The 101,786-nt window shown below is 38.2% G+C and overlaps 1 protein-coding gene across 2 annotated transcripts; it reads left to right on the top strand.

The window, feature by feature from the left end:
- The first annotated feature begins 22,852 nt into the window (after positions 1 to 22,852).
- On the top strand, positions 22,853 to 96,568 carry LOC120532737 (DDRGK domain-containing protein 1). 2 transcript variants are annotated; one of them, XM_039759065.1, is made up of 9 exons: positions 22,853 to 22,975; positions 52,203 to 52,352; positions 61,622 to 61,740; positions 64,982 to 65,083; positions 65,167 to 65,289; positions 65,792 to 65,830; positions 81,381 to 81,437; positions 86,490 to 86,538; positions 95,573 to 96,568. In XM_039759065.1, the coding sequence occupies exons 1-9, from the start codon at positions 22,888 to 22,890 to the stop codon at positions 95,737 to 95,739; spliced, it is 894 nt and encodes a 297-aa protein (XP_039614999.1). In that variant the 5' UTR covers positions 22,853 to 22,887; the 3' UTR covers positions 95,740 to 96,568. The 2 variants fall into 2 exon arrangements, with proteins under 2 accessions (XP_039614999.1, XP_039615000.1); XM_039759066.1 differs by having other exon boundaries at positions 22,856 to 22,975; positions 52,206 to 52,352.
- The last annotated feature ends 5,218 nt before the right edge of the window (positions 96,569 to 101,786 follow it).

Below are 101,786 nucleotides of genomic sequence, written 5' to 3'. Positions count from 1 at the left end.
TTATTACTGAATGAAAATCTTACATTAATAAAAACAAAACATTAAGAAAGTAGATGGAAATTATTTACAAACAAGGATCAATCAAAAAATATATTAAAAAAAATTAATTCAGTTATGAATGTTTATGTGTTTTTGCAAAAAATACTAAATGCACTTTTTGTATTTACAGTATGTACTGTATGTACAATATGTATGTATCTTTTAGTCTTTTTTAAATTCTCAGACTGTATACAGTATTTAAAGTTTAAAACATTTCCACATACAGTACTTCTCCCTATAGAATATACAGCATAGTGGTAAGCATAAAATTACTTGATCATATCAAATCAAATATAATCAAACTTGTACTGATTGGCTTTGCAGGCGGACCAAGCTAGGAAAGATGAGCAGCATGATAGGGTGATAAAGGATAATGATGGAAACATACTCACAAGCAATGAGAGTGTGTTGAGTAGATTAAAAGAGTACTTTGAGAGGTTGATGAATGAAGAAAAATGAGAAAGAGAGAAGGTTGGATGATGTGGGGATAGTGAAACATGAATTGCAACAGATTAGCAAGGAGTAAATAAGGGCAGCTATGAAGAGGACAAAGAATGTGAAGGCTTTTGGTCCAGGTGTCATACCTGTGGAAGCATGGAGATGTTTATGAGAGATGGCAAGTGGAGTTTTTAACTTGGTTGTTTAATGCAATTTTGGAAAATGAAAGGATGCCTGAGGAGTAGAGAAGAAGTGTACTGGTACAGATTTTGAAGAATAATGGTGATGTGCAGAGCTGTAGTAACTACAGAGGGATAAATTTGATGAGCCACAGCATGAAATTATGGAAAAGAGTAATGGAAGCTAGATTAAGAAATGAGGTGATGATTAACAAGCAGCATTACGGTTTCATGCTGGGAAAGAGCACTACAGATGTAATGTTTGCTCTGAGGGTGTTGATGGAGAAGTATAGAGAAGGTCAGAAGGAGCTGCATTGTTTCTTTGCGGACCTGGAGAAAGCATATGACAGAGTGCCTAGAAAGGATTGTGTGGTATTGTATGAGGAAGTCGAGAGTAGCAAAGAAGAATTTAAGAGTGGTACATGATAAGTGTGAAAGTGGTGAGGTTCACAGTAGGAGTGACAGATGTGTTCTTATTTGTAATAGTGCAGGCCAGGTTGACCGACAAGATTAGACAGGATTCCCCATGGCCTCTGATGTTTGCGGATGACATTGCAATCTGTATCGAGAGTAGGGAGCAGATTGAGGAGACCCTGGACAGGTGGAGATATGCCCTAGAGAGGAAGAGATTGAAGGTCAGTAGGACCAAGACAGAATACATGTGTTTGAATGTCAGGGAAATCAGAGAAATGTGAGGATGTAGGAAGTAGAGCTGGTAGAGACTGGTAAAATTACATTGTTGGGATTAACTGTACAGAGTGATGGGGAGTGTGGAAGGGAGGTGAAGAAGACAGTGTAGGCAGGGTGGAATGCAAGGAGAAGGGTGTCAGGAATGATTGTGACAGGCGGGTACAAGCAAGAGTAAAAGGGAAGGTCTACAAGATGGTAGTGAGACCAGCTGTGTTATATTGGCTGAGGTTGGTGGCACTAACGAAAAGACAGGAGACAGAGCTGGAGGTTGCAGAGTTAAAGATGTTAAAATTTGCATTGGGTGTGACAAGGATGGACAGAATTAGAAATGGGTACATTAGAGCAGGGGTCCCCAACCCCTGGTCCGTGGCCGTCTGACAGCCGGGCCGTGAGAGAACTGCCGGCAACAGAGACTCACTCAGTGAAGGGCTACAGCAAAATGGCTGCCTCCTTCACTGAGGACACTTTTCAGAACGTTAGGTAGGCGGGGCTTTCCAGTGACACAGAGAAAGGAGGGAGATAAAGCTGAGAGAGTATTACAACAAAGTATTTTTATGGCCCTGACAGTTTCCCTATATGACACGAATCTATAGAAGTCTTGTTACTATGAAGTACATTCAGCAGATACTTTCATTACAACGAATTGACCTTGAAATGCCTGAATGAATCGTCCACAGAGCAGTTAGTTCTGTGGTCGCAGCTCAGTTGTGCATAACGATACCCATACAGAAACATTATAAAAAAATATTTTGTTGTTCAAACTTTCCTCATACTGTTTTTTTTGCTGTTTCTATTTTCTTTGGTTTTCAGTGATACCTGTTGCTTATTGCTCATCAACATTTGAAAAACATCCATTGGAATTTAACTCATTGTCACCCTCCTATAGAAACAGCAGACAAGAAAAAAACGATAACAGTGTTAATGTTTGTGATGTGCAATCTGTTGGAATATCAAATGCAATGCACTTGGCTTTGTTATATGCAAAAAAAGAAGAAAAATCTTGGGTTGCAAATGTATGCGAACTGCTGCATTTGAAGACGTGGAAAAAGAAGTTTTTATGTGATTCAGTGATGCTCGTTCAAGAAACATTCCTATTAATGTGGCACTCATTCAAGAAAATGTGACGTTTCTAAACTTTCTTGGGACCTCCCCCAACTGGACAACACGCCGAAGAGCGTCCCGAAGTGCGATCACAGCGTCTGTGGAAGACTGTTTATCCATTGCCGGGTCAACAGCAGGCTGACAGCTCTGCTGCGGCTCTTCACCGAAGCAAACAGAAAAGATCTCGATGGGTGATACAAGATACATTGTAAATGCAGGGAACAGGATTACTTGGCCACTAACCTGGTCACAACCCTGTCTGACTGCTGTGTCTGTGTATAGGAGAGTGGCAGATACCGCCTCAATAAATAACTGTGCTGTTCCTGTTTCAAGCTGAATAAAGCTGGTTTTGCTAAAGTACTGAGACTCAGCCTCGTGTTTTGGGGTGTAAGACAGGGACTTATAGCTCAACCACAATCTTTTAGGATTCACTTCTGTGGCGCTTCACTGCAGCGCTGTGAGCCTACTGTTGCCCCGGCAACGGACAAACAATCTTACACAGACGTGGCAATCGCACTTCGGAATGCACTTCAGCATGATGTTCCTGATAGGTTGGGGGGGGCGGTCCCAAAAGAGTTCAGAAACCTCACAATATGAAGAAGAAGAAAAGGATAATTTGGCTTCTGATTGATGTGTCCACATTTGGATAATGTTTGTGTTGAATTCCTCCTACCCAATTGCACAGCAGTGCTTCAGCCATTGGGTTTGGGCATCATCCGCACCCTGAAAGTGTATTATCGCAAGGAAATGCTGAGAAAAATTCTTGTCAGCATAACCTGTAGACAGGAGAAGATTAAAATTAATGCGAAAAATGCTATTGAAATGATTGCAAATGCCTGGAAGCAAGTTAAAGAAAGCACTTTAGCAACAAATACAGAATCTCATTACAACAAAATTTTCATTACAACGAAATATTTTTTAGGTTCCTGGCAGTTCATTGTAATGGAATTTTACCTGTATTTGCACTACAGGCATACAGGCACTATTGGGCACGCCACCTCTCCCCACTCTGCAGACTCAGTATCCAGCCAGGCTGGAGGAGTGCTGGGGCAGCCTGAGGAGGAAAATCTGAGGCAGCAGTGGAGCAGCAGCACGTGGGGCAGAGGAAGATGATACCCGTGGTTCAAGTTGGCAGATAAAGACCCCCGAAATGGGAAGGAATGGATCCATGACACATTTGTGAATCAACTTTGTCTGTGCTTGAAGAGGATCAACTGCCTGAGGTTGTCAATGATAGTGGCCTTAAAAGTATGTTTGAGACAGCTTCAAATCTCCATATGTTTTGGATTAAAGTCATGGCAGAATATCCTGAGGTTGCCACAAAAGCACTGAAAAGTCTGCTTCCATTTCCAACATCCTATCTTTGTGAGGCAGCGTTTTCTGCAGTGACAGCAACCAAAACAAGATTACGGAGTAGACTGAACATAAGCAACACACTTCACGTGTCACTGTCTTTCATCGTCTCCAGATGGGATCATCTGGTTGCAGGAAAACAAGCTCAAGGCTCCCACTGATTCTTTGGTGTCAAAAAGGTTGGGGACCACTGCATTAGAGGATAAAGTATACCTTGATTACCTTTACTTACCTCAGAAGCAACATGCATGTCACTGATGACTCTACCTATGAAGTCAGTAGATGGACTGGGAGAGTATGGAGGGTTGTGAGGTCATTGGAAAGGGCTGTGTGGTGCTCACAATATCGTTGTAAAAGGATGAAGGTCCAAGTCTTTAGAGTCCTGGTGCTTCCTGTTTTGCTATATGATTTTGAGACATGGACGCTATCCAGTGACCTGAGATGAAGACTGGACTCCTTCGGTACTGTGTCTCTTCAGAGAATCCTTGGGTACCGGTAGTTTGACTTTATGTCAATAGAACGGTTGCTCATGGAGTTCTAAATGAGGGAGATTACCTCCATTGAAAGGGAGCGTCAGTTATAGCACTATAGGCCATGTGGCACAATTCCCCGAGGGTGATCCGTCTCGCAGAAGCCTTATTGTTGAGGACCCAAGTGGCTGGACAAAGCCAAGAGGATGCCCATGTAACACCTGGCTGTGACAGATAGATGGTCATTTCCAGTGGGTGGGACTGCACAACATGTCTGCCAGGTTGCCAACCAGGATTCCGAGCTATTTCATCATATGGTGGGTATGGCAATGCACTATACCAGCGCATGCTTCCCAGACTGACCTGACCTGACTTAGAAGATCAACTCATATTGGATGGTTTGGAGACAAAGCCAGAGAGGCAAGATTTTGTTTTTTAGACATGCGCAAAGGAGAGATGCCAGGTAAGTGGAAAAGAGGACGGCCTATGAGGAGGTTTATGGATGTGGTGAGAGACGACATGCACGTGGTGGGTGTAAAAGAGCAAGATACATAGGACAGGAGCAGACGAAAGACAACGAAGAACATATTTTTTCCATCCATTTAAGAATGTAGGGAGAGCCTATCTTCACATTATTAGGCATAAGGAAAGAACCATCTCAGGATAGTCCACCTCAAGGCACACACATACACGCACCTTCAGCCTCTAACACTGAGCCTATGTATATTCAGCAACCAACTATCTTCTGTACATTAGAGACTCCAGAAAAAAGCTCATAAAGACACAGAAGAAAAATGTCAACTTTTGGGACAAACGGTGGAATGGACACACTTCATGTCTGACAGGAAAAAAATAGTATCAATAAATGAGAGTGGGGCACATTGCACAGGCCAACCAGATACACATCAACTTTGGGATAAATAATGCAGGTGCATTATTGGACAGATTATTTTGCAAACTAAAGTTTTTAATGTCTTTGCAGCAGTCTTTACTAATGTCTTTACAGCGTACTGGTCATTTTCTGTGTAACCTAAAGTCATACACTACAGTCTCAGCACAAAGTCATTCATAGTGTTCGGCCATGGAAACCCACAGGATTTGTGACCCCAGCTCAACATCAAGCAAAAAGCAGGATCTGTTTCACTGATGATAAACGAGAAACAATGAGATGGAAGGGCACTGCTGCATATACCAAAGGCGAACACTGTGGCCCATCACCTTTCCAGACAGTCATCATAATATAGAGCGCATGGCATGAATTTAAAGAGCACCTTTCAGACTTTGTTATACAGGGAGATTCCAATGGGCGGGGACCTGAGTTATAATGTGCTACTCACGTAATAATGAAGCGATGTTAACAAAATAAATACAGTGCATACCTTGATAGATGTGTAAACAATCCAATCATATTTGGTGTTGGGAATGGTCAACTTTTTCTTGCAAACACAGATTGATATGACACACCGTATTGGCAAAGGTATCCACAAGAATTGTAGAGGTGATGGCGGCAATTTCCTGTTCCATGTTTCGCTGTAATTGTTCCACTGTATGAGGCTTGTTCTTGTACACTTTTTCTTTCAGTGCTTCCCAAAGGAAGAAATCTGGAGGTGACAGGTCTAAGGAACAAGGTGGCCATAGTCCCTTTGAAATGACCTGATTGCCAAAAAACAATCAAGTTTATGCCATGCTACAAGCTGATGTGTGACTGTTGCCTCATCTTACTGGAAATAACCTTCACTGATCTTACAGTCATCCAGTTTATTCACAAATAAGACAAAAATATCACCATGCCTCACTCGTTTTTACTTTTATCCAGAAATACTGTTATCTTTGTTTTGTTTGGACTGCTTCATTATTAAGACAGTAATTCATCATAACAGTAATGGGCCCCGCCCATTATAACCACCTGGTCATTAGAAGAAAAAAGAAATGTATGAACCACCTTTTTTGAGGACCAGAGGTCTGAGCAGTTCCTAGTAGAATTTAAATGGAGCTATCAAATATACAGTACATTTTTGGAAACAGTAGACAAGCCATTCCTTTGGAGCAGGAACTAAGCTTTAAATTGACTGATGATGAGTCAGTATAAATTATGTACTTCTCGATAATCATGTTACTATTCTTTAGATATTTTTTCTCAGCAAAGCTGACAGATTACTTAATTCATGCCCTTCCCTTCAAACCTTTACATGAAAGAACATAGATCCTCATTATTTCTGTCATATGCTTGGTTTTGATTTTTTTAAAGCTGAACAAAGTTAAAGTTCTATACTGTTAAAATGTTACATAGATTTTTTAAAGGCAAGGACAGTGGATAGTTCATTACTGTTAAATTCAAATTTCATGTACATTTCAGTTAATTATGAAAGCAACTAAAAGTGATTTAGCTTCAATGACTCCATAACAAGAGGTAAAGCACATGTTGGTCACAAGCTAATAAATCAATTACACAGCCCTCTCATTGTGAACACAAAACAGAGAAAAATGTGACATGTGATGAAGCAGCATGTGCAATGCAATAACATTGGCCATTAGATGTTGATATATATTTGCTTATTTAATTAAAATTTTACTAGATTAGGGGGCTCTGCACCCTATTTGTTTTGCTTGCCAACTCCTGGGCTACGCACTAGCTTCTTTATGGATCTGCCACTCGCATATGGAGGTGTGGCTGTACAATTTAAACAGATTGTTATTGTCATGGGAATTGCTACATACGCATAATAAAACTAGCTATTTTACATTACAGCGATTAATTAACCATAGTAAAAAATAGTAAAACTTAATAAATTAAAAGAAATATGTTTCATGTTGCGTTTATACATTTTCATTTTGTTTGGCTTTGAAATTAACACGCAAATACTTCTTAAACTTACACTTTTACTGTAAAACTTCAGTAAAAGCAATTTTTTGAGTTAACTTTTCATCAATATCACATTGAATTTTGATTCCATGTTTGGACTTACATCGTGACAACACAACATATAACTAACTGCCCGTGAGTGAATATCGTTTCTTTCTCTCTAATAAATAAACCGACTTTTTCGAATTTTTGTCCCTGTGATTTGTTAATTGTCATAGCAAAAGGTATTCTAATGGGAAACTGCATTGTTTTAATACGAATGTCATATCAATATATCCTTTGGTGTCTAATGTTATCCACCGAAGTTGTACTACATTACATTTCTTGTCACCTGTTAAAAATTTTTACATGTCAGAATTGCAATTTTGAATACAACTAACCTTGTCCTATTGCATACACTGTAAAAAATGTCAGTAAATTTAACGGTACAAATACTGTAAATGGTGAAGGTAAAAGACCTTTTCTGAAAAAAGGAAAGTTACCTTATGTACTGAAAATTACCTGTATATCTTAAACAATACATTTCATTATTTTTTACAGCCAAGCTCTGTAAAATCAATATTTTTCGACCTTCAAAATATGCTAAATACCGTTTATTGATGCATTACAGTTATACTGAAAAAAATCTGTTAATTTTACAGTGTAAAACTGTTAAATAACGAAGGTAAACAACCGTAAAATGTAAAACGGTAAATCACTGTTTCAGTAAAACCGGCTACGATATTTGCATAAGGATACGCCCCCTTTTACAATATTGTTCCTGGTGAACCGCATACCTTTGAATAGTAGGGAAAAAAACTTAACCTAAGTTTGTAGACTTATTTTTCCCCACGTGCTGAAGGATTTTTGAGGTTATGGAAGCTGATTTATGGTGGGTTGTATTCGATAAGTAGGACACCATACACCATAAAAGAGAAAACTTTACTTCCCTACCCCGCAAGCGCTGTAACTTCCTTGAACATTGAATTGTTTTCGATGTGTCTAATTAAATGGCATATGTTTGCAATTGGTTGTTGTTAACTAACTGATGCAAGCTATGTACTGTATTGAGATTTGACCCTGGCAGTTCATATTGTTTATTGATTGTCATATTTATTATACATCATGAATTTCTGGTTATGGTTAAACATTCCCTTCTGTTGGACCTTGTTGTAAAGACCAAATAGTTTTTACTACAAAGTTATACTGTAGACCTAAAAATATTGTCACCTTATTTATTACTGTAAAATTTTGGCAACCCAGCTACCAGTATTTTACCGTAAATTTAACATTATTTTTTAAAGTGTACTGTAGACCAAAAAATATTTTTACCTTCTTTTTTACGGTAAAATCCTGGCGACCCCAGCGACCCAGTGTAGCCCATCACGCAGACATAAATTACGCAATAACATTATTATACATCCTTCTTTCAACGGTAATTTTGCCGTGTGAAGACTGGACGGTATTAACGGTTGTAGATATTCTACGGGATGATGTTAAGTTGATGTTTTCATCTTCCGCAACATCACCACCAACTGTTTGAGCATAGTCAATTGATACACATTTAAGCAATTTGCCGTGTAACCGATCGAAAATTTTCGAGGTAAATCGTTTGACTTCATGGTTTATTTGTGCTAGTATTGCCCGTGTAATCATCTCTTCTGTTGGTAACCCTTCGGGATGAAATTCTTCTATAAGATTTGGACATAATAAATTTTCTTTTATTGGAAACTTAAAGTGAGGAATTCTTAAAAATTTATAAGAGCTGGGAGCGCAAGAACTGTGTTTGGCAAAAGTATTCACACGAATAAGAGGTGAGAGGACCGTGGTTGAAAATGGTTGAGAGGCGGACAGGACTTGGAAAATATCTCTTGGCAAAAATCTCATCTCCTGGGACATAAAAAAACCTCTTGGCAAAAGTCTTGCCTCAAGATTTTCTTTTATAACAGAGAAACAATAAATTATTAACATATAGGTTTTTTGCATACATTTTTCATTTTTATTAGAATTATATTGTGCAGACCTGATTTTAGGGAAAATTCGAGTGACACTTTGGTTAAATATGAAATCCACATGTAAGAAATATACATTTTGCCCAGTGGTGCCCAACCGGTAGATCGCAAAGGTAGTGCAGTTAGATCGCGTTGCATTCAAAACGTTAGTCTATCATATATCCTCCCTATGGCAGTTGCCACTTGATTGACATACAGGGCAGCCAGTCTGAGATCTCTTTTCTTCCAACACACTGGTCATCCCGCACCCACGATCAAATTCGCGTGCTACTGCAAAACTCCAGCTGTGATCTAGTTAGTCTTCCAATTTATATCGACTAAAGAAGGGATTTAAATAAATTGTTTAGGGAGGGTATTGGCTGGATGTGTAATTGGAAGATGATTTTTTTTCTCACAATGTTACAGTCGAAGTGCGTTTGACTGATCTGTCAATCTATCATTGCTATTCCAATGAAGGAAAATATGGAAAAGCACTTTCGAACTGTTCATAAAAACTACGAAACTGACTTCCTTACGAAAAGCGATCTGAGAAAGAGAAAGGAGAGGGAACTAAAATCGCAGTTAATCGGACAGCCCTCATTTTTCAGCGCCTTGATCTGGGGAACATCCAAAACCTCGCGTCAGAGCTGGAGACTCAATGGAAGGTGTGTGCATAACTTGACAGCATACTCTACACTGAGCAGTTTGAAACTCGTCTGTCAGACTTTAACTTGAGCCTACATTTAAATGCTTTCCATTTAGGGAAGATGTTAAAGGTGATTCACTCGCAATTGCATTTCTCTTTCACCTAAAACCCGTCTACAGTGGAGGATGAGATTTTGACACTACAGGATGACATTCAGCTGAAATATGGGGATCGTGGACAGTTTTGGAACTTACTCACAGAGGAAAAGTACCCAAACATGAGGAAATGTGCTACCTCCTTGACTGCATTATTCGGCTCTACTTATTTATGCGATTCAGTCTTTTCCCACATGAATATTATTGAATCCAAATACTGTAGTGACTATAAATGTATTGAATTGTTATTGTGCCATAAGAGTTATTCAGTTATGCAAGGTACAAGAACATATATTTTATGTATAAAATATACTCAGTATACAGTATATATATATATATATATATATATATATATATATATATATATATATATATATATATATATATATATATATATATATATATATAATTTTAATGTAGGTAGATTATTTAGACCTGGTCATTTTAAAAGTAGCTCGTAAGCCGAAAAAGTCTGGGCACTCCTGATTTAGCCCATGTTATACAATAAGATATATAATGGTAACCAACATATTTTTAAATTTTTTTTTGACACTTTCAGAGTTGAAGACAATTTCTTATTCATAGCTAGCAAGATATTCACATTTCTCGAGGAACTAAAGGAAAGGACATTTTAATAAGTTAATATTATCATGGTCCCCAGCTCAGATGTATACATTGTCACACACATGCAAATAGGAGACATCCAAAGGGCTAGATCAGGTGTAAAGAACGCAGAATGGGGGTGTGGAACAGAGCACTAATGCTTTCTCTCTTTTGTCAGCAGAAAAACGAAAGGATGAACAAAAAATACCACCACGTCTTTACTGAACACTCTCCTTGTGGCTCCACGGGCTTACTTCACTTCCGTCTCATTCCGATGACTTCACTACCATCCATGTGCATCTTACTTCATCTCTGGATCTTTCAATCAACCTCACATCCATTTGATTTCATTTGCGGGAAAGTTGTATTTCCTGAAAGCTCCGGGAACCCACTGTGTGACTGTCAAATGTCTATTGTGATTTATTTTGACCGCAATTATGAAACTGGAATTTGCAACCAGTATAGAGCGAGGCTCCACAGATTTTTACCTGCAAGATTAACTCTGCCTGATTAAAAAATGTGGATATATATGAGCCATATTTTGCAGGTTAATTCACTTGAATATTAATTTTAGATTGAGCAGTTCTGTGTGCAGTGCTTTCTCTTCTCTTACTACATTGCAAGATTGATGGCTCCAATCAAAATAATTTTTCTCTCAGTTGCCATTGTACTGGTGCATAAGTAGCTAACCTTATGAATAAGTAGATTCTGTTCCTGATCCCTTCAGTCTGAGTTTTGGGCATAGGCGAGATGTCTCACTGCCAGAATTTCCTTCAAAATAACTCACACATCAGTCTTGTATCAAGATACAATACTTTAAATCATTTTTCTATATGCTAGTATTGTTCATGTAAGGCATTAAACAAGACCATCATTGAGTTTATTCTTAATATTGAATAATAAGGTATTTTTATTCAAGTGTAAAAATACACATAAGACAAAGTAACAAAAATGTACATTTTTAAATAAAAATAATAATATATTTATTTATTTATCACATTTAATACATTGACTGCAGCTTAATGTGCTTTACAAAAAAGGAAGAAATACAGTACTATCTGGTTAAAGATGAAATTAAGAGTAGTTATTGTATTATTGTATGCTATTGTATTGTTTATTGGACTGATTTTTGTAAATCCTGTTTAAATAAGATGGTAAAATAGGTTGCTTATGCTTGTTTGCTCGCTCACTCATAGATTTTTTGTGTCTTACAAAGGTTTAATATCTTAGTGCTGTCCTGGTGGAGGTTATAAGGCCATCAAGACTTAAACATTTCTTTGAACCAAACCACAAAGACACAGCCGGAGAGCCAAGACCTCAGCTACAGACAAAAAAACTTGTTCATGACTCTGTTGTAATATAGACTCTTCTTGTGATGATGATGATATGCGGCCTTCACAGCTGTTTGTCTCAATGAGATAGCTCAACGTTAAAATTTAAGGTGAGTGTAATTTTTCTATAATGTTTAACTGTTTTGTCCTCAACACCTGTGCTGGATCAAATGAGAATTGTTGGAATATTGTAGCCTTTTTATTCAGTACAGACATTTGCCAACCATTGTCATTTTGCTACTTGATATTTACATTTAAAACAATTAATTTATGCTTTTTTCTGTCAAATTGTGTGGGGTGTTTGACATTATTATCATTTTTCTTAGTTCAAACTCTCTTTTTCACAAGTAAATTCCATCAGTAGTGAGACAGACTTTTCTTTTAAAGAAACTCTCTGCTCCACAATCCAACACAATAACTTACTAATCAATTTCTAACACAATTATTATGTAGTTTTCTCACATATGTTGGCCAACATTAATTCTGGATTTTTTTATGGTTAACTCTCACCTTGAATTTAGAAATGGTTCTCTTCACTTCTTTCAATAAATACTGTATTATCTATTATTATTTCAGTTTCTATAAACCATTTTAAGGACATACCTATGCATCTATTTCTGCCATGTAAAAAACCTAAATGATGACACTATAATTAGAGACTAATGGATATACTATAGAAAGCATTTGCTATAGTAAATTATTTCCAGTAATTGTTGTAGACTTTTTGAATATCATTCACTAGCATTTTGGTGTATTTGAGCTAATTAGATACTCTTAGTTAAAATTGATGTCCAAATTTGTTATTCTGCCACAAAATACAATTTTTGGCTAGTAGAGTCATGTAATTCAGGCAAGAGAGGTGGACCCCAAAATGTCAAAATTCTATGTAATTTCATAGAAACTTTTATTCCTTACTTGATGAGATATTCTACAGGATAGAGCTCTGCATTTATACTTCATAATATATGCATGATGTTACCTTGGTTTTTTTTTTATAATTTCCCACCTCACCTTAGTAAATTTTGACTAACACACTTTTGTGGAGCATAAATTCTGTAGTTTTTATCCTGTTTTTCAGTTTCCTCTTGTTTCTTTCTCATTATTTTGTAAAAAGGTTGATTCAAGACTAGTCTAGCTGCAGCTACAGTATATGTGTAATACATTTGTATGGACACAACCATGAGTGAATTGTGCTTAAAACTGTGGGGAAACAATTAGTGAGTGTCACATTTCTAAACCAATCTAACTCCTCATGAAATAGGGGTGGTGATTTTGAACTGTAAAGATCAGGGGCCTCATGTATAAACGGTGCGTACACACAAAAATGTTGTGTAAGAACGTTTCCATGTTCAAATCACAATGTATAAAACCTAAACTTGGTGTAAAGCCATGCACATTTCCACGGTAGCTCGTACCCTGTTGTACACAAGTTCTGCACTCTTTTTTACAGACTGGTGGCACCCAGCGTCAAAGCAATGCTACTGTGCCTGTGTGGTTACCCTTTCTTTTTTAGATCCACATCGCTGACGTGGTTTTATAAATACACTGAAATTAACCGCATATTGTTTATTAGTTTAATGCATCTGATTGTAATTAACCTGTAACAATATTCCACGGAATGGTCAAACTATTCCAAATACCATAACTGCTTTAGCGTTGTTACTCTCACTGCACCTTCTTCTTCTTCTTTAAGCTGCTCCTGTTAGGGGTTGCCACATCGGATCATCTTTTTCCATATTACTCTCACTGCACCACTTATTTATACAGTATTTATATCACTGTATCTGAGTGTGAATCACAGCTGTACAGCAGCTGATCGGAAAGAGAATTATTGGTATACAGCATCAAGCACACACTGCCTCTGCCATTCTGTCTATTGAATTGCACTCATATGGCAAACGCTTCAGAGCCTTTCCTCGTGGTTCAGAAACAGTTTCATCCCTAGAACTATAAACGCACTCAATCAGTCCATCAAGTGCTCCTTGTAGAACTGTTTGCACTTATTAGTACAATTACCTCACTGTAAACATGTGATACAGTTATAATATTGTACAACCTGAACTTTAACTTAATTTAAATAATCTATATTGTAGATAATTAAACATGTGAGGACATGGTGTCGCAGCACTAGCGAGCCGATGGCGCTCCGTTCACGGATTGTTCCTGCCTCGTGCTGTATTCTTGCTGGTGCTGACGTGACACTGGAAGGATAGATGGATAGAATAATTAAATATGTACTATGAAGATATTTCAATGTTCCTTAAAAGTTTTGAAGAATCAGCGTTCTATGCTTACAGATGGCTTAACGTCTGTTACAGAGCTGATTGTATGGCAATTGGGTATTTGGAGAAATAAAAGTAAGGACAGGAATTGGAGGTTAGTACATTTGAAAGAGACAGTACTGCTACAATAAAGTATTTCATCGAAGGTTGCGCATGGCACAGCAAGCATTATGCATGAGACATGAACAATCATTGTGCCACTGTGTTCCCATATTTGATAACATGCTTTAACTCCTATCATCATGAAAATGATATCACGTATACATCTCAGTATTTTAATTATTCAGAGATCTGTAATATCATGAATGTAATGGATTCTGTATCTTTTCGGAGGAAGAGAAAGCCCGGAAGCACGTAGTGATTCACACACATAGAGCACATAGAAGATCAAATACAAAACAAAGCATTTAATGTGCTACTTTAGTTATAATGGGATTTGAGAAACTAGTAATTTAAATGATTTTAAGATGAAGTTTATGATGTTCTACTTTAATGACAAAATAAACTGCATGATTAAAGTGGAAATTTCAAGATTAAAGTTGACATTTCGTGCTTTTTTTCCCACTGTATGCCTTTTTTTCTCTGTACCCTAATAAGCTTTCATATGACACTCAGACGGTAGGCTACAACTTGCCTTTTTCACGGCGACTTTGATATCTGACAACTTCTTTTTTATTTCGGGCACTGTGTGACTTTGTGAAGTTGAGCTTTCGAGTTTCTCCGACATGTTATGTCACTCGATCAACTTCCTTTTGTTGTTTATACCACCGTTTAAAACAACAAATAGTATGTTTTTCCTTGCTTCCACTTGGTATTCGCTGAAATTCTATTTTCCCTCGTGCTTTTGCCATTGTCTTTTCACAGAACACTGAGCTTAAGGGCTATTTATATTGATTTGCATATTCAAAGAGGAGTAATTCTGGGAGGTTTTGGGGTGGGGCAGCAGGCGCGTGCATGTGTTTTCATTTTCATGCTGACTGGGATTTATGTAGCAGAAGAACGTGGAAGCTGGCGTTCACACAGATTTATGCATCTGGATTTTTTTGTACGTAAGCACATTTCCGCTTTTGTGCTTAAGTCATGTTATAGTGCAAATTCTACGCATGGTGTTATGCATGAGGCCCCTGAGGTACTGTCATTAACCTGGTTTAATAGACAGCAAGCGTCTGTGTACAATAAGCTGTGTACAGTCAAAAAGTCTCCCAAAAGAACCTATTATGCATATAAATGTGTGTCATGTGTGCAGAGAATACATTGCATGTCTTAAAAATAAACATAACCTGTTTTAAAAATAAATATAATCTGATGCAAGGGAAAAACCTTTTGTAGCATCAGATTATACATTAACATTTGAAAACATCAATGGACAAATGGTGAATGTGAATGATATGTTGTCGTTTTGCCCAAAGGGGACTGGGCGGTCTCTTGGTCTGGAATCCCTACAGATTTTATTTTTTTTTCTCCAGCCTCTGGAGTTTTTTTTTTGTTTTTTCTGTCCACCCTGGCCTTCGGACCTTACTTATTCTATGTTAATTAATGTTGACTTATTTTTATTTTTTATTGTTTTCTATTTTTCTATTCTTCATTTTGTAAAACACTTTGAGCTACATTTTTTTTGTATGAAAATGTGCTATATAAATAAATGTTGTTCTTGTTGTATGTGCTGTGTGCTTACTGTTGTTCAGCATTAAAATGATAGTGTAGAAGTCGATGTAAGCTTGAAAAAATTGGCTTCTATATTCATGAAAATATGAACTGAAAAATATACATTTAAAGTAAATAGTGTGTCACACTCATAATGAACAGCCACAGAAAGTGCAGATTTCAGTACTCAAAACACCCAAATCAACAAATATGCCTAAGAACAACAGTAGATGCATATATGAGGCTGCAAATCCACCTTCTGACTGCACGTCTAAACAAGTAACTAAAGAAATATAACATTACTGTCAACTGGGAATACAAACATGCCATGACAAAATAACCATGGCACTTTAACACACAGTATTTCCATAGACTACAATTCTATACTCTATTTTTCTGTTGTAATATCATATAGTGATGAAATAGTTAAAATGACAGAAAGATATTTTAGCAGACAAAGGCAATTCTCAAATGTATGGAGCCCAGGAGCTGTGGTAGTCTACATCTGTTGCAGAACTCATTATAACAAGCAAATTAACTACATAGCTTCAGTTACCTTGTACCACTGAACTCTTAGAATTGATAACAGCAATTTTATTTTTTTTATTTTTTCTCAGCGTCATATCTTTTCTTCAATATCTTTAAGTCTTCCCCTCAAAACCCTGGTGGCAGTTTAATATGCACAGACTGAAGAAATTGGGGGTGGATGTTTTAAGAAGAAACTCTGTGGGTGTAACCTTTGCAGCGCAAGATTTAATTGCTATTCACTACACATTTTTAATGGGTTGTCCCCATACATGTATTCTTGTTTGAGAATCACATCTGGCCCTGCAAAACTAGTTCAAGACTGACAACAGTGTCCTTACCTGCCTATTCAGAAACAACTCAACTCAATTATCCTGGCAGGAGGAGTTGTACAATGGGCAAACAAGAAATTAACTATATTTTGCTGTAATGATTTACTGAAACCAGATTTTTTCCAAGTCTAATTTTAATATATGTACCATATATTCTACAGCTTCGTTGCTTTTGTACAACAGAGTGTTGAAGTCTTGTGCCTCACTACATTTAATCTCAGGAATTTGGCAAATTCAGCTAGTGTGAACTGTTGTTTATTGTCCTAAATTATGCCTTTGGGAGACCATAGACAACAAAACGTTTTCTCAAAACTGCAACCAATTTAGTGGTAGTCGTGCTATTCATCTTTTTAATCTCAGCACACCCATAATTCACATCCACTAACACCAGTAACATCTGTATATTCCTCTCACAAAATCCAAGTGAAATCTCTGGCAGGGCAATTTAGCTCAACTGCTTGAATGTACACGCAATTTCTCTGGAAGATTATTGTTTTCCATGCAGGATCTGCACATAATCACCCTTTTCTCTATTTGTCTATAATCTCTACAATACTGGCTACCAAAATGACTCTGAGCTATCACTTTCATTTTCACTATCCTGAATGTTCTCCATGTAACCTCTCCAAAAACCTGTCAGTTAGTTGTCAGCTGTTTTCCTAGTTATCTAAAATATTTACATTTGTTTTTATTTGCCTAGCAGATGCTTTTTTCCAAAATGACTTACAAATCAGGTCATCATAATAGTAAAGTAAGTAAGTAAGTAAGTAAGTAAGTAAGAAAATATCAGTATGGAGGACTGTTTGGGAATTAGATCATTAGAACATTAGAATAGTCTGGATGAAAACAGGCCATTCAGCCAAACAAAGCTTGCCAGTCCTCCACTTAATTCTACCAAAATAAAATTAAGTCTAGATTTGAAGGTTACCAAAGTCCTATTGTCTACCACACTACTTGGCAATTTATTTCATATGTCTGAGGTTATCTGTGTGAAGAAATTGTCCTAATGTTTGTGTAATTTTTTTTTTAATTTTATTGAATTTATTCAAATCAAATAACTCTCCATACACATAGCTCGGATTTTACAAAAAGAAAAAAAAGAGAGTTGTTTGGTTGAATATTTGAACATGCCTTTTCAACTTTGATTTATAATGCTTGGGTGTATGATGTCTTCTGAGTCAAATGATGTTGGGATGTTGCTGGCTCATGGATCCAGCATCTTGGGTTAGAATCCTGATCCCAGATATGTCCTCATAGTCTCCTCTGATTATTCTGTTTTTCATTCCACATTCCCAAACACATGGGTTTTAGATTAACTAGCAGTTCTAAATTGCTCTAGGTAAAAGTATAAGTGTGCTCCAGCAGGCTCTGTGATGGACTAGTGCCCTGTTCAGGGTAGTTTCCTGCCTGTTGCCCAGTGGTGCTGAGATTGGCTTCTGTCCCAGTGACTCCGGGTGCATCTTTTTGCATTGTTGAAAAACTACACTGTCTGTAGGTTTCCATTTTAGACTAAGTCTTCAATAGTAAGAAATTACTGCAGCTAATGGTAAATACTGTACATCTTTTGCCTTAATTTTAATTGAATTGTTTTTAAGATTTAGATCCTCCTAACTGGTTCTTTTTTTCCTTAACCAAGAACAGCCAAAAGATGACAAGATAACTTAGGGTTCTCAAATTTTTTATTTAAAGGTAATTTTTACTGTTAACCAGTGGTGTTTTTGGCATTGAAATTTCTGGGGAGGGCCACAAGGTCTTGGTAGAGTGATACAATCAGAAAGGTCACAGCCATCCTGAAAACTTGTGCAGAAGGTGTGGGTACAAGTGTGAGAGAAAGAGAGAGAGAGAGAGAGAGAGAGAGGGTACAACATGGTCAAATATTTAAATAGAACTTACAAGATACTGTGCCTTTGGCATTGGACCTTTTTGCCCAGATATTGGGAGCGCCACACACCCCTTTTCAGCGACCTCATGACCGCCATGCTCTCTCAGTCCGTCTACTGATTTCATAGGAACAGTCACCAGAGACATGAATGTCACTGCCAAGGTAAGTAAACCTCTCGACAAGGTTGACACTCTCTCCGCAAACAGATACACTGCTGATAGCTGTGTCCAAGAGGTCATTAAAGGCCTGGATCTTGTTTTTTATCCAGGACACTCGCAAGCCTAGACATTCAAACTTCTCGTTCAGTCTCTCAAGAGTCCTGATCAGGGCTCCATTGACTCCACAAAGAGTGTCCACCGAGTGAAGCTGCGAATAAAATGTCTTCCTCGCTGAGACCTCACTCACCGCAGTTGGAGCATACACTGAGACAACAGACAAGGCACCCAGAGAGTGCTATAATCTGAGACTTATAATACACTTATTGAAAGGTGTGATATTGGACACCATCGGAAGAAGCCAATCTGCTACAGCAACAGCTACTCCCCAAGTATGACAGCCATCAGAGCGACCAGACCAATAAAAGGTGTATCAACCTACAGAGATGTGGCCAGTCCCTGGTCTGTGCACCTCAGAGAGTGCCGCCACTGAAATGCAGAGTTTACGCAGCTCCTCTGAGAAGCTGATCATCTTGCTAGAGAGACAAGACGTTCCGTGCACCTACCCGTACAGGCCGCCTCAAATTGGGACCCGATTGTTGCCGTGCAGCGGGCGACGCCTCAGCACCACACCAGTTCCAGTCCCCAGTAGACCTGACCCCATTGGCTCTCCAACAGTTTTGACTCTTGGGGCTCTCAAGGGCTTCCCCCATCCCCATCATGATGCGAGCAGCCTTCCTGTGGGTGGCTGCAGCACAGCTACTGCCGCAGAGAGCAAAAAGGAGTCCTTTCTGTCGTTTCAGAGCTGTGTGAAGTTTTTTTACGGTGGCTGGAGTGCCAATCCTGCCACCAACCCCCATGATTTCCCTGCAAGTTGGAGGATCGCTTGCAGGGCAGATGCAGTTTAACGTCATACCCAGGACAAGTACCCCTGTACTTATTTACAGCAGTTTTCTAAATGTCCGATGCTATGTACAGATGGCCAGGGAGGACAGAAAAAAAAAAAACTCCAGGGTTAAGATATAATTTGTAGTAGTTTCAAGGCCAAATGACTGCTCAGCCCTCACTGGGTACTCTACCTAACCTAACATACTGTATATACACTTAAATAATTCATATAATTTTTTAAGTTTCGTTCTAGAAGACTTGATACAGTGACTCTTGTTAACAGTGAGAGTATCCACTTTCATTCCAGTATCTCAGATGGCTACACAGTACTTGGTGGTGGTGTTGCCACACACAAATACAGTATGTCTTAATCATCAAATGAATCCCAAACAGTTATTTATTTTCTCCAATTCACATAGGCTTAACTTCCACGCCATCAATGAAGGCCCTTTCACACACAAAGTAGGCTCTACATTCTTTCTCCCTGGCTTATCTTAGCTGAGATCATAGCAGTTTACACATACCATTGTCCTTCAAAGTCAGATCTTCTGTGACTGAATAAAGTAAACACCCAGAACTTTTTTTTCAAAACAAATCATGAGTAGACTACTGGTAAACCCAATAAGAATTATTCTTGAAATCCACTTCTATTCCTTTTGTCCTAGTCTGTGTGACAGATAGGGGGCAGTATCGCTCCCTTGAACCCTTGTCCACGACTCTAGACACCAGATAAAAGTCCACAAGTTGACTTTATTCTCACAGTACAGTGTACAAAGCACCCTCTCCTCCATAATATTCATAAATGAACCAATAGTAATAACAATAATACTCTGCACCACTCCCAGAAGCGTTGCCCTCCTACCACCCAGCTCAGCTCGCCGTCTGGGAGCTCCCAGAGTCCTTTTATAGTCCCTGACCCAGAAGTGTTTCAATCCCCTGTCCATGTGATCCTGTATCACTTCCAGGTCAGATAAAAAGTCCTTTTCTTCGCCCCGGGCGCATTACCCATTAGGCGTAGGGTAAATAATCGTTGTTCCTCCCTGCAGCCTCACCTAGTGGCCCCCATGGCATCCAGCAGGGCTGTGTATAAAATACTGCAGGGAGGGCTCCAACTGGCGGCTTGGGGGTATTGGCCGGGATAAACAGCTGGCCATACATCACACCTGTGAAAAATATCAACCTTAATACTGAGTTTGGCCTTGAGCGCAGGAATCACAGCCCCAAAGACATTTATCACTATATTTTTATTTTCCTCTTTTGCCTTCCTGGAAATACTGTATAACCACACTTTCCAACTTCAGTGATACCTTTCCACTTAATTTAACTTCTGTCCAGCTGAGCTATTTATCGTTCATTAATTTTAGTCCTTGTTATCTTTTATATCCAATTTAAGTCATGAATTCTACTGATTTTCGTAAACATTCATTATTCATCAATTTGTTTTTAATGAAATTCTCCAAATTTTCTGCACATTCCATGATTTTCTTAGAGAGTATGATCACAATATTATTCTGTCATTCAAACAGAGAAGTCTTCTCATTCATCTTCTTCATTCATGTATTTTTCTGGAATGTCAAGCTCAGTGTCAGTATTGGGTAATTCCACAAACTGCAGCTTCTTGAAACTTCTCTCACTGTCAATGGCATATGCATGCTAACTCTTTCACTTATATCTGCATAAAGATGTTTTGACCCTCACTGCATTCTTGAAATGTTTTTGTCCTTGCACGGCTCAATTCACTTGGTATCTGACTTCTAAATACAGTATTTTTTGGAAAAAATAAGAAGACGCTTAAGAAATAAAATGCAATGTTCTATTTGAAGTAAGATTTTGGGAAAATGGAACCCACAATTTTCAGTGCTTAGAAAAACAAATGAGATCTGCTCATCTTGCTGTCTCTCTGGTATTTGATTGTCAATAGCAGTACCATTTGCAGTGTGCCGTTTATTATAATCAAAAATGCAACGAATTTTATTAATATATTTTTAACAAAATATATTCTAATAGATGGCACATTGCAAACGTTAACACTGAATACACCCAACGGAGTGTAGAATGTAACTGCCAGAAAAATAGACATCATCATAGTGAGAAAAGCGCTATATAAATGCAAAGAATTATTATTATCTGATAGATGGACTAGCTATGCTGCCTTTACAAGATGTTATGTTTGCAGTGCATTAAGTACTGGAATGCATTTTGTAATGAATGTAGTAATAAAATGCATTGCATGTGCCATTGCAACAGATGGTGCGTCACAAACATTTGTAGCAATAAAGTACATTGAAAAGTCATTCAAACAGATAGCACATCACAAACATTAGTACTTCTTTTATGAATCCTATAACAAATGGCATATAACAGGGATATAGTAACTGGAAGGACACACAAATGTACAGGCACTTTGCCTTCTATAAAATGGATTACTAAAGCGAATTTACTACTTTTTTAGCCTTCAAACAGCTGCATTATCTTCTGATTAAGAGGTCGGGGTTAGTGCCTTACTTGCTGTTAATGCAAACATGCCACTAATTCAATTGCTTCTCAGTGCTCTCATTCTGCTATACCAAACATTACCAGATCTGTTTATTTTCTTTTTTTTAATGACAGCAACCCGCGACCTGTTCAGAACTAAGTTGGTTAGGAAATGAGTGACTGAATGTTCAAACGGTTTGTGGACCAAAGCAGTCATTTACATTTTTTTCTTTCTTAACTGAATCAGATATTGTATGAGATACATAGGAGTGGGCGATAGAATCACGTTATCCGTTGGTTTGCTTTGCAGGAAGAAACATTTTGTATCTTGAAAAGAAAGTCAAATTAAAATTACACATTAAAATTTCCCTTTTAAACGGCATTTGTACCGTGTGTACTTTAGCAGTAATCGATCGCTCGTTGTTAGAAACAGTAAGGACATTATTGGAAAAATGTCCAAAGAAAAAGAAATTAGTGAGAATAAGTCATTTCGCACAGTAGCTTGTTCAAACTCTGAAACTCGTCTGATTCCGTCATTTACGGATCCGGAAAGTTGCAATTTCACTCACTTCCTCTATTTAAAAAATAAAAGTCAGTCAGCTGTGGTACAGGGCTTTCATAAATATACACACAGAGTTCCTCTTATAATAGGTGTATTTTGTATTTCCAGTTACCTCTATTTTAAAATGGCATCCAAATCTATATCTTTTATTTATTTAATTGTTGTATGTTGTTCATTCTACAGTATGCAAATCTTTACCAATTTCATATTCACTGAGAACTACTTTTATTTTGACAGATTCACGTGATTCAAGGACAGGAAGTTGGGATTGGTTGTGTACACGTAGCATCACTGGGAAAGCAACATGGACGTTGTGTTGTATATCGGAGCAGCTGCAGTACTTATATCGCTTATTTTCTTCATTAATAAAGTCAGGGGACACACAGAGCAAGGTATGATTTACAGTTGACTCAGCATTTGAGGTTATCACTCGATAATAAAGCTGCTTGTCCATATTATATTGTGTTTTGTAGACAGTTAAAATAATTTAGCAGCTCGATTTTAGGAATTACTGTACTGTATTTTGAAAAAAACTCCCATCTTTAGTGGAGCAATTTATTTATTTCATTGTTCTCCTATTAAAGCTTTTTTAAAAGTCTGCATAGATTCGAATGTTATTTTAATAGCCCCATGGACCACCCAGTTAGTATGTTGATGCTATACAAACACTACTTTCATATTGTATTTTGGAAAGTGAAGGCTTTCCACTATTATGGGAGAAGTTGTAAGCATGAGCTAATACCGAAACCAGTCTTCGAATTATTACAGTGAGTGAAGAAGCACACGTGTATTCTGAAAAAAAAGAAACCTAATGGCTACCCAGGGAAAATAACATTTCAGAAGATTTTTATTTGTCCTTTGAAATGTGTGGACTTTGCAGAAGCTTGAGTTTGTGTCAGTGTTTGGGCATTCTGGTTTTCCTCCCATAACCAAGTTAATTGGTGAAACCTTCTCCCATCTGAATGACCGTGCATGCTATTTGTTTTTACTTGTGTTTTGCCTTTTGCATTGGATTAAAAACTGATATAGCGCATTCTCGTCCCTTGCCTCTTTTGGCCTTAACACGAGTCCTCGTAGAACTGTTCTCTGCTGGTCGCAATCTGTGTGGGTAAGTGGAAAATTTCTCGCTGATTTCTCTGCTTAAGCAACTAGCTTTGATGAAAGGTGGTGGAAACAGCGCCTTGTCAATTACTGATCACTTGTGTAAATTCCACTGGTGACGGTCTGCTAGCTAACGTATTATTTTAATTCGGCCGAGTAGGTACACGAGTGCTACATTACTTTGCTGCCAATCTGGAAATCGCTTGGGTGATTTTTGGAAATCTACTATGATAAAGCCCAATTGGTTGTCCTGGATTACTAGGACCATTCTGTTATTTAATGCAGTCACATCTACAAAACTAAAATGCCCGCCGGATGAATTGTATCGGCTGCGAACAAACTATGAATTGCCCGCTGATCTCCTGTTGCACCGCGGCATTCTCCGACGTCCAAAGTACATCTGCTGGTGGTACTGTCGTTGTTTTGTCTCGGCAGAGGTAACCGCGGGTCTATTCCTTCACTTTGGTCTGAAGGGCACTTTTTTCTACGTATGTTTGAGCGACGTGTTGATCATAACGTGCTGATTCCTCTAGTAAAATCACCGGAATATGCGTCTATAGAAACTTTGAAGTTTGGATTATTTAATACTCGATCTATCTCTATCAAAGCTCTGCTGATTGGTGATTTTATTATAGACACTAAAATGGACAGTTTATGTCTTACGGAGACTTGGCAGCGACCGGGTGATTATTTTCATCTAAATCAAGCGCTCCCTCCGGTGTTTGTCTGCATCTCTAAATCCCTTCCTTCAGGTAGTGGAGGCGGCCTTGCAATAATTTACCGCAAATACCTAAAATTATCACCTCTTCCAGCGTATCCTTCCTTTGAACTGTTACCTGTCAAACTCTGCGCACTTTCACTTACTATAATTCCTGTCTTTTATATATAGACCTAGTAAACTATCAAGTGTTTTTATTCCAGAACTTTTTACTGTTTTAAGTACATTGTGTGTAATGTTTTCCAATGTCATACTTATGGGCGATTTCAGCATAGGCTTTGACACCTGAACTGATGCACTCACAAATGATTTTAATGAAATCCTTAATGGTTTTAATTTAATTCATTATGTGAACTTTTCAACTCGTAACAAAGGCCATATTTTAGACTTAGTTTGCTACTCATCTTGGATAACAAAATGATCACATTTGATGTTAGCTTACTTCTCTGTAAAATAAAGGTTCAGCGTGCAATTTCGTTTCATAATGTAAAGCATTTAAACCCAGAGAGCCTTATTAATTTATTTCAATTACAGCCAGCTTCTCCTTCTGATATCACACCATCAGAATCAATAGACCATTACAAAGCTGCTCTATCTTCTGTCTTTGATACACTAGCTCCCTTAAAAACTTGGACTGTTTCATTTCTTCTCAGTGCTCCCTGGTTTACACCTGAACTCCATTAGCTCAAGGTCATGGACTGACAAGTGTAGTGTCTAGCTAAGAAGAAGGGTTTAGTTGTAGGGATGCAACTAATGATTATTTTGGTAGTCGACTAATCGTTCAATTTTTTTTCGGTTAGTCATGATTATTTCATGCCTGACTATTTTGATGCCTGCGACCTGTGGATGCACATCCTGTTCTGGGCTCCAGTGCATGTCTTACCTGATCTGGTCACGTCTGTCACCCTGATGTCTCTGCATTAACACGATTAAAATGAATAATAATCAAATTAAAATAGCAACCAGTGAAACATATGAATTTGAAAATAATCAGATGTTTTTATATTAGTGTGACCATCACAATAAAAAAAGAAATACATTAAACAATACAAACTAAAGTGCACATAGTCTTTAAACACAAAAAGTGCATTTAACTTAACCAAAAATGGCCACTGGTGTGTCTTAAAGTCCAAAAGTGTAAATAAAGCTTCAATGCAAATAAAATAAAACAGTAATGTACAGTTTATAAAAGGTTTAGTTCATCTATTCCTGATTGCAGTGCAGGAATGTGAGCATTTCGACGTGCTCAGGTATGAGGCTGACTTTCTTCTTTGAGACAATGTTCCCAGCTGTTGATAAGAGACGCTCAGAGGGAGTAGAGGTAGCAGGAATACATAAGAATGATTTTGCAGACAAAGAAAGATGTTTTAATCATCACACTCTGAAAGAAAAATGTTGTAGTTTATCACATCATGTACTATATTATGCTAAAATAAAAAAAATAGCTGTCTAAAATATGTAACAAGGATAATTACTGTCAGCACACTGGAGCCGAGTATATTCGGAAAGTACATTTATTGAACGCTGCAAACAGCTAGAGTTGGTTTCCAGTGCAATTTGGAAGCACACTGAAGCCGAGTATATGCGGCGACATATATTAATTGAACTCCGCAACTGGCTAAAGTTCTTTCTCAGTGCAATTTACCAGCACGCCGGAGCTGGTCAGTCAGTGTCGTATATTTGTTGAGCAGCCAGCTCACGACCAGTGCTGGCCCTGGCAGAACTGCAGCAACACTGTCTCTGGGATTCAGCCGCTGCACTAGACAAGCCTGCAATCAGCAGCGTTTACCCCTGTGTGTTTGCATGCAGCCAGTTCAAGTGCAGTTGGCTCAGTGATATACTGAATTTCATCAATGACTTCAGTTGCATATTGAACTTATAGTAATAGATTGTTGCAGTAGTTTTTTTTATAGTTTTTAAAATTCATTTGCAGTGTGTAAAATTATCAGTGTTGCAGTAATTGTGATGCTCTTTGCATAAAAAAAAATGTATTCTGTTAAAACTTCACATTTTCTTTGTGAATTGTGATGTTTGCTTAAAAAGTGCAGCTAAAAAGTATTTGGCATCCAGGGGTGCATTAACCTCCAAGTATGTGTCGATTTAAGGGTTAACTTGTTGAAACCTTGATTATACACATTATAGTACAAACATCAACGTTAACATGTGACACTAACTTTACTCGCTAAAACTTACCTCTCGAGAGAAATGGCGGCATCACAGCTCCAGGATGTTTGCATTGGTAGGACTGTGTGCGTCTTGACAAACAATAACAAACGATACTGCCCCCAGACATTCATGTAGTGCATTGCAGTTACAAAAACCAATGTGGTTCTTTGTGACTGGAGCCTCTATTGAAGGTTCTGTTTATGGCGCATTAACGTTTTTATGTAGTCGATTAGTCGACTAATCATTGCAGCCCTATCTAGTTGTACATAAGGAAATGTATTCAGATCATATGTTAAAATACAAAAATGCTCTTTCTGTTGCCAAAACTGCATACTATTCTAACATTATCAATACAGGAGGGAAATATATTAGAACTCGTTTTCCACAATGAAAAGGCTAATTACACAAGCAGAAAATGTTGCTCACCATAACTTCTCTGTTAAATACTGCTGTTTTTTTTTATTTCTTCAACTCAAAAATTGAAAAAAAATCCATCAACAACTTGCTTCCTCTGTTTCTGCAGAAAATGACATACTTTCCACTGTCACCCATAGTCCTTTACCAACCACTGTATTCCCAGATTTCAGTTTACCAGCTGAGCTTATGACAAAATCTAATTCTTCCACATGACAATTGGATCCAATACCTACAAGTTTTGTTAAGTCTTGTCTGTCACATATTTCCCCCATGATAACTACTATAATTAACTCTTCCCTTACTACAGGCATGGTCCACCTCTCACTAAAAATGGCCTCAATTACTCCCAATTCTGGAAAAAAAAAACCTAGCTCAGGCCAATAATTGTTAAGGATATTAGGGTCTATTTCAAATGTTCCATTAATATCTAAAATTCTCGAAAGATAGTTGCCACCCAACTTTAGTCCCATCTTTTAAAAAATAACCTTTTTGAACAGTTTCAATGTGGTTTTCGTCCTAAACACAGCACAGAAACTGCCCTGGTCAGAATCACAAATGATCTTCTCCAGACAGGTAACATTGGACTTTTATCAATTCTTGTACTTCTTGACCTCAGCTTCTACATTTGATACCATATCTCATCAGATACTTTTGAAATGACTAGCTGGTTTTGGAGTCTGTGGCCTTGTCCTCCAATGGTTTTCTTCCTGCCTTACCGATGTTTGAAGGGCTATAAATCTGAGAATGCAGCTGTTACTCAGAGAGTTCCGCAGGGTTCTGTTTTGGGGCCACTTCTTTTTCTTATTTACATCTTCCCAATAGGTAATATCTTTCAACATCATGGTATTAAATTTCACTGTTATACTGATAACACACAGCTTTATCTATCCACTAAATACACTTCTGTTTTCCCTCCAAATACTTTTATGGCATGTCTCCAAGACATAAAGTCATGGGTAATAAAACTGAGGTGCTCCTCATTGATTCTAAATCTACACTCACTAAGGTTAACCATTCTTCTATTTTAATTAACAACATTTATACAAACATCTCTTCCCAGGTTAAGAGCCAGGGCGTCATTCTAGATAGTACCCTCTCTTTTTCTTCCCATATAAGTAATGTTTCTCGTACTACCGTCTTCCTTATCTGAAACATTTCTAGACCTCGTCCTGTTCTTACACAACACAGTACTGAAGTATTGGTTAATGCCCTAGTGACTTCACGTATAGATTACTATAATGCTATTCTATGTGGCCTCCCACAAAAACTTATCCATCACTTACAACTTGTTCAAAATTCTGCTGCTAGGATAAATCCACTGAACATATTACACCTGTACTCTTGCAACATCACTGGTCCCCTGTTTACTACTGAATACAATACAAAATGCTGCTCTTTACATTTAAGACTTTCTGCAGCCTTGCTTCTCCCTATCTTACTAATCTCTTACAGACTTACACTCCCTGTCGCTCACTCAGATCCTCATCTGCAGCTCTACGTTCTGTACCACACATCAAACTCTGTTCTATGGGAGGTTGAGTATTCTCTCATAGTGCTCCTCAGCTCTGGAATTCTCTTCCCTCTCATATCCATCAACTAGACTCAATAACACATTTTAAAACTGCCCTGAAAACTTGATTCTTCAAACTGGCATACCAATTATGAATTTTAACAGTTACTGCCTGTTATCTTTGTTTGCTACTACCTCTATACCTTACTACTATTTGATTTTATCATCCCCTTTGTTTTTGTATTTTATCACTGTTTTTTAATTTTGTTGTATGGTGACCTTGAGTGTTAAGAAAGGTGCCTATTAAATAAAATGTATTATTATTATTAAATTGGTTCCTTGCCTTGCCTCCAATGCTGCTGAGATATTCTCTGTATGTTGTTGACTTTGAACTTGATTAGACATATTAGTAAATGAGTGGATGGGTATTTATTTGTAAAATTGATCATGCCATATCACTTGCCAACACTTTTATAAGTGAACTAGTTGTTGTACACTGGCTTTGCCTAGGAACTTTCCTAAGACAATGGGTCTAAATTATAGCACTGTCATTTATGTTGCATTTGGATGTTTCAGAAGTAACTATGCTCGGTTTTGTATTATATAATTTGTATAACCCTTTAAAATAAACTAGGGGCTAATTTTATTACCATAGCTCTCTGATGGTGATTAGTCTTAACATGCTACATACAATTACATGGGAGTAAAACATTGCCACAATAGATACATTTCTGCTTTTCCCAGTGACTGACTTTGGCATTTGTTGATTATTATTTGAAACACAATTGTAAAGGAAACTGTATTTTTTTCAGTTAAAATGGGCTAGCAGTAGTAATAATGGGAATATTAAGTAAACTGCTAAAAAAATGAAAGGAACACTTTGAAAACATCAGATCTCAATGGGGTAAAAAAATCATGCTGGATATCTATACTTTTAAATTTTATTAATTTTATTGTAATCATTCCATACGAATAGATCAATTTTGACGCAGGCTCAAAACATGTGACCCAGTGAAGCTAGGACTTGATTGCAGCGTTCGCAGGCTGGATCTTGACCTGGGAACAATTTGGACAGTTTTAAGCGAGACAGATGTGCTCAATATATAATTTTGAGTTGAATAATTGTATGCTTTGCACATATGGAGCTCAAGTGTATTCTCTGCATTGCGACCTTCCACTCCTTTTCTGATATATTGATTAAGAGATCTTTTTCCCATTGTCCTCTTGGATCTTTGAAAGGGAGGGACTGTAAAATAATTTCATATATTGCAAAGATGGTGTCTAAGTCCTCGAAATTGAGCAATATTTTTCCAGCATGGAGGAGGATGCAAGATGAGGAAAATCGGGCAGGTTCTGTTTAACAAAGTTCCTAATTTGAAGATCGTGAAAGAAATGTGTAGCTGGAACGTTAAATTTGGATTGTAATTGTTCATAGGATGCAAAGATGTTGTCTATATAAAGATCTCTAAGCAATTTAATCCCAGATCTTTTCCAGATATTAAAAACTGCATATGTTTGTGAGGGTTGAAAGAGGTGGTTCTCTTGCAGAGGTGCCACAGATAAAATATTCTCAATCTTAAAATGCTTTTTACATTGGTTCCATATTCTGAGTGAGTGAAGCACAATTGGGTTATTAGTATATTGACGATAACTTACATTTGTTGGGGTCCAGAGCAGGGAATGTAAAGAAGTACTGCAGGATTTTACTTCTATTGTGGACCAAGCCTGTGTATGTTCATCAATTTGTGTCCAGGTTTTTATTGCTTGTATGTCTGCTGCCCAGTAATAAAACTGAAAGTAAGGTAGAGCCGTGCCACCTTCTGCCTTAGGTCTTTGTAGGGTCTCTCTTTGGATACGTGGATGTTTTGAGTTCCAAATAAATGAGGTTATTGTTGAATCTAATTGCTTAAAAAATGATTTATTAATGTATATTGGAATGTTTTGAAATAAAAAAGAAGCTTAGGAAGAATATTCATCTTAACAATGTTAATTCTTCCAGCTAGAGTGAGATGAAGGGTTGACCATCTATGCAAGTCTTGCTTAATTTTTTCCATACAGACGGCAAAATTTTGTTGATAAAGAGCTTTATGTTTACTTGTGATATTTACCCTAGGTATTTAAACTGATCTGCAATGATAAAAGGTAGGGTGTCTAATCTAATATTATATGCTTGAGAATTCACTGGAAAGAGTACACTTTTATTCAAATTAATTCTGAGACCAGAGATCTTTTGAAATTCTGTGAGTGCTGTTAAGACTGCAGGCACAGAATTTTGTGGGTCTGATATATACAGTACCATATCATCTGCATATAGAGAAATTTTCTGTTCCAGTCCCTCTCTGATAATCCCCTTTATCTGATAAGCATTTCGACAGTGAACCACCAGTGGTTCAATGGCGATTGCAAATAGCAGTGGTGACAAGGGGCATCCTTGTCTGGTACCATGTTCTAGTTTAAAGTTGTCTGAACGAATGTTGTTAATACAAACTGAAGCTTCTGGATTGGTATACAGTAGTTTGATCCATGCACAAATATTCGGGCCAAACCCAAATTTCCTAATGTAGTGAAAAGGTATTTCCATTCAATCATGTCAAATGCTTTTTCTGCATCCAATGATAATAATATTTCTGGGGTGTTTGACTTTACTGGTGAGTATATTACATTAAACAGGCGTCGAAGATTGGAAGAATAAGTGTCGACCCTTGATAAATCCAGTTGGATCTTGTGATATTACAAGGCAGCACTTTCTCCATCCTTCTAGCTATGATTTTTGAGAGTATTTTTAACATTATTCAAAAATGAAATTGGTCTGTATGATGCACATTGTAATGAGTCCTTATTTTGTTTAGGAAAGATGGTGATTAATGCGTGGTGAAAAGTTTGAGGTAGAATTTGATTGTCTCTAGCTTCTGTAAATGTTGCTAACAAGAAGGGAGCTAGCTGAGTGGAGAATTTCCTATAAAATTCTGCAGGGTAGCCATCAGGGCCTGCTGCTTTCCCCCTTGAAGTGACTTTATAGCATCTAGTAATTCTGATAGAGCCAAAGGTTTAGCCAGTTCTTCCACACTAAAAGTATCTATTTGTGGTATCTGTAATGTATCCAGAAATGCATTAGATTGTGTGTTGTCTTCTTTAAACTCAGTAGAATATAAAGATTTATAGTAGTCCCTAAATGTGTACATTATGTTGTTATGGTCAATGATTTCATCTCCATTTGTGTTGGTGATTACTGGGATTGCATTGCGAACTTCTTGCTTGTGGATTTGTTGAGCTTAAAGCTTATTAGCTTTCTCTCCTTGTTCATAGTAATGATGTCTTGATTTATAAATTAATTGTTCAGTTTCTTTGGTTGTCAAAAGGTTGAGTTCTGAATGCAGAGCCTGCCTTTCCATATGTAGAGCCTCGCTTGGATGCCTGGCATGTTCTTCATCTATTTTAGTAATTTTGCTTCTTAGCTCTGATACTTTCTTCGTTTCTAATTTATTCCTGTGGTAAAGATATGAAATAATCTGTCCTCTTAAGAAGGCCTTAAGAGTTTCCCAGAGTATTCCTGCAGACACCTCTGAGGATCTATTTGTCTCTAGGAAGAAGCTGATTTGTTTGGATATTAATTCTGTACAGTTCTCATCCGCTAATGGAAGCGGGTTAAGTCACCATCTACTAGGTGAGTGTGGGGGGGCATAATGACTTTAGCTCCAAAATCAAAGGTGCATGGTCGGAAATAACAATAGCATTGTACTTGCAAGATTTAATCGTAGGCAAGAAATTATTATCTCTAAAGAAATAATCAGTTCTTGAGTAGCAATGATGTACTAGTGACCTCCAGGGGTCTGATAAGTTGTGATCAGTTACAAACTGTGTAATTGTCTTTGCCGTGTTAGATGTCATCCTCCCTGTGACAGGAGTCATATCTAAGAGTGGGTTTAAAACACAATAGGATAGATAGATAATTTATTAATCCCAAGGGGAAATTCACAAATTATAAAGACCCCAGGACATTATAATTTTATGAGTGTTCACATTGGGAATGGATGCAAATACATTTTGCATGAATTCCTTATCATCGACATTAGGTGCATAAATATTTATCAGAATCAACTTTACAATTAAATAATTTCCCCATGACAATCACATATCTTCCTTCAGGATCAGATACTACATCTGATGAAACTGAGACTGTTCTATGTATGAAAATTCCAACTCCTCTAGTTTTCTTTGTAAAGCTAAAATGAAACATTTGGCCAGTCCAGCCTTTTTGCAGCCAGAACTGATCCTTGCTTAGTAAGTGGGTCTCCTGTAAAAATACTATTTTTGCGTTTAAACCTGTTAGGTGAGAGAATACTTTCTTCCTCTTTAATTCGTGATTCAGGCCTTTAACATTCCAGCTCACAAAGTTAACTGTCCAATCATTGAGACATTGATTCTGAATTTTTGATGTCATTTTATAGTCTTAACTGGAAGTGAGACAGATTTAACCTTAATTTCCAATTTCCCCACGAGCTATTGCCATGCAGCCTATTGTTACGTTGATAGTTGTAATTATAAGGGTTAAAAGGATAGATTAGATATAACCTGCTCTCTTTCTCTCCCCCCCCACCCCCCATTTTGCCTCCCCATGTGAGTCTGGACCCCACTTCACATAATCCCGGTCCTCTGACATACCTAGAGACAGAGCACGTCCAAAACAAAACAAGCCCCCCAGCAGCGGCATTTGAGGATTAAAAGTAGAGATATGTATTGCCAATAAAGTCTAAACACTGTATGCCTAAATATAATCATTAAAAAACTATAAGTATAAAATATAATCTTCAGCAATCTTAAAGTATTAAGATAATAAAACCCAGGGAATAGTGTTAAAAAGTGGTCCAGGATAAGCATAATAACTCCAAACAGTAACAATAAACCAAGGTTATGATGTTAAACAGTCTCCTTTAGGGCAGTAAAAAAAAAAAAATAATTTCTTCCACACACACGTCTATAACTGTAAGTAAAACAAACTGAAAGTGTCCGACTAATGAAAAGGATGTATAATTATAATACCCGTATCATTACAAGTGGATCAGGCAGCAGGTGATATCTACAGTACTTGCCATGCCATGACAGGATACGACTCACTATTATGTTTCAAAAAAATGTTGAGATCCGCTTCCTTAATTTCTTTTCTGCTTCTTCCTTGCTGGAGAAGACGTAGTATTGGTCTTGAACTTCCACTTTCAGTTTGGCAGGATACAAGAGGCTGTATTTGATATCGACTTGCCGTAACCGCTGTTTAATGTTGTAGAAGGCTGCACGTTTAGCAGCTGTTGCGGGAAAGAAATCAAGGAAAATACGAATGTGGTTATTTTCAAATATAATCTCTTGCTTGTGTCTGAGAAGTGCCATCACATCTAGCTTACATAGTAGTCTCTCGAAGCGGACAGTAAAAGACCTAGGTCTAAAGGTATTTGATCCACGTATGCAATAAGCTGCTGCTATCTCTGTATCTGATTTAAATTCTTCTCCAATTATTTTAGAGAATAGTTCAATTGCAAATTTCACTGGGTTTGGACTTTCACGATTATCAGGTAGACCTTCGATTCTAATATTATTCCTTCTGCATCCATCTTCCAGAGCCGCGAGTCTGTCTCTGAGTTTCTTTCATTCAGAATTCGCAGCTGTAGCTTTTCCATCGGTGTTAGATGCCAGTTGTTCCGCTGTTTCATTTCGGGCTGTGAACGTCTGCTTAATGTCATCCAGTTGATGTGCAAGTTTCTTCAGTTTAGGTGTATTTTTTTGGATGTGTTCCTCAATTTTCCCCAGCATGCCTTTAAAGGTTGTGTCAAAACGATTGTACACATGTCCAAGTCTTTATTATCTTTCTTCATATTTTTCTGAATGTCTTTCTTAAGCTCACTTATGGTCTTGGCTGTGGCCAATGTTATGATCATTTCCTTCAGTTCGGAGAAATCGTTTCGGCTTTCATGCTCTGCAGGTGGAGTGGCAACCCTGGTTACAGCTGATGTTTCGTGCTTGCGAGGAATGGATAAAAGCATGGACGGCAAGGCCATTTCTGGCTTCAAGTGATCTACTGGAATCGGCCCGCTCTCGTCAATATGCACCTGGATATCTATACTGATATGGACTGGGTAATGTGTTAGGAATGAAAGGATGACACATCATTGGGCTGAATTCAAAGACCCCCCAAAAATCAAATTGAAAAAATGATGTGGCAGGCTAGTCCATTTTGCCGAAATTTCATTGCAGCAACTCAAAATCGTACTTCGTAGTTTGTATGGCCCCCATTTGCTTGCATGCATGCCTGAAATCGTTGGGGCATGCTCCTAATGAGACGACGGATGCTGTCCTGGGGGATCTCCTCCCAAATCTGGACCAGGAAATCACTGAACTCCTGGACAGTCTGAGGTGCAACCTGGCGGCGTCAGATGAACCGAAACATAATGTTCCAGAGATGTTTTATTAGATTTAGGTCAGGCGAGCATGTGGGACAAATGCAAAACTAATGAAAAAACAGTCAGAAAAGATGAGGAGGGAAAAATGTCAGTGGCCTTCACCGGTAAACCATTCCTTTTTTGGGGGTCGTCTTATTTTTGCCCCTCTAGGGCACCTGTTGTTAATTTCATTAACACCAAAGCAGCTGAAACTGAATAACAACCCCCTCTGCTACTTAATTGACCAGAACAATAGCCCAGAAGTTTCTTTGACTTGATGCTGTACTCTGATTAAAAAATGTTCCTTTAATTTTTTGAGCAATATACTTATCTACCTGGCTTGTGTCCTATGCTTCTTGGGACAGGTTTAGAAAATGGATGGGTGAATTATTTCATTATTATATGTGAATGATTTTTATTTGTTTATATCCTTCACTCAAGCACAACTTTTCATTTATTTGGTCAGTTATATTCAGTTTTTATTTATTTATTTATTTAGCTGGATAATAAAGTTGTAACGCTGAGTCATATTTTATTTAACTTATTACAAAAAGCAGTGCCATTTACAGACTGCATATTTAAGCAGCCGAAAAATGAATTGAGTTTTTGAAATGATTCTGTATAAAAACACATTCAGCCATGGGAACAGGAATTGGATTAAGCAGTTTTGAAAATGAAATCACATGCAGAAAAGCATGGAAAATAAGTCTGTTTAATGGAACTAATCTGTAAAATACCACTGAAAAGATTTTTTGTGTTATGAGGAGAATATGTGTCATGAGATTCTCAGTAGAACATCACATTACATTTTGAGTTGGAGTAAAGCTTATGCCTAGATGAATCGCCATAAAGGAAGTTTATAGCATGAAACACACAAATTCACAACCTTTTTTATTTTTAAATAGCTGTTATGGGTCTGCTATAGTCAAGTTAGTAAATGTTGTGTAGTGAGATAATGTGTCTGAGATAAAGTATTAGTATATGTTGTATGTATTGTCGTGACCAGGGAATGAAAATATTGGCAAAGTGAATAAAGTTGACAATACAACAGAGAGTGCATACATTTCTGTACCCAGTGTAAGCATATCAGTTTACTGTTTATGAGAGTAAATCCATCCATCCATCCATCCTCTTCCGCTTATCCGAGGTCGGGTCGCGGGGGTAGCAGCTTAAGCAGAGAAGCCCAGACTTCCCTCTCCCCGGCCACTTCTTCCAGCTCTTCCGGGAGAATCCCAAGGCTCCCAGGCCAGCCGGAGACATAGTCCCTCCAGTGTGTCCTGGGTCTTCCCCGGGGCCTCCTTCCGGTTGGACGTGCCCGGAACACCTCACCAGGGAGGCGTCCAGGAGGCATCCTGATCAGATGCCCGAGCCACCTCATCTGACTCCTCTCGACAAGTGGAGGAGCAGCGGCTCTACTCTGAGCCCCTCCTGGATGACTGAGCTCCTCACCCTATCTTTAAGGGAAAGCCCAGACACCCTGCGGAGGAAACTCATTTCAGCCGCTTGTATTCGCAATCTCGCTCTTTCGGTCACTACCCATAGCTCATGACCATAGGTGAGGGTAGGAACGTAGATCGACTGGTAAATTGAGAGCTTTGCCTTATGGCTCAGCTCTTTTTTCACCAAGACAGACTGATGCAGAGCCCGCATCACTGCGGACGCCGCACCGATCCGCCTGTCAATCTCACGATCCATTCTTCCCTCACTCGTGAACAAGACCCCGAGATACTTAAACTCCTCCACAGGGCAGGATCTCGCCCCCAACGCTGAGAGGGCACTCCACCCTTTTCCGGCTGAGGACCATGGTCTCGGATTTGGAGGTGCTGATTCTCATCCCAGCTGCTTCACACTCAGCTGCGAACCGATCCAGAGAGAGCTGAAGATCACGGCCTGATGAAGCAAACAGGACAACATCATCTGCAAAAAGCAGTGACCCAATCCTGAGTCCACCAAACCGGACCCTTCAACACCCTGGCTGCGCCTAGAAATTCTGTCCATAAAAGTTATAAACAGAATCGGTGACAAAGAGCAGCCCTGGCGGAGTCCAACTCATTGGAACGGGCTCGACTTACTGCCGCAATGCGGGCCAAGCTCTGACACCGGTTGTACAGGGACCGAACAGCTCTTATCAGGGTCCGCACCATACTCCCGAGCACCCCACAAGATTCCCCGAGGGACACGGTCGAACGCCTTTTCCAAGTCCACAAAGCACATGTAGACTGGTTGGGCAAACTCCCCATGCACCCTCCAGGATCCTGCTAAGGGTGTAGAGCTGGTCCACTGTTCCGCGACCAGGACAAAAACCACACTGTTCCTCCTGAATCCGAGGTTCGACTATCTGACGGACCCTCCTCTCCAGAACCCCCGAATAGACTTTTCCAGGGAGGCTGAGGAGTGTGATCCCTCTATAGTTGGAACACACCCTCCGGTCCCCTTTTTAAAGAGGGGGATCACCACCCCGGTCTGCCAATCCAGAGGCACTGTCCCCGATGTCCATGCGATGTTGCAGAGACGTGTCAACCAAGACAGTCCTACAACATCCAGAGCCTTAACACTAGAATTACCAGAGCCTACGAAAAAACTCGTAATTCCGTCCCACCTTAAACTGCTTCTTAAATCCCTTCACACCTCTCCGCCAGCGCCCTTTGTCTTCTAAATGTGCTGATAAAGAGAAGCCGGCTATTCCATCCCCCCACCAATTTAGAACGTGCACGAACTTCTCTCAGCTCATGCCTTGATTGAGTATCTGGGAGTGAAGTGGAGTTTTAGAGTGAAATAATAGATCGTTGTTTGGAACACACGCATTTCATGTCTGTTCCGTTTCTACAGTAATCTGTGTCAACACATTGTTAAAACAGAAACTTTTTTATATTCTAGTAGTAGATGACAAAATGTAGGCATAAACTATATAATGTATGAAGCCTGAAGTCCAAATAGCAAAGAAACATTTTCACAAGAATAACACAATTGCACTTTTATTCAAACATATAACTGCAGAAAGAAAAAGCCGCCTTAACATGCGACATTGACACCAGTTTACTATAACTGACTCGTGGTTCAATAGATCAGCCCCGCTTGGGAATCAAGGGTCACGGGTTCGATCCTGCCCCTCCCTTTTGAGAAGTAAACTGTTCTTAGTCTTACTGTTTTAGAATAAAACATACATTTGATTTCAGTCTGTAACAGCCGGTGCAATTTATGATCTTTGTAAAGGTTAGCTTTTTTTTTTTATTCACTTTTCACTCTCTCAGTTGCGTTCAGAAGCAATCCATACAACCCCATCTGACACGGCTGTTTTCACTAAAGAGGCGCTATAGCTCTGCAGTGTACCACGATGCATACTAACGCCCACCCCCAGGTTCTGACACACAAACGCTGGCGAAGCTGCCTTCTTCGTATCTCACCGTCACTTGCTTTTCTTTTTATTCAGTTTTATTGAGTGTTCCTGCCAGTCCCGCATGTTGCTGTATGCTTTTCTTTTGCACCCAGGACATGCAGAAGAAAGAATGGTAAAGACCAGTAACTTCGGGCGCTATATGCAATCATCAGACACTCCCCATCTGCCCGTGTCGTTCAAACACAGGAACATATATTGGTGTAAAAGTATAACAAAAGTGCACTTTTATTCAAGTGCACTTTTTCCATCGCCTTTTCCTGTAAGAAGCAGTGTACACACTTCTCTCTATGCTGTGGTTTCTATTACACACCTGAAAGAAAGAGACAATACATATGAACATATCCAGCATACAGCAACATGCGGGGACTGGCAGGAACACTCAATAAAACTGAATAAAAAGAAAATCAAGTGACGGTGAGATACGAAGAAGACAGCTTCGCCAGCGTCTGTGTGTCAGAACCATGGGGGGCGTTAGTATGCATCGTGGTACAGCACAGAGCTATAGCGCGTCTGTATTCTGTTTCTTTTGTACTCCAGAGGAGAGAATAGTAAAGAGCAGTAAGTTCGGCGCTATATGCAATCATCAGACACTCTCCATCTGCCCGTTGTTTTGTTATACTTTTCAATACTTTTATACTGCTCAAACGGGCATGCTCAAAAATACACGTGTAATCCCACGAAAAGTGCACGCAGACACTTCATTTCGCAAACAAAACAAGTGCACTTTTATTCAAAACTACCTGTATAACCGAAGAAAAAAGAAAGCAAGATACAGTAGGCGATTGATACGACATCTTGCATGGTGCAATGCTAAGAAGTGCAGATTTTCATTCCGTGCTATATAAAATCATCACATTCAAATATTAACAGTTCCCACACACCCAAGGACCGTCCTTCCTACATTTACGACACGTGTACTTGTTGCCGTGTACACACCTCTCTGTGCTATGGTTTCTATTACACTGAATGAGCACCTGACACTGTACTTTCTTCCCTGGGGGAAGGTCCCGCATCAGAGAATTTCCAGTTCCTGCATAAATTCACACCGATCTGACGCTGTTCGTTTTCAAATAATATTGCATTAGTGCGATTATATTTTCACATATATTGTCTTTCTTTCAGGTGTGTAATAGAAACCACAGCATAGAGAGAAGTGTGTACACTGCTTCTTACAGGAAAAGGCGATGGAAAAAGTGCACTTGAATAAAAGTGCACTTTTGTTATACTTTTACACCAATATATGTTCCTGTGTTTGAACGACACGGGCAGATGGGGAGTGTCTGATGATTGCATATAGCGCCGAAGTTACTGGTCTTTACCATTCTTTCTTCTGCATGTCCTGGGTACAAAAGAAAAAGCATACAGCAACATGCGGGGACTGGCAGGAACACTCAATAAAACTGAATAAAAAGAAAAGCAAGTGACGGTGAGATACGAAGAAGGCAGCTTAGCCAGCGTTTGTGTGTCAGAACCGGGGCGTTAGTATGCATCGTGGTACACTGCAGAGCTATAGCGCGTCTTTAGTGAAAACAGCCGTGTCAGATGGGGTTGTATGGATTGATTCTGAACGCGACTGAGAGAGTGAAAAGTGAATAAAAAAAAAAGCTAACCTTTACAAAGATCATAAATTGCACCGGCTGTTACAGACTGAAATCAAATGTATGTTTTATTCTAAAACAGTAAGACTAAGAACAGTTTACTTCTCAAAAGGGAGGGCGCAGGATCGAACCCGTGACCCTTGATTCCCAAGCGGGGGCTGTATCTATTGAACCACGGAGTCAGTTATAGTAAACTGGTGTCAATGTCGCATGTTAAGGCGGCTTTTTCTTTCTGCAGTTATATGTTTGAATAAAAGTGCAATTGTGTTATTCTTGTGAAAATGTTTCTTTGCTATTTGGACTTCAGGCTTCATACATTATATAGTTTATGCCTACATTTTGTCATCTACTACTAGAATATAAAAAGTTTCTGTTTTAACAATGTGTTGACACAGATTACTGTAGAAACGGAACAGACATGAAATGCGTGTGTTCCAAACAACGATCTATTATTTCCACTCTAAAACTCCACTTCACTCCCAGATACTCAATCAAGGCATGAGCTGAGAGAAGTTCGCACGCTCTAAATTGGTGGGGGATGGAATAGCCGGCTGCTCCAGCTTCTCTTTATCAGCACATTTAGAGAACAAAGGACGCTGGGAGAGGTGTGAAGGGATTTAAGAAGCAGTTTAAGGTGGGACGGAATTACGAGTTTTTTCAGTAGGCTCTGGTAATTCTAGTGTTAAGGAACCCGGCGATCTCATCCACCCCGGGCCCTGCCACCAAGAAGTTTTTGACCACCTCGGGTGACTTCAGTCCCAGAGATGGGAGAGCCCACCTCAGAGTCCCCAGGCTCTGCTTCCTCATTGGAAGGCATGTTAGTGGGATTGAGGAGGTCTTCGAAGTACTCCCCCCACCGACCCACAACGTCCTCAGTCGAGGTCAGCAGCGCACCATCCCCACCATATACGGTGTTGACACTGCACTGCTTCCCCTTCCTGAGACGCCGGACGGTGGACCAGAATCTGCTCGAAGCCGTCCAAATTGCTCTCCATGGCCTCTCCAAACTCCTCCCATGCCCGAGTTTTTGCCTCAGCAACAACTGAAGCCGCATTCTGATTGGCCTGCCGGTACCTATCAGCTGCCTCCAGAGACCCACAGGACAAAAAGGTCCTATGGGAATCCTCCTTCAGCTTGACGGCATCTCTCACCGCCGGTGTCCACCAACGGGTTTGGGGATTGCCGCTGCGACAGGCACCGACCACCTTACGGCCACAGCTCCGGTCAGCCGCCTCAACAATAGAGGCACGGAACATGGCCCATTCGACTCAATGTCCCCACCTCCCTCGGGGCGTGGTCGGTTCTGCCAAGGTGGGAGTTGAAGCTACTTCTGACAGGGGACTCTGCCAGCCATTCCCAGCAGACCCTCACAACACGTTTGGGCCTACCAGGTCTGACCGGCATCTTCCCCACCATCGAAGCCAACTCACCACCAGGTGGTGATCAGTTGACAGCTCCGCCCCTCTCTTCACCCGAAGTGTCCAAGACATATGGCCGCAAGTCTGACGACACAACCACAAAGTCGATCATCGAACTGAGGCCTAGGGTGTCCTGGTGCCAAGTGCACATATGAACACCCTTATGCTTGAACATGGTGTTCGTTATTGACAATCCGTGGCGAGCACAGAAGTCCAATAACAAAACACCGCTCGGGTTCAGATCGGGGGGGCCATTCCTCCCAATCACGTCCTTCCAGGTCTCACTGTCATTGCCCACGTGGGCATTGAAGTCTCCCTCCCAGCAAAGCTAGGGAATCCCCTGAAGGTATGCCCTCTAGCACTCCCTCCAGAGACTCCAAAAAGGGTGGATACTCCAAACTGCTGTTCGGCGCAAACGCACAAACAAGAGTCAGGACCCTTCCCTGCCACCCTCTCGTCCACCGGGGTAAACCCCAACGCACATGCTCCAAGTCGGGGGGCAATAAGTATGCCCACGCCTGCTCGGCGCCTCTCACCGGGGGCAACCCCAGAGTGGTAGAGAGTCCAGCCCCTCTCAAGGAGATTGATTCCAGAGTCCAAGCTGTGCGTCGAGGTGAGTCCGACTATACAGATGGAGCCACGTCAAATAGCCGCGGCCATGTGAATGGCGTGCGAATGGCGTACGGCTGCATAAACACGCCCATTCATGCCCTATTTATTCATTTACCTGGTTCCACCACTAGATGGCGCTTTGTTCTCAAGAACACGTTAACACACGCCAGCAATTTAGCTGCGCTGAGTTGCAATCACATGATTTTAACATATTTTATTATTATAATTATAACATTATATTATTATATAGGAGCTTCCCTGTCTGCCTATCATATAGTGCCTTTTCTTCCTACCTATCTATATATCTATCCCCTTAGCTGTTTTTTATATATCTATAATACAGTGCCTTCCCTGTTTATTTATATATCTAGTGCCTTCTCTGTCTGTCTGTCTGTCTGATTGCATATAGCGCTGAACTTACTGCTCTGTACTATTCTGTCCTCTGCATATCCTGGAGTACAAAAGAAACAGCACTATACAGCAACATGTGCGAACTGGCAAGATCGGGGGAAAAAACACGCGGTCACTGATTACAAACCGCAAGATGAATGAAAGAGACAATATATGTAAAAACATCATCGCACTAATGCAATATTATTTGAAAACGAACAGCGTCAGATCGGGCAGAATAAAGCCGCCTTAGCATGCCACATTGACACATACCATTACGCTGCCGTTGTAGCTGTAGTAAGTATCAGCCGCTGACTAGTATTCAAAAGGTTATGAGTTCGATCCCACACGATTCAGTTTTGAGAAGTAAACTGCTCTTATTCTTTACTATTTTAGAATAAAAACATGCATTTGATTTCAGTTTGTAACAGCCAGTGTAATTTATGATACTTATAAAGGATAGTTTTTTTTTTATTCACTTTTCATTCTCTCAGTCGTGTTCAGGATCCTTCCCTACCCCCCATCTGAGAATGCTGTTTTCACATAAAGATGCGATGTAGCTCTGCAGCGTACTTGTGACTGCATTCTCGTACCAATGCTTGCGAACTGAAGTGTCTGCGTGCACTTTTCTTGGCATTACACGTCTATTTATTTGAGCATGCCCATGTCGCTCAAACACAGGAACATATGTTGGTGTACAAGAATAAAAAACAAGTGCACTTTTATTCTAGACTATAAGTGAAGAAAAAATAAAGCAAGTTACAGTAGGCGGTTGATACGACAGCTTGCGTGGTGCAATGCTAAGAACTGCTGATTTGCGATCCGTGCTATATAAAATCATCACATTCAAATATTAACAATTCCCACACACCCTTCCTAAATTCACGACATGTGTACTTGTTGCAGTGTACACATCTCTCTGTGCTATGGTTCCTATTACACTGAATGAGCACCTGACATTGTACTTTCTTCCCTGTTTAAATAACATTCGAGTATAGCGCGTCTCCAAATAAATCGTGATTCGAGTATAGCGCGTCTCCAAATAAATCACATTTGAGTTATAGCGCGTCTTTATGTGAAAATAGCATTGTGAACGTGACTGAGAGAATGGAACTGAATTAAAAAAAAAAAAAAAGCTAACCTTTACAATTATCATGCATTTACACTGGCTCTTACAGACTGACTGAAATCAAATGTATGTTTTTATTCTAAAATAGTTAAGTACATGCAATATTATTTGAAAACGAACAGCGTCAGATCGGGTGCATATTCAAACCTGATCTGACGCTGTTCGTTTTCAAATAATATTGCATTAGTGAGATGATATTTTTACATATATTTTCTTTCATTCATCTTGCGGTTTGTAATCAGTGACTGCATGTTTTTTCCCCGCTCTTGCCAGTTTGCACATGTTGCTGTATGGTGCTGTTTTTTTTGTACTCCAGGATATGCAGAGGACAGAATAGTACAGAGCATTAAGTTCAGCGCTATATGCAATCAGACAGACAGGCAGAGAAGGCACTAGATATATAAATAAACAGGGAAGGCACTGTATAATAGATATATAAAAAACAGCTAAGGGGATAGATATATAGATAGGTAGGAAGGAAAGGCACTATATGATAGGCAGACAGGGAAGCTGCTATATAATAATATAATATAATGTTATAATTATAATAATAAAATATGTTAAAATCATGTGATTGCAACTCAGCGCAGCTAAATTGCTGGCATGTGTTAACGTGTTCTTGAGAACAAAGCGCCATCTAGTGGTCGAACTAGGTAAATGAATAAATAGGGCATGAATGGGCGTGTTTATGCAGCCGTACGCCATTCGCATGCCATTCATATGGCCGCGGCTATTTGACTTAATTTGATTAAGGGGATAGATATATAGATAGGTAGGAAGAAAAGGCACTATATGATAGGCAGACAGGGAAGCTCCTATATAATAATAAAATTACTGTTATTACTATATAGATAGACAGGGAGTTCAGGCAGGCAGAACGGCGAAGGTTAAAAATAAATACATTTTCTCCCCAGCGGGGAATCTTTACAAGTATCATAAATTACACCGGCTGTTGCAGACTGAAATCAAATGTATGTTTTTATTCTAAAATAGTAAGACTAAGAGCAGTTTACTTCTCAAAACGGAGTGGTGCAGGATCGAACACGCGACCTTTTGATTCCCAGTCGGGAGCTGATCCTATTGCACTATGGAGGTAGTCATAATAAACGGGTGTCAATGTCGCATGTTAAGGCGGCTTTTTGTTTCTGCAGTTATATTTTTGAATAAAAGCGCAATTGTGTTAGATTTGTATCTTTGTGAAATTATTTCTTTGATACTTCAGGCTTCAGACATTATATAGTTTATGCCTACATTTTGTCATCTACTAGTAGAATATAAAAAACGTTTCTGTTTTAACAATGTGTTTACCCAGATTACTGTAGAAACGGAACAGACATGAAATGCGTGTGTTCCAAACAATGATCTATTATTTCCACTCTAAAACTACACTTCACTCCCACACTGCAGTTAACTGAAGCAGTCAATGCTCCATCTGGCGGGATTATACAGCATTGCAACCAGTTTCTGTAGCAGAGGATCAGACCGCCAAGGTCCCCGCTTCCGGCCACCACCCAACTCACACTGCACCTGACCTCCTTGGCCCCTCCCATAGGTGGTGAGCCCCTGGGAAGGAGGACCCACGTTACCTCTTCGGGCTGTGCCCGGTCGAGCCCCATGGGTGCAGGCCCGGCCACCAGGCGCTCGCCATCGAGGCCCACCCCCAGGCCTGGCTCCAGAGGGGGGCCCCGGTGACCCGCGTCCGGGCAAGGGAAAATGTCATTCACAGTTTTTATTCTTCATTGGAGGCGTTGAACCGTTCTTTGTCTCATCCCTCACCTAGGACCAGTTTGCCTTGGGTGGCCCTACCAGGGGCATAAAGCCCCGGACAACATAGCTCCTAGGATCATTGGGACTTGCAAACCCCTCCACCACGATAAGGTGAAGGCTCAAGGAGGGGGAGAGAGTAAATCTCGTTATTTAATATATGTATATCAGCATATAGTGTATGTGTTTTACTGTAGTGTATTTGTTTCACTACACCATATAAGCATTTCCATATTTGGTGTATGTACTGTGAAGAATGTATTAGCAAATGGCATCTTATAGAAAATAAATAATATTGTGAACTACATGTACATTCTTGTGTAGTTGCTAGCATTTTTGATACCCTAGGCGAAGGTGCAAATATTGCACCCTCATGAGGGAGATTACATGTTCCACGGGTTGTTTCTACGTGTGCAGTTTAGGGTGTAATAAATTGAAGATGGGAGCTGCATAGCCTTTAGTGTTACGTGTGTTTATAGGAATCACCTGTGTCGCCTAATGGGTTGTCTGACACGGTGTACAGTTTCCACCCCCTCTAACTTTTTATCTGTGCCATCTCTGTCAGTCATGGCATATTGTCTTGGGCATGAGGAATCTTACTCCTCCTGAATTTCTGTTTCCCTCCCTGACAGTTGGTCTCAAGATGTATAATCTCCACCTCAAGTGTTGTAGCCACATCTTACTTCTGCTTCGGTGAACCTTTCTTCCATTTCAGAGGTCATGCCCCATATGATCCTGTCTCTTTACCCTTGACAAACCACCTCCATTTACTCCCTTGTCCATCTACAGTTTTGATAAGTTGTGCTGTTGTGCTTGAAGTGTTCAACTGGCAGCCATACTTGGCTGTACTGAGCAAAAAACAATATTTTTTTGCATTATGTTTGACAAATATTTACAAATAAAAGAACATGGGTCAGCTGATTTTTTTTTTTTTCTTTTCTTTCTATAACGTTGCCTAATTTCAGTCAATTTAGTCAAAGCATTTTTGAAATTTTGGGGTAACCTGTGTTTTTCTTCATTGTTTACCCTTAAATGTTGATATACCAAAATGTCCTTTCTTAGCAGATATATATTGTTATGTACAGTGCATCAGGAACTCATTTTTTCCTCAGAATTCTACACTCAACACCCCATAATGACAACGTGAAAAAAGTTTGCTTGAGGTTTTTGCAAATTTATTAAAAATAAAAAAACTGAGAAATCACATTTACATAAGTATTCACAGCCTTTGCTCAATACTTTGTCGATGCACCTTTGGCAGCAATTACAGCCTTAAGTCTTTTTGAATATGATGCCACAAGCTTGGCACACTTATCCTTGGCCAGTTTCACCCATTTCACCCATTGCAGCACCTCTCAAGCTCCATCAGGTTGGATGGGAAGTGTTGGTGCACAGCCATTTTAAGATCTCTCCAGAGATGTTTAATCAGATTCAAGTCTGAGCTCTGGCTGGGCCACTCAGGGACATTCACAGAGTTGTCCTGAAGCCACTCCTTTGATATCTTGGCTGTGTGCTTAGGGTCGTTGTCCTGCTGAAAGATGAATCGTCACCCCAGTCTGAGGTCAAGAGCGCTCTGGAGCAGGTTTTCATCCAGTATGTCTCTGTACATTGCTGCAGTCATCTTTCCCTTTATCCTGACTAGTCTCCCAGTTCCTGCCACTGAAAAACATCCCCACAGCATGATGCTGCCACCGCCATGCTTCACTGTAGGGATGGTATTGGCCTGGTGATAAGCGGTGCCTGGTTTCCTCCAAACGTGACGCCTGGCATTCACACCAAAGACTTCAATCTTTGTCTCATCAGACCAGAGAATTTTGTGCCTTTTGGTAAACTGCAGGTGGGCTGCCATGTGCCTTTTACTAAGGAGTGGCTTCCGTCTGGCCACTGTACCATACAGGCCTGATTGGTGGATTTGCTGCAGAGATGGCTGTCCTTCTGGAAGGTTCTCCTCTCTCCACAGAGGACCTCTGGAGCTCTGACAGAGTGACCGTTGGGTTCTTGGTCACCTCCCTGACTAAGGTCCTTCTCCCCTGATTGCTCAGTTTAGATGGCTGGCCAGCTCTAGGAAGAGTCCTGGTGGTTTCGAAATTCTTCCACTTACGGATGATGGAGGCCACTGTGCTCATTGGGACCTTCATAGCAGTAGAAATTTTTCTGTAACCTTCCCCAGATTTGTGCCTCGAGACAATCTTGTCTCGGAGGTCTACAGACAATTCCTTTGACTTCATGCTTTGTTTGTGCTCTGACATGAACTGTCAACTGTGGGACCTTATATAGACAAGTATGTGTCTTTCCAAATCATGTCCAGTCAACTAAATTTACCACAGGTGAACTCCAATTAAGCTACAGAAACATCTCAAGGATGATCGGGGGAAACAGGATGCACCTGACCTCAATTTTGAGCTTCATGGCAAAGGCTCTGAATACTTAATGTACATGTGCTTTCTCAGTTTTTTTATTTTTAATAAATTTGCAAAAATCTCAAAACTTTTTTCACGTTGTCATTATGGGCTGTTGTGTGTAGAATTCTGAGGAAAAAAATGAATTTAATCCATTTTGGAATAAGGCTGTAACATAACAAAATGTGGAAAAAGTGATGCACTGTACCTTTTGTATTGTACCTATATGTACCATCCTGCCAAAATTCAGCTATTTAGCTAAACAGGAAATAGTGTTCTTTTTTTGATGAGTGAGTGAGTCAGTCAACATTGTGTTTTTTTTTTTTTTTTTTTTTATAATATTTGATAAATAACTCCTCTACTCCACAGTTTAAAATTATTAACAACTAAATTAATTTGTAAAATCCACATTGCATATTTTAAGGGTATTTGCATATGTTTCAGTCACAGCATGTACAAATTACAACACTGTAATTACAACATGGTTCATCCATTTCAAGTGGAACAAACGGAGCAGCTCATGTCATTGTCTTTGTAGGCAAGCCAAATAGCCTCTTTGTTTTGCCTCAGAGTTTTCTTTCCACAGCTGCTGTTAGCATTGGCAGCCCTTCCAAACCGCACTGTCCTTAATGTGTAACTGTGGATGCATGTGAGGTCACCTTCCTCAATTCGCGACTTTAAACTGCATGCGTTAATTAGAAATGGACAGATACTTGAACTGATGGACATCTGTAGTAGTGCTCATAGCAATCGAAGAATGAATGTGAAGCCTCTGTTCATTTATAGGCACGATGCAGGACACTATTGAAATTGGTTAATCTCATTATTTTTTCACCTTCTCTTACAAATGCATGACAATACAAGTTAAATTATTACACCTTATTTGATTGGCAAGATAATTTTGATCTTAAAGCAAACACAAAACTGTTTCTGAACAAATTCCATACTTGGGTAAAAATGGCAATAATGTGAGCCTATGTGTTTTACTTTTTTTGCAAAGCATTTTCAGATATGTCATCTGTTGTTTTCTTTTTGTCATGTGTTGATACAGTGCTGTAGCATCACCACTGTGAGCCATTTTTATATGTAGTTTTTAACTCTCATTTTTCTTCTGTATTACTGTATCTTCTGAAGTCATTTGTCTACTTGAAAATCATGCATTAGTGCAGTATTTGTCGGTACAACCGATGTTGTTAAAAAGCTTGTACCATTAATTTTTTTCTTACTTTGGTATCGAATTAGTTGTAGAAAAGTGATATCAAAAGAGAGGTGATTCTGCAGTGAGTTTTTCTAATGGTAAGAGGGAGATGTTTTCGAGGATTGCAGAAAGTCTGTGGATGTAGCAGAAGTAGGAAAGTGCAAGATGTCTGACCTTGAGAATTTAAGATTATAGCTAAAGTTGAATTGTTTAAAACTAAGTAATGTGATATCCCATAATCCCATAAAAGTACCTGTTCCATTTCAAACATCACTATTTGTCTATTAGCATACGTTTTTAACCAGGGTTTTTAGTATAGATTAGACTGATACTGAGAGCAGCATACATTCAGTTATGGTTATACTGCACCTATCATTGTAACTTTATGTGGCATGGTTGTGGATAGGCAGTTACATTTATTTATTTATTTGTGCCCCTGCATAAAAATAAAATGTACCAAGAAGCATTGCATAAACCAGGGCTGTGGAGTCGGAGTCGGAGACAATTTTGGGTACCTGGAGTCGGAGTCGGCAAAAAGTTAACCGACTCCGACTCCTTCTAAATTTAAATGGGAATTAAAAAAGTAAGTTGAAATGTCCCAATTCACAAACAGTCATAATGAACTACTTATCTGCTGTAAGAATAAAGCCCAATGCATGCAGTGCATAATGTTACCACAAAATGAACATGTCAAGTAACCATGAAGCATGCTTTTCATTGACTGTATGCGTCACTATATGGGACGTAATGCACAGGTAAGGTGCGGCACCGCTTTCCATTGTGTCGTGTTCCACTATTACAGGGAACTGTGAACCTAGCCTAAAGCCCCCCATACATTTACAGATGCACTGCCGATTTTTCGGCCATTCAACGAGTCATCACGTGTCAAACGCCTGAAAAATCATCTGGTGTGTTCTCAGCTCCGTCGGCTCCCCTTCGCTATGCGCTAGTGAAGGGGGCCAAAGGAGCCAAGAACACAGATCTCCCTACCTGTCTCCAGCAGAGGCTTGTTCTGCTGATCAGCTGGCCGGTGAGTGACACAATGCACTAAACTTCCGGCTGGCTGACAGAGGAGACAGCCACTGCAGCAGACAGAGGCATCACATTACTTTGGATGGGGGCGGTGGTCGAGATTTTCAGCAAGCTGGATCTGCCCGTCCATGTGGACACCCGCAATCTGCGGCCGCCAATCAATTGCTGCGATTGTACACGCACATCGGTCGGTGGCAACATCGGCCACGGATCGCTGCGTATTTGGGGGCCTTAACTCTCACTGATAATTAGGTAAATGTTTTTTGCAGGACTAGAGACACTTGTATAAGTGAAGGGAATAAACTTAAACTTTAAACCTGACTATGGGATTCAAACATGATTCATGATTTCCCTTGAAGTGCCCCTCCCCCCTGCCTCCTCCTTCAGCCTTCCACTGCCCTGTCTTCACAAGATAAGAACACTAAGGAAAAAGCAGCAGCTTCTGCCTCTCTCTGCTATAAGAGCTTAGAAGAACTTGGTAGAACAGCTTCTTGCATTTGCATTCAACTGTGTTTGTGTTTGTCTTTAATCTGGCATTATAGTAGAGTCTTGGCTTCCTAACCAGTAGTTCTGTGGTGAAATGACATGTATGTTGCCTTCCTTTCCTTCAATGGATGTAGAAAATACATTAGCATAGTATATACATACGTCGGAGTCGGGGAGTCGGAGTCGGAAGATTTAGAAACTGAGGAGTCGGAGTTGGAGCATTTATCTACCGACTCCACAGCCCTGGCATAAACATGTACCTGATCTAGAAGGTATATTCCACAATGTAAGTATAGTATATATAGTTTCAGTTGCTTTAGATATTTATATGAAATGTTGGTGTTTAATTGTGAGGTAAAAATATAACCTGTACATTTTTGAGAGTTACAGGTTATGTTTCCATGGTCAAATGCCAAAATGAGAAAACGTCTGGTACAAGAATACTTATTCAGCAATGATTTTAATTCAGTTTTTAAATAGTATTTACTATAGCTTCTAATCCAATGCAATGAATAGATACCTCAGAAATATGCAAGGATAGAAGAGGCCTACATTAGGTTGAAAAACTTGGCAGGTCATTCGAAATAATAATAGGTAAATATATCAGTGTTGCACATGAACCGCTGCAAAACTGTTTATTATGCACAGTGCATGTCAACAAAATTATTACACATTATGGAGCTGAAATATCCAGGATTCTCGCCCTTTTTCAGCACAAAAAATGGACAATGCACCTGTTTAAATACATCAGAGACCATCTACATTAATAAAAGCTATTGAGCAAAACCCAAGGTAAATTTCCAGTGGATATATCACATTCTTCATTACATTTTTAAGAACCCTTAAAAAGTGTACATTATCTGTGGATACAATTCTGTTTTAAACAGATTTATTGATTTACTAGCAACTTGCCGCGCGCTACGCTGCGCATTGGATGACCACAGTTGAAGGACTCAATCGTAAGGACCTCTCGTCGGGTGTCTCATTGGCACGCTTTTGCCTCTTTCTTTCGCGATCACGGCGTAATCTTTCTTCTCTCTCTGTAGGGGTTTCAGTTGCCTTTCGTTGTGCGGCCGAGACGCATCGTTGAGCTAATCTGTGTGAATGCTGAGTCTCCATTTCTTGTGAGCGACTGTCACGCCTTTGCCTCTTTGCTTCGTGATCACGCTGTAATGTGTCCTTTCTCGGGGCAGCAGGTTTAGTTGCGTTTTGTTTCGGCATTGTTCCGTAAGGTCTCCTCCATACAAGTGCACATGGGTAGCTGAAGATGGAAAGGCATAGTGGGCATAGTGAAACACACGAATTGGTGACCAGGGGAACCATCCGACTCAGACGCGGGGCTCGAAATACTCAAGTGCACATGTTATTTATAATTTAATTTTTTTTTTTTGTTATGAACTTCCCCAAAAGAGTTGATCCCTGTATATAGTTAATAGTATATGAACAATATAATCTGTTGTAGTACGGGCGTTAATTAGCATCACACCTCATAACCTGCATACACCACGTGTTTGGCTGTAACGCCAGAAGCGTGGTGGACGCTGTAAGGGTAGGTTGTGGTTTCTGTTTCTTTCGTGATTTTTTTAATTTCTTTTTATTGATTATTTAATAGGCAGAGGGGAGAAGACGTTAATGTGACGCTCTGTCTATTTCTTTACTTTTGTTTTGAAAAGATTTTCGGAACAGGAAAAATAAAAGCAAAGGGGAAAGAACGGAGGGGGGTAAGCAGGAATTCTGAGAGGGGACGGACTGGGGCTTTTCTACGGGTCGGCTATACAGCCAAATGGGACACGGACACGGACACCGCGCTGGGCTTTTATTATATAGATTAATGTTGGTTTACTTTCTTCCATTAGCAGATGATGGGCAACATGAGCAAGAGGTAGTAGCTCGAGCACATCCTCGGGAAGCAGCACCAAGAGGTGCAGGAGTGCCACGTCGCCGTAGGAACTTGGGCAATGTGATTGCACAGAGGAGGGCTCAGAGAGAGCAGCAAGAGGGAAATGGTAAGAGACAGTACTCCACATAAATGTTATTTTTGACTAATTCTTAATTTTATTTCCTTTCCTGCTATAAATTATTTAACATTTAAAATTTGTTGAACGGTTCCAAGTATCTGATTGTGCTATTTTACACGACAAAATAAATGAAAACAGATGTGTCAAATTTTGAAAAATTATGTCTCATTCTAATTCCTGTTTTTGAGATCTATAAACAGTTTTGACCATTCAAAAGGTTGTGCTGTGGTAAGTGCCACTACGTAGGGCCCGATGGAATCAGTTTTATTTTATTTTTTGATTTTTGGTTTTCAAGGTTTTATTTTTCGTTGATTTTAATTTTTGGGTTTTTATGTTTTGTTTTTTTTCTGTAAGTAGCAACAGCTACAACAAAGCAAACAATACTTTTAGGGTCTAGGGTATTTGTTACAGCCTGAGCTGATGTGTTCTAGACCAGAAAGAACTTTTTTTGTAGAGGCGAATATGTTCAGCGATGTACCCTACTGATTCGAACCAGATATTCCACCTGGTATTTCCTGCCTCGGGTGTGCCTGGCAAGCTTCTTGAAGAAGGCAGAATTTACCCACATCACTAGTGATGCAACCTCACTAAAGCATTTATGGTGCTGCCAGGTCTCTCCCACCAAACTGATGACATGACACAAGCAGGTTGAATGTACACTGTTAGGCATAACCCGTTTTAAAACTTCGTGGTATGCTTTCAGACAGTATGATACATTGTCTGTAGCCACTGCTAAAATGTCATTAAGATTCAGCTGGTTGTTGTGAGGGGACTGAAGTGCTGCCTGTGAAAAGGTGGAAAAGTTGCACTTCTACCCTTTAGTACCTGTAATTGTAATTATGTAAATCATTTATCAAATATCAGTCATTTTTCTGCAATTTGTCTGGCTAACTTTGCTGGATATAAGGGGATATGCCATGGTCTACAAGTGATAAATTGTGTCCATTGAAGTGAGACGGCTCCCGCAGTCAAGACATGAGCTTTTCTTTGTATTAGTTTTTTCATTTGTTTGCTTCAACTTGCAAGGCTTAATTTACTTTATTTGCTGCAGTACATGTGTAGGTTATAACCTAGTAGTTGTTCCCTATTAAAGGCCCATTTGTAATATTCTGAAATTTCCTTTTTTTCCTCAGTTTTTGTTAACCAAAACTTAATAGGTAAACCTCCGGCATTTTACTGCTTACCTTTTCATCATTTTAGATCATTCATTGCATTTCAACTGATTAAATTCGAAGAAAAATTGGAATACTGGGGTGTCCTAAAAATGTGACTTGTAGTCTATGTGTTTTTGAAATTAAACAACTGAATATATTTCATGTTGCATTATAGCGATCTTTATGTGTTCATGTATACAATTGTTCTTTTAGCAAGTATCTTGAATGTGTACTGTATATGTTTAAATGATACCTCATTATTTTAAACAATGTATATCAAGTGTATACGGAGCACCTGACTATGTCGTGCTTGCAACCTGCTATCTTAGGTCCAGTGTTTACTTTATTGAGCCCACCACTTACTATAAGACTGTGCACCAGATGCTTTAATGTTGCACCATTGACATGTTAATATAAGTAGGCTATACATTCAATCCTAGGCTGTTGGATTTGCGAAGCAGTAGTGCTAAACTCTGCACTACTGTGTAGTAAAAGGAAATTACATTTTCATTTCATGTGAAGTTTGTCTAGTCCAAAGGGGGTACACATATTTAATTCTCTTGTAAACTTTGCACACTCACTTGTATCTAGACAGATGAACTATGGTATCTAATATGCACTCTAAAGAGTTAAATCTAATCACTGTTTTGTGACAAAAGAATGTGCCCTTTTTAAAATAATACATTTTTTGCCTTGCCAAATTTGTCAAATCCACAGGCAATTCTGACGCACTTGTTCAGTCGTTGCAGTGTACAAAATGGGCTTCTAAATAAAGGCACAGCAAAGAGCTAAATTGTATTGTGGCCATTTTTCTTACCATATTTTTGACTAGATGGACTCTTAAATTAAATTACAGGTGTTAATTGCTTAGCTCAAACATAGGTATATTTGGGAAATTCATCAGCTAACTTGCCATGTTATCTTGTTTATGTTGATGCGAAAAAGTAAAGACATCTTTACTTTTCAGCGTTAAGGACAGTCATAATGTTAATTTTAAAAACAGCACGTAGCACATTGAGTTTCTCTCTATTTTTCCCATTTAATCCTTTACAGCACTAAATATTGAAGTCCTGTGCTTCCCATATCGGAGCATGCCAGGTTAGCTAGTACTCGCATTGTGTTGGGCTACATTAACATGTATTTTAACATAGGAGTCTCTCTTTAAGTGACCCAACATGATTCAACCATTGAGTGCCCATTAAACATCAGAGTCTAAGTTGTGCTCTAGATATAGGAGTGTACAAACTTTGTTAGGAAAAAAAGGACTATTGTACTGACATTTGTCCGGCAAAACCTAACTGTAGTTTAAAACAGTAGTCTGTCTTGTCAAAAATCTGTAAAATGAAAGTAAGCCAAAGTAATTTAACCATATAGAGCATAATTTTTATATTACAATCAGTCTGGTACCATTTATATGAAGAAAGATGTGTGTCAAATCTTCCACTGAATTTGACTGTTCTGCCCATGTTGGCCTAGGCAAAATTCAACTGCATTTAACAAAGAATACCTCTTGTCACAGAATTTCTAAAATGAAAGGGATCCAAATCAATTTAACTTTATAGCGCATATTAAATATCATAGTAACATGAAGGAGGGTGTCTTTTCTTTTTCGCATCATCATAACATGGCAAGTTAGCCAGTGAATTTCCTGAAATTAGTTCAGTAATAAAAGTACATGATTCATGTATGCTGTGAGAGGAAGAAGAGTTGATATGCTGTGTGACACAGTTAGGAGTTATAAATGTTAGTGAGATTATATATATTTTTTTTTTTTTACTAAAGATCCACACATAGCTCCAGTACAAGAATGGAAGGTTCACATTTATCATCCCCCTCTGAATGCATTGGAAATTGTCACAACTATTTATCCAGTTAACTGGCTTATCCAGTTCTTTTGGGAGCAGATGTACAGTTCTTTATACTGTTTTGCCTTTCTAAGACAGCAAGTGCTGTATGTGTCCTGAATAGAGTTTTAAAAAGCTTCTGTTGAAGAATCTGTCTGTTGACTATTTAATATAGCACTGGCACTTAAATTTTCTTAATACTTATTTTAGGCAGTATTTATTTTTCATTAACTTAAAAGAAAATGTCAGTGAATAAATTTAATATATGTATGTAGTAAGGTAAATCTGATACTCATTCTTTATAAACTGAAGTAAAAATCCCCTAAGTTGAATTCAGGCCCTGCGTTAGGTATTACAGTCACATACAAGCTTGATTGACAAAGTGCTCTCTTAATTTCTTTATATGAAAGAGGAAAGATGGTGTCCCAAGTTTATTTCTCCTGATGCTTCATAAAGGAGGCATTTTGGCATAGCATTTTGGATAGTCTTGGGTAAGATTTAAGTACTGCTTCAAACGGATTTATTACTTTGGCTGAATGGCTACATGGGGTTCCATATTTATAATGCTTATAATTTATGAAAGCTTGTAGCAAAGAAATTGGGCTACCAGTATAGCTCATGTGGAATGTGTTTCTTTGTAATTTCAAATGTATTTTATTTCCTACCACTTTGTCACTAAATTTTCAAAAACGTCAGCTACTTTATAGTACCTTAGTATTTTTGCGAGATCAGTCATTGGTGAGCAATTATTTATTACTAACTTCTTAGAGAATGGATTTTTTGCTCTGTATATATAAAAGAGTAAAGTAAAAGATTGTTTTCGTGTATACACTGTAGGCATTTAAACACTGATGATTGGCTATATACTGTATATATACATACATACATATACAGGAAGGTCCAGCTCTAATTATGCAGATCCAGATCGTCTGGATGACTTTTGATTTATGCGGGGACAATTCCAGTTCAGCGCAAAGAATATTCTTCATGTTGTCAGTTCGCACACTTCTCGATGGTCCGGGATTTTTTTAGGTGATTTTCTATGTAAAAAACTTAAGTTATAGCATAATGAAAATTGCATAATTAGATCTGCACCTTATATATACACTATATATATTTGACCCCTCACTGATTTTGTAAGTTTGTCCAATGACAAAGAAATGAAAAGTCTCAGAACAGTATCATTTCAATGGTAGGTTTATTTCAACAGTGGCAGATTGCACATCAAAAGGAAAATCGAAAAAATAACTTTAAATAAAAGATAGAAATTGATTTGCATTTCATTGAGTGTGACATCATCACGCCTCCCACGTAATCACGCAGTACATAGAAAACCAGGAAGAGCTCAAAAAAGCGCTTAAGAAAACATGCATTATATAATTGAGAAGGCAGCGAAACAATAAGAAGCAAGCGAGTGACATATACAACCATATTCATGAGTTCTGCTACTTCGGAAACAAAGCACGATGTAAACCTACACTTTAAATTAAGTTCATAGACAGGCTGCCGCTGGCGCTTGTAATTTAGTGCCTGCCCATATAAGGCCGTCCGTCAGCGGCAATCCAATAGCAAACTGCCACGGGTAAATATTCACGGGTGAAGGACTGTGCTTATGGAGAGGAAGATGAGATGGTCAGGGTGGTGTTTGACACAAACTCAGCGAAACTGCGAGAGAAAGTTTTAAGTGCCAGGACTAAGGTAACATTAAATACAGCCACGGACATAGCACGAGATGGCACCAGCACAGCTGGGAACCTTCGATGCATGTACACCGAGCGGCTCACGTGAACTGACGCAGTGCACAGATAAAAGGCAACAGTTCCAAAGAGCTGAACAAAACCGAATTACACAATTGAAAAGGCAGCAAAAATATGAAGCGCCTGATAAGCATATTCATAAATCCAGCTACTGCGGAAACAAAGCACACGGTGGAAAAAGTCAATGTCCCGCTAAAGGAAGACAGTGTAAAAAACCCGTGCATGCAGTGTGTCAGGTCTCAGATAAAGAAGAAGACGAGCTGTTTATTGATGCAGTAAGAAACGAATTGATGAATGAAACCTGTCATCTTTACAACGATTGACAAACACGGAATGTAACTTGAACACAACACATCCTACAAATACGAACCTGATTGAAAGAAATAATGATAATCAAATCCTTGATGACAGCAACACTCAGTAACACTCACAAAACAAATACTGTATATTGACAGTCATGTTACGTTATTTTTAAAATGTTCCCTTTTCTTTTTCTAGCTTTTTAACACACTACTTCTCGCTGATACGCGGGTATATATATATATGTATATATATATATCCCGCTCTACATACTCGAATAATGGATACTTTATTCGCCATCAATGATTGTTTTGGTAAAGCCATACTCAGTGTATTTATTAGATGAACGGTAAAAAAGTAAGAGCGAGGGGAGGATGACTCATTGAGGCATGCAGGCTGTAGTGCGCGTCAACTGTATCTGAATTGCGCGATCACATTTGAAAAACATATCTTTTCAAGTTCTATTTAGTCCATATTTGTCAAACTCAAGGGGCGGGCCACATCCGCCCGGCGTGTAATTATATCCGGCCCGCGAGATCATTTTATATTCAACTGTATTATTGTTATTAATGGCCCGGATATATGAAGCGCTGGTAACACAATAAACTACAAATCCCATAATGCAGCGCTTCAGCTGCCTTGCATCAGGGTAACCTGAATGCAATTCAGAAGATACAGAAAACAGCATAATTAAATAAGAATCTGACACTTCAGCGGACGTTTTAACCCGTGCACAATCACAAAGTGATTTCAAGTGAAGCTGCTTTTATGGGAGACACAAATGCACCAGTTCACCTTGCCCCACTTTCCCTGTTGCCAAGTACTGTTAAACCAAGTCGTCACTACGGTGTTCCCAAATACGCACTTTGCTGATAAACTGAGCGCACTGCGCACTGAGTTTGCACGGCGCTTTGGTGACTTTGATGAACAAAAAAAGTCCGTCTACATGCGGCTCGAACCTTGTGCATGTTTGGTAGCACATATCTGTGTGAGAAGCTCTTCTCAGTGATAAAGACTAACAAAACAGCACACAGGAGTCGCCTCACTGATGAGCACCTGCAATCCATCCTGAGAATCTCCACAACACAGAACCTCACAGCAAACAGAAACGAACCTGTGGCCAAAAAGATGCCAGGCGTCCAGCTCTAAAATGACATATGAGCAAAGACAACTGAATGATTTGATTTGTTATTGCACGTAAGAGCGGAGTCAACCGTTTTAACAAACAGCGTATTGCACTGATACGAAATAGCTGTGTGTGTATATATGTAGATATGTATGTATATGTATATATATGTTTATATATGTGTGTGTGTGTATATATGTATATATATATATATATATATATATGTATATATGTGTATATGTATAGATATGTGTGTATATATATATATATATATATATATATATATATATATATATATGTGTTTATGTTTATGTGTGTGTGTGTGTGTGTAAATATATATATATATATATATATGACAACAACACTCATCACTCACAACAGTGACAAAACAATTACATTGACAATCAGGTTACGTTATTTTCAAAATGTTTCCTTTTCTTTTCATTGCTTCTTTAACACACTACTTCTCCGCTGCGTAGTTTGCGTGGTATATATATATATATATATATATATATATATATATATATATATATATATATATATATATATATATATATATATATATATATATATATATATATACTAGACGTTAAGCCCATTACAATAACGTCGCTAGAACAGTACTGCATATTAAATGGCAAGGGACCTTGACCTCATTCTGTTTCTTGTCTTAATTTTTTTTTGTCAAAAATATTTTTGCCTAAAGTAAAATAATAATAAAAATAAAATAGAAACGTATATGACAATACAGAAAGTATAATTATTATTGCCTTAGTGTAAAACTTTGTAACAATCTGTAAGACACAATATCTGAAGAAGATATTTAGGTAAAATTTTCTATTTTTTTACCTCATGAAATGTTTCTATACAATTTCATTATAGACAACTTTTCTTGTAAATATTCTGTCTGAGTTTGGCAACAGTTTGCCTTGTTCAGGAATCTCTACAACCTTGACAACAACATCTGGAAAACTTCTTACTCTTGATAATGCAACATATAACTGACAGTGGCTGAATACTGGTTCTGGCAAGTAAATGCCAACTTTGTCTAAGGTTTGCTTTTCTGGGTCTTTCTCTTTTAGCATTTTTCTGGCGACATTTTCTTTTTCTTCAATCGATCTATTTGCTCTTATTTTTCTTTGTCTTTCAGCCTTTCTTTTGTTGATGTTTACTTGTTGAGCTGACCGTTCTTCCAGGAGATGTTGCTTATATAGGATTTGATTGTCTGTGTCTTTTGTCCTACTTGACGTGTCCTTTTTTTTGGGTGGCATGTGGTTAGTAGATACATCTGTAATATTTTCTCCTACAGTAATACTGGCTTGTATGTGGCTGTAATATGCCTCACTGTATTGTGTGTCATTAATTTTCTCTTGCAGTAATACTGGTTTGTATTTCCGTAAAATGCCTGTAATTTTCTCTGACAGTAATACTGGCTTTGTTGTCCGTAATATGACTTTAATTTTCTGTCACAACAGTGGGCAATCAGCAGAGTGTCCCCAGCAACTAATGTAATGTGTGGCGTGCTACTTATAATCGTGCCTGTGGCGTCTCCCCAGCAAGTACTGTGCAGTTATCCAGCATGTATTTTAATCTGTGGGGGCATGCAGCTGATTATTGTATGTGTGGCGTCTCCGCAGCAACGGATTTTATGTGCGTGGCCACGACTACCCAATCAGCACTCTCCCCAGCAATGGTGTCCTTTTTTTCTTATCATGCGCATCCGTGGCAAGGCCATCTACTGTGTGTCCAGCTTCCAATTTGTGTGCTTTATTTGCTTATCATGCGCGGCAGCGGCTAGGCCATTCACTGTGTGCCCTGTGTGTCCAGTATGGGCGGGGCACGGTGCGATGTGTGGCGCGGCCCACACATGCGCACTTCACCAGAAGACACACACGGACACCTAGACGCACACAGGGGTTTTATTAAAGAGGATATATGTATGTATGTATGTATGTATGTATGTATGTATATGTGTATATATATATATGTATGTGTGTGTGTGTATATGTATGTATGTGTGTGTGTGTATATGTATGTATATATATATATATATATATATATATATATAATTTATTATGACCAGTAATGGTGCACTGCACGATATACTTGACTTGAGCGTTCATAGTTTTCATACTCTGTACGTTTAGCATTCATTTGCTCAGAAGTTGATGCATTTGCTGCTTCCTGGGCAGCTCTTCTTTACTCCACCCTAGTGGCACGCTACTTCTCTTCTTTCGTCTGTATATTTTTGTGTTACCACTGATTAAGTCAGTGTTTGTGTTGCAAATACTTAGCACATTTTCTTTAATTTTTCACTTAAACTGACACTTAAGTCTTCAATCTGCCTCAAGAATGATTTAAGATAGGGGAAGTGACGGCGAAGGTGGTAGGAATGAGAACGCCGCCCATACACATGATCTGCAAGGCCACTCTGCTGGCCGCTGCCGAGAGTTGATTCTGCAATAAAATAAAAATTAAAAGAGTAATAACCTTGGAGGTAAATCATCACCCCGAAGGCGGATAGAAGACATCATGTAGTATATGTGTACCAAATTTCAGGTCAATAGGTCAAACAGTTTGCGAGCTACAGGTGATTTAAAATCCTGGACAGACAAATGAACAGCCATGGTAGCATATTATATATAAAGACTATTGTGTATTATAAAACTGTACTCTGTACATTTAACTATATTTAACCTATAAACTCTATGCTTCATACTGGTAATCTGTCTAAAAACATCTTTAACTGTCAGTATGTTAGAACTAAGCCAGGTGTGTTTTAATCCCTGCTTCATTTATGTGCTGCAAGTGACAATCAAATAATGTTAGGTCCATGTTTTTTTGTTTTTATTTATTTTTACAACTCAATTTGTCAACTCAAATACATGTTAGTAGTACTGTGTAACATTAGGTATAGTATTTGTATTTAGTGTAATTCCTAGAATTCATGTCCCATAAATATAAAATATTGGTCATTCAAGACAAGATGACCATTTGTATGTAAATAATTGCTATTAGTGATTATATTGTGGTCCTACTAGTAGCAGCATTTGTCTTTTGGCTTTATGTTTTACAGAAGGTGATGAGTCTCATGATGAAGGAGAAGTGGGCGCAGAGTTTTCAGGCCATCCTAAAATAGGAGCAAAGAAGCAGCGGAAGTTGGAAGAGAAACAGGCTAGGCGGGCACAGAGAGAGGTAAAATGGAAAACGACATGAAGTGGATAACTTGTAAAAGAGATTTTGTAAGTCTTTTTTAAAAGATTTTAATGAAACGTTCATTGTAGAGATGTCAGATTTTGGTGGGTCTTTTTTTCTACAAAAAGAGAAAAACTAGGTTATTCCTTATGAAAAGGAAAATATGTGGAAAATGAACTTTACCTGAACTGAGAAATTATATAGGCTAAACCTTGGAAAAAGTAGACTAGGTGCAGCAGAAAAAAAATAGTATCTCCCTTGTAATCCTAAAAAACCTTTCTTGTTATTTAAAGCTGTTATCCTTCCAATAACATTCAGAAATTGTTCGTAATAGACCTTGTCATTCTCTTAATGACTGTTTGGTATATTTTCTCACTCTTTTTTTCCAAGAGGCCTCCCTTTTTTATTTTAGTGGTAATTATTTTTAAATATTGTTATATTCAGTGGTATAGTTTCAGGGTACTGGATTGCAAATACTGGACCTTTGCACAGACAGTGTTAGTATGCTTTTCTCACATGTATATAGGTTTTTTCCTTGTCTGTGGTTTTCTATCTGCATTCCTGAAAACATGCTTGTAAGGATAAATGACGCCCAATGCTACAGTGATTGGCTGTGGCTCATCTTGACCCTGAATTTGATAAAGTAATTTTAAAAGAGATGGAAAGATATATTAATTAAAGGCTGAGGTTTCCTAATAGTTTTAATGGAAATCTAAAGTGTAGCTTTAGATACACTACTTTCTTGATCACATTTAGATTTTACATCTTGCAAAAGTGAATATCAGACATTATATGGGATATTTATAAGAAATTGAGAAATTTGTGTAAGTAGAGTCAGTTGATGACTTATATGCTTAGAACATATTTGCACTCTGATTTATACATACAGTGGTGTGAAAAACAATTTTGCCCCCTTCCTGATTTCTTATTCTTTTGCATGTTTGTCACACAAAATGTTTCTGATCATCAAACACATTTAACCATTTGTCAAATATAACACAAGTAAACACAAAATGCAGCTTTTAAATGATGGTTTTTATTATTTAGGGAGGAAAAAAAAATCCAAACCTACATGGCCCTGTGTGAAAAAGTAATTGCCCCCTTGTTAAAAAATAACCTAACTGTGGTGTATCACACCTGAGTTCAATTTCCGTAGCCACCACCAGGCCTGGTTACTGCCACACCTGTTTCAATCAAGAAATCACTTAAATAGGAGCTGCCTGGCACAGAGAAGTAGACCAAAAGCACCTCAAAAGCTAGACATCATGCCAAGATCCAAAGAAATTCAGGAACAAATGAGAACAGAAGTAATTGAGATCTATCAGTCTGGTAAAGGTTATAAAGCCATTTCTAAAGCTTTGGGACTCCAGCGAACCACAGTGAGAGCCATTATCCACAAATGGCAAAAACATGGAATAGTGGTGAACCTTCCCAGGAGTGGCCGGCCGACCAAAATTACCCCAAGAGCGCAGAGACGACTCATCCGAGAGGTCACAAAAGACCCCAGGACGACGTCTAAAGAACTGCAGGCCTCACTTGCCTCAATTAAGGTCAGTGTTCATGACTCCGCCATAATAAAGAGACTGGGCAAAAACGGCCTGCATGGCAGATTTCCAAGACGCAAACCACTGTTAAGCAAAAGAACATTAGGGCTCGTCTCAATTTTGCTAAGAAACATCTCAATGATTGCCAAGACTTTTGGGAAAATACCTTGTGGACTGATGAGACAAAAGTTGAACTTTTTGGAAGGCAAATGTCCCGTTACATCTTGTGTAAAAGGAACACAGGATTTCAGAAAAAGAACATCATACCAACAGTAAAATATGGTGGTAGTATTGTGATGGTCTGGGGTTGTTTTGCTGCTTCAGGACCTGGAAGGCTTGCTGTGATAGATGGAACCATGAATTCTACTGTCTACCAAAAAATCCTGAAGGAGAATGTCCGGCCATCTGTTCGTCAACTCAAGCTGAAGCGATCTTGGGTGCTGAAACAGGACAATGACCCAAAACACACCAGCAAATCCACCTCTGAATGGCTGAAGAAAAACAAAATGAAGACTTTGGAGTGGCCTAGTCAAAGTCCTGACCTGAATCCAATTGAGATGCTATGGCATGACCTTAAAAAGGCGGTTCATGCTAGAAACCCCTCAAATAAATCTGAATTACAACAATTCTGCAAAGATGAGTGGGCCAAAATTCCTCCAGAGCGCTGTAAAAGACTCATTGCAAGTTATCGCAAACGCTTGATTGCAGTTATTGCTGCTAAGGGTGGCCCAACCAGTTATTAGGTTCAGGGGGCAATTACTTTTTCACACAGGGCCATGTAGGTTTGGATTTTTTTTTTCTCCCTAAATATTAAAAACCATCATTTAAAAACTGCATTTTGTGTTTACTTGTGTTATATTTGACTAATGGTTAAATGTGTTTGATGATCAGAAACATATTGTGTGACAAACATGCAAAAGAATAAGAAATCAGGAAGGGGGCAAATAGTTTTTCACACCACTGTATGATAGATATACTTACCAAATGTAACATCATTTATACTTAATTGAAGCTAGAATGGAAAATTTTAGGAGTCCACAGGTTAGCTGTATGTCAATTGGATGTACATTAAGATTCTGTAATGTAAAAGACTGGGCTAAATAGTCAGAAGAGAGATGAAATGCAAATCTAAGAAAGAGAGTAGGTTTGAAAGAATATAGTAATATAGCAGTTGATCAATATTTACAGTTAAAGAAACAAAATCATTATCCTTTATGGGTTTACCTAGAGCACTCTGAAAGTTGCCAGTGAGATGAAAAAAAAAAAATTTGTTTCTTTGACTACCTTGATTAAATACCCATTTTGTATGCTGTACCATCTACTTCTTTTAACAAAAGAAACTGCAGCCTGAATATTTTGTTGTGGAGTATGTAAAAACATGAAAAGGTGATTGGTAAAGTGCGCAAATGTGATACAGAGTATGATTGTTTTCTTATATCACATAGCATTATGTAAATAACACTTGTACATGGTATTTGAAGAATCAAAGAAAGTGTGACTTTTTGTGTTTTGGTGAAGGATGTACAATCCAGGTTAATTTTAGCTCTTTACTGTAGTTGACCCAAAGGGATAAAAAGAGGCCGCATGGCTGATATAAAATTATTTATAAGTCTTATTACCAATGTCTGGCTTTTTGTTTTTTAGAAAATATGATGAAGATCTAATGTTTAGATTTCATTTTTTTTTTCCTTGTTAAGGCGGAGTTAGAAGAGCGTGAGGAACGTAAACGGGCTGATGAAAAGAAAGAAGAGGAACGAAGGATAAAAGAAGAAAAGGAGCGCGTAGAGGAGCAACGTAGGGTAGGTAGCTACTCTGTAAGGAGCCTGCAAAGCTGATTTAATGCATTAAGACATTTGGCCTATTCTTTTAAATGCTTTGGAAGGAAGAAGATGAACGCAAAGCAAAAGAAGAAGTAGAACGCAAAGAATATGAAGAGTATCTAAAGCTTCGAGATCAATTCTCAGTGGAAGAGGAGGGTATGGTGGAGGCTATGACAGAGGAGCAGGTACTGTAGGCTTTATTCTGGATGTCTTATTTGCATGTGTAGAATAAGCATGTATCCTTGTACTGTGCGGAGTGGTAGCTCTGAGGCTAGGGATCTGCACTGGCAATCGGAAGGTTGCCGGTTCGAATCCCATAAAAAATGCCAAAAGGGTCTCTGCTCTGTTGTGCCCTTGAGCAAGGCCCTTAACCTGCACTTGGTCAGACCTGGGTATGACGTTAACCTGCATCCATCCCTGCATGTAGGCCCTCCAACCTGCAGGGAAAAACTTGGGGGTTGGTGGCAGGATTGGCACTCCAGCCACTATAAAAAAAACTGACACTGTTCCACTCCACCTGAACTAGCGTGGTGCTGAGGTATCACCCGTTGCATTGCTGCACTCAGGTCCTCATCTGGATCCTGAGTTGGTTTGTCATGTGGTGGGTGCAGCAGTGCACTGTATCAGTGCGTGCTCCTAACCTCTCTCTTGTACTGTACTAATGTTGCTTGCCTCTTTTGTTTCTAGTCTCTCAATCTCCTGCAGGAATTTGTGGATTATATCAAGGTGAGTCAGTCATTTTTTGTTTTAAGTTTAACTGCTAGATGAGTGTTTCTAAATTTGTTTTAAGGAAAATTGATAAAGTTTGTGTCAGGGAAAATAAAAATAGACAGGTGCCGCATTGCGAACAGTGTTTAAAGGGCTTGCACTTGATCACAATTATTTTAGTGCTGGATCATGCATTAGTTTCACTTTCCATGTTAATGTCTAAATCACATCATCAACAAAATTGCTTGATTCAAGCAATGGTTTAATTTATGTTCGTTATGGCTCTTTGTTTGTCATTGAGTTTTTTCGTTGGAGGCTCTGCCCCAGTCATGAATATTATTAATTTACCATACAGTTCAATAAAGTGGCAGACCACTTAGAAATATTTAAGATTTTTTTAGAGCACAATGCTATGTCATCAACTTGATTGCAGCAGAAAACTATCCTGAGAGTTATTCAGGTTTAACACTATATGAAGCAGGTTATTACACGTCACCCAAGCCTGATATGGCTTTACCTGTAATTGTGTAAAATTGCGAGTCTGAGTCACACTCGGGTTTAATGCTAAGAAGGTTAAGAAAACCCCAACAGTATGTCCTTTAAGAGTTTTAAACAGATGATATGTAGTACTGTATTCCCCTAGGGTCCACTATGCATATCTAATTTGTTCTTGTAAAATCATTCAAAATGCAAGTGTTCATATAGTGAACATTTCCATGTGTAGCCGAAGTATAAGGCGAAGTCGAGCACGGTAAAACGTGTGCCGAAAAAAATGTCTCAGTTCAAAAGTTCATTTTAAAAATATTTAGTGAAAGTTAAAAGCAAATAATCAACACAAGATAAAAGAAAAAAAGTAGTTGCACACATAGAATAAAAGGCAAAAAAAGGGAAAAATATTTCTTCTCTAAACTTAGATTTTCTTGAGAAACTTTAGTTAATTCGATACTTAAAAGTTATTAATTTCTTCTTCTATACGCCTTAAGTGTACGGCTTCGTGCTTATATAAGCGCGTTATCTTTACGAGTTCACACGCTCAAAGGCGCTGGCACGAGCATGGTTTAAAACCGTATGCCCTCTATACCTTACACATGGCAAGGCTGTCACTAACTAAAGAATAATGTTTAGTCTAAACTATTAGAAATGGCAAGATATACCAATATAATTCTACTTACGGGGGTTTTAGGATCCTCCCATAGGTTATGCATTGTCATCTTAGAAAAATATGCATGAGTCATATATACCTAGGAAAATGGCTCTTACACATCTGGCCCCTAATTGTTTATGCTAGGGCAGAAATTAATTACTTTAACATTACTTACTAAGTGCCTTCACTACTTTACTGAATTTAAACCGAACTTTAAGAAACTTAAAACTTAAATTCTTCTGTAAAAACACAAGCATTACTAAAATTTAAGCGTGCAAAATGACAAGTTAATCATTTCAGTTGTTTGGTCCTTCCTAAATCAGGCACAGTTTGTTCATAGGTCTGTCCAGTGTGCTGGTTTTGGTTTGCACACAAAATCTTCTCACTGCCCCTTTGGCATCTGGCATTGTCTTAACGATTCGTCCCTTTACCCAAGAATTTCGGGGAGCTGAATGATCTATCACCAGTACTACATCACCAATTTCTAAGTTTCTTTTTGGCGTGAACCATTTTTGTCGTCCTTGAAGTATTGGCAAGTACTCTTTAGTCCATCTTTTTCAAAACAAATCAGCCATGTATAAAATTTGCTTCCAGCGTTTTCGTGGGTATGGTTCATCTTCTAAAATGAGTTCAGGTGGCATTTCAGGTTGTGTCTTCATCAACAGCAAGTGATTGGGTTTTAGTGGTTTTAAATCATTTGGATCATTTGATGTTTTTGTAACGGGTCTGTTATTGAGTATTGACTCCACTGCACACATCATTGTACGGAGATTTTGATCATTGAGTATTTGTTGGTTTAGTGTTGAATTTAAAATCTTCCCATACTCCACCTTGATGAGAGGCCGATGGTGGATTGAAAATCCATTTGATTTCCTTTCACATCATAGTGTTACTGATTTTTTTCATGTTCCAAATTTTTTGTAGCTTCTCTCAGCTCTCTTTCGGTTCCAACAAAATTTGTTCAATTGTCTGAGTGCATGATTTTAACTTGACCTCTTTTACACATAAATCGGAGTATGACTTGGATACAGGAATCGGTGTCTAAGCTGTATGCAATGTCGATGTGCGCAGCCCTGGTTGTTAAACAGGTGAAGATTACTCCGTACCTTTTGACCAGGCTTCGTCCTCTTGACTAGAAAGGGACCAAAATAATCGACTCCAACATTAGTGAAAGGTGGTTGGTTGGGTGCTAGTCGATCTTCTGGCAAATCTGCCATTTGTTGCTCATCTGCTTTCACATTGTATCTTCTGCACATAGTGCACTTTGAAAATATTTTTCTGATAGCTGTGTTTGCTTGAGGTATCTCCAGTATTTCTGACGTAGCTCTGCTAACAAGTAATTACGTCTACAGTGTATGTTCTTGGTGAAGGTGTCTGATTAGGAGTGTAGCGTTATATGAGCTTTTATGAACAATTGCAGGGTGCTTGGCTTCTTTTGGCATAGCAGATTTGCTGAGTCTCCCTCCAAATCTTAATATTCCTTCTTGTAGAACTGAATCCAGTTTGATTTTACTACCCTTCTTTATATGCTGGTTTTTACGTAAGGCTTTTAATTCTTCTGGGTATGCTTATAGTTGACTGCGGCGAATAAGTTTGTCTTCTGCTTTAGTCAGATCATCTAGAGACAATGGCTTTAGTCTCATTGTCGATTTGTATTTCTTCATATGTTTTGTGATTAGTGTTTTTTGTTTCTCTGGGCTTTGTCCAGATTAATTGTCTGTATATTGAATTGCCTTTCTCTCTTCTTTTAAATGCAGTAGCACTTCTTTGTATCTAAGGAACCCAAGCTATTGCTTTCTTTAATTTGTACCATTCTGAATAGTACTCTACAAGTCTTTTTACTGGTTCGATTTTTTTCTTCCACATTTGTAAAATTCACTACACACTTTTTGATTTCCGGATCATCGTTAATACACAGGTCCACTTCATCCGGTCTCTTAGGCCATTCATGCTTTGGCTGTAGCAGGAAATGTGGGCTTTGTATCCAAGTCTTACTTTTGATGAAGCTTTCTATTGTTGAACCTCTTGATGCCTGATCTGCAGGATTGTGCGCAGATGCGGCGTACCTCCATTGCAAGGGTTGTCTGTGCTCTCTTATCACTCTGTTGGCAACAAAAGTTTTATAGCGTGCACTTTCATTTGCAATGTACATTAGTACTGTGGTGCTGTCAGTCCAAAAGATTGATTCTTGCTGGGGAATCTGTTGCTTTTGTTTTAACATTTTGTCCATTTTGACTGCTACAACTGCTACTGTTAATTCTAACCTTGGTATATTGACAGGTTTTAGTGGTGCAACTCTTGATTTCCCCATAATAAATGAACAGTGTCTCTTAATTTCTTTATTAGTCAGGAGGAGGTAGGAAACTGTGCCATACCCGTTTTCTGAAGCATCTCCAAAATGATGCATTTGTGCAGACATTATGTGACCAAACACAGGCGGTTTATGCACGTGTTTACATTGTAATCCACAAGTAGCTTCAAATCGTCCATCCATTTTTTTCATTGCCGGACATACTTAACCTTGACTTCTTGATCCCATGCATATTTCTCTTTACACAGTTCTCTTAGAGTAAGCTTGGCAGGCAGTATGACTGGTGCTAAAAGTCTAAGTGGGTCATATATTGAACTGACCACTGACAGAATACCTTATCTTGCAGCTTTACCTAAAACTTGAAACTGTCAGTCTTTGTGCACCTTTGAACACCTAAGGCTCTTTCAACTGGTAACAAGTCATGGCTTAAGTCCAAGTTATTTTGATCAATTGCCCTGTCTTCTTCAGGTATATACAACAAGACTGTTCTGCTATTGCTTATCCATTTTGTAAGATAAAATCCTCCCTTTAAGCACAGGGTTTGAAGATCTTTGGCCAATTTTATGGCTTGTTGTTCTGTAGCAACTGACTTTAACAAGTCATCAACATAGAAGTTGTGCAGCACAGTGTCAACTGCTTCCTCTAGAGCTGTGCCTCTTGCATCCTCTGCTGTTCTTCTTAAGGCATAAGAGGCACAACTTGTTGATGAAGTAGCACCAAAAAGATGCACTTGTATTCCTCTAGTCCATTGTTTAAATTACCTTCAGGCCACCACAGAAAACGAAGAAGATCTGTGTCTTCATCTGGAACTTTCACTTGATAAAACATTGATTTAATGTCTGCCATTAGAGCAATTGGCTCCTCTCTGAATCTTGTAAGAACTCCAATGAGTGTATTAGTTAAATCAGGTCCTTTCAGCAACTGTTCATTTAGAGAAAAGCCTTGATAAGTGGCTGTACAGTCAAAAACCACTCTAATCTTATTTTTCTTTGGATGATATACTCCATGATGAGGTATGTACCACACTCTCTCTTTTTCAAGGGTTAACTTTTCAGTGGGTACCTTGATGGCATATCCTTTGTCTAAAATGTCATCTTTTGTAATCCTCATGGAGTGTTGGATATGTTTTAAGTTTCCATTTAAGTCCAATAGCACATTGTTCTGCAGCACAATGATTGTTTGGATCTTTTAAGTGTTTAATCTTTAAAAGGCAAATTAATGCAATAGTGTCCATTTACTAGTCTCGCAGTATTTGAAGCTATGCACATGAATTTAATGTCCTCCTGTGACATTTATTCTTTTTCCTTGCAACTGCGTTCTGGAAAGTCTGCACTGTATTGCTGGAGTAGCATTTGTTCTGTCTCCATTATTGTCACAATGTTGACTGAACATCTTTGCAGTCTTTCTTCGTCAGACTCCTTTCTTGGATCGTTAACATTCCATGCCAGAACTGTTCTCACTGCGAAATATCCGTCGCCTTCACTTTGTATGATTTACTTTGGCTCCATGACTTTACGAGAGTCTGTACCTATTAACAAACCTACTTCTGCATTTATTTGGGGTAGATGCACATCTTTAAGATAAGGCCATTTCATCATATTTTCTGGAGTAGGAATTTTCTCTTTATACCCAGGTATAATGTCCACTGTATGTACTTCTGGTAAGTGATAAAATGTGTTATCTTCTAGCCCACAGACTTGCAAATCGGTTAAGACTTTACATTTTAATAACCTTTGTGTATTTTCTTTGTCTCTTTCTATAGTGCCAAGACATATGTGAGACTTTCTTCCTGAGAGGTTTAATTGCTGTTTTAAACTTTCTGTGCAAAATGTGGCTTTGCTGCATGAGTCTAATAAAGCACATATTTCTACACATTTTTCACTCGTTTTAGATTTGACCTTGACTGGAACTACAGCTAGGACACCATGGTTTCCGGCCCTGGTTGCCATACAAGTCTCTGTTGGTATTATGGGAACATTCGCAGAAGAAGTGCTTTTCTGTTTCAATTTAGCATTCTCATCTTTATGAGGAGTAGCTTTATGGTCAGAGCTCTTTTCTTTGTTCATATGTAAAATGACTGGATGAAAATAATAGCATATTTTACATTTAATCTTTACAGTGTTTACTAAGATGACCCTGTTTAAGGCATTTAAAGCATAAGCCTTTAGATTTTAAAAAGTCAATTTTACTTTCGTAAGTTAATTTCTGAAATGCACTGCATTCATTAAGATCATGTTTTTTATCGCAAAAAGGACAGTGGTTACAGTGTATACAATTATCTGTCTCTGTTTTATTTCCCTTTTCTACGGTAACAGCAAAATTTGAGGCAAAATTGCCCTTTCTCATTCTGCCATTCACAGGATACTTTTCATGATCAGTCTTTTCTTTTTCCTTTTTGAAGGAATGACTTTGGTAGGAGGCACCGTACAATGGATCCAAGGAAGCTATAAGCCGCCCTTCTAGAAATCCATATAAATCAGCAAGACCAGGGGCCTCCTGTATAAATGGTGTGTACGCACAGAAATGTTGCTTAAGAATGTTTTCACGTTCAGATCGCGATGTATAAAACCTAAACTTGGCATAAAGACACGCACGTTTCCACGGTACCTCATACCTTGTCGTATGCAAGTTCTCCACTCGGTTTTGCAGACTGGTGGCACCCAGCGTCAAAGCAGTGCTACTGTTCCTGTGTGGTTATCCTTTCTTTTCCTGACGCGGCTTTATACATACACTGAAATTAACCACATATTGTTTATTAGTTTAATGCATCTGATTGTAATTAACCAGTAAATATATAATGGTCCACGGAATGGTCAAACTATTCTAAATACCATAGCTGCTTTAGCGTTGTAACTCTCACTGCACTTTCTTTTTCTTCTTTCAGCTGCTCCCGTTAGGGGTTGCCACAGCGAATCATCTTTTTCCATATTACTCTCACTGCACCACTCGGAGAAGCTGATCGGAAAGAGAATTATCGGTATACAGCATCAAGCACACGCTGCCTCAGCCATGCTTCCTATTTGAACTGCTTCTAATAAGACAAACGCTTTAAACCTTTCCTGTACGGGCCTTTTACTTCAGAAACAGTTTCATCCCAAGAGCTCTAAACACACTCAATCAGCCCATCAACTGCTCCTTGTAGAACTGTTAGTACTTATTAGTACAGTTACCTCACTGTAAACTTGCAGTACAGTTATAATATTGCACAACCTGAGCCACTTTATAAAGAGTGTATTTACATATGATGACGATATCATTTTTAAGATGAAATGCAGCAAAATATGTTTATTATATTATACAGATAAAACTTTAACTTCATTTATATAATCTATATTATTAATAATTTAAGGACACAGTGTTGCTATGCTATCAAGGATCTGGCACTCCGCTCACGATTGTTCCTGTCTCGCACTGTATGCTTAACTGGGACTGGCGTGAAGGATAGAATAATTAAACATGTACTACGAAGATATTTCAGTGTTCCTTAAAAGTTTTGAAGAATCGGCGTTACAAGCTTAAAGATTGCTTAACATCCTTTACAGAGCTGATTGTGTGGCGATCGGTTACTTGGAGAAAGAAAAGGAAGGACAGGAATTGGAGGTTAGTATGTTTGAAGTACTGCAGGGGACGGCCTTAGGCATGTGCAAACTGTGCACCTGCACAGGGCCGCCAAATCCCAGGGGCTGCCACACCAATATATATTGAATACAAAACAGAAAGAGAAAATGACAACACAGCTAAAAACGCAGCAGCAAATTTCAGCAAAAGTTAAACGCTTGTGTCATGAGCACGAGGCGGCTATGCAGTGTCTGCAGCAGACGTGGCCATCTGCCGTGCCTAAGACACCATATTGACATTGGTGGGCGAAGGAGCCACCGATTCCTCCTCTGCCCAGGGTCGCCACGAGCCTAGAGCCACCCCTGAATACTGCTGCAATAAATTATTTCATCGAAGGTCGTACACAATCACTGGGCCACCCTGTTCCATGATTAATAACGTGCTTTAACTCCCATCATCATGAAAATATCACATATACATCTCAGTATTTTAGTTATTCAGAGACCTGTAATATCACAAATATAATGGATTCTGTGTCCTGACGGAGGTAGAAAAAGAAGCACCGGTGATTCACACAAATAGAGCACATAGAAGAACACCTACAAAACAAAGCATTTAACGTGCTACTTTTTTTACAATGTGATTTGAGAAACTAGTTAATTAAACAATTTTAAGATGAAGTTTGTGATGTTCTACTTTAATGACAAAATAAACTACGTGATTAAAGTGGAAATCTCGAGATTGAAGTTGACATTTCGGGCTTTTTCCCCACTGTGTACCTTTTTCTTTCTCTGTACCCTAATAAGCTTTCATATGACACTCAGACAGTGGGCTACGACTCGCCTTTTCACGGTGACTTTGATATCTGACATCTTCTTTTTTTATTTGGGGCACTGTGCGACTTTGTTAACTTGAGCTTTTGAGTTTCTCCGGCATGCTATGTCACTCTATCAGCTTCCTTTTGTTGTTTATACCACTGTTTAAGCCAATAAATTGTACGTTTTTCCTTGCCTCCACTTGGTATTCGCTGAAATTCTTCCATTTTCCCTCTTGCTTTTGTCATTGTCTTTTCACAGAACGCTGAGCTTCAGGGATATTTATATTGATTTGCATATTCAAAGAGGCATAATTCTGGGAGGAGTTGGAGCGGGACAGCAGGCGCGTGCACGAGCGTTACTTTTCACACTGACTGGGGTTTATGTAGCGGAAGAATGCGGAAGTTGGCAAACGCACAGATTCCTGCATTTGGATTTTTCTGTGCGTAAGCACATTTCGGCTTTTGTGCTTATGTCATGTTATAGTGTGAGTTCTATGCATGCCGTTATGCATGAGGCCCCTGGTCTTCTTTCTTCTTTACTTTTGATCTTTGCTGCTTTATTCTGTCAGAGCTCTCATAGCTCTTGGGGAAGATTTAATGACATAGTACGGATATATAAATTGTTAATCGAATTCATTTCCGTGGCCACTTCCTGATTTTCTTCATATAGACATCTCCTATTTGTACATGGTTTCCATAAAAAGTCTCGATCATTTCTCTAAGATTCTGTACCCCTTTTCTGGTGACAAATATACACAGTTCTGTGCAATGTTTCTAGGCTCGTCTTTGGTAAATTGTACTAAATACTCTAATTTGTCTCCACGATCTATCACCACCTGATCGATAGCTCGATCAAATGCTCTTATAAAGTTCATATAAGTCAATAGGTCACCATCAAATATCAGAACCTTTCTATGGGGTACATTAGGCGGTTGTGCCTTGTTTTGCTGTTCTTTCAGTTGATCATAACCCTATTCATAATGCTGTTGTTGAAAAGGTGCAGGTGCTTTATTTTATTGCTCATAAAGGGGTTTACTGAGGATTGTTTTTGCTTTCATTTATATCCGGAAAGTTGCAACTACTTGCATCTGGTGGCTTTTCAAATTTCACATCTAATCTCTGAGGCACATTACCAGGATTTGGTTTACTTGGACTGCGGTTGCGTCCTTTAAGAGCTCTCAGTTTTACTTCGGATTCTACCATAGCTGCTTCCAAAACCAGTTGTTTTCTTTTAGCCTTTAACTGTGCTTTCAACTGTGCTTCCTTAATATCTAGAGCCTGTTGCTTTCTTTGATTCTCTGCTCTAGCCAACAGCACAGCGTGTGCTGCCTCTTGAGATCTGATGGCACTAATTGAAGTAGCCGCTGAACTTGCGCGACTTTTAGATTTTGCGGAAATTTGGGAGTCTTTAACTGAATTAGCCACTGAGCTTGCAAAACTTTTACTTTGAGTGGAAATCTGAGAAATACTGTCTTCTGGATAAATGTCATCTTTTGTTCTGTAATCCCTGAATTGGTTACCGGAAAAGTCAAATTGCTGGCTGAGGCTTTTATTTTGGCATACAGTACTTCTATAACCCAATTCATTGTACATCCCAAATATGTATTAAAAATGATTTTTAGAATCAAAATCCTTTTGTAACATTTTCCGTGTATCTTAGTTACTCTGGAAGGATAAAAGTTTGTCGCTTAACCTTGTATATTCCATTCTCAGGCTGAGGAGCTGATTTTTGATAATTAGGTCTACTTTTTCGCAGCTAGATTCATTTTGTTGTAAATCCTTTATGTTCCTCATCACATCGGATAATTTTTTTTTTGGTAATCCAATACTGTTTTTTTTTGGCTGACATTTATAATAAAAAAAGAAAAGTAATTCAGAGAACTGAGTCTAAGAAAAGCTCTGCTAATAAAATGATGAGAAAATAATTAAGTTAACAGTAGAAACTGGCAGAATAGAAAACTTGCAGGCACGGTAGCCCTCCAGGTTTGGAGTTGGACCCCCCTGTACTATGTATTAAAACGCTACTGTCTGTGTGTGCATGTGTGTGTCTCCGGTCTCTTAAAGTAATCTCATTGGTCAGTTTGGCTTTTTTCTGATTGATAAGCATGGCTTTGGTGACTTAAGGGTAGGCGTGAAGACACAATAAAGTTTAATTCCTGATTGTGACTTTGTGGTAGTCAAAGTGGACAGGAGGTGCCTTGAAATGACAGAGTCTAAGAAGCATGATTTAAGGGAACACGATCGAGATTGGCATGTGTTGTGAGAGATACTGCAGGTAATAGGGCCACTCTTGCATGCAAGATGTTCCCCTTATAAGTTCAGTAAGAGGTGTGTCTGAGTACTTGGCATTAAGTCGAATTTGTTCACTGTGGGCGTTGGACTCTCTCAAGGCTGTTTCTTGTCATCACTCTTGCCTGTGGTTTTCACGAAAAAGATATCAATGCATAGCCAAGGATGTAATTGTGTCCAGTTGGGGTAACATTATGCATATTGTTTTATGCAGATTTATCCTTGTTGTCTCCATCTGATTGCGAACTTTAGCACAACATTTGAGAAATTTGCTGCCGATTTGAAGTGGTTGGGATTAAAATTGGCACCTGGTCATGGTTCTCTTTCAGAAAAGAGTGGATTGCTCTCTCTAGGGACTTCATGTATAAAGCTTTGCTTAAATTCCATACTAATATTTTGCTTATGTTATAAAGGTAAAAATGATATACACTCAAAAAATTTGGTTATGTAACTATATGAACACTAGGTTACACACCAAGTTCCTTTACCAATCTCAAATCAACTCAAAACTATGTGCATGTGCTTTTAGGAACTCCCTGTCTCTTCCCTCTAGTAACCATGCGTGGCTTTTTAAAAAAAAAACAAAAAAAAAAAACAAAAGAAGTCCTTTCTGAATATTTATGACCTAATCATGATTTAAATTTTGCTGTGTTCCACAAGAAAGCACAGAAAACAAAACTTTTAATACTTGTGGTATTATTGATATTTGGTGGGATTTGAGGAGTGTCCAGGGGTTATGGCTACCCCCACTTTGTTAATAAAAGAAGTTTCAAATAAAGGTTTTTTTAGTAAGACCACAGTTAATTTAATGTTAATCAACTGTTGGGCACATGGTGATGCAGTGGTAGCGTTGTTGCCTCGTAGTAAAGAGTCTAGGCGTAGTGTCCTGGCACTCTTTATATGGAAAATGTACGTGGGTTGGCATGGATTTACTCCTGTTTCCTGCCACGGTCCAAAGATATGCAGGTTAGGTGAATTGGTGATGCTACATTGTCCTCTGACGTTTGTGTGTGCACATGCTTTATCTTGGATTTGTTCCTACCTGCACCTTTTGCTTTCTAGGATAGATTCCAGCTGCCCCCTGCCCTGGAGAAGTGGATTTACAGAATGTGTGGATCTACGAATACTATAATTTGTCCTGACCAAGCAACCCTTACTTGAATGTCATCAGTCTTTAAACAAATATAGAAATACTCTGTACCCTTTCAGCTACAGGTTAGTTCACTGTTTCAGGTTTAGCTTGAGAGAGAGTATTTCAATTTGTTTATTGTGTCTGTAGTATTTTCCTTTTACACTCCAGAAAGATGCCTATGTTGGCAAACGAGGTCCTCAGTAGTCAGCAATGAGCAGTTGAAAGGTGGCGCATGTGAGTCCGGCTTATGCCTGCCTGTTCAAACAGTGGCATAGCTGTCTGGGCAAAGCCACTACACATGTCAAATTGTGACCATATATTTAAAAAACAAAAATGTAATATTGCTATCTTTGATGAAGCAAATGCATGTGAATTTCCCCATGTGATTAATAAAGTTTAACTAATCTAAGTAACAGAAAAGGTTCAGGTTTTCAAATCAGTTAACTTAGTCACACCCAAATGTTTCTAACTTGTTAAAACAAGAAAATACCAATTTTGCCACCATTAAAATATGTAGACAAACAAGTGTAAAAACAATTTTTCAGCATTTAAATATGATGACTGACTTATAAACTGATGTAGACTTTTTAGAACCGAAATTTTATTAGTGGTGGTACATATAAATTTAACTATATCATTGCAGGCAAGCCCTATAACAATTTTGATTGGCTACATGTGTCAATTTAACCAACACATTTACTGTGAGGAGAGTATGTGTTTGTACTATGATAGCTTTTGAGAAAATCTGTCTAATTTGTGGAGTAGCTGTAAACCTAATTCTGTTTTTTAAGCAAAAAATGCAGAAACATTCTGTTTTTGTATTCTTCTGAAGAAGAAAAGATTTGTGTTGTAAATGTGACAGGAACATCTGCTAATGTAGCAGTTCACTTACTGGCCAACTGTTAGTGTGGGCATTTTGGTGGATATCCTTTCTTCGGGACTGTATTTTTTTATTTTTTTTAAATGAAAGTTTTTCATGATCATGTGCATGGAGCAGTTGTAATCTACAGAAGGAGAATAGTGTAGAAAAGGTTTCTCTCTTCAGCTAAGTATAACAGAAACAGAAGTAGTGATTTCATTAAATGTTACATCATATCATGCATGTATGTTGTTATCCACATTGCACAAATGTTGCTGACTGACTAATAATAGCATGTAGTACTACTACCTGGCTCATAGCAGGGCACATTTATGCATGCTTTCTCAGTTTTTATGAATGCACACTCTGCTGTTTTTGACAGATTTTCATTTTAATTTCATTATACTGACCAGAAAGCAAGAGACAGAGCTGGAAGCAGCAGAGTTAAAAGATGCTAAGATTTGCATTGGGTGTGACGAGGATGGATAGGATTAGAAAGGAGTACATTAGAGGGTCAGCTCAACTTGTACGGTTGGTAGACAAAGTCAGAGAGGTGACATTATGATGGTTTGGATATGTGCAGAGGAGAGGTGCTGAGTATATTGGGAGGAGGATGCTAAGGATAGAGCTGCCAGGAAAGAGGAAAAAAGGCCTAAGAGAAGGTTTATGGATGTAGTGAGAGAGGACATGCAGGTGATGGGTGTAACAGAACAAGATGCAGAGGACAGAAAGATATGGAAGAAGATGATGGATATGGACAAAACAAATACACCTAGCTGTTTACATCAGTGTTACTCAAAGTGTTTTGAGCCAAGGACCTCTTTGCTAACATTAAATCTAATAATGGATCACTTGAGATCCACAGTCATCTGTTAGCATAATGCTGTGTTTCATTTTCCAAGTGTTTTTTCTTTTACTTCTTTTACAAAAGGCATTTATATGAGAAATACTACTACTAGTTTAATTTCAGAGTTGCTATATCTGCTTTTTAAAATTTCAACTAATAATCCATAATAACCCTTTAACCATGAAGATTAACACACACCAGGTAGCACTGATGCCTGCCCCACCTTTGGCATGGAGTTAAAGGACTGACTACACTGAACAGATGTGGGCTGTCCTGTGTGACATCAAAGTGAATTTAAAAGATCAGTTGGATTGGATAAAGATCAACTGCACTGAAGAATGGCTGGGAGAAGTGTTTCTTTTAAGGGTGGGGGTTTTGGGTTGGGGTAGGGGTTTCATTGGGATGCTTTGGCAGGTTGCCATGGAATAGAAAGTTCAACTGTTGTGCTCCATGGTGGTAGTTTTAGACCCTTTTCTCATATACAGTGCCCTCCATAATATTTGGGCCAGAGATGCATTTTTCCTTGATTTACCCCTTGGCTCCAGAGTTTAAAATTACAAATCAAACAATTCAGACATGATTAATGTGTGCATTGCAAACTTTAATTTAAGGATATTTGTATCCATTGTAGACACACCATGTAGAAATTAGATACCTTGTAGATACTGGGTTTGAATACTAACCAATCCATTGTATATGTGTGAATTTTTCACAGTCTGCCTTTCTCTGTGTTTTCTGGATACCTTAGACATTCTCCCACTTTCAGACAAGTTTGTGTGCATGTTGGGTTAATTAGTAAATTTTAAATTAGCCCTGTAGGTGTCTACATGAGTGTGCCCTTTGGTGGACTGGTGCCGAGTGTAGATGGTTTCTACCTTGCTTCCAGTTCTGCCAGATTAAACCTGGACTCTGTGACCCAGAATTTGATTCAGTCTGTAAAATTTACAGAGGGTACTTATACTGGGTCAAATACTACTTTTTCAGTTTTAATACAAAACCTACATATATATACTGGGCACACATATCAGACTTCAACTGTTTTTTTTTTAAGCACAACAGCACCTTGAATCTTTTATTGTTTTTATTACTCTGTTATTACTTTATGAAAATACATCCAAGCTTTAATCATTGTGTGAAAAAAATGGTTATGTTTTGGTTCTAATTATACTCTTTGAAATAGACTAATGCTTTAATGCAGGATTCATAATTACAAGGTGGCTAATCATGAAAGTGTGAAAATTAGCAAGATCAAATTGAGAACATTTAATTATAATAAAAACATTGTGAGCTATGTGAAAGTCGGTGCTTACCTCCTAGTACTTATCTGAGGTATTATAAAATTTGTTTCTGATTTCAAAGTAACACTTTACATGCAAAAAATACTTCATTTGCAATGTATTTGTAAAGGCTAAGCTAAAATAGGATATGTTAACATTATGCAACATCAGACAAATTTTAGAATTTCTAATAGGTACAAAAACTGACTTCATATTTTTAATTAGAAAGACCAGTAAGTTTAAAAAGCCAGTAGGCCATTGGAGCAATGTTCAATGGACAGATGAATGCAAAATAGAAGGTTCTCCTTTGAACGAGAATCATTGTGTTTGGTGAAAACTAAAAACTTCATTCTTGTACAAGAACCTTGTCCAATTTGTGAAACATAGTGCTTGACTAGAATGGCTTGCTATCTTTGATGATGCTATGAAATCTGAATTGTACCAGTAAGTAAGCTTAAGAGCAAGAAGGTCATGTAGCAAGATGACTACACTAAGCAGAGGTTATTTTACTAAAGAATAGTTAAAGGCAGAAGAAATGTCATGTCTTTGTAAAGTCAAAAGTCCTTAATCCTTTAGAAGTGTTGTGGAAGTACCTAAAACAAGATGTTTATTCAAGGAAGCCTGTCAACATCCCTGAGTTGAAGCAGTTCTGCAAGTGAGCATTGACTAATATTCCTCCAAGCCAATGTGCAGGGCTAATCAAGAGTTACTGGAAGTATTTAAGTTGAAATTATTGCTGCACACATACTTTTTCACACATGGTTGTGAAACATGAACATTGGATCATTTTCCTCAATACATAAATGAATAAGTAAAATGTTTTTTGTGTCATTTATATCAGTCTTTATCTAGTTTTAGCTCTAACGCAAAAATGTGATCAAGTTATTTATGCAGAAACAGAAAAAATTGTAAATGATTTACAAACTTCCCAGCACCACTGTAGCACATTAATATGTAAGGTAATTTAAAAGTGGAGTTTTTAATTAAAAGAAATGCCAAGGCAGATTAGCAAAGTAATGTTTATCAATTATAGTTTTTCATACATTAAGGAAGGAAATATGTTATTTTGATCTGAACGAGATTGCCTTTAAGGTTCAGTAATGTTGATTGAAAACTAGTTTGGCCTTAGTTTATAAATAATTATAAATAATCCATATTAATACTTTTTATCATATCATATTAACTGAAAAATAGGTCACAGATCTTTAATACATATATTTTATTTATCTGTTTCACTTTTTCTGTACTAATTGTAATTTTATTAATTGTATTTTCATTTTGTTGGATTCCCTTTCTTACATGTAAACTTTTCATTCCTTATATAATTTTTCCAGGGAAATAAAGTTGTTTTGCTGGAAGATCTAGCTTCTCATTTTGGCTTGAGAACACAGGTAAGTGTAACTGTTGCCCAATGATTCTTCTTAGCAGACTGTTCACTCTGTGTGTGTGTGTGTGTGTGTGTATATATGGAGTAATGATATGGTACAGTTGGAGTTGATTATGACTAAATATAATACAGGTTTTTTAAAAAAAATTGTTCAACATCTGGTAAGAGATGCACAAAAAAGTAGCACAGTATTATAAATACTACTACTACTTTTCATAAAGTTCCTGTTCAATTGTACATGTACTGCTTACTTGCAGTAGGATTCTAAAATGTTTTTAGTTTGTATTAATGATGGCCGACATCTTAGATATGGATTTTGGTAGATCTTGATCTTTCCTGCATTAAAATGTTGTAGTCGATGGGGGTGCAGAGGAGGTTAAATAAGAGAGAAATAATTTCTGACCCTTTTATTAGCAACTATTATAATATTGCACTTATTATTACAGTTTTCCCTAAACTGGTTACTTTCAGGGTACCACCATTTGGGGTAAACACAAGAGAGACTATTACTTATTGAATGCCTCATATTCAGGTTCAAGCAATGTTAATATTGTTTAATTTAGTTACATTTAAAAATAAAATATTTATGTTTATCATTAGTATTTAGAAAGTGCACGAGTTAGAACTTTGTTGAAAGAAGCACTTCAGTGCCAGAGTTACTTAGTTCTTAGCCTGTTTTTCAGTTTAAGATAAAAGTCATAGGTACTGTTTGTGTTTTGTGTGATGTAGCTCACAGATTTAACAATAAAATTACCAAAGTTTACCAAAAAAATTGTAAATCCGGCTCACCTTAAATCCACTTGCACCTCTCCATTCAGCCTCTTTTGTCTTCTAAATGTGTCGGTAATCCCAAGCAGCAAGCAACCTGCTGTTCCACCACCCCCACCGCCGGAGAAACTGCAAAAACCTCTGTCAACTGAAGCCTTGTTTATCAGGGAGTTAGGTACCTAGGCTAAAAAATGTTTTGCGTACTGAGCTGCTCTTATTGTTACTATTATACAATAAAAACATACATTTCATTTGAGTCTGTCAGTTTTATGCTCTCTGTCACGTTCACGCTCGCAACGATCTGACACTGCTGTTTTCAAATAAAGCTATAACAGAGGTGAACACAGATCGGAGAAAGAGAACATAAGCCCTCCCCGGAAGAAACATCCGCTCACATATAAGAACAAATCAGCTGTACCAGGTGTAAAGGCGAAAGATGGCACCGTTTGGGAAAGATTGGGACACGTTAAGACTTGAACCCAGGACCTTCAAAATAGGAGTCTGCAGCTCTAACCCGCTGTACTACCCAAGAAATCAGGGTAACAAGCCACACTAACCTGATTTATTTTTCTTCGGTTATAGTCTTGAAAAATAGCGTGTTTGTACTGTTATACTTGTATGTTTTGTGAAAGTGCTTATTTGATATTTGTACTTCAGTCTTCACACATTATACACTTCATGTCTACATTTTGTTGTTGGTACTAAAACATTGAAAAAGCTTGTCTTTTAGGTATGTGTTCAACATTTCTGTCATCCTACACTTACATAGATCTTTGTAGACATGGAACACACATGAAATGCATGTGTTCCAAATAACAATCATATTTTTTAGCCTAGGAACCTGACTCCCTAATAAACAAGGCTTCAGTTGGGAGAGGTTTTTGCAGTTTCTCCGGCGGTGTGGGGGGATGGTATAGCAGGCTGCTTGGAATTATCAACACATTTACTAGACAAAAGAGGCTGAATGGAGAGGTGTGAGTGGATTTAAGGTGGTCCAGATTCATGAGTTTTTTCGTAAGATTTGGTAATTCTACTCTTAAAGATAATAAGACTTTACAAATAAAAGCAATCCCTTAAGTCGATTAATTTTTTTTGGTTAGGTAAATGTATCTCAGCTAATAATGTTAACAGCTCTAATGGATCTCTATGAATGACGATTTGTTCCTTATATGTCATGACCTTGTTGTGTTAAAGTATCACATTTCTTTTAGACCAAGGGTACACATTCCTATTCTTCTGTTTTCTGTTGTTCACAGAATAGCTTCCATGATGTTCTTCTACCTTGTGACCAGAACTGCACACATTGCTGCAGATGTGGTTTCACTAATATAACATTATCAAACCCATTTAATCCACTTCAAGGCAGTGGGGTGCTGGAGCCTATTCTGGCACATTGGGTGGGTACAGGGCACAAAACCATCCAGTACAGGGCCCACTCATACACACACACACTCACACTGGGTAATTTTGGAATTTACACCTAACCTGCTTCTCTTAGTTGATGTGGGAAAACCAGAGTACCTAAAGAAAATCCTCAACAGCCATGGTCAGAACATGAGAGCTCCATATACAGAAAACAACTGGGTGCAGGATTTAAACCCAGCACAATGAGCTAATGTGACAGTAGTACTAACTACTGTGCCATCCTAGTGTGCCTTCTAAATTGTTAGAATAATGTTTGATTTACAATAGACAGCTTAAATGATGTTATTCTCCTTTTTAATTGCCCTCTGAACATTGTCCGGAGATAGAGAATTTCTAGTCAACAAATTATGTAATTAATTTTTTAGAGCTTGTTTAATGAATATCATTATCATGCATCTTGTGGTTATAACTAATGTCTTTTTTACAGTTTTTAAATACTTTTACAATTATCAGTATTAAAGGGAAGCCAAGCAAAATGACACCTTTTATTGGCTAACTAAAAAGATTACAATATGCAAGTTTTCGAGGCAACTCGGGCCCCTTGATTATATCTTGCCTGAAGAAGGGGCCCGAGTTGCCTTGAAAGCTTGCATATTGTAATCTTTTTAGTTAGCCAGTAAAAGGTGTCATTTTGCTTGGCTTTTCTCTACATTCATATGGGCTAACACGGTACAATACCCTAGTACTTCAGTATTAAAGGGTAAGTTTCCTATATTTCAAGTCAGTTATTTATTCAAAAACATGCTATGCATGCATTTTCTATGCAAAATTGTATTCTAAACGTATTTGGCTTCTATAAATTAAATAGAAAAAATACCTTGCACTCACAGGTGCTTTACATTGCAGTCTATGAGGCATTGACGAAAAGTTTAAAAACTTAATAAAGACATCCATTTTATAAGCCAAGACAGTTGCGTATTGATCCACATTTTGTGATTGATCATACATGATATAGTAGTTTATGTATGTCATTTTTGAGAGAGAAATAAAAAAAGACACCAGTATTATGAGATTCAACCATTTTAAAGGAAGGCCAGCCCCTGGTGTGTGGTTTCCTTCTGACAAACCAAGTTACAGTAAACTTTTTGTGTCACCTGTATTTATGTGAGAAATATAATAGAAAATGTTTCTTCACCATAAGAAAAATAGTACCAGGAATATGCTATAAAAAGAGTATTTCCAGATCCCTTATGCTGTTATGAACATGCAAGGCACAGATCAATACTCACACCTCTTTGTGAAATGTAAAACAGATATAGCAAAGGTAAAACCAGTGTGTCGAACACCTTTAACATACAGAATGTTTTGTTACATTTGCAGCTGGAAAGAAAGAGAATAATCCAAGTAGAGAAGACCACAATCACAACATTGTATTGTCTAAACCATTAAAGGTGTTATGCAAACATATGTACGTTACCAAGGTGCAAAATATTAACTTGACAGGTTAAACGCTATCAAACTAAAACACAACATATCAAATACTGCTCAAGAAAACACTCTTTCACTGCAAAAACAGACTCTCTCATCTATACCACAACATATATTCAGGCTGCTGCTGCAGCTAAAGTAATACCAAAAAGTTATCACCAGTGATTTTCTCAGTCTTTCTGCATAAAAAAATTACATCATTAATTAGAAACATTTCAAAGCACCCTTTTGTCAAGCTTCAGCACCCAAAGATAGATTCTTCATGTACGACAGTGTAACAACTAAGCTGTTTTTTCTAGTGGTGATGAGCTTGTTTTTGCCTCCACCATGATTCATTATTATGCAGTTTCTTTATTTGTTTTGAAATGGAATGGATTGTTATTATCACAGTTGCAGAATTTTATAAAAGACATCTTTCATGTTCTGCCTCCATAAGTGATTTGTTGCTTTGTGTTAAAAAAAAATAAATAAATAAAGTCTTAACAAACATATGAATCCATAGCAACAACATTAATTAAACATCTGATGCCCAAGAGAGTTTTCTTGATGGCGATGACTTCAGTTTATTAGATAAACTAAACAAGAGAAATCATTAAAACAGTCAGTTTGCAGGTGGCATTATGGTACAATCCTACTTTATAAATGCAGTCCTGTTTGCGTCAGGAATTTTTCAACACTGTAAGAAATGATTTGGTATGTGCTGTGTGGGTGAAGACACAGAAGGTTTACTTACTTGAATAAATTTCTTCCAGGTTTGATGAATTTGCATTGTAATAACTGCCTCATTTACAATAACATCCCCAGTATATGTTGACTTCCAGAAATATATATGCTGATGATGGGCAGCATGGTGGCACAATGTTTAATGCTGGTATCTTAAGTACTGAGCATCTTAGCTTGAAGTTGCTTTGCATGCACATTGTCTGTGTGGAGTTTACAGGTTCTCAACAGTTCTAGGTTGATAGATGGTCCTCCAGGTACTCCTGTTTTCATTTCACATCCCCAAACATGCATACTTTAGGTGTATTAGTTCTCTGGGAGTGTGCGTGTTTACAAGAGTGGATTGTGCAGTGGATTGGTACTTAACCCAGGGCTCTTTCCTACCTTTCACCTACTGTTAACGGTATGGGTTCAAAACCATCTCAGTCCTTTAACAGGTATAAGTGGGTTTGAGAATGTTATTAGTTACCGTTGATTTTGAATGTAGAAAGGAAATGTTTTAATGTACCATACAAGAAAAAGCTACAGTTAACAGACAAATTTCCACTTCTCCTCTCTACCGATTAGAAAAGCTAGAACTGCAATTGTAATGAAGTTAATGCAAGCAAAAGTATACTTATTAAAAGTTAATTAATCAGTGGGTCCCTTTTTCTTGGCTGCAGTAACCACACTTCACCTTGCTTTTAATTTATTTTGTACTGTTTGTCTCCTACAGGATGCCATTGCAAGACTTCAGGACCTGATTGTTAATGGTACCTTGACAGGTAATGTGACTTGTATCATTACAAAAAATCCTTCATGATAAATACTGGCATCAGTCATAGATTGGTTTGACCATCACCTTGAAAAATGTATACCTTTTCCAAATTAGAAGACAAATTGCTTTTAGTGCCCCTTGTTATTTTAGAATAGGCGTTTTCAGATGTTTTAATGAGTGTTAACATTATTTGGAGGTTTCAAGCGAAACACATTCCTAAAACAGAACTATTTTCTGTTGGCACATTGACATTTTCTGTCTTTTTTTTAAACATTATATCATTAAAAAATTCTCATCATTTTTGTATTTTAATTTGATTCATTAAAAATATTACTTAAAGAAAAAAATAGTAATTTGACATTGTTTTCATATGAGTACTTCCTCATTTTTATAAAATGTAAGTAATTGGGGAGATATCACTCAATATGGGGGTGGGGGGGATGACTAAAAAATGCATTTCTTGGGATTTTAAAGGATGAAGCCATCTTAAGCAAAAGGCTAGTGGTGTCCATGTTTCACTACCATCTATGGATGTCTGAATGATACCTGACTTGGGTAGTCCCATTAATAATAAGCCTTTCATAATACAGGGTGGGCCATTTATATGGATACACCTTAATAAAATGGGAATGGTTGGTGATATTAACTTCCTGTTTGTGGCACATTAGTATATGTGAGGGGGGAAACTTTTCAAGATGGGTGGTGACCATGGTGGCCATTTTGAAGTCGGCCATTTTGGATCTAACTTTTGTTTTTTCAATAGGAAGAGGGTCATTTGACTCATCAAACTTATTGGGAATTTCACAAGAAAAACAATGGTGTGCTTGGTTTTAACGTAACTTTATTCTTTCATGAGTTATTTACAAGTTTCTGACCACTTATAAAATGTGTTCAATGTGCTGCCCATTGTGTTGGATTGTCAATGCAACCCTCTTCTCCCACTCTTCACACACTGATAGCAACACCGCAGGAGAAATGCTAGCACAGGCTTCCAGTATCCGTAGTTTCAGGTGCTGCATATCTCATATCTTCACAGCATAGACAATTGCCTTCAGATGACCCCAAAGATAAAAGTCTAAGGGGGTCAGATCGGGAGACCTTGGGGGCCATTCAACTGGCCCACGACCAATCCACTTTCCAGGAAACTGTTCATCTAGGAATGCTCGGACCTGACACCCACAATGTGGTGGTGCACCATCTTGCTGGAAAAACTCGGGGAATGTGCCAGCTTAAGTACATAAAGAGGGAAACACATCATCATGTAGCAATTTCTCATATCCAGTGGCCTTGAGGTTTCCATTGATGAAGAATGGCCCCACTATCTTTGTACCCCATATACCACACCATACCATCAATTTTTTGTTCCAACAGTCTTGGAGGGATCTATCCAATGTGGGTTAGTGTCAGACCAATAGCGGTGGTTTTGTTTGTTAACTTCACCATTCACATAAAAGTTTGCCTCATCACTGAACAAAATCTTCTGTGTAAACTGAGGGTCCTGTTCCAATTTTTGTTTTGCCCATTCTGCAAATTCAGTGCGCCGATCTGGGTCATCCTCGTTGAGATGCTGCAGTAGCTGGAGTTTGTAAGGGTGCCATTTGTGAGTAGCTAATATCCGATGGGATGTTCGACTAATGCCACTCTCCAGTGACATGCGGCGAGTGCTACGCTGTGGGCTCTTGCTGAATGAAGCTAGGACAGCCACTGATGTTTCTTCATTAGTGACATTTTTCATGCGTCCACATTTTGGCAAATCCAACACTGAACCAGTTTCATGAAACTTAGCAACCGTTTTGCTAACTATAGCATGGGAGATGGGTGGTCTCGTAGGGTGTCTTGCATTGAAATCTGCTGCAATGACCCGGTTACTGCGTTCACCAGACATCAACACAATTTCAATCTGCTCCTCACGTGTTAACCTCTGTGACATGTCAATGGCTGTAAACAAAGAGAAACTTGTAAATAACTCATGAAAGATTAAAGTTACGTTAAAACCAAGCACACCATTGTTTTTCTTGTGAAATTCCCAATAAGTTTGATGTGTCAAATGACCCTCTTCCTATTGAAAAAACAAAAGTTGGATCCAAAATGGCTGACTTCAAATGGCCACCATGGTCACCACCCATCTTGAAAAGTTTCCCCCCTTACATATACTAATGTGCCACAAACAGGAAGTTAATATCACCAACCATTCCCATTTTATTAAGGTGTATCTATATAAATGGCCCACCCTGTACATACATACATAGAATAATAATACAAAGTAGTAACAACATAGACATGATGAAGCAAAATATACACAGTATTTTTAATCGGCAGAAATGTTAAGTGTTACTGTACATTTAAAAAAGTATAATTTTAGCGTAGCTTAATAGCAGATTGCAATTTGTTGACTGATTTGCATATTATATGCTTTGGAATAAGTTCAACTTGGTATATGTCCTGTTTGGATGCAAAAAAATTTTTCTTGGAATATGACTCACGTGCTAGAACACCGCGCACTACCCTTGTTGAACTCTCTTGAGACAAAGCCACGACTGCCCATGAGCATCAGTACACCAGTTGCTAGCATTCAGTGAACAACCCGCGCTATAACTATGTGAATATTCAGGTAATTTTGTGTTTTTTTCACGTAAATTTGAACTGATTGATGAAAAGTATGAAGGTGGCATGCGTATCCGGGACATGGCTGCTGCATACCGTATGCCGAGAACGACGGTATCTACGATTGTGAAAAACAAAGACATTATTAAAAAGTAAAGTGAGGTTAAATTTGTATTTATTTCATCTAATTGCTTTTGTATTGTTTTGTAGTTTAGTACTAAGCAGTGTTTAAATTATTTTTTACAACCCCATCAATGTATATGCCAATAACAATAGGATTTTTTTTCATGGGAACGGATTAATTATTTTCCCTTTATTTCTTATGGGAAAAATTTGTTTGGTATACGCCCTGTTTGGTATAAGTCAAAGGATCTGGAACGGATTAAGGATGTATACAGTAATCCTACGTCAAACGCGGGGGGGTCTGGAACGCAAACCCAAAAATCGACATGGAAATCCGCGAAGTAGAAACCATATGTTTGTATGGTTATTTTTATATATTTTAAGCCCTTATAAACTCTCCCACACTGTTTATAAATATTCCCTGCACATCTATACAGCATAATCCCTTTGTATTCTCTTAGATATTAGGTAAGATTCATTGAAATTATGTATGTAAACACACTGTTTATATACAGTAAAACCTAAATATTATTTTAAAGATATCGAGTGTCTCCGATATCACATATGTTACAGCCATTACGATAGACAGGCCACCAGCAATAAATACGTACAATGCAAGAAAAATGGTGTACAGTGACACTAAACATACGTACATGTACTAAGTACTGTAAGTAGAAAATTAATTATGGTTACTTACCAGCAATGACATGATGACTTGTCCGATAACGATGAGTTTAATTTTACAGCACAACAAAGGAGAGCGTTACAGCCCTTCTAAAGGAGCCACTTCAGGCAGCTGTGTAGCACCGCCGTTATTCTTCTTCAATCCAAATCCCTAAAGCAGATTCCATCCAGACTACTGCCTTATTACATCCACTTACAACTCGTTTTGCACCCTGGTTAAAAGGACACTGCGGCCGTAGATCTTATATTCCTTTCCTACTTTTTAAATAAAAAGAATCGTAGCCTCATTGATGCTGTAATGGCGTCCTACAGCGGTGTAGCTTTTCCCTTCCTTCAACATATCCAAAACGTTTACCTTTTCGGCAATCGTTAACATCTTCCGTTGGCACTTGGGCACAGACCCTGAAGCAGTAGCAGGAGCAGATCGTTTTGGAGCCTTAATGAAGGGCTTGACTATGCACAAAAATAAACACAAAAGAGCACAAAAGTTAACTCTTTACACAGCAAAACACGTTGATGCTGAATGAGCAAGACAAAACTTCTTGGTTAACATCGCATTCAGCACACAGGAACTTAACTGCGTGCTCTGATTGGTTAGCTTCTCAGCCATCCGGCAATAGCGTCCCTTGTATGAAATCAACTGGGCAAACCAACTGAGGAAGCACGTACCAGAAGTAAAAAGACCCATTGTCCGCAGAACCCGTGAAGCAGCGAAAAATCTGTGTTATATATTTAGTTATGCTTACATATAAAATCTGCGATAGAGTGAAGCTGCAAAAGTCGAAGCGTGATATAGCTAGGGATTACTGTACTGAGGTACCACTGTATTTAAAAAATTATAAATTTAAAAAAATTCTTATTTAAATGTGCTTAAATGTGAAAAATGTGAATAACCATAGTAGTTGTGATTATTGATTAGTAAACCCCGAAGAGTTTTCATAGCCACAAGTTTGCAAAATTGTGGAATTGTTAAGGAATTTGCATTGTGGTCAATGGGGAAGGATGAACTGAACTTGTTTTCAGTGGATTGTAATGGTGTAATGGTCATTTAAGTGTCCCTGTGGGCTAGGGAAACATTTGCCAACTATGCTGAACCGATTATTGTGGCTAAAGATGTGACTTGAACTGTGAGGCCACAGTGCGCCATGAGCTGCGCCATGCTGCCTCAAACAACAAAAGGCATAGAATGAATGATGATCAAGAACAAAATGCAAAAAATGGCCACAAACTAGCAAGACAAGACATCAAGACAACAAAAATGCAATATAAATAGTAACAAATCTTGTGTTATTATTATTATTTCACAGGATCTTATGTGTTTTCTGACTGGGGAATGGGAGGTGGAGGGTTACTTTAATGTTTGTTTTGATTCGTCAATGTATCGTGTCACTAATTGCGCTACTACAGCTCTGTAATGTCATGTTGGACTTGCAAAGCTTCATGGGGAAATGGAAAAAAAATGTTCATCCAAGCCAGCCACTTGGCAAATTTTCCAGGAAAATATTTGGCAAACAAGATCCCTGGTGAGTATAACATATTTGCTGCAAAAAACACTTTGCCCCAATCAACACTAGCTGTAATTAAAGGACATAATGTAATTCTGTATGTTACAATTGTCAACAGCATTCCTAAGCCCCTTGATTATTGATATAAAAGTATGTATACAATACAAGCATGACTTTACTACAGCGATCTACCATGCATTTACTTCTCTGAAATGATTTATATTCATTTTTTAAGGCCTTACTGTTAAGCAGTGCTCCCTCTTTGACAATGTGGTGAGGTTTAGGCATGCTGCTAGGGGAAGTGGTTCCAGAGTGTACTGCTGTAGGACACAGCATAGATTTGAGCCCTGTTTGCACTGAACAAGTGCTGAATTTTCTTTTAGCTCTAATGACCATAATTCTCTGAGATTTTTAAAATAATGCATTAAGTAATGTAAAATTACACATACAAAGGTTTAATACCCATCAGAACTAAAGGACATGATTTTTCTCTTTCAAAATTGAACTTACGACATTGATAGTTGATTGCTTTATCTTATAATTGCATGTAATACGTTTATGTAAACGTTCAAGTCTTCCTATTTTTGCCCATCTGTTGTTTCATTTAAAAACAACACAGTGCAGACTGGCACTGCCCCTTGGTTAGTAAAGATTTTGTCCCTGTTAAAACACCTAAAGTAAACCCAGTAGAGGGTATCTTTTATCATTGAAGTTGTGTCTCAGGTAAGTAACTTAATGCAGGGGCAACACTTACAACAGAAATTAACTAGAGTCTGGAGACAAATCCAGTTAAAACAACTTTTCTTTTCAAACATGAGCCTCAATGTGTAAAAGAACAGTCTAATGCAATCGAAGTAACATTGGATAGATGTATTAAACTTATATGAATATACTCTATAGCAAGGCGTGGTATATAACCCTTTAATTGCTAAAATAAATGTCCCTTTTAAAAAAAGACAAAACAACTCAGAAGTTCTATCCTACAGAAATTAATGTACTTGTTTAAGGAGCCAGCTTCTTCACACAGTAAAATACAATGTCAAGCATGTTATTAGCAATGACAAAATCTTAATTGTATGAGACACCTAAAGGTTTTGTCAAGTGATATTGCAACAATAAAACTTTACCAGGATGTGTACCATAGTCCAAACAAAACCTGTTCTTAATTATTGCCAACTTATGAAACTAACAATCACTTTAAATTGTATATCTGGTAAACCAAACCCGGGGTTGGGCGAGCGAAACCCCCTAGAGTGTCTGTGTGTGTGTGTGTGTGTGTGTGTGTGTGTGTATATGTGTGTATATATACACACTCACCTAAAAGATTATTAGGAACACCATACTAATACGGTGTTTGACCCCCTTTCGCCTTCAGAACTGCCTTAATTCTACGTGGCATTGATTCAACAAGGTGCTGAAAGCATTCTTTAGAAATGTTGGCCCATATTGATAGGATAGCATCTTGCAGTTGATGGAGATTTGTGGGATGCACATCCAGGGCACAAAGCTCCCGTTCCACCACATCCCAAAGATGCTCTATTGGGTTCAGATCTGGTGACTGTGGGGGACATTTTAGTACAGTGAACTCATTGTCATGTTCAAGAAACCAATTTGAAATGATTCGAGCTTTGTGACATGGTGCATTATCCTGCTGGAAGTAGCCATCAGAGGATGGATACATGGTGGTCATGAAGGGATGGACATGGTCAGAAAAAATGTTCAGGTAGCCCGTGGCATTTAAACGATGCCCAATTGGCACTAAGGGGCCTAAAGTGTGCCAAAAAAACATCCCCCACACCATTACACCACCACCACCAGCCTGCACAGTGGTAACAAGGCATGATGGATCCATGTTCTCATTCTGTTTATGCCAAATTCTGACTCTACCATTTGAATGTCTCAACAGAAATCGAGACTCATCAGACCAGGCAACATTTTTCCAGTCTTCAACTGTCCAATTTTGCACTGAGCTTGTTCAAATTGTAGCCTCTTTTTCCTATTTGTAGTGGAGATGGAGTGGTACCCGGTGGGGTCTTCTGCTGTTGTAGCCCATCCACCTCAAGGCTGTGCGTGTTGTGGCTTCACAAATGCTTTGCTGCATACCTCGGTTGTAACGAGTGGTTATTTCAGTCCAAGTTGCTCTTCTATCAGCTTGAATCAGTCGACCCATTCTCCTCTGACCTCTAGCATCAACAAGGCATTTTCGCCCACAGGACTGCCGCATACTGGATGTTTTTCCCTTTTCACACCATTCTTTGTAAACCCTAGAAATGGTTGTGTGTGAAAATCCCAGTAACTGAGCAGATTGTGAAATACTCAGACCGGCCCGTCTGGTACCAACAACCATGCCACGCTCAAAATTGCTTAAATCACCTTTCTTTCCCATTCTGACATTCAGTTTGGAGTTCAGGAGATTGTCTTGACCAGGACCACACCCCTAAATGCATTGAAGCAACTGGCATGTGATTGATTAGATAATTGCATTAATGAGAAATTGAACAGGTGTTCCTAATAATCCTTTAGGTGAGTGTATATATATAATATGTGTGTGTGTGTACAGAGTACAATTGTAACATTTCTTTGCATTCCTTTTTCAGACTCGTCCTAACCTTACACTGCTGCCTCCAATTTTGTTTTTTTTTTTGCTGCTTCCTCTAATTCTGCTCAGTCCTTTTATAATGAGAGATTTGTGTTTGTATAGTCCGTATACATTTTTAGCTCTTTTGACTGTATATACTAAATTTAATAAAGTGTTCATTCTGAAATTTGTTAGCTATACTGGAAAATTATTTTTATTCTGTATCCTTAAATAAGACTTTTGCATTAAAAATGCAGAAGATAATTAAAAGATGAAGTAAAGCCTGAAAATGAATAGACAATGTGTTTATTTTTAAAGTGCATTTACTTCTACAGTAGTTCAGATGTATAAATTAAATTAAAGTTAATTGTAGTTAACAGCATACTTTTCAGTCTTTTTTTCACCAAAAGCCAAAAATTGTTGGAGGAAATTACAACAGCTTTTGTACAAGGATATTTTTCTTAATGGCTAATACTGCACCTCATACAAATTGCACTTCCTGATTTTTAAAGCTGACTGGAGATATTAAATAAAGTAATTATCTGTAGGCCTTTTTCTCGTGTTATGGTCCTGCTGTTTGTTTCTGAAACCATTTTTTTTCTTTTTGCTATTCACTTTACATCTTGCAAAATCTTGACTAACATTTGATATTGGTGGGGGTGAGGGCTGGGGGTTGGGTATGAGTCAGGGTTGGGGACAGAAATAGGTATCTAAGTAGCCCCTCCCACATGGCATAAGGATGTTACAGTAAGTTTTAGATGACAGAAATTTAAACTGAAACAATAATAAAAGAAAAAAGTTACTTGCTGGATTATTTAATGTACTTTGCTGAGCTACAATGAAAAAGATGTAGTGAGCCAGAAATATACAACATATAAAAAACAGGTTTTAATAGTATGACCAATAAACTGAAAAACCAAGAACAAACTACTTTGAAACAGGGTTTTATTACATATTGTGCTTTAGATTCATTATTGAGGATTCAGATTAGGTTGCTGTTGAAATACAATATTTCTGAACTTTTCAAATTTAACTAATTAGCACTTGATCAAGATCCTGGCATGCAATGCCACACCTACTACAACTATTGAAATGCCTCAAGTCCTGTCCTTGGGAGCATTCTAAATTGTTTATATGCATTAGCACTTCTCTGATAGGATATACAAAAAAGTGTGTAAAGCCACCTGGCATCATATTTAACTTAGTTATTTTTTAAAAAGTTCTTTTCACAAATTGAATAACCGCTTTTCCTCATTGTCTGTCTGCCATGCAGTACAGGTTTATAATTACATATAAATATTAATAATCAATAATAGAAACCTAACTTCTTCACCTTGCTATTAAAAAGTATTAGACATTCTATAAGAAAAGGGTGAATCTGAGATTGCAATACAAGATATAGTTAATTCTGAAACCTTCTGTAGATATTTTCATATGTAACTATTTTTTTGGGCAAGACCAGACATGTTACTTGCGATATTCATGTTTTTGATTTCTTTCTTTCTTTCCTTATTTCTTACTTTCACTATTTTTGTCCCCACTCACAGGTGTTATTGACGATAGAGGAAAATTCATCTACATTACTCAGAAGGAGATGTGTGCCATTGCAGAATATATCAAAAAGCGTGGCAGAGTGTCCATTGCTGAGCTTGCACAGGCAAGCAATTCACTTATCAATCTGAAGGTTGACACTGGAGTTAGTCTCTCAGTCTAAAATTTGTTACATGCAACTCAAATTAATCTTAGAAAGCAGGTCACCCTGTGATCCCAAAACAAACTCCCATCATCCCAAAGAAGACCTTCATTTGCACTTACCATTGAAGATTTATTTTCCTTGTCCTTGTGGTTTATTAACAATGTTCTGTAACTTCCTCTCAAACATGAACCTTATTTATTTTCAATATAGCCTGTTGAAAACTAAAAAATCATTGTAGTTTTCTATATATATATTGAAAATGATTTGCATGCACAATATGCAGTGCTATGTTTAGCAATACTGCAGCAGCATTATTACTGAATGTGTTATGTAAATGTGTGATAACAGTGTTGCTGAAAAAGAATTCTGGGTGACTTGGATTTTTCTTTATGTAAGATATCTCTTGTTAATGGTCTAGACAATTTTATAATAAAAATTTAGAGGGGATTATTTTTTTTTTTTATCAAATCTTGAATATGTGATTGATTCCCGAGCACCCAAGGACTGCATATCTGCCTAGCAGTGTGTTAAACTGAGAAGCAGTTGGGCCAGATTAACAATGAGCATATCAGGGTTTTCAGAAATGGGTAATTTCTACAAGATATCATTGAGTGAATAAATATTCTAATGAGTAAATATCCATTTACTTTCTAAACATTTTAACAAAGCATGCCCTCTGGTACAAATGCCAAGAGAAGAGTTTGTCCATATTTTTAAAAGCATACAAAATCCTTGAAATAGTTTCATTTTCACTTTATTGTAGTAAGGATCCATGTTTATATAACAATGTACTTTGAAGAGAATATGTTCTATTTTGGAATCTTAATAAAAAAACTGTTTACCTGAATGTTTTTGCTGGAGTGTATTTAAGATATTTATTTGTCATTGTATACTACGTTGAAAACGTCCTTCAGTGCTGATATCAAAGATTGTTTACATTATTGTTACCCTCTTATTTAATTCATGCTAACTTGAGTTTGTCTGTTGTTATCTGCCTTAGTTGTTGTATGATGAATATGATTCAGGAGCACAAGCTGAGCTCTGTCCCTTCAGTATAGGTGCCATACTGAAACCATCTCTGGAAAGAACATTTCAGTACAATGGATGATTGTATTAACTGTTTTAAAGGGTAACAAATTTGTTGGAAAATAAAAATTCATTTAAAAAAAGGGGCAGTCTGTATATGAATATCCAAATGTCTTTTTTTGGTATATTTGGCGCACAATTTGTAGTGTTTTTCCAGTATATTTTTATAAAGCTGAAAAGCTGAGGCACCTCTACTACCGTGTTCAAGGTTTTTTTCCATTATCCATTATATTTTTCATTATCCTCCGTTTTTACAAGTCTATCATACATACCCTGCTGATGGCGAAAAAAAAACCAATATACTGCAACAAAATGTCCTTTTTTTTCCTCCCTCTCCACACATAGCATTTTCATTAAAGTTAAATAGCTTGAGTTTTGTATTAAGTTACATTAATCTTTTACACATTCCTTCAGGTGGTTCTACAAACTTTTTGAAACTCAAGATGGGATTTCATGCAATATTTGTCAAATGCAGATTGGTAAGAGTACAAGAGTATCTCGCTTAATGTCACTGCATTTTCCTGAGAGTTCTTTTTTGGATTTGTGACTGTTTCTCTGAAGAATTCTTCTTCTTTTTTGGCATGTTCTTTGAAGTTTGTGTGTTAGTTTTACATGCCATCTATTTCTGTATCAACAACTCTGTGCCTCTTTTGGGGAAGCTTTCTGTGCAATGGGTTTATCTTAACCAGAGCAAGAGAGAGATTAAATTTAAATGGTGAGTGTATGCAGATGGATTCCTAACAACAGATTTAGCCTGTACTCTTTAATTATATAATTGTACTATATGATACAGGGGTGAACATTTTCCAGAATTTTTTTTCAGTTTTGTAGTTTTTATTTACTTTTAACAGTGAGGACAAATACATATTTCCAGAAAGTAAGAAAACTGGATATAGACTAAAATGTCAAAATAGAGTAATTTCTAATTATTTGTGCTTTTAGTGTATCCCCAAACATAGGCAATCTCTCCATGTTTTTTGGTTTTCTAACAATGAACCTGCCAGATTAATGTGTACCATGCATTAAAATGTTTTACCACCACCAAAATCAACTTAAGGTCTGATATTCCATACTTCCAAAGATCACCTTTATAGCAACATAAGCCAAACACAAGGATTATGCTGAGAAAATAACAAAGAAAATTGAGGCAAATATATAGTTTTATAAGTAAAATCTTTAGCCAGTCATCTGAAACTTAAGTCATATTAATTAAAATGTCAAGATGGCAAGAATGCTCATTTCAGATTATGACTGTTGCTTTTGTCTTTGGGAATTTATTCAGATGGATTATTTAAATATATTTTGTAGTATGTAAGAGAAAGAGTGTTCATTAAGAGGTGTTTCTGTCTCTGCTGCAATCAACACAATTCACTTGGCCTGTTATAGTCTGTATTGAGACTGTACATCCTACCCACGTCCACATAGCATATTTTTTTCATTATTCTCTAGTTCGTCTTTGATTTTAGAGATGATTTGGGTTGTCAGGACTGTGCAGCTCACCGCAATCGTAGAATCCATTGTGAATTCTTCATTATACCAGAGGGTGTTTGAGGATATTGTTGAGACCATCTCTCAGACAAGTCTAGCTCGACCTTGCAACATGAAAATTACCCTAAACATACAATCCACCAAAGAAGGATGTGGAGGGTTCTAGAATAGCCAAACAAAAGCCTGGAGCTGAAGCCCATTGCGATAACTGGGGGGGCTTTAAAACAGTCAGTGTATGCAAGACTCCCCTCAAACATCACACAGCTGAAAAAAAATACACATGGAGAACTGGTGAAAACATTCTCCAGGATAATGTCAGAGACTGGTGGTAGTTATAGGAAACACCTACTTGAAGCTGTTTCTGCCAAAGCAGTAATGCCAGCTTTTAGACCCAAGGGTGTATTTAGAAGTGGCACATCTGTTAGTTTTTCATTGAATAAATTATTGTAAAGTCAAATTGTAATTTTTTTTTTCCTTCTTTCAATTACATTACCTAAACATACCATTTAAATGAACATCAAATCCTGATACTGTATGGGCGCATATGTGTATATATATATGTGTATATAAATATATATATATACATACACACACATTGACTTATTTATGTTCCAGCATCACTTCCGATTGGCTGGAGCGATTTTCATGAAACTTAGTACATGTTTCTTATTGGTCAATTAAAAATATTGTAGGGTGAAATCAACCCTGATCCAGTTTATGCTCTGTAATGCAATGAAAAATCTGCACTATTATTTGTTTGCCATTTAATGTTTGTTTTTTTTAATCTTGCATTATTCTTATTGTAACAATGTTGTAGTACTAATTGAATTAAATCAACCTAATAATTATATTAATTTAATTGACTTTTTTACGTCGCCAAAAATTCTGCATGTAAAAACTTATTACTAGACCACAAAACAAAAATGAATCGGTCAAAAAAAATTGTTTTTCCACTACTTTGAACGTATTCCGCAAATATATTTTGATTAAAATTGGCTATCTATTAAATTACATATAGATAAGTAATAATTAATTAAATATAGATAAGTAAGAAATTTTATTTTTATCTACCATAAACATCCTGTATTTATTTTGTGGATTCAGTGGCTCTCTGTGTGATTTTTGTTTATTCATTAATAAACTAAATTACATTTGTTTTGCAACATCGTAGCTAACGTGTTGGGGTTACAATTATTTCCTACATTTTTTTTGATACGTTCATAATCAAAAAACTAATTTAATTAACCTATCAAAATCGAAGGTAAAGTATAAAACAAATATAACTATAAGGTGAGAAGCTCAGTCATCCGGGAGGGGCTCAGAGTAGAGCCGCTGCTCCTCCGCATCGAGAGGAGTCAGATGAGGTGGCTCGGGCATCTGATCAGGATGCCTCTTGGACGTCTCCCTGGTGAGGTGTTCCGGGCACCTCCAACCGGGAGGAGGCCCCGGGGAAGACCCAGGACACGCTGGAGGGACTATGTCTCCCAGCTGGCCTGGGAATGCCTTGGGATTCTCCCGGAAGAGCTGGAAGAAGTGGCCGGGGAAAGGGAAGTCTGGGCCTCTCTGCTTAAGCTGCTACCCCCGCGACCCGACCTTGGATAAGCGGAAGAGGATGGATGGATGGATGGACTATGATATTTATCTTATTTATATAGGTAAAATATTTAACGTTTAATTGTAAAAGAATTTCAATTGGGTACATACTCAACAGGACAATTAATACAGTCAGACAATCAAGCAAAAAATAAATAAAAATAAGTGTTTATTGTGCAGATATTTCAAAATGAACTTAGAGTACATTGAGAGGAAGCATTGAATTGCCTGATAGAGGTGGGAAGAAAAGACCCCTAGAGGCGCTTCTTAGCACACTGTGGTGGAAATAGCCTGGGGTTAAAAGTCCTCCAAGAGTGTGTTTCCTGGAGGATATTTTTCATGATGTCATCCAATTTTGCCATCATCCTATTTTCCACAACAGCTTCCAATGTGTCCAGATTTTGCCCTGTGATGGAGCAGGCTTTCCTGGTAAGTTTTTTTATGGCATTGTGCTTTTTTCATCTCAAGTTACTTCCTCAGGAGAATACAATGTAGAACAATACAGTGGCTATTATGGACTGAAAGAACATTTCTGGCAGCTTGCTGCGTACATCTAAAGACCAGAGTCTCCTTAAGATGTATGGTCTGATCTGGCATTGTACAGTGCCACTGTGTTGTCAGTCCAGTCCAGTTGCTTATTTGAACTCCCAGGTATTTAATACCTCTACACCACATCCACGTCCTCCACCTGGATGGTGACTGGTCTCTGAGGTATCCACCACCAGCTGTTTTGTCTTACTGATGTTTAGCTGCAGGTTTTTGTCCCAAAACCACAAGACCAAGTCCTCCACAACCTTCCTGTCTTCTGACTCGTCTCCATTTTTAATGTAGCCTATGATGGAGGAGTCGTCTCAAAATTTACAAGGATGACAAGCACTGGTATTGTACTGGAAGTCTGTTTTGTAGGGGGTGAACAAGAAGGGAGACAGGGCAGTTCCCTGAGGTGCTCCAGTATTACCACAATTTCTGATACACGGTTCCACAGCCTCAAAAACTATCTTTTGATCAGGTAGTCCATGATCCAAGCGATTGTGGGAGCATCAAAATGCAAAGCCTTGGGCTTTTCACCCAGTTGATGCGGCAGAATGTTGTTGAAGGCAGAGGAAAAATCAAAGATCATTATCCTGACTTTGGTGCCGGCTATGTCTCAAGTGGGAGCAGGCTTTATGGAGCATCCTCCACACCTACAGTATATGTGTATGATAGGCAAACTGCAGATGATCCAGATGTTCTGAAACTAGGGGTCATATCTGTTTTAGAACCAGTGTCTCAAAGGTATTCATAATTTACAGTCATATGAAAAAGTTTGGGAACCCCTCTTAATTCTTTGGATTTTTGTTTATCATTGGCGGAGCTTTCAAAGTAGGAACTTCCTTTTAATATATGACATGCCTTATGGAAACAGTAGTATTTCAGCAGTGACATTAAGTTTATTGGATTAACAGAAAATAAGCAATATGCATCATAACAAAATTAGACAGGTGCATAAATTTGGGCACCCCAACAGAGATATTATATCAATACTTAGTTGAGCCTCCTTTTGCAAATATAACAGCCTCTAGATGCCTCCTATAGCCTTTGATGAGTGTCTGGATTCTGGATGGAGGTATTTTTCACAATTCATCCATACAAAATCTCATCAGTTCAGTTAAATTTGATTACTGCCGAGCATGGACAGCCTGCTTCAAATCATCCCATAGATTTTCGATGATATTCAAGTCAGGGGACTGTGACAGTCATTCCAGAACATTGTACTTCTCCCCCTGCATGAATTCCTTTGTAGATTTCGAGCTGTGTATTGGATCATTGCCATATTGGAATATCCAACCCCTGCGTAACTACAACTTTGTGACTGATGCTTGAACATTATCCTGAAGAATGTGTTGATATTGGGTTCA

The sequence above is a fragment of the Polypterus senegalus genome, chromosome 7 (genome assembly GCF_016835505.1).
Source record: "Polypterus senegalus isolate Bchr_013 chromosome 7, ASM1683550v1, whole genome shotgun sequence".
Classification (NCBI taxonomy): domain Eukaryota; kingdom Metazoa; phylum Chordata; class Cladistia; order Polypteriformes; family Polypteridae; genus Polypterus; species Polypterus senegalus.
Note: the sequence above shows the minus strand (reverse complement) of the source record. Positions and strands in the feature narration are given on the sequence as shown.

What these genes read in the sequence shown, in the direction of transcription:
- LOC120532737 (XM_039759065.1), top strand. Translation starts at nt 22,888, where the DNA reads ATGGACGTTGTGTTGTATATCGGAGCAGCTGCAGTACTTATATCGCTT. An exon ending in CAGGGGACACACAGAGCAAG is followed by an intron (nt 22,976 to 52,202) that starts GTATGATTTACA and finishes TTCTTCCATTAG; the next exon opens with CAGATGATGGGCAACATGAG. An exon ending in TGTTAATGGTACCTTGACAG is followed by an intron (nt 86,539 to 95,572) that starts GTAATGTGACTT and finishes CCCCACTCACAG; the next exon opens with GTGTTATTGACGATAGAGGA.